Source organism: Gymnodraco acuticeps, unplaced genomic scaffold, assembly GCF_902827175.1.
Source record: "Gymnodraco acuticeps unplaced genomic scaffold, fGymAcu1.1, whole genome shotgun sequence".
NCBI lineage: Eukaryota > Metazoa > Chordata > Actinopteri > Perciformes > Bathydraconidae > Gymnodraco > Gymnodraco acuticeps.
The window spans coordinates 3268079-3411778 of NW_022992351.1; the positions used below are offsets into that span (position 1 = coordinate 3268079).

Below are 143700 nucleotides of genomic sequence, written 5' to 3' on the forward strand. Positions count from 1 at the left end.
TAGGAGGAGTGATTATCGGTGCAGTAATAAGTTAGAATTTTTCGCTCAGGGGTCATTTAGATGCTTCTTATGAGACTTGTGTTTTGTTTTGGTAAAAATGGTTTGTATCGTCAGTTAGCTGATATTATTCCCATTAATCTGGTATAACACATTAATAGGTTCTTAAATATTAAGATCCCCTGAGACACAGTGTCGTGAGAAAGAAAAAAAAAAGTACCCGCCGGCGGGGACCTTGGGGTTTAACCATAGGGTTTAACAGGCAAGGAAAGGCAAGGCAAGTTTATTTATATAGCACCTTTCAACACAAGGCAATTCAAGGTGCTTTACAAAAATGAAAGACATTCAGACAAAAGCATTTAAAAACAGTAAAAGATAATAAAATAAACATTAAAAGAAAAAATACATGAATAAAAAGTTACAGTGCCGTTTAAGATATGAATAGTTCACACAGAAGTTCCACTTTACTGATGAACACAACGGCTCAGTTTCAATTAAAAGCAGTGACAAAAAGATAAGTCTTCAGCCTGGATTTAAAAGTAGTAAGAGTTGCAGCGGACCTGCAGGTTTCTGGAAGTTTGTTCCAGATATTTGGAGCATAATAACTGAACGCTGCTTTACCATGTTTAGTTCTGACTCTGGGGACAGAAAGCTGACCAGTCCCTGAAGACCTGAGAGATCTGGATGGTTCATAATTTAGCAGAAGATCAGAAATGTATTTTGGGCCTAAACCATTCAGTGCTTTATAAACCAGCAGCAGTATTTTTGAAATATATTCTTTGACACACAGGAAGCCAGTGTAAAGACTTCAGAACTATAGGTTACTTACGTAACCCCAGTTCTCAGAGTAACATGAAGTGAGATGTCTCACTATGGGATGCGCCTCATCACGGAGCAAACAGAAGCATCAATCTCATTACGCCAATCCTGATTGGCTGGTGATCTTGACGTCAGCGTCAGGGAATTCACCCCCTATAAGTAGCTTGCGCCACGACGCATGCGTCATTCAAAAATAAGCACCTCTTCTCGCTTCACCATAGCAAGGAGGGCCGTCTGGTGAGACATCTCACTTCATGTTACTCTGAGAACTGGGGTTACGTAAGTAACCTATAGTTCTCATTCATAACACTCCGTTCGATGTCTCACTATGGGAAATTGTAGCTCCCGTATTGTCAGACGAGCTTATCTCGAAAATCACCAAACCAACCAGAACTTAACAGGTAGGACTCAACCAGGTGCCCAGCACTGCTTGAGTCACACTGGGAGCAGAACGTCCAGCCTGTTAAGAGGCGGACAAAAGTGAGCGGCGAGGACCAGCTCGCCGCTGCAACAATGTCTTGGATGGGAGACATCCTGGACAGAGTCCGTGTCAAATGTGGTACCTGAACCAACCGCCTTAAGATAAAGGCAGGGTTGGGCTTCAACCACACTCTGTTTTCCCTGGGGCGAACTGAGTGCATGAAGACTGCAGATAGTGCATGAGTGCCACTGGCTCCCTTGGCAGCTGCCAGGGTCAGCTTCATGTCACACTGTATTCAGATTGTACCACTCACGGGCCAGGCCCATAGAGCCAAGCGCTCTGGGTGTGGGTGAAAGATCGCCCCCCGCTTGGGACAGTATGTCCCTGCATAGTGGGAGCTGCCATGGCTGCCCGCACAGCAGCTGCTATATCTCCGCTAGCCAGTACATAGCTGGCCAGTGCGGAGCTATCAGGATAAGTGTGTGGCGTTGCTCTCTCACTCTGGCCAGAGTTGGGGGTATCAGATCCAGGGGTGGGAACGCGTACAGAAGGCCCGGGGGCCAATTGTGCGCGAGTGCATCCACGCCTAACGGTGCATTTAGATCGCGCATCGAAAAGAACAGCTGACACTGAGCGTTGTCTTTCGATGCGAACAGATCCACCGCGGCTCTGCCGTAAGCACCCACAGCTGGCTCACAATCCTTGGATGTAGAGTCCAGTCTGCATAAAGTGGTATACAGGCCCATTCTTTGTCGCTGGACTGTTTCTACACGGACCACTATTGCGGTAAGCATGTTGTAACTTCCGGTTGTTGTCATCTCCGGGTATCCCGTGTGCCCGTTCTGTTGCTGATAGCTTATTATCTTAACTTAATCGATCGTTTTAAAACTCTTGATCACGGCAACTGCCTGACGTTGTAATCACACGTTACTATAACTTAAGCTCTCACAACTCTCCTTCTCTTAGCGACTGTAACTCCACAGTTGCCTACACTCTTTTCGGGTTTGCTAACGGTAGCTACTTTAGCTTGATAGCTAGCCATGGCTCTTTCCCCACCCTCGGGTGCTATTTCCTGCTCTAACTGTCTCATGTTTGGTTACTTCCCTACCTCCTTTACTGGTACCGATACATGTGTTAAATGTAGTATAGTTGTTAGGTTGGAGGCGGGAATCATAGCCATAGAAGCCCGGCTCCGCATCTTAGAAAGAAACTCAGCTACAGTAAAGCCCATGTTAGCCGGTGCGGACCGGCAAAAGGTAGCTCCTATTAGCCGTCCCCCGGCAACTCCCGAGCAGCAGGGAGACTGGGTGACTGTTCAGAAGGGGCATAACGCGAAACCCGCAGGTCCCCACCAACCCGTTCACGTATCTAACAGATATTCCCCACTCAGCGAGACACCCGCTGAGAAGCCAACTCTGGTTATTGGTAGCTCTATTATGAGACACGTGAAATTAGAGACCGAAGCCTCCACAGTCACATGCATTCCGGGGGCCAGAGCGGGCGACGTTGAGGCGCATCTTAAACTGCTGGCTAAAAATAAACGTAAATACAGTAGGATTGTTATTCACGTCGGTGGTAATGATGTTCGTATACGCCGATCAGAATGCACCAAACTTAATGTGGAGTCGGTGTGTAGTTATGCTAAAACAATGTCGGACACCGTAATCTTCTCTGGTCCCCTCCCCAATCTGATCAATGATGACATGTATAGCCGCATGTCATCATTTCAGCGCTGGTTGTCTTGGTGGTGCCCAGCAAACAATGTGGGCTTCGTAAATAATTGGACAGCCTTCTGGGGAAAACCTGGTCTGATTAAGAGAGACGGCATTCATCCTACTTTGGAAGGTGCAGATCTAATTTCGGCAAACATTTCAGGGCTTTGTGGACTTAATCCATGACAAACTGGAGTTGAGACCAGGAGGCGGAGTCGCAGTCTTACACGCTTCTCTGCGCTCTCTCCTAGGCAGTCATCCATAGGAATCCCGAACCCAATAAAATACCCAATATTAGCGGTGTGTGTGTCTGCCCAAGGACAAGTTAAGGTAAAACCTAATAGAGGTGTCATACATAATAACCTAATAAAAGTAAATGTAACAACTACTACAGTCCAACAAAACAGGAATATTAAATGTCTCTTAAACATAAGATCTCTAGCATCTAAAGCAATATTGGTAAATGATTTAATATCAGATTATAATATTGATATATGCTGTCTCACTGAAACTTGGTTGAGACATGAAGAATATGTCAGCATAAATGAGGCCACTCCACCCAGCCATATCAATACTCATATTGCCCGAGGCACGGGCCGAGGAGGTGGAGTTGCAGCAATCTTTGACTCAAGTTTACTTATCAATACTAAACCAAAATTAAATTATACCTCCTTTGAAAGTCTCGTTTTTAGTCTTACGCATCCGACCTGGAAAACTTTGCAGCCAATCTTATTTGTTACAGTGTACCGTGCACCAGGTCCTTATTCAGAATTCTTATCTGAATTCTCTGAGTTTTTATCAACTTTGGTTCTTAAAACAGATAAAGTAATTATCGTAGGTGACTTTAATATTCATGTTGACGATGATAAAAATAGCCTTACTGTTGCATTTAACTCTATATTAGATTCTGTTGGTTTTTGTCAGAGTGTAAATAAACCAACCCACTGCTATAATCACACTCTCGACCTTGTTCTGACTTATGGTATTGAAATTGAGCAACTATTAGTCGAACCGCATAATCCTGCTTTATCCGACCATTTCTTAGTAACTTTTGAAGTACTGTTACGAGACTACAAAGCATTAGTCAAAAGCTCCTGCAGCAGAAACCTATCTGTTAGTGCTATAGCCAAATTTAAGGAAGAGATTCCACCAATACTTAACTCGATAGCATGTCTGCATGTAAGGGAGGAAACTTATACAAAATGTACACCACCCCAAATTGATCATGTTGTTGATAGTGCTACAGATGCGCTGCGAATAAAATTAGACTCTGTTGCTCCTTTGAAAAAGAAGAAAATAAAACAACATAGACTAGCTCCATGGCATAATGCCGAAACCCGCAAAATAAAGCAAAAGTCGAGACAACTTGAAAGGATATGGCGTTCTACTAAACTTGAAGAATCTCGTTTAATTTGGCATATTACTCTCAATGAATATAAGAAAGCACTGCGTAAAGCGAGAGCAGCCTACTACTCTTCATTAATAGATGAGAATAAGAATAATGCAAGATTTCTTTTCAGCACTGTAGCCAGGCTGACAGAGAGCCACAGCTCGATTGAGCCTTCTATTCCCATAGCACTCAGTAGTAATGATTTTATGTGCTTTTTTAACGATAAAATTGTTACTCTTAGAAACAAAATTAATGACCTCTTGCCTTTGACCAGTATAGTGTTATCAACAGTTCCCGGAAACGTAAGTTCTAATATTACACTAGATAGTAAACTAGAATGCTTTTCAGCCATAAACCTTGAACAATTAAATTCAATGATTCTCTCTTCTAAACCATCAACGTGCATGTTAGACCCAATTCCAACTAAGCTGTTGAAGGAAGTTTTTCCATTAATTAGCACTTATTTATTAAATATTATGAATATGTCTTTATTATCAGGCTATGTTCCACAATCATTCAAAGTAGCAGTGATAAAACCGCTTCTTAAAAAGCACAACCTCGATCCAGAGGTTTTAGCCAACTATAGACCTATTTCTAATCTTCCGTTCCTTTCAAAAATTCTTGAGAAAGCGGTCGCAAAACAGTTGTGTGATTACTTAAAAAACAATGATTTATTTGAAGCTTTTCAGTCTGGCTTTAGAACACATCATAGCACAGAGACAGCTCTGGTTAAAGTCACAAATGACATTCTAATAGCCTCTGACAAGGGACGTGTCTCTATTCTTGTTTTGCTCGATCTCAGTGCTGCATTTGATACTATCGACCATGATATCTTATTGCAAAGACTAGAGCACTTAGTTGGCATACAGGGAACTGCTTTAGACTGGTTTAGGTCCTATCTATCTGAACGCTCTCAGTTTGTACGTGTCAATGATGAATCTTCCACGCAAACCAAAGTTAGCCATGGAGTGCCACAGGGCTCAGTGCTCGGACCTATTTTGTTCACATTATATATGCTTCCGTTAGGCAATATTATAAGGAATCATTCTGTAAACTTTCATTGTTATGCGGATGATACTCAACTATATTTATCAATCAAGCCTGATGAAATTAATCATCTAAATAAAATTCAAGACTGCCTTAAGGACTTAAAAACGTGGATGACCTTAAACTTTTTGATGTTAAACACGACCAAAACTGAAGTTATTGTACTTGGCCCGAAGAATCTACGAAACAAATTATCTAAGGATATACTAACTATGGATGGCCTTAATTTGGCCTCCAGTGAGACCGTAAGGAATCTTGGTGTTATATTTGATCAGGATTTATCCTTTAACGCCCACATAAAATCAATTTCAAGGACCGCCTACTTCCATCTACGTAACATTGCAAAAATCAGGCATATCTTGCCTCAAAACGATGCAGAGAAACTAGTCCATGCATTTGTTACTTCAAGGCTGGATTATTGTAACTCTTTATTATCAGGGTGTACCAAGAAGTCAGTCAAGTCGCTTCAGCTGATTCAAAATGCTGCGGCTCGTGTACTAACCAGAGTTAGGAAAAGGGACCACATTACTCCTGTTCTGGCTGCCTTACACTGGCTCCCTATAGAACACAGGATAGAATTTAAAATTCTTCTTCTCGCCTACAAAGCCCTTAATGGGCAGGCGCCATCTTACCTTAAAGAACTCATTATACCCTACTGTCCTACTAGGGCATTGCGTTCCAAGAATGCAGGGTTGTTGGTTGTTCCTAGAGTCTCTAAAAGTACAATGGGAGCCAGAGCCTTTTCTTATCAAGCTCCACATTTGTGGAATCAGCTTCCAGTTTGTGTTCGGGCGGCAGACACCCTATCCGTTTTTAAGAGTGCGCTTAAGACCTTCCTTTTTGATAAAGCTTATAGTTAGGGCTGATTAGATCCAGCCCCTAGTTTTGCTGATATAGGCTTAGTTTGTCGGGGGACATCTTACTTCTTCCTTCTCTCTGTCTATACCTGTGTACTCTCATGTTCCGATTAACCCAGCTTCCCCAAATGTCTTTCTTTTTGGTGTCTATATACGCCGGGATCCGGAGTCATGGATGATCCTGCGCTCCTCTGTCCTGGATCGCGAGCCCTGGATCTTGAGTCGTGGCTGTGGTCCTGGATCATAGGTCCTGGATGGATATCCTCGTGGATTCATCTTCCTATTATACACACATGCATTTCCAAACATTTGGACTACCTATGTTGCAAATGTATTATCTTTTCAATTTACACACGGCATCTATTGCACATCTGTCCGTCCTGGGAGAGGGATCCCTCCTCTGTTGCTCTCCCTGAGGTTTCTCCCATTTTTCCCTTTAAACTGTGGGTTTTCTCCGGAAGTTTTTCCTTGTACGATGTGAGGGTCTAAGGACAGAGGGTGTCGTATTGTCATACTGATATTTTGTACAAACTGTAAAGTCCACTGAGACAAATGTAACATTTGTGATATTGGGCTATATAAATAAACATTGATTGATTGATTGATTGATATACCTCTGGACAGTAGATCTGCCCCGAGGTTCATCACTCCCGGTACGTGCGTCGCTCTCAGAGAGAGGAGACGTCTACCGCTCCATAGGATCAGTTTGCGCGCCAGTGTGTGTAACTGGAGAGAACGCAAACCCCCTTTGCGGTTAATATACCATATTGTGGTCGTATTGTCTGTCCTCACAAGGACGTGATGTCCCCTGAGGAAAGGCAGAAAGCGTTTTAGGGTGAGAAACACCGCTAAAAGCTCCAGGTAATTTATGTGCGCCCGCTGGAGGTCTCTGCTCCAGAGACCCCTCACCGGGCGACCTTCATAAATACCTCCCCAACCTGTCAGACATGCGTCCGTGGTGACCACTTTCCGTGAAAGGACAGCACCCATAGGCACACCTCGAACTAGAAAAGTCGGGTGCAGCCAGTGGCGCAGTGCCATTACGCATTTCACAGTAACCATCACTCGGGTTTAGTTTTAGGGCGGCCACCCAGCGCTGAAACTCCCTCATGTGTAAGCGTCCCAGTCGTACGACCAGGATGGCTGACGCCATGAGCCCCAGCAATCGCAGGCATGATCTGAAGATAACATGTTTGCGCAGCTGGAAAAGAGCGAGACAAGCTCTGAAAGCTTTCACTCTTTCCGCTGACAAGCGAGCTGAAAAGGGCACCGAGTTCAGGCGTAAACCCAGGAAGAGTATAGTCTGCGCGGGGCACAACATGCTCTTCTCTGTGTTTATTATGAAACCCAGGTTGAGCAGGTGCTTTACGAGGACATTTGTCTGCGTAACAGCCTCCTGCTCCGACTGTGCGAGAAGCAGCCAGTCGTCCAGGTAGGTCGCCAGGAGAATACCCTGTTGTCTTAACGGGGCTATCGCGGCTTCCGTACATCGTACAAACACCCTTGGACTGAGAGACAGACCGAAGGGGAGTACTCTGTATTCATAACAGATCCCCTGAAATGCGAATCTCAGATATTTCCTGTGTGGGTAATATACTGGGATGTACGCATCTTTCAGGTCGACTGATGTAAACCAGTCGTCTTGTCGCACGAGCCGCAGCAGAGATGTGTGAGTGAGCATTCTGAACTTATATCTTTTTAGATATTTGTTCAGAGCCCTCAAATCAAGTATTGGCCGAATTCCGTTCCCTCCCCGTTTGGGAACGAGGAAGTACTTGGAATAGAAGCCGCCCTGACTCTGCTCGGCGGGTACAATAGATATAGCCCTCTCTTCTAGGAGAGAGAGAATCTCTCTCTCCAGAATATGGGCTGACTCTCCTCGGGCCTGCGAATGCAGAATACCCGAGAAGCGAGTGGGGGTGACAGCGAATTGGAGCCCCGTGTTACTGTCTTGAAAACCCAAGCAGATGATGTGAGCATCTTCCACTGCATGCTCCTTAGAGCCAGTGGAGATGTCACATCTCTTCCCCTCTGAGTCTCTATTTGTTGTGTTATGGGGCCCTCTAGTGTCTGAACACAGTGGTGCCCCTTTTCGACAATCCCCACCGACACTGCGCATGCGCATGACGGTGGTGCCTTCACAACCCCAGCCGGCACTGCGCATGCGCGTGGCGGTGGTGCCTTTAAAGCCCCAGCCGGCACTGCGCATGCGCGTGGCGTTGGTGCCTTCACAGACCCGCCTGTAATCCGCCTTTTGAGAGATGCCGTAGCTGCTCTCAGAAGGGGAACAGTTGACGGGCTGTTTATTGGTTTTATTGTTTTTCTTATCATTTTTTTGAGCTGCGCCCTCGGCCTGAAGCCTGGATGCGTCAGCGGCAAATGTTTTATGACAGAAAAATCAACAAATGTGTGACATGTGTTTGTGCGGACTTGAGGATGGTGTTGCTGTTGAGGCATCTCTCGAGGCGGCGGGAACACATTTAGAGCTGGGGAACCGTGGACTTTCAGCTCTGTCACAGAGGGGAGAAGGAGGGGCTGTCACGCCGCTCGCTTCTTCTTCCTCGACTGCTGGCCAAAATTCTGGGTTGGCTGCGCCTGAGCTGCAGCCGGAACCGGAGATTTTCTAGGCCAGCTCGCCCTCGTCTCCAGCCTGGGCTGGGGACTCGGGGCGGGCTGCGACCTCTGCGTATTCGGTGTTTTAAACCGAGCAGGGTTCGAGGCAGCTTGGGCGAAGGACTGCTGCTGCGAAGGCAGCGGCTGGACCCTTCGAGGGAGGCAGAGGTGGAGTGCCTCGTCCTCCTTCTTTTTAGACTCACACCTCCTTTGCATGGAAGCAAGAGCGGAGCCGAAAATTCCCTCGGGAACGATGGGCATATCCAGCACATCCTCCTTTTCCCGGTCTGGGAGGTTGGTGAGGTTGAGCCATCTCGCTCTTTCCTGCACCACCATGATCCCCATTGCCTTGCCCGTGGCCTGGACGGCGCAGCGTTGGACACGAAGACAAATGTCCGTGACCGCTGCCATGTGTGTGGCTGCCCCCGGGTTACCCGACAGGTCCTCGCAGAGCTCCGCTTGGTAACGGGCCCTCCACACTACAAGCGTTTCAGGCGTAAAATTACGCCTCTAGCGCGTCTGCCCATTCACTTTGAATGGGGTGACGTCACGTCCGCTCACGTTTTCGCCGAACTGCATCACGGGAAGGCAAGCGTAACTTTGAGAGCGTCTCGCGCGTGGTTAGCAGCGAGGACACATTCAGGGCCCTGGCGGACAAATCTGCGGCTTTGTAGGACACGTAGTGATCGTCTTCTCAATAGAACATCTTTGATAATGTCTTCTGGCCAATCAGAATCAAGATAACGGCGTGGTGTTGTTGCAGGAAGTTCCGACGGAGAATACTTTAGCTGTAGTACAGGGGTGCACATAATTGGTACGCAGGTTATGTGCGTAATCTGAAATGTGTACCGTCACTTGTGTCACAAAGCGCATTTGCGTACCGACGTACTTGTGAAGCTTTTCCAGAAGGCGGTTAGATCACCGGACGACAGAGTCGGTCTCCGTGTGCACAGAGAGGGCTGCTGCCAAAACTACGCCAACCGGCTGCGGAGGGAGACTCCCCCCTTCACTGGAGAACTGCGCTAAAACAGCTGATCACAACGTTCACACTCTGTGGTCACGAAGTACTCCACTAGCCCACCCACCCCCCCCCCCCCCTCCCCCCTCTGTCGACTTTCCTGAAGTACTCCCCCGTTGATAGAAATCAACACGTAATTAATTAAGACCCCACGGTTTGATGATTGATAGGTGTGTGGGCTGTCTTTCATTTTGACACACATGTTATAATAAACATAGATACTGTATGTTAAATGGATATATCCGCCTTCTTTCATTTCTTTCCATTCCCACAATAATATCCGCTCAGTCGACCCGCTCAGAGACCCAGGTCGTCGCACGCATCTCTGCTTGTCTAGCTGACATCTCTCAGTGGATGTCTGCTCACCACCTCAAGCTCAACCTTGACAAGACTGAGCTGCTTTTCCTCCCGGGAAAAGATTGTCCAACTCTTGACCTGACAATCAACATCGGCACCTCAGTTGTTTCCCCGACTCAGACTGCAAGGAATCTGGGTGTGACCCTAGATAACAACCTGTCCTTCACTGCAAACATAGCTGCTACAACCCGCTGCTGCAGATACACGCTTTACAACATCAGGAAGATACGTCCCCAGCTGACTCAGAAAGCGACTCAGGTTCTGGTCCAGGCTCTCGTCATCTCACGCCTAGACTACTGCAACTCCCTCCTGGCTGGTCTACCTGCATGTGCCATCCGACCTCTGCAGCTCATCCAGAATGCAGCGGCTCGTCTGGTTTTCAACCTTCCTAAATTCTCCCACACCACTCCGCTCCTCCGCTCCCTTCACTGGCTTCCGGTAACTGCTAGAATCCACTTCAAGACACTGGTACTTGCTTACCATGCTGCGAATGGATCTGGCCCTTCCTACATCCAGGACATGGTTAAACCGTACACCCCAGCGCGTGCACTACGCTCTGCATCAGCCAAACGACTCGTTGCGCCCTCGCTGCGAGGGGGACCCAAGTTCCCATCGGCGAAAACACGTGGGTTTGCTATCCTGGCTCCAAGATGGTGGAATGAGCTCCCCATTGACATCAGGACGGCAGATAGCTTGCACATCTTCCGGCGCAAACTGAAAACTCATCTCTTTCGACTCCACTTCGAGCGTTAGAACGATTAACGAAGCACTTTTATACCAATAAAGGACTGTATTACCTAAAGCCAGTTGAGTAGCACTTGAAATGTTTGGCTCTATGAAACCTGATATACTTATATGATTCTGTTTTCTTCAAGGTTGTGTCTTCCTGGTCGAATGTACTTATTGTAAGTCGCTTTGGATAAAAGCGTCAGCTAAATGCAATGTAATGTAATGTAATATACATAAAGAAATGGCATATTTTGGACATAGTTCGAATGGTGATTAATCATGATTAATTAATTGTTAAGCTGTGATTAATCTGATTTAAAAATTGTAATCGTTTGACAGCCCTAAAAAAAAGTTGAAAAAAAATCTTATAGCATGTAAAATACATAGTTTATCCTCAAACTCAATACAGACAGTAACACGTCTGTCCATGCCCTCCGACTTGAAGTAACAACTTCCTCCTTTCTTCAACAAGGAGGGGCCTCAAATCCTCTTTAAAGAGTGAAAACCGGTCAGAAAATGCTGAGCCTCAGTGAGTGTCACACTGAAAATGAAGTTTTCCTTTGTCTTGTTTCTTTTATTAGGTATGATTTTTTTTTAAACAGATACATTTATTAATGATTTATCTTCTCTTGTGTCTTTATGAATAAACACTTTTTGTATTGCAGATATCCCTCATCTAAAAGGGCAGCAGAGGATCGAGGAGTTTGAACAATTTCTGCTGAGACTCACCTTCCCTTCATTTTACAATAATTACAACAAGTCCTGCTGTAAACTCTATCCAGGAGGATGTTACAAGCTACTGGACAGTGCAGGGTTTACCTGTGGTTTACTGAAAGGAAGAGTAACAACAACTGAAAAGGACGGCTGGATAGAATTTAAAATATCTAATGTTCGGTATGTGGACGGAGGCTTTTACAGATGCATGGTGCTAGGAACTCAAAACCACATCTACAGTGATTACTATGTCGAGGTGTCTGGTAAGCAGTCTTATAATTTGTAGTTATAAAAGTAAATTATGACATAGGTGACATAAGTGTGTAAAATAACGCTTTGGCCAAAACTGAATTATTACTGCTTCATGAAATAAATGTTCACTTGCAAAATAATGTTTGATATTTTGTTCCTCAGTAAAGTAAGGAAGCAGTTATAAATTATTATTCTGAGCAAACACTCTAGAACATGGGTGTCCAAACTTTTTCACCGAGGGGCCAAATAAAGGAACATATAAGAAGGGCTGGGCCACTCCACTCACTAGAGTTGAGGTATATTGCCTCATATGCTAAGTTATAAGTTAGCAAAATCAATCAATTGTAGGTAAATTAAGCTTGATACTTGAACATGCTGTAAGAAACACAACAGCCCATACATCGCAGCTCTCATAGGGTTTCATTTATTTAGTTTGCAGCTCATGCCTTAAAACAAGCTTCAGATTGCTTATAAGAAGATTTGTTATGCAAATAAGTGATAGGGCTTTTTATATGAACTAAGATTAGTTTGAAAATGTTTCCAACTTTAATTGATTGAATTTATTCGAAAAGTGGACACACATTTGTACATATATATTTAATTAGTACAATATATGACAAGCACAAGTTTAATTTGTGGGCCATAATTCATTATACTATTTGAATTAGCTTAATTTGGACACCCCTTCTCTAGAAGCTTATGTGATATGCTTGCATTGTTCAGAGGTTTCAGGTCACAATATACCTTTACTGGCAACAACTGTCAAAGCCCCCAGCAGCTCCACGACCCCCCCCCACTCCACCGGGCCGGATGTGGCGCAGGACCGCAGTGACAGTCCCAGGTATTCTCTCTGTATATTACCCATGTTCTGTTGCTTGCCTGATAACAGTGCTGTCTGACTTAAGATAAGATATGTATTTGTTTTCCTCTCCAGGGTTCCCTGGACCTTTGGCTTGCCACTTGCTGTCATTGTGTCTATTACAGTGATGCTTTTGATCACTTCAGTTATTGGTGTGGTTTGGTGCAGGGTCAAGGCAAAACGTAAACAGACGAGTAAGCAGTTTACTTAAATTGGTGATCACAACTATCTGAGTGAATGAAAGAAAAAATATACAGTGCATTCAATGACATTTTGCTTTTCTTTGTAGACAAATATGGAGAAACTCTGTGTGAGTCACTGAAACAAGAGGCCCCGGTGAGTGTAAACAGGGAACAAGTGGAGGCTGTGATTCATTGTCACTTGATTTCAAAAGCAGATTGAATGTTTATGCTTCAAACTTCCTCCACAACATTGTCTCTTGCCAAAAATGTGTCCCTCCCAGGAAATCAGTGGCATTGTCTACACAACAGTGGACTTCATAGCCCACGAGAAACCGACAACCGAGGTGTATGCAAACCTGAGGATGCACAAAACACAAGTTATAGCCCCTGACTCAACCTGGAGCGCAGAGCCTGATTGGATGGTGGAGTACTCCACACTGGCAATCCACCAGCAGTGAATACCTGTGAAAGTTTAGTTTAGTTTCTGATTTTGATTGGATCGATTTAATTTGTTCCACTAATTTACTTTTTTAAATAACTCCAATGACACTCACCAGGCAGGCAGAAAGGATAACAACATGCATTTGGCTGCATAACAAACAAGTAGAATCAACATCATCTTCTGCTTCTTTGTTTTTAACTTTAAGTTATGATCATGCAATATTAAAGGTCCAATGTGTAGTATTTAGGGTGATTTAATGTCCAATATGGAATATGATTTTCATGATAATCTTATCCTTTGTGCACAATCCCCTCAAACTAAGAGATGTTGTGTTGTTGTCAGCTGAGAAAGAACCTTTTCATATCTACACAGGGAGCTGGTCCTTCTCTAGGAGTCTGCTATGTAACGTCTTTGTGTTTTTTCAGTAGCCTACAGTACAAGTACTAACCGAAAACTATTGAGACAGGGCTTTTCACATTTTATGTTATACCTGAAGGCCACTGCCACTCTCCAACACGCTTGGAAATGGAGGAGTGAGCTGAGGGGTGTTTAATTTGATGCAATCTTTAAGCTCGCTAGATGCCGCTAAATCCTATAGTGTGTAGCATGTGTTGTTTGTGAAAAAGATGAATGACATAAAAATAAAATGATTTTGCATTAAAGAAATAACATTGTCTGGTAAAAATAACCATATTATCGTGTTTTCTTCAATGTGTTTTCTCTGAGTCCTTACGAAACTGTTCACAGAAATAGCAGCGGAGTTGTCAGGTTATGTCATCAGGTTATCCTTTGTTATATCAATGCTTCACTTATCAGCTTCTTCTCGATTACAACCCAGCTATCCTGAGAGTCGCTCAATACTCTATTCTTGGCCACTCTTTCCTTTACAGAAGAAAGCTGGCAATCCTTTTTGTATCTTCAATAAAGGTCAAGTTTCTCCTTAGAGCGAATGGATGAACAGACGTAACATATTCTTATTCCTTTGACATTTCAGTGCTGTAAAACCAAACTAAGAAGACTGAGGATGTTTCTAAAGATGCTTTTCTTACACTGATGTTTGATCTTTCTTGTCAATTCAAATTCAAAACCTTTATTTATCCAGGTAAAATCCCATTGAGATCAATGATCTCTTTTTCAAGGGAGACCTGCAGCAGTAGGTTCCACAAGAAGACATAAACAACAGAACAACAAAAGGACATCATACAGCAAAATGTACAGGGATTACAATTTACATATTTAACCACAAGTACAGGTACCAACAGCATCTGATTGAGTAGCATCCAACCGAGCTTTAAAAACATGTAGTGGTACTAGCTTGGTAATTTTCCATTCTTTTTGCAGACTGTTCCATGTTAGTGGAGCTGCACATCTAAAAGCTTTCTTCCCTAAGACAGTCCTAGCACTTGGCACATTTAATAAAACCACAGCATGCGATCTCAGGCAATAAGTACTTTCAATTTGCAGAGAGATCAGGGAGCAGATATAAGATGGTAGTTTATCCAACATGGCTTTGTAAATGAAAAAGTACCAGTGACTGAGCCTCCGTACAGTAAGTGATGGCATAACCGCCTTGGTATACAGGGTACAGTGATGCGTAAGTGCTTTACAATTTGTCAAAAATCTCAGTGCACTGTGATACGCAGCATCTAACTTGCTCAGGTAATTGGCAGGTGCATTCATATATAACAAATCACCATAATCCAGCACAGGTAAAAAGGTCACAGTGACTAGCCTTTTCCTGGCCTCAAGCGAGAAACAGGACTTATTTCTGTAAAAGAAACCTAGCCTAACCCTCAGCTTTTTAAGCAGGTTATTGACATGAAGTTTAAAAGTGAGACAGTCATCAAGCCAGATACCCAGGTATTTGTAACAGGTAACCACTTCAAGTTGTATTTCTTGCGTAGTTACAATATCCAAAGCAGTCTCTGGTGTATTTTTAGCTTTAGCTTTAGAAAAGAGCATTACCTTGGTTTTATCCACATTTAAAAGAAGCTTAAGCTCAGAGAGCTGAGCCTGAATAATGTTAAAAACAGCCTGTAATTTAACAACAGCCTCGTTAATCGAGGGACCTGCACAGTACATCACGGTATCGTCCGCATAAAAATGTAAGGTTGCTCCTTCGACATTTTCACCTAAACTATTAATATAGATAGAGAATAATAGCGGACCTAAAACTAAACCTTGTGGTACACCATTAGTGATGTTTAACCACTCAGAAGACAGCCCATCAAACTGAACACATTGGGATCTTTCAGAGAGGTAGTTTACAAACCACCCTACTGCATGGCTGGACATGCCTATACTGACCAGCCTTTGCTTCAAAATGCAATGATCGACAGTATCAAAAGCTTTGGATAGGTCAACAAATAGAGCTGCACAACTCTGCTTATTATCTAAAATACTCGTAATATCATTCACCACTTTCATTGTGGCAGTGATGGTGCTGTGTTGCTTTCTGAAGCCTGACTGATGTTTAGACAGGATGTCATTGTTACATAAAAACTCCTTTACTTGTTCACTCACTAAGCGTTCAAGAACCTTGGCCAGAACTGACAATTTAGAGATGGGTCTATAATTGTTTAATAAGGTGGCCTCCCCTCCTTTTAGTAGTGGCAGGACATAAGCTGACTTCCATACTTTTGGGATTTTGTTCGTGCTGAGGGAGAGGTTAAAAAGAGTAGTAAGAGGTGGAGCAATCAAATCTGCAGCTATCTTTAAAAAGAAAGGTTCTACGTTGTCCGGACCAGCCGGCTTTTTAGGATCTAGCTTGGTTAAGACTTCACGAACAACATCAACAGTAAAAGGAGTAAAACTGAAAGGGTTTTCCAGACCACATTGTTCTGAGTCACCGATTGTGGTGTTCACAGAAGCAGAATTAGAAACAGAATGAAACAGAGAGCCACAGGACACAAAATGCTCATTAAAACAATTTAGTATGGTGGTCCTATCCGATACCAGTACCATCACAGTCCGACTTAAGCATACACAAAAAATACCCAAAATGCATTAAGTTGCTTTAATCAATTTATTGCAAAGGCTGCTACAATGTGGTTGTATCATGTATTTCCACACAATCCATTTGCACCTTTTTTTGTTTTCAATCAGACAAGTCCCTACAGGGAAATACACACTTATCAATCATGTGTTTAGAGAGACTTGGCCAGACCAATTTTTGGAGTACTGGAGTCAAAGATGGCGTAGTATTGCCTGATGAAGACATCTCCCAGGATCCAGAGCTGTTGGCCACTCTGGCCAAAGCCAGTTCTGCAACCGTAGGAGCTCTGTGGAGAGACAACAGAAAATGTATTTACATCACCCATAATCTCATGATATTGTTGAAAAACGTTTCCGTGGCAGTGATTCTAGGTGACCTGAGAGACGTAGGCAGATGCAGGGATGATGAAGGCGTTTCCGTTGAGGGTGAAGGTGACCTCAGGCATGCTCTGGATGTTCTGGCAGTTCACTGTAGCCTGCAAGAAGAAGGTCACACATAACGCTGAGTATCGTGTAGTTGTATTTATTGGTATTTTCCAGGTTTCCAGCTAAAGCAAGTAACCAAGTCCTGCCTAATTATTTGTATTGGAGAGTTTTGACGTCAGAGCACTACATGTCTGTTTACTCTGGGATCAGAAGATAGGGAAAATGTACTTCAAATGTTACGGTCTGATGGTATGACTCACCTCTCTGTACTGGTTGGTTGAGGCTCCAACCCAAGAATTAATGTTGCTGATGTCCCTGGATGGGCCAATGATCAGGGAGGTACCAGTGTCGATGATGGCCTGGCAGCCACCAGCGCAGGCTACAGTCTGTCCATTGATGATAACACTGTGAAGGAAGAACAGCAGACGATCAAACTAGGAGGCTTTGTGCAACTTATGCTTGTGGTTATTATTTTTGTTTCTATTCCCTTTGTACCTGTCCATTTTGATCTGCCAGTAGGTGTCAGAGGACAGAGGGATCCAGTTGATTTGTCCAGTGTAGTGGCTGCTGTCAATACCACCGAAGACCACCTCACTGCCCTGTGCACTGTTGCTATTAGAGGAAATAACAAACAAATGTCAATACGTGAATTCAATGTCACGTGAACTGACATACTGCCAACTAACAGATTTCCACCCTGTTTCAATACCTGCTCAGATAGACGGAAAACAGGGGTTGAGACACAAGTCCCCCCTTGACCATCATGTCAAAGACAGGCACGACGTTGTCAGAAGCAATGCTCTGGAAGGCCAATCCCAGGATGCCATCAGCCACCATGCTAGCCATGAAGGCAGCCTCTGTCTGGCTGATTCCGAACACCTGGTTGACCACAGAGATGCCGCCCACCTGGATACACACGACAGCTGTCAGTCACAGTTCAACAGACCACAGAGTCATGCCTGTTGGAAGTCTAAATAGACTTTGCATTTTGTTCCAAGGCAGTTGGTTACCTCAACAGTGTCACTGGCCAGATATCCAGTCATGCTGCCGGTGCCGTACTGGATGGACAGAGGCTGGCTTCCCCATTTGAAAGTACTGGACTGCTGTGGGTTGAATTTACGGTGGTTCTCTGCAGAGGAATGAGGTCTTTGTCAAATGTTAGGTAAATCTCTAGTAAGTAAAAAAAAAACTTAAAATATTGCATTATAAGTTGAATTCTTAAAATCAAAATGTTACCTATGAAAAGCACAGACTTATTTAGAGTGAAATGTACTTTAGTTGCAAAGATAGAACTGATGTTGCACAATGGCTCCTGTCAGTGAAATATAATTACTTACTACCGAGTTACTATTAAGGTTGCATTACTTTGTATGTTGCAGAAGTAAAATAACCTTAAAATTGTTCTTACATACACTACTTGAGTAAATATAGTTACTTTCCACCACTGTGTGAAACACTATCCAAAAGCTTGAAGCATATGATCCAGCTCTTAACAGCTTGTGCTGCAGTGCTGGTCCCAGATAGTAACACTTACGGCAGGCCTGGCTGGAGCAGTACACTGAAGGGATCCACAGGTTGGAGGAGCCGGTGTCAAAGATGACACTGAAGGACTGGGGAGGGGTGCCGATGGAGATCACACCATAGTAGGAAAGCTAGAGGGACACAAAGCACACAACAAATTGACATCATCATGCACTGGACTTGATATTAAGCACAAAATAGTTATGTTGCCCCAACAGAAAAATAGGTTAGTGATTTTAATGTTTTACTTAACATGAAATAGATGCTAAATGCTTGAAGAGGCTAACTACTTTATAAAGATGGTCTCTGGTCTAGACTTACGTCAGCATCGTTGGTCATGGACTCAGTACCACTCTGGTAGAACTTGGCCATGGGGTTGTATGGATGCTCCTTTCTGAACTCCTCCCATATTCCTTTCTCCTGCAGGGCTTCCCTGGCAGTCTTTCCCTTGATCAGGGGAATCCTGTTTTCAGAAAGGTGAATAAAAAAGAATCAGCAAGTTGTACAAATGTCCGGGATTTTTAACCCGGAGAAATAAGAAAGTAAGCTCTGCTTTGAGCTTTGTGCAAGTTTGAAAGGTGTGATAGCTCAAAGCAAGATAGCCTGTGGATTTACCCTCAGGAATACTAGATGGAGAGATTGCCTTTCACATTTCAGCCTATTCATGTGTAAAATGTCAAAGAAATTCAACCAGCCAGGCAGGACTTACTTGTGGAAGCATTCGGCGAAAGCCACGAGGGCAGACAGGACTAGGAGCCACTTAATCATGTCACTTTATGGGTGGATTTAGAAAAGTGAAGTTCCAGTGGCAGAGTCCAGCCTTTATATACAGCAACTCAAGGTTGTGTTTCCAAATGCCCTTCCACATGATTTGATATCATGTATCAGCTGGAGATAAGAAACTGTTTCCTTTTATCAAAAAGCAAGTACCCCGTTAAACAAATTAACAATGGAAACTTTGCTCAGCAATTTACTGTAAGATCAAGTATGAGGCTGATAAGTGTTCTATGTCGTTTGTATATTGTTTAAATAATCACAACTATCAGGAAATATTATTCTGAAAATAGCGCTTTTTGCTGTTTCTATGATATTACTGAAGAGTAATCCTTCATGGGAACTAACGTCACAGTGCTAAGGTTGATCTCAGCAGTGTCATTTAATTTCTCTTAATTCATGAAGTTGAAAAGTTAAGCACATACTTTTCTTATAAGGAAACTTGTCGGTTTGACTTCTATTATCACATCATTTGACTATATTAATGGCATAACAAATGTATAATACAGTGCACAATGAATATTTTGACATCTAGATTGAGCGATTTGATATCTAGAGTTTCTGTTTGACATTGATATGGACATTTTCCACGGGTTCAAAACGGTGAATTAAGGTTATTTGGGCAGGGTTATCTGATAACAGTAACACACAAAGGAAATAATAGTACTATTAACCCTTCTTTTGTGTTTCGGGTCAAAAGTGACTGAATAACTTTTGTTTTAATCATAAATATTATGTTTTTCATCCAATTGCCTCAATACCTTATGTTATCCTCCACACTAGGCCTCTGAACATATACACTTGATGATCACCACTTGCATTGAATTTTGAGTGATTTATTCAACAGTGAAACACCCATGACGTTTTCACACACACACACGCACACACTCTCCCTTTCTCGCACTGTATGAAGGTATGATACTGTATGTATCATACCTTCTCACAGGTGCGAGCTCTGTGCCCCTCGAGAAACACAAACCTCTCACTTTCTCGCGCTAAATGCGCCTCCCTTACTGGCTCTCAAGCAGTTATATTTGTGCCTTGCTCACATTTGACTCATTGACACAATGAGCAGGCGACCGATTAGGCGATTTTCTGTACGAGGGGCTCTGGACAAATGTTTTGAACCAGATAAAGAGGAGATTGAACCAGATGAAGAGGAGATAGAGCAAGATGTCTCAGAAATGGAAGACAACAGCAATCCAGACTATTACATTACATGTCATTTGTTAGACGATTTTATCCAAAGTTACTTACTTACATTCAGTACTGTGGAGCACAGGAGCAATTTGGGATGAAGTGTCTTGCCCGGGGACACAACGACATGCTGACTGCAGTGGGACTCGAACTTGCTACCCTCTGATTCAAAGTACAGCACTCTATCCACTTAGCCACACCGGACTATGACATGAAACACTGGCTTGCTTGTATCAAATCAATACATCACAAACATCATTGGAACGGGAAGCATCTCAGCTGCAACACTAACTAAAGCATTTCCATCTCCAGTAAACACAGCCTACATGGCAAGCATTTTTATAATACACAGTAATGTAAAATAAGCACTATCTTTGAACTTACTGCCAAAAATAATATGAAATTCACCCCTGGTGTCTTTCTGTCTGTCACCCCTTGATTCTACTTGCTTTGACTGTTCAAATGAGATGTCAACCATCAAAATTGGACAAGGGGTTCCAGAGATATCACTGTGCAAAACACACCGGTCAATTTTGACCGAAAATAGCAAGGGAAGGGGGGTATGAGCTAACGCAAGAGAAGGGTTTTAAAGTGGTAACAAAATATTGCAACCCAGAACATATTTTGACTTTAATTGCAAAGTTTGTTATGTATCATAGTTTCATAGTTTATTAATTCATTATTTTAAAACAAAATAAAAATGTATTATTCATTTGCTTCCATAACATTGGGTTTCACAAATTGAGCTTTTGCCACAGCTCATAATATTGCTGATGATTTATTGTTTTGTAATTAAATCGATTAAAAGAATGTAACCTTTTTATTGTCTTTAATAATAAGATATTTAAGTAATAATGTTGTGAAGTTATTGATTACTTTTACTATAAATACTAGAGCTATTACTACTTTCAATAAATGACCATTATAATAAGAAGCCATTCATGTACGATAGAGGGCAAAGAATCCAATAACTTACACAACGATACTAATGTAGAGCAAGAGTCTGTTTCTCATAACAGCAGATTGGTTTTCTCTTAATATAATAAACATTCAAACACTATAAAATAGCATTTTCTGAAATAGAAAACGTTCTTTAAGTGAGTGAAAAACCATTAACTGAGAAAACCTAAATATTATTTTGTAGCTGCTCTTTGTCAGCCAGTTAAGTGTCAAAGTCATGAGTTTGTTAATTGAGGTCAAGGACATTATGTATATGACCTTGTTCATAATCAGACTGCCATTAAAACCACTTGACATCCCATAACACACATTATGTATTATCAGGAAACATAAACTTAAAACAGGGAAATAACTTGTTATTATACTTTTATTGACAATAATATTTATACATTTCTCTTGATAAATTAACATAAAGTGAGCATGAAAACAGAAGAGCACATTTTTTAATTGTTCACAAATAACTTTTTTGGATTTAAAAAGTGTCCGATGTCTGAAGTGGCTCTTATACTGTAAACACACTTTGACATTTTAGTTTCTGTGCTTGGTGTGTGGGTTTAAAGAATCCAACTACTTATAATTTATAGTGCATAAAGTACACAATGAAGAATACAGTCAGTAAAGATTAAATAATGTGCTTCTGATCCACAGCGGGTCTTCAATCTGAAGGCCGCTTCTGCTTTGCTCTCCTTCTTCCAAATGTCTCAACATCTGTTAAAAGTCCAGGTTTTTGAAGTCCTCAGTACATCTGTACCTGCTTTCACCGTAGCTGGTGCACACCAAGTGGGGGAGACAGGGGCAGGTGTGGTGTTGCCTTTTCCCTGGATAGGGCACCTGAGAGTGGAAAAAGGGGGGAGAGGGATAATCTGACACTTTCAATCCTTCAACAGTTGACAAGTGGAGCTGTCTTTAAACTGCTCTTTAAAGTCTGAATCAGAGATGGATGTGGTGTTAGCAGAATTAATTGTTGCCCTCTCCAGAGTGATGTATGGCTCTGATTGGCCGGTTCACTCTGGAGGAGATCAATAGCCTCTGCAGTTATCAGCAGCTTTTCTAAAGCTGCAGCCAACCTGCCTGGAGCTTGATAGAATCAGAATTTCAACCAACGTAGAAAACAAAAGTGGGCAACAGAGTATGGTTTGTTTGTGTGTCAGAAAGTGAGATGCAGGAAGATTAGTGACATCACAATTCTCCCCACCTTGTGGCTATAGGGGTGGCATTCATCCCCTTCCAGACCTCTTGGGACGCACACCCTCAGACCCCTCAGCCATAGACTGACGGCACAGCAAAGACCGAAGCCGCACTGCACGTCTCTGTCACAGGCCTGCAGCACAGAGAGAGAGAGAGAGAGAGAGGTGGTAGACGACAGACAGAAACTAAAAGACAGAAGCACAGTTATTGTTGAATGCCAGTGACTCAGTTGTATCTGTGTTGGAGATACCCTTTTTAGTTTGAATCTATTTTATTTGTATTTATTGTTATAGAGATGTCCTCTCATAATCATACAGTGCACGTCATTCTAACAATCGCAGCCATCTTCCTAATTCATTTACAAAAGAATATCAATCAGTGGACTGAGATAATTTCATCTCGTTGTTCCATTGGACATGAAGCGGAGGAGGATGTGGTCTCCTGTCAGTAATGTGTAATCACATATATACAAATTATCTAGAAAAGGATACTCAGATGTTTGTATATTTATTGTCTGAATATTAAAATATCAAACAACAAAATTCAAAGTCAAGGGATTGTATTAAAAACGGATTGCAAGTACAGCACACATCCAGGTATAGAAACAAATGAGATAATAAGTTAAGTAATTTAACAAGCAACATTACCAAACGTCTGCTGGCTCCTGCTTCTCAAATGTTCTGTTTTTAATTGTTTGTAAATGATTTTTGGATAGAAAAAAACAAAAAGGAAATAATTTATTTTAGAAAATGTGTGGTGGTTCATTTGTAATTGTTTACATTTCACAGACTAAACAATTCATTTACTAATAAAAAGATACACATTGACAGATTAAGCAATAATGACAATGGTTAGTTGAAGCCCTAGAAAATGAGTAATTTAAAATAGAGCATAAAATGGCAGTGTCTCAAAGTAATTTCAAGAAACAGAAGATATTAATGAACTAAAATATTGTATTTATTCAAACAAATAAGTAATTAAGGAGATATTTAAAGTTGTTATACACTCTCTTAAAACAGAGTATACATTATATTTATAAACAGATATAATACCAGGGAAAAAATGAATTAGCAGTGTGCAGCAGAGCCAGAAAGCTGTCACTCACCCCTGTGATGACGGCTCCTCTGGACCAGCTCAGGGACACCAGGAGGAAGGACAGCAGCACCGCCCTGAAGCCCATGACAGCAACAGGAGAACTGGACTCTCTCAACACCCTCAACAACAGCTGTAAACGGTCTGTCCGGCACCTCACAGTGGATCCCCGTCTTTACAGTCAGTCATGAAGGTTTCAAGAACTCCTCAGAGGGGGGAGCCACTCTCTCTCCCTCTCTTTATCCACCTCCGACCCACACCCAACCCTCCCTCCCTCCCTCGCCATGTCTGAGATCTCCCAAAGTGCTCACTGCCAGTCTCCTCAGAAGCTTTGTCATCTTATTCATCTGCATGACGGCCTATGGAGGCTCACAGGATACCTCCCTGCTTGTAAATCTTTGCCTGTTGCATCAGATCTGACCATAGATCTGCTCAAAGCAGAGGCTGACAGAGTTTCCATTACTCAAGTGCGTCAAGGCAACACAAAAATATTGAAAACTATACAAGAAGTGATGACATTCATATGAACTCAAATGAATCTGACGCCTCTTTGTGAGAAAAAGGGCACAGGTGTCATGACATTCAAAGTTATTGGTCAGTCTGAAGAAGCCAGGACAAGACAAATCACCATCAAAACCATATAACGAGTTTACTGAAATGACCAAAGGCTGTCTCATGAACTGGGCTTGATGGGAGAATTATATGGGATATTCCTAATAATATTATAATAATAATATATTTTATTTATAAGCGCACTTTTCATTTGCGTAAACAAAACTCAAAGTGCTATGGTATACATGTGCTGTTATGCCAAGTATTGTGACAGCTGCTATCAACTTTGTGAATGTATCTACAATAGGTAAGCAATGCCTATAAGGCCTCAAGGGTTAAACATGTATCTGTTTTATGTCACAATCTTCTCTGCAATTAAGGTAATACATATGATTTTAAATAGGCTATTTATTTGGCAATTAATATATAAAAAGATAAATCTCTGTTCAGATTTGGTATTTTTGAGGTATAATTCAGTTTAGTTTGCTTCCATTTCTAAAATGATGCCTTTTTTTAAAGAAATATTTACATTTACTTATTTGAAAACAACATTAAAACTGAGAGCAAATGTGTCGATACTAATTGACATTGCTTATGAACCATATTGTCACTTGAAGGATAACAGAATATAAATAAGTCTTATTTTGTGCTAAATAACATAAATAATATCAAAATCCGTACTCATATTATTACACAGTCAATGACAGGGTGATGATACACTGACTCTGAGTCAGATCTATTCTGGGTTCATTTGGAGATTTACTGTTGTCGTAAAGTGGCCAACAGGTATATCATGATGGGGTCTAGTGTTGATACCAACCTCCCATCATACAAGATTAATGATTTTGTATATGACTTTATATTGATGCAGGTGTCATAAACAAGAGAAGAAGATGTCATGTGTTTGGACTCTGTAAATATTTAGCATGCCATGCATACTCTTATACTAGTGTTTGCCTATGTGTGTGTTAGGACAGTGATGGGCTGCAGGTTGGCAATGGCTCTGATTTAGGAGGTGAGAAAGAAGATACGAAAAGATAGAAGAATTAGCGGAGAGGAGGGAAAGCATGCCCAGAGCTTAGTCCGCAGTACATTACCCTGCCTCTGCGCAGGTGATGGATTCCTCCAATGCAGCGGACACATAATTACATTCACCCATTTCTGCTCTGTCAGCAGGAGCACTAGAGCCTTGCCATCTTTGGACAGGCAGCAGAAATGATGCAGGAGTTGAGCTCATGAGGCAGCCTTGAGCTAAATTTGGAAGAAAACACCAAATCCATCAACAAAAGGCTGCAAGAAACAAGGGGCCTTCATACAACTCATACTATTAAGGCTATATTTTATGTTCAATAAAGTGTAGGCATTGGTAAAGTTCACATTATATTGCTAAAGTTTATCACACTAAAGTTTGCACCACCATATGATTAATTTGTTGCATGTTCTTTTTTTTATGATTTCAATTATCTGTGTAGAAGTCTGAGTTGAACTTCATGGTTCTCCAAAACAGTGTTATATGAATAAGGCACATGTGACACTGGAGCTATTTTTGGCAACTTCAGCTTTACTGAGAGTCATCTGATCGTGACTGCCTATGCAATGCTTGAGAACAAAGTGGGAAGTGGATTATCAATAAACCTGATTTGTATTCAGGAGGGGGGGATAACTCAAGTAATCTAATCTAATATTCATGCAACTCTGAATATCCAAATACCTTTCCCACAGGGGCATGGATGAAGAGAGGATCACATCAATGATGACATATAGAGATACAAGTGTTTAATTTCACAACTAATCCAGTTTAGAAAATGATTTACGTGTATGAGGACCTAGCCACATACAAAAACCAGAGCATAAACATCTAGAGTAGGCAATATTAAAATGATATATCAAATGCTAACATTAGCCTAGAATATGAAATCCCTTTACAGGGCATTTAAACACTACTCTTTAAAGATTTCTTGACATAAAACGACCTATCTATCTATATGTATTAAATTGCACAAAAGTACACATCGTACACTACATGTCAACATAGTAGGTTATTTCTTAACGTCAAGTGTTTTGGTCTGTTATTATTTTAGCGCGCTTCGTGAAGTTTGGACCTCACAGGGACCGCTTTGTGCACGTGACGGTCAGCTGCTCTACACGGAAGCTTTGAGGAAGCAGACAACCAAAACAACACATTTAAAACACAAAACGTGACTTTGTTGGTTATCTAAGCTTGTTAATAATGGAGTCGACCCTCGAGCAGCATCTTGATGATACGTAAGTTCATTACAGACTGTGTTTGAGTTTGTATTGTAACTGTTGGGACGTTGAAGACGATTAAAAGCCTCTGTTTGTCTATATTTTCAGGATGAAAAACCCAGCAGTGGTCGGTGTGCTCTGCACGGATCACCAGGGACACAACCTGGGCTGTAAGAAAACCCCACGTTTTTATCTGAGATGTATTAAAAAATGTTTCGCCTAAACGTTTTCACAACACACTCGGCTTTTTTCAAGGGAAGATTCAAACAGAGGTGATCAGTTTTTTTAAAGAAAGGACTCCCCACAAAATGGAGACGATAACCTTATGGATGTCCCTCGGAACAGGGGACTCTACCTCATTTGAAAAACACATAGGCACGTGTGAAACTCCCCATATTTTCACTTTGAGACTGCAATTATAACAAGGAAACACAAAACAAACCAGGCCAAATTACCACAAAGCCTAGACTTCACCTTACCATCATGCTTAATAACGTCAAGCCAATCCGTAAATCGTCACAACGGGGCTCAAGGATGGACAAACGTGGGGATTCTGACTTGTAACTCAAAAGAAGAGTAGAAAAATGAGTGTAGTCCATTTCTATCACAGAAGAATAAGGGTCTAAACTGTTTGTAGATAAAGCTTAGAATTTGAGAATGTTACAGTGTTTTTTTTAAATGATTGTTCTAATTTAATGGCTTTGCAAATGCACCTGATAAAAACTGTACGTAAACAATTTTTAACTCCCTTAAAATCACCTCAAGTACACATTGATCAATGGAAAAATATTCTAAACGTGTCCTATATAGGCTGAACACCTGTCTTGTTGTTCCAACCTCAGTCGTAATCAAGGTCAATCAAAAAGTTAAAACTGCTTTTGAATGGGAATTTATTGTGGAAAATATGTCCTAAATAACATGGTTGAGCAATTGTTTTGTGACTTTGCTTCTACAAAACGTGAGGTTATTTGTGAGTATCATGAACAAAATAAGTTACATTTGTAACACATCTGTAAGTTGCAAATGATGAAATTTCAGTTACCTCAGGATCATTTATAATCAATGCCTCTTATGGTGTTTCTTCATTTCTCTACAGTAACTCTTTTTATGTCACACATTAACAGGCCGCGGCTCCCTGTCTGATGAACATGGCGGTGTTGTGTCAGTTTTGGCCAAACAAGCTGCAGCTCTCTCCAAAGACCCAACAGACAGCCCCACTGTGTGCCTGGAGTCTGAGTCAGGGTGAGCGCTCACACAACATGCTATCTAGCTCACTGAATTTAAGGGATCTGCCTTTGAAATAGATCCAAGACTCAATCAAAGACTGTCAAATAAAGGAGTGACTATTATTTGTACATTAAACTGTGCTACAAGTCTTAGTAAAGGAGTTTTTTCATTTGCAAGGCTATGCTGCCACCTTCTGGACTTTCTAAAATGTATTATTGTTCAAGCTTAGCAGTGACTAATTTAAACTCATACTGATAATTATTATAAAGATGTCATATTGAATGTTATAGTGACAGTCAAGGAACCCTCTGCTTTATCTTGACTTGTAGGCTGCTTTCTAACTATGGTAGGATTATAGTACTTGTCAAGGTGTAAATCAATGACTTGATGACCTGACAGATATCAGGTGTCAAAACTAAATGTGACATGCCATTAGTTCTCATGTTTCAACTGCCGGTTGTAAGTAGGGTTTAAAGGCCAACCAAATATTTGTAGATGTGTATTTTTTTTTTAAAATAGTACAATTATGCTAAATGAAAATGTTATTCATCTCAGGTTGGGACTATAGGTGAAGCCTATGATACTAAAATAAATTGTGATAGTCATTACGTCACACACAATATTAAGGAATGCTTTTGTAATTTGATTACATTTGAATTTGAGTTAGTCAAACTGTACTGTACAGTAGAGGTTAATGACAGACAGGTAGATATGATCAATCAGTCAAAAAGTCAATACTACAATTATTTTTGTTCCGTCATGTAAACGTTTGTCTAATAAATTACATTTCTTTGCTTGTTTTGTAGAAACATTCTGGTGAGGAGTCATGGGACCATCACAATAGCCGTTCACAAGATAGCATCTTGAAGACAACACGACTCACTGAAGAGTTTTTTGTAAAGAAATGTACACAGGCACATAAGTATAATCACACAGTCTTTATGAACTGTGGGAGAGATCTTCAGTCTGCGAGAGAAATAAAGAGTTTCTTTGCCTTTCTGTTTCGGATACACTCAGATCCTAGATTAAAGCAATGATGTGTATCTGTTAGTTATTCTAATGTATTGGTTTAATTTACAGATTAAACCTTGTATCATGATATTTACAGCCATGTTATGCTTTAACTGTTTTTGTTAACATCCATAATGATCGATCCAATGCATGCCCAGAAAAACAAACCTTAATAAAAGTTTAACTTGACTCCATGTTGCCCTCTTCCTGGTAAAGTGTTCATTATGTTCTCCTTTGCTCAGTGTTTCGTGGTTAACTGAGTTATTTTCTTTGGCAGCTGCATGAACTTCATCTCCAATTTTAGTATTTCAAATTCCTGCTACCTATTACTTCTACTCTTCTACTATTCAGAGGCAAATATTGTTCTTAAATAATATAAAATGTATGTAGGTTAATATAAAGTGTATTGATCCTTTGGTGAAATGCATAAGCTCCTCCGCAGTATTAATTTTTTTTTTAAAGAAGAAAAAAACACTCCTCATTTACCAGCATTATTAGAGTCATAAACACACTAATGCTCTGTTTCACTGTCACATTTTGGATGCAGTCAAAAATACTTGTTCTACCTCTGTTCATCCCAGAAATGAAAATAAAATGTTCAGAGGTTGCAGTCAGGAATAACAACTGCCAAGAATGCATTGATCACAGGAGCAGGTGGGAGCTGCTTGACTAACGCATCGGACACATTTGACTCATCTTCTGGTAAAGGTGTCCCAGTCCCAACTTTACAAAATGGCTTTAATTGGTGTCAGAAAACCCGTGTGTCCTGCAGTACACTGCACAATGGTGCCAATCTGCAGAGGGGACTGACAGTGCAGTGCATCTTGGTGGCGCATGTGCCCGGACCTGAGTAAAGTCTGCGGTGGCTCTGATGTTTTGACCGCAGAGCTTTTTCCTTTTCCTCCCTGATGAGGCTTACTGCTACGCCTCAGTCACGTGGCTCCTCCTTGCTTCGCCTTCTGCGGCTCCTCAGCAGAGCCAGCGCTGTTGAGCCTGAGATGTGAGATGCAACTCAGAGGGACACGCTCATAGAGGCAAAGTTGTGGCACGGTCATCCCCGGACTAAAAGGTCCCGCAGCAATATCTCTCTGTCAAAAAGTACTTCACCGGTGACGCGCACGCCTTTCTAGGACGCACAAACCCGGAGCGAGAAAACCACAAATTAGTGAAATTAAACTAATTGAACATTGCGGCAGAAGCTCGTCGAGGACTGAAGGATATTTCAGGTATGGACTTATTTGCATATTTAAGTCAACACATTAATAGTTTTGAATATAGCCTAGATTGACTGAAAAACGTTTTTATTGTCAATATATTGTAATTAATTGTCTTAATTGGTGAAAGAGTTTTGTCACACCAAACCTTTTCCCGTGAGGAATCTAGCTTACATTACTCTACAAACTATTACTCTCTGTGTCCCCCAAAGTTGTTTTGATTTGAAAACTTTTCACCCACATTGACATTGAGGTTTTAGTCACTTTTTATCAATTGGCCCCCGGTCCGATGACCGGGGTGCATGAAGTTTCGGATCTGATTGAAAGACTCTATTCTTGCCTCTCCAGCAGTGTTGGGTTGGGAGAGGGCCACAATGCAACAGGCCTGCAAAGTCACGATAACAACCAGCTCACAGTTACACACGGTAAGACCTCTCTTATTTCTCCCCACAATAATGCGGGTTTGTGTATGCCTCCGAGACTAAGCCAAAAGCCCTCAGCTGAAAACCCTGCATTTACTACATAATCTCATCATTCCTCACAACTCAATGCAGAAGCTAGGATGGCCTCGTAGTTGGAGACAACAGGGGCTGAGTGTGGGTTTATCTTGAGGGATAAAACACTCTACCAAACATCAATAAATCAAAGAAATTCCTTGAGTTTTAGTAACAACATCTCAACAAAGTCATGAGTAAATACACCTGCATTAGAGAAATTCAGCTGAGAAAGGACTTTTGAGTAAGACAATTGTGTTTGAAAAATGCATGCAGGTAACAAATAGGAAATTGTGTGCTATATAATGGGTCTATTACAGTCAACAGACTTGAAGTATTCTTAGATGACACCTTGCACAATTTCCTACTGAATAGTTTTGCACATTTGGAGAGAATAAGGATCAATATTTTACAGCATTTTTGTACTATTTGCCTAACAATCAGATAAAGGCCTATTTGAGGCTCAGCTCTGTCGATCTTACTATTGGCTGGTTTGCTTAAGGTTATTCTGGCCAAGGCATGTCTGTCTTGATCTCCAGTGTTAATTAAAGGATTCAGTTAGTTGTTCGTCCGGTTTAAACGTAACAAACATTTATTCAAACAGCTCCTGTTGGTTTGCAGTTTTTTAAAGGCATGCTGTAAAGTAAAGTATTAACAGAAATCTTTACAGGACTTGAGATGCAAACTGTTTAACATCTTAAACCTGTTAAATGTTATGTTATGTCCTGCAGATGTGGACATGTGGACACATCTGCAGGACATAACATAACCCCTGAGCAAGCGGGGGCTGAGAGCAAAGAATAGCTTCTAAGGCTCTGGGTAAAAAATGTACCCGGCCGGAGCCTGAGGAGCTATTACAACTTGGATCCACTCATTTGTTGATCCTGCAATGATCCACGTTAAAAAAAGAAGAATCCAAAAGACCCGCCACCCCCTCTCACAAAAGTGAGCACCTTTTACCACCTTTGTGAAGCCATTATAATGCAGACTATGTTATTATCAGTATTGATCGTAAACATCACAACAATGGGTAGGTTAGGTTGATTGCAATTTAGTACAGACATTTGCGGTCCCTGGGCCCTGGGCTCAGGAGTTCAACACTTTTAATCCCTATCTGATCAGATCAGATTTGGATTTTGGGGAGTTCAAAACCAAAAAACAGGATTAGGATCACTTTGATATCCGATCAGATCAGGAAATCCAATCCGAGCTTTAATCTGGATCAAATCTTCAAAACGGGTAGTTCAAACTGACAACACAGGATTGGGATCAGTTTGATCATCACCATTTTTTGCCTTCATGGCATTTTTTGCCTTCATGGCAAATCAATTTTACTTTTCATTTTTTGCTCACGTTTGTGGTGGCCTATTTTGTTTTCAACCAAATGTTGATGAATGAATGTTTATGCTCATGAAAGTATCACAACAAAGATTGTCAATCACAAATGTCATTTAGATTAAAGAAAAAATATCTTCAACGAAAAAAAAGTTCATCATCTGTCATCACCTTTCAAAAGTAATTGCGGACAATAGATGTCTCTGCAATGTGGTCTCTTGTCTTCCTTATATTATTTTTCATGTCCACTAGATGGCGCTCGGTAGGATTAAAGCACTGATATTCAGGATCTAGTCATCTTGAAAAGTCGTAATCTGGATCAAGTTGATCCTATCCTGAATTGCTTTGAACTCCAGGGACAAAATCTGTCCGACTTGTCTGATCCTGGATCACAAAAAATGGGATTTCAAAATCTGATCGGATCTGATTGAGATTAAAAGTTTTGAACTCTTGGGCCCAGGAGTTCAAAACTTTTAATCCGTATCAAATCAGATTTGGATTTTGAGTAGTTAAAAACCAAAAAACAGGATTAGGATCACTTTGATATCCGAACAGATCAGGAAATCCAATCCGAGCTTTAATCTGGATCAAATCTTCAAAATGGGTAGTTCAAACCGACAACACAGGATTGGGATCAGTTTGATCCCAAAAAACTGGATTATCCTGATCCCACCAGAGGGGTGGATTTCCAGTGGATTAACAGAGCAAAATGTACTGTACCATTTATCTAAAAATATGTTTCAATTTAAATAAGATGGCAAAGTTTGTTAACTGAAATAATACACAATGTTTAGCCTTTATGGGAAATACATTTTATTTTTCCATTTTTGCTCATGTTTGTGGTGGCCTATTTTGTTTTCAACCAAATGTTGATGAATGAATGTTTATGCTCATAAAAGTATCACAACAAAGATTGTCAATCACAAATGTAATTTAGATTAAAGAAAAAATATCTTCAACAAAAAAAAAGTCCATCATCTGTCATCACCTTTCAAAAGTAATTGCGGACAATAGCATCTCGCATTGCACCACCACTCCGTCTCTCATTTAGAGGGAAATCCATAGGTGGGCCTAGATCAGTGGTTCTCAAACTTTTTCTGTCATTCCCCACTTTGAACAGGTGGGCCTTTTCAAGCCCCACCTGTTCCTCATCGCTCCAATAAAATGGTAGGCCACGCTTAAAATTGTCAAATGTATCGTTCTATAACAGGGGTCTCCAACCTTTTTTAGGATGAGAGCTACTTTCAAAAAATAAAACAAGTCGTGAGCTACTTTTACTCCTCTTTTTTGTTTTCTTGCAGTGTATATATTTAGCACATTTTAACATTATTATATGCTACCTTTAACCTTTGTGTGCTGTTTGGGTCTGTAGGACCCGTTTTCAGTGTTTACTAAAATAAAATGTATGCAATTTAATTATTTTAACCTGCTTTATTTGGTGGTGCAACGGTGTTGTGTGTGTCTGTGAGAGCGTTTCACATGTGTGTATGAGAGATTTTTACCAGTGGCGAGCCTGTCTCTGAGGGCCTAAGATATTCTACAAAATAATATTTAAAAACATTAAAACAAATTATATTTTTCTTTATATATATTTTTTAATATATGTTTTTAGTAACATTAGTTTTACCAATAATAACTTGATTAAATTGTATTTAAAATAACATTTCCAAAGAAATGAATCCTTTGAATCTGCCTATTCAGTTTCTGTTTGAATGTGAAGGGTTAAATGAAAGAAGCTCCTCTCTGCGAGTTACTGTGAAGAGAGGAGCTGATTGGACGTCCAGCTATGAATTCACAGAGGGCCAGCTATAGTAACTGAACGAGAGAGTAATGTCAAATGACAGTACAATTGACCAATCATATCTTCCCTCTAAATGGGTGGGCTTTATTATCGCGGACTTTATGACAAATTCCGCCCGCTATGAAACGTTTCTTGTTTCCATAGCAACAACAACTGTCAACAGCGTAAACTCGCCTTCAAAATAAAAGCATGCCAAATGACACTTAAGACATACAACTGCAACGAAAGTAACAAACACAATGCAATATCCTATTCAATTTCAAAGAACACAAATTGGGTTATTTACAGGTGTTGTTTTGTGTGGTAGAGGGTCGCTTTTCATTGATGCGTTTTGCTTTTTTTATTTATTTTTTTATTTCGCAACCCACCTATCACATCTCTGCGCCCCACACTTTGAGAAACGCTGGCCTAGATCATCAGCAGGTGCGAGGGGCTCTAGAGGATCATCGATGTCAGAGAGGGGGACTCTGCGATGGACGGCAATATTGTGTAGCACAATACAAGCCAGTGTTATGCAGCATGCTTGTTGGGGTTCCACCCTCAGATAGGCATGCAAAACGCCTCTTCAGTACTCCATTCAACCGCTCAATGGCACACCTTGTTCTTCCATGGCACACCTTGTTCTTCCATGGCACACCTTGTTCTTCCATGGGCGTTGTTGTAGCGCATCTGTCATCACCCATGGTAGGAGTGGGTAGGCACTGTCGGCTAATATAACTCCATCCGGCCTGTTGGTTTGAAATTCAGTGAACAACCGGCTCTCTCTGAAGATTTGTGCATCATGGACTGACCCAGGCCATCTCACAACACAGTTGGTAATGGCAAGGTCAGCATCTCCCACAAGTTGCACATTGATGCTGTTGACATATTCCCACTCCCTCTGACGAGGTGCTTGAATATGTACATGGGTGCAGTCGATCACCCCAATGGTGTTGGGCATGTCTCCCAGAAGAAAAAATTGCTGCTTCACTTTGGCAATCTGGCCATCATTGGGAAAAGTCACAAACTGATCCAGCAGGTGAGCCAGTGCATCAGACACAGCTGTCACCACTTCACCCACTGTTGTCCTGTGGACTCCCATGCTGTCAGCTATGACCTGATAGAATGTTCCACATGCGTAAAAGCGCAGGGCAATGAGGACCTGTTCCTCTACAGTCAGAGCATGACTCCGCAAGGTTCTGCACTGCAGTTGTGGCCTGACCAGATCAGCAATGTAGTTGATGCAGGGCCGCCGTAAGGGGGGGAAAAGTTAGGACGATTCTAAGGGCCCGTGACTGACAGGGGCCCCAAAAATGTTTAGAACATTAAGAAAAAATGTGTAAGTAACCTTTCATCAATCATCAATAATTAACATTAATATAACGTTATATTGATAATGTACTCACTAAACCTACGATTCATTTCACTTTTTTTCTGCGAAAAGTTAATTATCCAAAGCCTCTGTACACCCCCCTCTATTTAATGGTTTGGTCCTGCCTCCAAACGCTGTGCAGCACCACACTTTCTAGCAGCAGAGAGTGAGAGCATGTGAGGAGGGATGCTAGTACTTACGTATGTGCGATGTCTCAACGACTAACAAAGTCAGGCTTTCAACAAGAAAGACAAGAGAGAGCGACAGTATGTCACCCAGTTTTTCAAAAGAAAAGGTGGGTTTGGTCCATGAGTCGTGGAAATTAGTCTGTTAGCTAAGCTTAGTCCATTGTAAATAATAATTGTAATGTTTTGCTGACATTAAAGGTGGGGTAGGTAAGTTTGAAAAACCGGCTCGAGATACACTTTTTGTTATATTCCATGGAATTTTCTTAACATCCCGATAGCAATGAATATCTTAAGTGCTTTGACAAAAAATCCATAAAGAAATGTCATCTGTGGAAGCCGTAATACTGTAAAAAGCACGACCAATCATTTTAGCCGGCCCGGCTAAAATAACTGGATGGCCTACCTGCCTGTCAGCCTTCCAACTGTGCACAAACTTATCTCGTGCCCTCATTGGTCATTTGCGCGTTTGTGTGTGTTGGAGGAGGGGCTCTGTAAGGAAGTGGCAGATTTTTTCCGGTTGTGTATTTTCAAATTCTTGCGCACTCGAGCTGGTTTCTCCAAAATTACCTACCCCACCTTTAAGTACTGTTAATATCTTCACAGAAAATTCAGAGGTTTTTCATGTCACTCCTCTTTTAGTTGACATTTAATAAATGCAGGTACATTTTTAGCAGCTATTCATACTAAATCAGTTGTCCCTCCCCCTGGTGCCAGGCCCAACAGATCCATCTTTAGGCTCAGCAGCCCTGTCCCCATAAGGCTTTGCAGTCTTGCCATGCTGTCCATTGAAAGCCAGTTGGCTAGAAAGCTGGACTTCAAGGACTTGATCAGTGACTTTGCCTGTAAGAAGGCTAGGCGCTGGGCTCCATTCAAAAATGTTATTAAAAAGGCATGTACACCATAAAAGATGACTATTGAGATCTATTGTCGGGAATGTTAGTGTTATATCAAATAGTGAATTCTGCTGCAGCAGAATGTTGCAGTATAATTTGCAGTCTGCACAGTGTTATATCTTCACAGCTCAGTGTCAGTAAATATTGTGCGGTTAGTATTGGACTACAAGATAGATGCAAGCCTGTACAGGTAGTTATTTAAAGGAGACCTATCATGCTATATTTAAATGATATAGTGTATGACCATACCTATATAAAGGTATATTTATACATTTTATTTTTCAAAATACCAAACAGATCATTTTGTAGCCATGCCTCGTTTCGCTCATTTTCGCTCTATTCCAAGCCTGTCTTTGAAAATTCTGAGCAGCAGCTGACCACGCCCCCCTGCAGAAGAGCGGGGCATGAGCCGGTGAGAGTCATGTTACCATGCTTGCTGTGATTACGAGTGTGGAATAAACATGTCATCTCAGAGCAATGCATGTGTTCAAGCATATTATCAATTTGATCCAGAGACTGACCCTGAAGCAGCGGAGGTTTTGGTGGAGGTGCAAAGATCTCGGTTGCAGCAGGACGTTTCTGAATGGTTAGTTGACAAGCTGTTGTCCCTATTAATTTTACTCTGTTACGATGCGTGCTACTTATTCTGTTCATATTTTGGCTAATTAGCAAGAATGCAATGTGTACAGTTTATAACTTAGAGTTTGTAACGCAAAAACAGCAATACATATATATATATTTATAAAGGGAGACATTCATATTTTCAGCATATATACAATGGCCTCATTGCGTTTATTAATAGTTTACAGTCCTTTTCTTCCAACATCGTGCAACAACCGTTGCTCATAAACTCATAAATGAGTCAGTTGGGTTCTGGAGGTGTTTACAGCAATTGTGCTTGGTTGGCGTGGCTTGTGCCTGGTGGGGCCCACTGTGATATCTTTTCATGGGGTGTACTGTTGGAGAGGTTTGGGGTGCTCGGTGTGGACCCTTTGGCGATAACCTCTCTTTCCAGCATGGAAGATGAGAACAATCCCTGCTATGACTGTGTTCTGACTGTTCTTTCAGTAAGTAGGCCTATCAGTCTCTGAATAATAAGTAATTGCAAATACACACCTGGAATGCATGTCCAGATTGGTTAGGGCCTGTGTTTAATTATGTAATTAATAGCAAGGCCAGTGCTAGTGGATCGCCGGAGCTGTTAGATTAACATTAACATGCTTATTGTAGTTGTAAGTGCACTGCCTTGCGGCCTGTAGCACCATCCTTGATGGAGCATATGTGTGGGCTGGACCTGTATTTTACAGGAAAGGAGTGAGCAGAGGGTAGAGTTGTCGATTCTTGTTCTGTTTTCTGTGACTATCTTCCTCACCCTCTCAGACTTTTAGTTGTGCCACTACTAAAGAGACGCGTTACCATGGAAACCAAACAATGGTGTAGCTGTATTAAAGTCAGAGTGGAAACAGTCCTGAGTAAATCTGATTTTGTCAGAAATCGGGAGTCTCCCGCGAAAATCGGGAGGGTTGGCAAGTACGAGACACTGCTGAGCCGTGAAACGGAGAGGGCAGAGATTCAGATCCGTCTGGCCGAAGAACAAATACAGCTGTGCCGGCTTCAGCAAACTGAAACCTTACTAAGGATTCAGCTCCTCAAAGCACGCCTGGATAATCCAGCTGCCTTTGAATGAATGTTTTTTTGTTGTTACCCTAGTGGGAGTATTTTTTTAAATTACAATTCCATTATGATTTGATGTCCTTTATGTATTTAAAAATATAATTAAACATTATAGATGTCTCTGCAATGTGGTCTCTTGTCTTCCTTGTATTATTTTTCATATCCACTAGATGGCGATCGGTAGGATTAAAGTAATCTTGAAAAATCGTAATCTGGATCAGGGTGATCCTATCCTGAATTGCTTTGAACTACAGGGACCAAATCTGGCCGATTTGTCTGATCCTGGATCACAAAAAATGGGATTTCAAAATCTGATCGGATCTGATTGAGATTAAACGTTTTGAACTCCTGGGCCCAAGATTAATTTTGATCCTGTAAAATATTTCAACATCTATATTATACAATGGAAAGGTACTAATTGTTAGGATAGTGCAAGTTATTGTGTCTCTGATTTCAGGTTTCAGGAAGATGAGCGTGCACCCGCATCAATTCTAATTCATGTTTTTTGTGTCATTTTACTTCACTTCTTGTTTCAGGTGTAAAGCTAATCTTGATGCAGCCATAGTAACAAGTGCCCTTTCGACCGACCAGAATGACACTCGGAGAATAGGCTTCTTGAGGTTTTTCTTCAGCTCCAGAGCCTTCAGGCATCCCACCAAATCAGCATTCAAAGGTAACTGCACAAGCCCGTTTAAAGAGAAAAAGCTCTTATCAGAAATCAGGTTTTCTTTGGTAAATATTCTTCAAATGGCGCAGGAAGCTTAGTGACGTTAGGAGTCAATTAGACACACTGAACTTTGTATATAGTCGTAAGTCTGAAATGGATTTTGGATAATAGCAGACTTTGAACTCTGTATGATGTGTCCCCTCTAGCATCCAGACTTGCTGGTGATTCTGGACAAAATTAAATCAATTTGTTTCCAGTGTAAAAGACAGGGGGAAAATCAACAAGCTGTGCAAAAATGCAGTCTAAAGTTCAGCTAAAGCATGAGTAAGTCAAAAGCAAGTTATCCTCCAAAGGTGCACAATGGTTGCAGTTGAATATAATTTAACAATATATCCGTAAAGAAAAGCTTTGTTTTTCTTTTTGATCTAATATAACTGCTCTCAATCTACGCTGCTATTTTTGGCACAAATTGGCCACTCCTAGTTGTCTCAAAAACACCTAAACCAGGCCGCCAATAGGGGCACGTATTAGTCCCGTCAACGGCTATCATGATGCCTGATAAAACAAGGATATTTTGTGTGATCCTATGATTCTTCACGTGATCTTGTGATATTGTTTTGCTGTGCAAGGTAATTATAGTAAGATGAACTTTAGAAGATCACCACTTGACATAGTCATTATCTGAACTTAAAGGTCCCATGTCATGCTTTTCTGGTTATTACCCGTCCCCTTGTGTGTTATGAAGGTTTTTATGCATGTAAACGGTCTGCAGAGTCAAAAACCCTCAACGTACACCCTGTAGGGAGTAAAACTCTAACACAGAAAAGACCTCCCCAAAACGTCTCGTTGGAGATTTCTCATTTACTTCCTGGGTATCGCTACGTAGGGATACCCAGTAGCCACGCCCAGAGCTATGGCCGCACCCTCTGCCAGCCTTTCATGAAACAAAGCTTCCCAAACCTTTCAGGGATTCATGCCGGATATGTACAGCGTAGGGCACTGAAGAACGATGCTGTTCCTACTTTGTTTGGACCAGCGGGAGATTCGGGTACACAACCTGTATGTATTCATTGTTGTTTGTGTATATATGATGTTTAAAACAAACAAGGTATCTACCACGACGGTTTAAATGGGTAAACGTTTTTCGGTCTACTACGTTGGGATCGCGGAGAAATGCTCTCCGCAGCCCCATTCTCACAGCGTTATAAACCTTTTTCTTACTCAATATCAAGCCACACTTATTGTTTTTACTTCGGCTGTGAGTGTTTGTGTGTGCTCAGGATGACCCCTAGATTCCACCGGGTCCGTCTGCGTCGCGTTACGGCCGTGTTACGGCCGTGTTACGGCCGCGCCGCGGCGTCCGCAAGGATCGCGGCCACTCTAGTCAATGGGTGCTATTCCACCAGACGCGCCACATTACGGCTCAGAAGCGTCCCAGAAGCGTCTCGGCGCTGGGCTCCACTCAAAATAGGATTGAAGTCTATTTTTCAACACGAGGCGTTGCAGAGGCGCCGGGCAGGAAGTGGACCGGTCAGAGCATCCGTCCCATCCCCCAAATAAACTAATTTTGCAGACCCTATCCCTCCGTAGTCTTTCAAGTAGGAGGAGAAATACAGCTAGCGTTCTCCTCCGGTTTACAGGCACTGTGTAAATTATATATATAGAATAATTATGATGATAAATGCATTTTTTTACCACTAAAATACAGCTACACATCTTTGATTCATGTCGTTTATAACTGGGATATTACAATTATTATTAACTTTGTCTGTACAAAGTAGCCTGTCCAGGAAATATGCACAAATCAACAAAAACTGCGAGCCGGCAGGCAAGACGCTCCGCTTCTGAAATGCTTCTGAAACGCGCCCGGTAGGGTATGACGCCGGAGGAGGCCGGACCAAAACCGCGGCGCAGCCGTAACGCGACGCAGACGGACCCGGTGGAATCTAGGGGTGAGTTTAGCTTGTTCTTGCTGTATTTGTTTCGCCGACACGGAAGCCCTGTTCAACAGCCAGACTCCAGACTAAAGGTGGACAAAGTTCCTGAGGATATAAGCAGTGGCGGCTGGTGGAAAATATTTTTGGTGGGGCTATGGAAATTATGTGCAAACCATACAAGGGGGGTCCCGGGGGATGGTCCCCCGGAAGAAAATGTTGAGAAATGACCCCTTAAATTATGATTTCTGGTGATGTTAGAGGGGGGGTTGGGGGACAAATTGAGGCTTAAAAATATGAGATAATCCATAATCGTCAATGTGATTAGCTATGAATCTTCCAAAACTTCCAAATACCTTGTCCTGGACATAGTTTCTACAACAGTACAGTAGGCCCACACAAACTGCAGAACACTGGTGCTTTGGGAACACTCAAATGATTTAATTCTCATTTAAAATCAGGAGACTAAATACGAACATTGTGTGTGTGTGTGTGTGCGTGTGTGTGTGTGTGTGTGTGTGTGTGTGTGTGTGTGTGTGTGTGTGTGTGTGTGTGTGTGTGTGTGTGTGTGTGTGTGTGTGTGTGTGTGTGTGTGTGTGTGTGTGTGTGTGTGTGTGTGTGTGTGTGTGTGTGTGTGTGTGTGTGTGTGTGTGTGTGTGTGTGTGTGTGTGTGTGTGTGTGTGTGTGTGTGTGTGTGTTGTGTGTGTGTGTGTGTGTGTGTGTGGTGTGTGTCATACTTGCCAACCCTCCCGATTTTCGCGGGAGACTCCCGATGTCATTGCCCTCTCCCGGTTTCCTCCCGGGGTTATATTTCTCCTGTATTACTCCCGATTTCTGATAAATATAGATTTACTCACGACTGTTTCCACTCAGACTTGAATACACCATTGTTTGGTTTACATGGCAACTCAAAGTCTGAGAGGGTGAGGAAAATAGTCACAGAAAACTGAACAAGAATCGACAACTCGACCCTCTGCTCACTCCTTTCCTGTAAAATACAGGTCCAGCCCACACATATGTTCCATGGTGCTACAGGCATTGCACTTACAACTACAATAAGCATGTAAATATTAATCTACAGCTCCGGCGATCCACTAGTACACAGAGTCTCCACCTGCAGACGCAGCCATCCTCATCAACTACTGACTGTAGCGTCACCTTGGATATGAGTCCAAACAACTCACAGACTGCATCGGGCGCTGAAATTGTCGCCCTGTGAGCATCAGATCTGACGACACTGATTGGCTGAAATTATGTTTCGGCGGCATAGTTTACAGATAGCAACAGTCAGCAATGTGTTGGCTGCTGCTGCTCTGGCTGAGGGCTCCTTTCTTGCCGCCCAGACGAGAGAGGGTAATGATACACGCTGCGGCCAGGCAGGAAACATGTGGCTTATCAGTAACTTTAGACATCGTAACACAATTTTAAACGAGATTGTATTGTAGATAATACATTTGACTGATACCAACTATGTAATATTTACCTTGTTCATTAAAAATAAAAATAATGTTTCTTTTTTTTTTAAATAATTTTTTTTTTTTTAATGAAACAAATACCAATAACTGTATTGCATTGTTTTCTTATGCGCAATTACTTCATACTGTCTTTGTCTTTTTCGTCCTGCATTTGTTGGGCCACCCTCAGAAAAATAACTGGCCCCAGCGTGGCTCCCCAGTCAAAGTGGTCTAGAACCGCCACTGCCTGGGGTTAAATGCAGAGGCCAAATGTCACTGTTTGTGCTGTGTGCTCTGCATGTGTGACCATTAAAGAGGGGTTTCATCCCTCCAATTCTATCTCTATCTCTCCATTATGTGAATCAATGCCAATGCACTTTTGGTTTTGTAAAGGATTCATCTCTTCTTTTTTGGAATTTTAATTTGGAGTTTGGTGGGCAAACTGGTTGGTCTCTGACCTACTTTCTTTCCTGGTAAATCCATCTGTCTCTCCTTTCCACCTCTCAAGTTTGTATTGCTACTCTGATACAATCCTGTCCAGTGTCCTATGTCTTTAAAAGTGATCTTGCTCAATCCTGACCTAATTATTCATCATCATGCATGTTGTGTTTCTCTTTCTGTAAAGGTTTTTATTACAACCCAAAAGATACAATCTATGATGTAATTTAACTTAAAGCACGGCTCCATTACTTACTTTCAAAACAAAGATAAGAAAACTGCTGAGGACATTTACAAACTAACTCAACTACATGTCAAATAATTATCAAAACGAGTGGTTGGGCGTGCAGAGTCCAAACACACTCACCCTGCTGCAGTTCGCAATCGTGCATTCCAACAAACACAGCTGACAGCTTTGTCATCTGCGAAGGATCATAACCTTGTCATTGCACTAGTAACCCCTGCCGATGGGCGAGGCAGTGGGGTCATCCTGTTCCCACATCATAACAAACAGTAGTTTTCTGTCAAAATTACATTTAGATTTCGGAAAAATTCCCATTTTGCCTACTGACTGACAGGTGTTCTTTGGGAACTTTCAGATCTGAAATGTTTCTATATTAGATTGGGACAAACGTCTTGTCTTGTGTGATTTATTAAAATCACCCAGTCCTTTCATACCTCCCTCATAGTGCAATACATATTCCTCCTTATAATTTCACACTATTCAACTGATCAATAGTTGTCATAACAACAGCAGCAAATGGTTTACAGCTCAAGGATGCAAATAATGTGTTTTGGTGAGAGACACTAAACGTCAACATAATTCTTGTTTACAAGAAAACTCCTGAGGGCCCATTTAAAAAGCGCGTTTTCAGAGTGGTCAGTCAATACTTCATGCACAAAGTCGGACTTGTTAATCAGGCTTTTAGTAAGGGAAATTAAAACAATCTCTTAATACTTTTGTTCCTTAGGAACAATACGACATATCTCTATAACTGATGTATAGCTCCCTAAGGGCACATATTATGGAGGACATTATTCACCAATAACCTTACTAAAGTCGAACATTAAGATTGAGAATAGAAGCTCATTAAAAAAAATGGAGGAAGTGTGCAGTAACAGTGTTAATACCAAACTACAAAGCTCTGATCTCCAATCCCCCATCGCTCCAACCCTCAGATCTCCGGCACATTCACAAACATGCACTCAGGCACACTCTGAGGACAACGTGTGTGCAGCCCAAGGCGGAGAAATACTCCTCACAGTACACTGGCGCAATTCATTCCCCTTTTAATCCGCTCTGTTGCCCCTTTCACACCAGCGCTTTTTCAGCTCCGGCTCGGAGCTGGAGCCTGAAAAGCGCCGGTTTTTCCTGTTCACACCGCAGCGGCGCCGGCTCTTAGCTCCGGAATCCGGTTCACTTCCAGCTCCAAAAAATTGTCGGTCTAGAGGCAAGAGCTTCGGAGCTAAGAGGTGGCGTCGCTTACGTCTCTCTTACGTCGAGGCGTGTAGGAAACTAAACCCACCTCCCCTGAACATGGGTCGACTGTCATGCCTGCCTACAAGCAGTAGTGCTTATAAACACACTTTATAAAGTCAGGCAACACTAACCAGGCTTCGTGTGATTCTGTTTATGTGTACCTTACTTTGACCATCCGTTCACTGTTATTGATCATTGTGGAGAGAGGCAGACGTTTTGTTTTTCTGCACAGGTTGTCGTGTCCGACTATCACAAGTAGAATCATAATAAAAATACGCCGGTAAAATGTGCCTGTCGAAAACGGTTTATGCCACAATAGGATAGCAATAGCAAGTAGTCAGTTTAGCTTCGGTTGCTATGCTAACATCACACATTTTATACCAGAGAAACTTTCATAACAGTGTTGTGAAACCAAACAGCGTCAATTCAGACTGACACACATTCACTTAGGCTAAGGGGAACTGGGGATATGTATCAGCTGCTTGTGTGAGTCGGACAGTGAATACTTTAGAGCAGCCGCTGCAGTGTGAGCTAACCGGGAGCTAACGGAGGAGAATAAACTCCTGTGGAAGAGCAGCCAACACTGCAGCGGTCGGTAAATGCTGCAGAAACACATTAATAAACAATGAACCACGGCACTCTGGAGCAAAGTATAAGGTTGGAGAAGTCGTTATTCAATTTAATCTGGCTTCGTGTGATTAAAAGCAACACGATCATCGACCCGACGCAGTTCCCCGTTGTTGTGAGCGACGTAATGCCGTTGGGGAGCAAATCAGCGATGTAAACGGTGACGTCATGACGCAGCAGCGGCAGCACCAGTCGGGTGCTGGGCGGTGTGAACAGAGCGGGAGCAGAAAAGGGAAACCGGAGCTGAACCAGAAAAGCTCTAGCTCGGAGCTAGAAAGGGAAAAGCGCTGGTGTGAAAGCCGCATGTGTGCTCTGCCTAATGTGGTTTCTGCTCCTTATACATGTCTTAGTCGGACTGAGTAAGTGATGCAAACTATAAAAGACTGGTGTTAAACAGAGGTTTATCACGCCCCCTCATTTTACTTTGCTCAAGGTTTCTTTGCTCTCCAGCATCTGAGGCTATGCAAGACATGTCACCTTGATTATTCCAGGGTTCATTAAGACTATATTGCCTGGTCAATGATACAAGTAAAGCAGAATAAAAGCTTTTCTATCTTTGCATGGAAACAACATTGCCTGTTCATTGACAGAAAAAACATATAAGCAGAACAGATTTACTGGAAGGATTTGGCAGGATGTTTGACCCAAAGGCAGTAAAAGAAGATGGCAGGTATTTCTAATTAAAAGCAAGCATTTATTTAACAAAGCTGATGAACCCGAATAGTTTAACACAAAAACAGGGAGACCAGGCAAAGGTCCGGAACGCAGGCAGTATCTCGGGGAAAACAGGACAGGAACATAGACGACAAACACTGGGGAAGACAGGCATATACTTACAAGACTAATCACAGCAGAGACTAGACACAGCTGGAGAGAGCAGGTGAAACACAGGGTCAGCAGGTGAACACAATCAGACAATCACACAGGCGGGAAAACCAAAGAAAAGTAAAACAAGACCAGACAAAAGGAAATAATACATTTCACAATAAAACAGGAAACAACATTATACAATGTCATGACACTTGCCATGTCATTTTATAATCACCAAAATCTGCACAACAACCTGTATACTATAAAACCAGCCAGTGTGCATCAATACTCACCTGCAACAGATCATATATGACCCTGTGATTCAGTGCTGATGCTTACTATAAGACATAACATAGTAGATAGAGTTTTACCCTTTGCCATTTGTACAACTCCAACCTTGCATCCAGCTTTAATGTTGACTTAATTTTGGTTAAAATCCTAATATTGATCAGTATTTGTTTGTTAATTGTGTTTCATCAGACATTATTCTTGAGTATTTGATCTGTTTGTCCTTGTTTGACATGGTTCGAGCTTGTGCATGAATACACAACGTCTTGCATGTTTCTTTAAACCATACTGAATACAAATCTGCAGATGCAAGTCAAAGTCCTGGGAGGAGAATCCACTTGAAACATGTCCCAGAAAAGGCTCAAATGTAAGGTCATATGTTCCTGCTGTGGTGCCAAGTCAAGCTCTAGTAGCTGGCTCTCAACACCAGTCACTCCTCAATCCCCTCCTAAAAAAACAGGTTCACTCTTCAAGTCTTAACCCCATGACATTTAGTTAAAGAATCATTCAATAATCAATTCACTCAGTAATATATTATGAGCATGTTTTCACCTCCAGCGCCATGTTCCAGAACAGAACATCCTGCTGCATCGTTGTCATCAGGGCTTTACTGGCTCTTCTGGGTATTCTGTAGCCTAACTTAGTAAACTACACAAAAGTGCTGTTGTATCAGCATGGGATGGAAGGAGAGTTATTACTGCAGCTTCAATTCTTGTGTCCAGAATAATTAAATCCAAAATCACACTTACGCAGCACCTTTGTGGTTTTAAATTGTTAAAAAGTCAATTTGTAGAAGGAGGTGTGGGGTTTTTTAGGTTTCAATCTGCAGTTATCTGCCTCAGGGGTTTTGAGTTCACAAATTGAAACATCAAAAAGTTAACACATCATCACCTTTGAGGCCAACTTTAGCCCAATTGTGAGGACACGCTTTTACGTGCTGATGGGGAGCTTAAAGATAGACATGATTATGTATTGGCACACTGCTGAGTTATTGAGTCTAGTGCAGTAGCTGTAATGTGAGCAAAAGAGGTGGAAAAGTAACCATGTTAACTACTGTATACTCTAACTGTCCTGTTTCACAGATCAGTGACTTAATAAGTTAATAAAGCACTACTGTCAGTTACCCTCACAGTTGTATTATTCACCGTTACGTAAAGATAAAAAATGTATCTCAAACATCCTTTGTCCTTTTTAATTGGCCAGAATGATTTCTGATCAGATTTCTGATCATCTTGAACAACCATTTTTTGAAAGTTGTTTAAAGTAAACCACTTTAAGGAAGAAGTAATTCATATCAATACATTTTTTTGAGAAAGTCCCTGCTTGATATGCCACACTCTTTGATTCTTTATAGGCTCAGCTGTGATGTGTTTGATTGGTCTTGTTATACAGCCTTAATCATTCTGAAGTTATTCATGTTTTCTTAATTTTTCGTCCTAGTGAAACCAAGGCAGCCATGAACCTGTTTAAGAAGGATGCCATGACCATGAAGAAGGAGAAGGAAAAAGAGATCGAGTATGAGGACCCTCCAGATGGAGGTTGGGGCTGGATGGTGGTGCTGCATTGCTTCCTGGTATGTTCACCTCTGTTATTCATGTTACCACATCTCGAACATTTCTTTGCCCAATTTTGACCAGTGCAATTATTCTTTAAAAGACGCTCTCCAAAAGACTGTGATCGAAATGTTTTTAGACAATGATGTGTTATTTTTTAATCAACATACACCCAACGAGTAATGGCAGTGAAAAACTACATTTGAACAAATTACTTAAAAATACTTTTCAATGTATATTTGTTTGTTTCATATATCATTTTTCATTTTCCTTAGTTTCCATAATGTGTGTTTCACATAATGAATTAAGCCTGTAAAAAGAACCCTTATCAAGCTTTAAAATATAATAAATAAAATATAAATATAAATATAAATACATTTACCTCAGATGAAGTCTCTGCTGGCACTGATCTCATCTCTCCCGTTTGTGTGTGTGTGCAGGTAAATGTCCTCGTAATGGGAACACTGAAGAGTTTTGGGATCTTCTTTGTGGCTTTCCAAGACGAGTTTGGTGGTTCGTCTGAGAGCATCAGCTGGATTGGTTCCATCATGTCCAGTCTGCGTCTGTCTGGAGGTTTGTATCTGAAAAAAGGCCCCCCTACACAGCTTTTTGTTGAGTTTATAGACTGGATATAAAAATAATATCTCTGATGTTTTTCTATTTATTTGTTTCCTTTCTGTACAAGAAGAGAACAAAACGTTTAACATTTTTTAATTTTAAGGGTGTCTATTACCATCTGGCCGGGGACAACAGCTGGAAATTAGCCATGTCGGCTAAAGCTGCACCATTTACTGTTTTTGTGACAGTTCATCGATGGGGACTGTCCACAACACTATAAATAAATAAACTAAACTAAACTAATTTGAAGCTACTACTCTCTGCATGTCTCCAGGCAGAAAATGAAAAAGGTATATGATCTTGGTCTTTGTGCTTTCTCTCCTGTATTCTCCGCAGCACCCATTGCCTCTGTGGCCTGTGCCAAGCTAGGAACCAGGGCGACCTCCATCGCCGGGGCGGTGCTGGTTAGTGGAGGCTTCATCCTGAGTATATTTGCCCACAGCGTAGTGTACCTCTACGTCAGCATGGGAATGATAGTTGGTGAGTAGAAGTTTGGGACAAGGCTGAAAGTATCAGGGACTCAAACATGCTGTTTCCTTAATGACTCTGAAAGCACAATGCTAAACAAAGGATGGGCTTTGCTTGAAATCCAATCTAACCATCTATCTAAATGCTTTTTTCTCTTGTCTGCTCACATTGATGTGTTGGACATACTGTCTGATCACAGTAATCTTCTTTTTTGTCCTCCTAGGAATTGGTTTTGCACTACTATACCAAGCCTTCTCAGTGGTCACAGCGATGTACTTCCGAAAGAGGTTAGCGACAGCTTATGCAATTGGGCGTTCTGGGATGGGTTTGACCTTTGCCCTTGCTCCCTTCACTCAGCTGCTCCTGGACAAGTATGCTTGGCAAGGTATGCAGGAATAATCTGTAAATAATTTAATAATTTAATGTATGTGAGTATGTTTTCTGGTGTATTTGCTTTTTTGTGTAAGAAGAAATACTAGTATGTGTAACCTTGCAAATATACAAGGTGACATATTGATTTCTGACACCTCTTTGTCCCGAACAGGTGCAATGCTGATTCTTGGCGGTCTTATGCTGAATCTGGTGGCTACTGGGATGCTTCTGCGACCACTCAATGTGAAGTCTCCCTTGTCCAACCCTACCTCTTCTCCCATTCAAAAGAGCCCGGCTGTTTCCCTCAAGAGCTCCTCGGAGAAGGAATACACTAAGAACTATTTGAATGGCTCCTCTCACTTATCCAATGGCATCTCCAAAGCAGACTCAACCCCATCCTCTCCTCCTCCCCCTCACAGGGACACTGAGAACCCGGGGGGCCAATGTACTCCAGGGCTCCCGGACCTGTCCGCAAACCCTGAACTGACAAGACTGGTCCTTAATGGTGTAAATGGCCATGAGGCCCACAATGACTTAGGTCAGTGTAAGCCAACAACACCAGACAGCTCAGCGGAGGTTAACGGCAGCATGAATGGCTCCACCATTGTTGGACTGACGTCGCATGCCAGCACACCGAGTGAGGTGACGGTCACAAATGCCAAAGTTTTGGATTTCTCCCTGCTGAAGGACCCATTTTTTTGTATCTACACTTGGTCCTTGGTCTTCAGCCAGCTGGCCTACTTCATCCCATATTTCCACCTGTCTGCCCGAGCCAGAACCCTGGGCATTGGTGCCATGGATGCTTCCTTTATCATCTCTGTGGCAGGTGAGGCAAACATTGCACATAACGTTATACTATGTGTTTTAAGATACACCTAGTACCTACTACAGTAGTTGCACTAGAAATGTTGATAAATAAAGCCTATTCCCTTTTTTTGACAAAAGTTAGATGAGAAGATTGATACCATTCAAATCCAGCAAAATAAATATGTAGCTGCAAACTAAGGACCAGGAACTCTAAAGCTCATTATTTAGACAAGATATCTTGTTTGTCTAATCAGTACAATAATTTATTTGTATGTCCATTTGTGGTTTTGTGGTAATTTGCCTGAATCTTTGTTGGTTGCTTGGCACTCTCAAAGTCGAGAAGTTCAAAACTTTGGTAAACATGTTTCAGATTGTATAAAATAACTATTTCCTGAAATATCAAACTAAACCTTCGAAGACAATTCTAAAAAATAGTTGTAGTAAAACCTGTGTGTTTCGTCACTGTTTCGTAATAATTTAAACAAAGGAATGAAGAGATTAAAAATAGCCAGTCATAAATAGACTACAATTAACAGAGACAGAATATCAACAAAACAAAGCAGAATATCAAATAATAACTGACTGATCTATTTAGGTCTGTATGGCCCAGTTCCGGAATAAAATGACTTGGGGTGCATCTGAGATTACAGGGGGTGGACGTGGAGCACTAGTAGGTTTACGTGAGCAATAGTGGCCGGCAACAGCAATGAAAAATAGCATTGATGTTATGGTCCCCAATGAACAGATTATGGCATTTGTAATGTTTTGAAACCAAGCAATTGAGAACATGTCAAGTGTATGTCCTGCAATATTTCATCCAGTCCAACATATTGTAAATCAAGGCAAATATTATTTGAACCAGCTCATGGTTTGAAATGGCAAACATTGAAAGGCAAATGTATTATTAAAACCATGTAATACATCACCTTTGTCCCATCATATAGGTCCCATCATATACTCTGGGAAGAGAATATTTACTGTGCTCGAAAACTGGTATCACATCATCATGTGAGGTTGACTTTGTGACCTGGAGAACATTTCAGCTGCAACATTAGCTTGTTGATAAGCTTGGGATATGAGATAGTTTTGTAGCCATTCGTGGTGAAGGCATCTGTGGTATTGTATGCATTATGTTTAATCCAACATTTCTACAGGCATGGCAGAATATGGCACTATTTTCACATGAATATTCTAGCCATTGTCTATTTTTATACCACGAGCTGCAAAATGACCGCCTTACCCCACTGTACAGGCGAGTTGGGTACTAGTTTAGATATACCTGGGCAGGCTCTGTTTTGCCGTGGTATACTGGCACCTGCGGGCCGCCGAGGGGTGGCGGTGTTTCGGGCGAGGAAGACTGCTGCTCCGGGGGCGAGGGCGGCGAGTCAGGCGGGAGTGATAGTGTCCACGACGCCGGGTAACGTGATGTCCCCATCTGATCTGTTGCTATTGTCTGCAGTAGATGCAGTGTTGCTGGCGTTTAGTGATGGTTGCTTTAACCATTTTCGTATACATGATTATCCACAGCACTTTGGAAATGATGCACGCGCAGCGAAGCAGGTCACGCGCACCTGACACAATTTGTTGTTTGTATTTTTCGCTCCGTTCTCTTTTTTGGATAGAGGGTGCATAACATTCAACTGGGGGTGCAATGCATGCTTATGCACCCCCGTAGAACCGGGCCTGGGTTGTACTTTAGCAGCCTGCTGTTGTTTTTAGAATATTTAATAATGGTAAACACTGTCAACATAACAGTCCTGGATTTCATGAGCTGAAGAAGCATTTCGTACTATAAATGATATCATAAATCAATGCCGACTGATTTACCGGTTACAAAACCTTTGATGTGAGACATTACTTAACCATGCAGGAGAATGCATGCTCTTGCATCATAGGTGCAATCCGGTTATCAACCAAAAAAGCACTACATCACAGCCTACAGGTAAGAATAAACCTGAGCCTCAACACCAGCTCCAGCCTCCACCACTCACCTAACTGCCAGCTCAGCAATTTCAATTGTTTAAGATCACAGGAGTGTATTCAAAACGTATTAGTGGAGAATTACATACGGCACGTGTTGGTTGTCACTTTTAAGTTTTGTCACATGTCTCCAACACCTTATTGTTTTAAACTGGTGGTTTTGATCAATGAAACTGTTTCCATGACAAAAGGTAATTTGATCTTCTGTCTTCAGTCTGCATGTGACTGTGTCTGAAATAGATCCGCACTGAGGCTCTATATAAATCATCCCACTCCTGATTGAATAGATAGGTAGATTGCTGCCTTTTATCTTTCAGCAGGAATTTCACTGCCACTGTGAAGAGGGATGTCCAGGTTTCTTGGTTTAAAAGCGATAAAAAGAAAAATCCTCAGTCTCCTTCTAGGCATTAATTATTTGTGAGCTGCTCAGACTCTGCAGTCTTATGTAATGAATGTGCTTATATAAAAGCTGAACTTTGGACCAGTGGCCAGGGTGGGTGGGTTCAGCAGTATGCCATCGATGAGGCCACACAAACAGCATTAACATTTTGACCACATTTGCATGTCATTCTGTAAGAGCGCCATGTCAGACTTTGTGAATAATTGAAATGCACCAGATGGAGTTGTGCGTTTATGAGTTACATGCTTCTGTTTTGTATTCTGTGCTCAAGTATTCAGTCATCTGAAGACGGAGACAGTAGGTGAAAGGTGTCTTTATGACACAACAAAAATTACAGTTAAATTGTTCAGTTATCCCTGGAATGGCCTGTGATTGGTGTTTCCTTTGTCAGCATTGATAGCAGTATCAGCTGGATACCAACACTGTTGGATAAAATGGTGGGAAACTAGGCAATATGAAAAACCTGCAGAAACGCAACTAAAATGAAACATTTATGGATTCAGACAAAACTAAGATAGGTGCCATAAAACACCACCATATAAGGATTCTCTGAAACTAATGCATGATGAACTTTTGAACCAATTTCTACAATGTCAGAGTTGTAACCAAAGCAAAAGATATAGATGTCTACATTTTCCCTGATAGTCTGTTCCATAACACTTCTGAGCTTCACGCCAGCGAGCAGTGCCAGCGAGCAGCAAGACTGACAGATTATTTTGGCTCGGACATGTTTGTTCTGTCATATTCTCTGGTCATTTGCACTGAAAGAGAGCCAGAGTTAGAGAGACGGGGTGCTACCCACACCACAAAGCCAGCATCCAAGTGCCCCGCTGTCCCTCTTTTTCCCGACCCAGCGCTTGTCATAGAGGCCCATTGACTCAGCTGAGGGAGGGAGGCCACTATCGTCCGGGGCTCTCTCTTGGTCAACCCTCTGCCACCAACACTCGGCTTGCAGTCGCTAAGCAACTGCAAGCCGAGTGAAGTTGTTGGCGTGGTGACAATGAGAGGCTCCCAATTTTGTTCTAAAGTGGCTGATACTTTGCAGAGCGGCCCTGAGGCAGCAATACGTGCAAAGAGGAGGCAAGACAAGCCAACTGCCACCTCAGAGAAGCTGGGAAAACCTGCCTTTTATAACCCTTTGCTTTATTCTAGTGACAGAATGTCCCTCTTTGAAGCAAAGAAAAATGCACCTCTCCAAGCCTTACAACCCCCTGTGGTCTGTTAATGCCAAGAAGCATGCACATAGTGTACACCTCTATACCTGTCAGCACTACGGACAGAATTAATAAGGTGCCTGATGCAGTAAGCTTAATGTGCTACTTAGAGAGGCCACATTTAAACTGCAGTGTACCAGGTTTTTTTTTTTCCAAGAACAGCTGCAGCCCTGAACTCACCTGCTGAAGCTAAAACACACAAACAAACTCAGAACTTGTCTGTATGCAAGCAGGGGACACCCCAGGACACTGTCTTGGGTCGCTAGAGGAGGACATATAAACACAGCACAGCTGCCTCATGTCATCTTTCTAACCTTGGAGCACAGAAACGCTCGTGGCCTGTTATGTAAGAAAAAGCTAGGGCTCTAACTGACGAGGCATTTCATTGTTTATTCATCTGAACTTCCTTCGAAGACTTGAAGAGCGAAGATAAGGCGGAGCTTCAATTATGACATCCATCTTTTGATTAATGTGTAGATTAATTTAACCTTCATTCAGAATTAAACACATCTACATGCATTAGATGCATGTTTGAACTACTGCATTTCCCCACAGGGATTAATAAAAGTCCATCTTATCTTACCTTATTACTCAGCAACATACTTTATGTTAAGTGATCCATCTATTGTCATATTTTTTAAGTTCAAACTGAGTGTCAGTGGCTGCAGGATGTGAAGTTGTGGTGCAGAGGCTGAGCAAAGGATGGGTAACTCTGATCTGCATAGAACCAGTTTGTTTCATTGATCAATGGCTCAGTGCTCCTGCTTGTAGCTATTCCTGCGGCGGTCAATACACCACTGCAGTTTCCCCTGCCGATCACATTCCAGTTGACCTCAGCAGAGAACAGCACATATCTGCCCAGTCATCATACCTGACTGGAGTAAACAATCAATCAGATCTGACGGAATGCATAACGAGTAGTTTGCCTGGGTGTTGCCAGTGTAATACAGATGTTAACAGATAGATATGTTGCCAGCTAACATTCTCATGGACAACAACAACTGATACTTGAAATAGACATAGCGTTTGTTATTAATGCAAACCTCTGTTGCAAAGCATCATTATTCCCTGACATTCTTTCTTTGCCCCACCCTCAGTCTCACACACACACACACACACACACACACACACACACACACACACACACACACACACACACACACACACACACACACACACACACACACACACACACACACACACACACACAGACATACACATTGACCCATATCTTACGGTACAACTCTCCCACACTTTTTTAATTAAGTAATTGCATGATTTTAAATAAATGCTCACAAGTTCCCTGCATGTAACTTCTGTGGCTGACGTTTTACTTTTTCTGTGTCACTAAGCATCAGCCGAAATGCGCATAGTCTGCTGTAACTGTGTTTGTTCTTTGTCCCTCAAGGATGACCTGAACACCATCTCAAGGACAAATATATTTACTGTTTTACGTAATCAATGTCATAGTTCAAAACAACATGTCTGCATATGATTTGAGGGGAAATATAGGTGTGGCAGGTGAATGGGGATGATTGGAGATACACAAGACATGCTTTCAATGACAATGTTCCAATTATAACTGAGGAGGAAATGGTTATGTGTGCTAAATGTTATGGTAATGCAGATAGTTGAGATGTTTCAGGCCTGACTGAACAATCTGCATGGATATTAATACCATTAATAGTGTTTGTTTTACTTTTGCACCCATACCTTAAAAAAGTATCTTGCATTACAGTAGTATATTATACTCCTACCTAGACATGTGTGTCTGGACTGGATCTGTTTCCTAAATGTTAAATAGGAACCTTCTTGGTTATGAAGACATTTTTATCTGAAGGTGAAATGAGCAGCGATGCTCTTGTTTTTTAGATTCCATCAAAGACTCCATTACCAAGGAGCAGCTTCTTGTCACTGCCTGAATATTTTATTGTTAGCATTCCCCTGCCTGCCGCTCTTCTTTTACTCCTTTCTTAAAGAAACAGTTAGGAACATCTTCCTTTACTTTAATCAAGCAATATAATCCACTCCATATCAATAATGATTTTTGCATTCATGTATGTATGTCTGGTTAAATACATAAAAACAGCAAGGTATACTATACTGCTTACTAAAATAGCTTTTTACGGAAATCTCCTTTTTACTTGCCTTTCATTTTTACCCCTTTTCTCAAACCACCAAGACACAGTTTTACATTGATTGTTACAAGTCTGCCCTGTCCCCCTCCATTGCAGGTATCACAGAGACCATCGCACAGCTGGCCTCCGGCTGGCTGACAGACAAGAACCTGCTCCATAAATACCATTATCACAAGGCCTACCTGATCCTCTGTGGCCTGGTCAATCTGCTCTCCCCACTGGCAACCTCCTACATCCTGCTGATGGTTTACGCTGTCTTCTTTGCCATCTTCTGTGGTGGATACATGGCTCTGCTGCTGCCCGTTCTAGTAAGGAGAACACCCTCTCTGAACATGGCTATGCATTTTTTTATCTCAGACAAATGAATCTAGCACAGTAGGGTTTAGATGTTCAACAATGCTCTACTTTACAGGTAACTTTAAATTCACAGTAAAGCTTTTAGATTGGAATTAGTGGACTCATTTGTCGCTTATTGTAAATAAGTAAGAATAAGTTGGAAGTTGAGACAGCGCTCAATTGGTACATCCATTAGTATAGTCCTTTGTTCACAAATGAAAAAATTGGAAATGTGTATATGGGCATACAATTTTACTTTTTAATGTCACATATTATGCAAAATCAATTTTTTCCTGTCTTTTATACATAAACATGTAACATAAACATACATACCTCTGTGTAAAGAGATTCTGAAAGTTTCAGGAAAAAATATTCACTCACAGATGTTGGCCACTTTATGATGTCATAACGATTTTTTGGCTTGTGTAACCATTAGCCAGTAACCAACCAAGGTAACACGCCTACCTTATCACCTGAATCTCCTCCTAGAGCACCATTGTGTTCTTTTTAACCAAATATCTAGCAGAGGGGCGTGGCGTGGGGAGTGGCTCCTTATTTTCATTCTCTAACAGACAGAGAATCAACACTTTTGAAACAGGGCTGAAACAGAGGGGTGTATGGGATGCTACAATGCATGATCTGTTTGGTATTTCGAGCCAAACACTTCAGAGACATGTTTTGTATACAACTGAGACCTATAATATTGATGAAAAACAGTATAATAGGGGACCTTTAAGGAAAGAAGTTTCCAGTAGTTAACAAGATAAAGATAATCAGATTGGCAGCCCGTTGAGACAACTGTTCTTATTAAGGGTCTAAGATACATACCAATAACTCACTTTGCGCTGACTTATTTGAAAGAACCTTCAAACCATCTGCACTTCTCCTCACACCTCTGCCCCGCTAACCCAGTGACACCTAAATACTAGACTGAGTGGTGCTTTGAGCTACGCAAACATGCAACACTGACAATGCTAAAATACTATTGCTAAGCATGAGTACAAGTACAAGTCCTCTTAATATATTCAAACCAAGCCAGTCAACACTAATCACTGGTCATAACAATTCAGCAATGCATACCAATAACCTCAGCCGCTGAAAAGGGGCGAGAAGGTCATAGAGAGAAAGTTGGTTAAGCCTTGGGTGGAACTTTGCTTCATTACATCATTGTGTCACTCACAGAAAGGGAAATGTATCCTTGAAGAAGACCGTTGGATATGTGTCCCAAGTGGTGTCATGGGTCAACATATTAAGTCAGCAGGTATACAGTTTCGTTGGGTCATATCACAAAAGCATCAAGACGTGCAATGTGTTGTGTGATTTCACTTGGCGATTGTGCCATCTCAAAGGGCAGGACATGCCTCCGGACTTATTGTTGACAAGTGTGATTTTTTTTTTCTGAATGTGAATGGAGGATTCAGCCAAACCTGTTTTTTCTTTTATCAGATTAACATTTTGTTGGCACATGTGGGATGAAAATCACCCTGAAGGCTTTTAATAGGAACCCACATGATAAATACAAATAAAAACAGCTGCATGCCTGCCACTCCTAAAACATGCTTCAACCTCAACATGTTTGACTGGACAGGTTAGGGCTTTTGTGATTTTACCTCAAAATGTTATTTTTTCCAGTTAAAAGCCAGACTGTATTTAAAGAACAACTTTTGACCTCTAAATAAAATGCACATAAAAGGATCCCCCAACCACCAACACCCAAACTCAGGCCTGGAACATGCTGCCACTCTCAAAGTGGTTAAAGGAGCGCTAAGCACAGGGGTCAGAGCTATCATTATGAACATAATTCAATTATTTTTGTAATTCAGCTCAGAGATATATGCCAAAGCAAACTAAGGATTAGGCCAATCTATATTAGTGAAAGATTTACATTAGGAGAATAGTAAATAGTACTCTAAACATGTTAAACGCACCAACTTCTCATGATTCTCCCTTCTGAATGTTTTTATAGGGAGTTTAGACTGCATGGCTGCACTAGTTGTCTCTGCTCATGTGTTGTTTTTAGGTTAAGCAAAATATACCTCTAGACACATATACACTCCTAGTTTAAAGTGTGCTTCCCTGGTATTTGTTTTCGTAGTGCTTAAATACAGTGCAACTTTTTTAGGTTATCCATCCTGTCCATCAAAAGCTTGAATGTGTCGTTGTTGTGGTTTGCAGGTAGATCTTGTCGGGGCGGACAAACTCAACAACTCCATGGGCTTCTCCATGTTCTTCGTTGGCCTGGGTTGCCTCACAGGACCTCCTTTGGCAGGTGAGAAAATAACAACATGAGAAACCTTCTGTCGGACATGTGCTTACCCACTTTCAGACATGCACACAATAACAAACACGTACATATGCACTGCACATGCATTGGATTGCAACCATGATGTCATTGTTCAGAGTGAGTGATCAGTGTAAGGGTAGATAAGCTTTTTATTATGAACATATATCATTGTTAGGGGGTGGTTGTGTCACATATTTTCATGGGGTGTAGGCAGTCACTATGGACTGTGAAAACTCAAACACAGGAGAAAAACCACCGATAGTTGGTGCAGCCATCAATGCAGACGGGGACTTTGGCGTTGCTTTGACAGAAATGCCTACAGAGGTTATCGGGTCAAATTTAATCTTACCTAGGAGCGTGTCAGAGAAGTAGAATAACAGCGTTGTGTCCATGGCTGGGTTTGAGTCACTTTGTTTAAGTGATGGCAGATTGCGCTTGTTAGTGTAAGAGAGCTGTTTCTAATCTGGAATCAGTTTGTCGTTACACCATCGTTGTGGCAGATTCCTTTTAACAAACTACGCTTTTTCTAAGTCAGAAAAAAAAACAGATGCCAATCATGTCTGTAACACATGAACTGGTGTGTACATATAGAGCGCTCATTCTTGCAGAGGACTTGTACAGCATCTTTCATCATGATAATCTCTTATTTTCCCTTTTCTGAGAATATTTTAGTATTTATAATTTTAAAAAATCTCTTTGTGCCCTTGGGTATTGTTTGGCCCCAGTTAAACCGTGGGGTTCCATTGAACCTATTGACCCTTCTCAGTGTGTTAGGCAATCCCCTAAGAGAAGCTTATGGATTTCGGGTTGAAATGTGACTTATGACCCCTTTTAGCGTGGTACGGAAATAGCATGTGGCTCTGTTTGTCATCCCTGTGGTTCGTAAAGTAACAGCAGGCAAACAGTGGTCCCTCCTCTAGGCCACAGGTTGTGATAACATTGCTTTTGTTACAACCAGCTCTTCAGGACTTCTAATAGTCTGTCAACCACAAACCATACCTTCCTTTTATATGGTGTCACTTTTCTGAAGTGAAATGTCCAAGAAGACAAAAGACACAGGAACACAGAAAGCTTTGTGTCACCTGCAGTATACTTTACACTGAAGTCACGCATGCTATCAATGTGAGCCCTGCCCATTCTGTAATGTAAACATATGAAGTTTAAAAGTTTGGATCAAATTCAAAACATAGAAGGTTAACTTAAATAAAAAATGTAATAGCCATTAACGTAAATATACAACCTGGAATCAATTGCTCTTAAAAATATATAGTTTTTGGTTGTTATGTATGGAAATGCTCAGTGTAATAATCAATATATTGTCATTGTCATTTAAAGACATTCCTGCTTAGGCAGTCGTTTTTAGCACGTCTTTATTCGTATGATGTTTTAATGCTTTGTCAAGCACTTTGTGACTATGTCTGTGAAAAGCGCTTTATAAATAAATGTTACTTACTTATATCACCAGACTGTTAAACGTCCTGCTTGTGTCTTGCAGGCTTCCTGTACGACTACACTCAGACTTACGACTGTTCTTTCTACCTGGCCGGGCTCTGCTATCTGCTCTCCTCCGTCTCGCTGTTCCTGGAGCCTCTGGCTCATCGCTGGAAAGACAGAAAAGAGGTGACCCAGACCACGAGAGCGGAAAGCAGCTGTAAGACCAACGGCTGCTTCACCCCCGACCGCCTGCAGAACGGCGCTGTGTAGGAATGAACCCAGAGAGGCCTGCGATCTTGAACCAGCATGCTCATAACTTTCCATGGGCTCGCATACCTTGGACTTTGGTCTCCAGCTTAAAGTCGGGACCCAAATGACCCTTATTTCAGCAGCCGTGTAACGGGCTGAGAAGACCACATTACCACGCCTGAGAACATGCAATAGTCAGGATGATGAACTTTCTAAAGAGCCAAAATGTTAGTGTTTTTTGCAATATATTGTAACCCTTATTCATGTTCTTATTAGAGGTATATGCATCCAAACTAAAGATAATCCCATATATATATATGTATATATATATTATCCAGCACAACTAATTATTAGTTACTTTGCAACAATTAGGCCTACTTCTTCAAACACAACATATCTGTTTTCCAATACAAAAAGAACACAGTATCTTTGCATTACACGGTATATTGCTGGAAACTAAGCTATGCAGTTTGAAATCATGTTATCCACAATCCTCCTCTAATGTCTGTGATGGCATTAATTGAAGCACACATCCATGAACAAATACTCATTTATTTTCTATAAACCTGTACTCACTGGTATGCACTTTTACCTATTCTGTAATACATGTGATCTTCTGCCAGATGGTTAAAATGTGCATTCTGCAATTCTGGAGAAAGGTGGTTGATATTTGAAGTCAACACCCAAACAACCCCCCCTCTCCCTCTCACTTTATACACCCACGTTCTTACCCTGTCCGGAGCATGTTGCTGATTAGCAGTGTTCTATGGCCATTTTTTTCCTAATTTACAGAGCCAGGGCTTTTTATATTTTTTCATCAAACATGACAGCTAGTCTGCCTTGAGCAGATATTTGCTGAATTTGACAATGTGTATGAGAATCGCTGACTGCACCTTTAAGATATTTGGCAACAACTAAATTGCAGGCTACTTTTTTGACACAAAATGTAACCTGCTCTTCAAAGCCAAAAAGGAGCAACTGCTTCAGTAGTTTAATCTCTTGCCCCAACAAGTGTATTTTAAGCACAGGGGTAGAGTGTATGGCATGTGCTACTATTTAGAGGTATAATTATCTTCTTGTATTTATGTCTTTATTATTAATATTAGAGACACTTCTCTCGTCTTGCAATTACTGCAGCATGTTGGGCAAACTATTCAAACTTCAAAACCTCTTCAACTGACACCTCACGGTAACTCATTTGTAATTCACCTGACATTATTCTTGTCATTGCTTACATACTATCTGCCACTGAAGGGTTTTAAAGGTCACTCACTTTCATTTTTCCCACATGACAGTTCAACTGCTTCGCTTTCACCTCAGCTGCCTTCATCTTATATCCCTAAGCTGACAGTTTAACCACATTAATCAAATTAAACAAATGGCTGCCAATAGGGAACAAAATGGGAAATGTTAAATGCTTTCAGCCCCAACACAGATTTCAGCTTTATATCTAAAACGTACACTGATTTCACCTCTGCTCCTTCGAATACTTTAGATGACAGTTCAACCCCTTCGATCACTTTTGAATCTGTTTACAGTTTGTACTTTTTTTATTATCTCAACCTCAGTAGTAACATTTTAAAATAATTATAACCACTACAAACCATCCTGTGCCTCTCTCCTTTTGTGGGAAAAGTAATGATTTATTTAAATGGTTTTTCTAATACATTGACACTTCACATCATGCTTTACCTCCATACTACAAAACGGTCACGTCTAGCTCATCTTTTGTGAGCCGTTCTATGCAAGTGCACACAGAGAGATTTCTTTCATCGATAGCTCACTTGCACATACTTTTAACAGAGCAAATACACAAGTTCCTGTTAGAAAAGGTGTGTTGGCTCGAGATTTAGGAATGCTTCCTAAATATGTTGATCACAGTTGTATTGCTGTGTAGCAGGGTTTCTGTGTCATTGTGTGTGATTAAGTCTCATTTTGTAGGTCTGTGAATCACTGAAAGACTGTTTCAAAGGCATTTCTCCCATATTGCCCATATGAACTGGGCTGGTTTTAAACTGTTGCCCAGCCTTTACAGTGCCTGCAGCAGCCAATTGATGGCAATTCAATGTATAATTATATTGTGTCCGTTGGTTGTTTGATTTTTTTTAGTGAAGGTTTATCTTTGTTTTTTTACCACTGTTTGCCTTACAAGGTACTGTATTGTATCTTTACTAACCTTCCTGTGATGTCAGCCAAAGACACAATAGAGACCTACCTACAACTTGAAACGTATAAGTACAAATGGATTGTACTGTTGAAATGTATAGACCACAGTGACTAATTCATTTCTTTGAAGTCTTAACTGAGGGCCCAGCAGCCAGTGATAGAGATGTGTTTTGTAACGCTGCCCTCTCGTGGCGGAGGAAGACCTCTACTCAAAGAATGCTGCCTCAATTAGTAAATTAGTACCACATTATTCCCCCTCATCTCACTTTCACAATACTGAGCCAGGCTCTTTGTATTGTTTCAATAACGACAGTCATGCACAAAAGCTCTTTTGGCTCACGAGTTGCATTCACCATCCGTACGCATTTGTGAATGAGGCCCCCTGAATATTCGTACAAGTAAATCTTTTATGAAATGTTTTGGAAGAATGTAAAATAAGATATTGATTTGGAAGTATTATACTTGCTTCAGGATATTTTAAGAGTTAATGTGTTGGTCCCCTTTGGTAATGTCTGAAACTCCTCTGATAATGAGCTCAGTTCGGATTGATGGTGTTTTTGTTGCAGCAAATGCATTTATGGGAAATTATTGTTTTGTCACTATACTCTGGCTCCCGGGTTTGTAAACTGATATTTTAGAAAATATGCTTAATCAATCATAGATATCCTGTTCCAAGTCCTTCTCTCATTTTGTAACAGAGCGCAGTCAGCTGTAATAAACTGACATGTTACTCAAGTCTGTTATTGTGTGATTCAGATAATAAATGAACTGATGCCACACTCACTTTTATCTATCTGGTATGAAAAGAAAAACACTCAACACATGGCAAATACATTCAACATGTTTTATTAACACTTTGAACATACAGAAGTGAACAAATACAATTATTCATCTAAATTATAACATTCACTTTAATCTTGGGCTTAAAGTAGACCCAACACATGCTTGTAATTATTTGTCAAATGTGTGTTAATGTTGTGTTGATCAAAGCAAACACTTACAGTAGATGACACCTGTTGGTGTGTTTATCGGCGGCCAGACGCAAGCGTCCGGTCCAGTGGATCTCTGTTTGGGAAACATATTTTAGTCTCGTCAGCAGTTTACAGTGTAATTCATTTGGAAATGCTTGTCAATGCAAGTTTAGTGACTTGTTTTTAGAAATGTCATGGCTAAACAACCGCATATCAATGTAAGTGTTTTTTATACTGCAAAAACTGCACTGCAGTCAGCAAGGATAAAATAAATCAAATGTGAAATGTAGATATGACATATGTGGCTTTTACAGATTACTGTTTGTCTAGAAGTAAAACAATAATACATGAGCAAAAAATATGACCTTAAAATGTAATGATAAACAAAGTTATAATTTGGAAACTTAAAGGATTATTATTATTACACATTTGATCTGGAATTATGCTAAAACTTTGGCCAGACTCGACATACCTCATTTTGTTCATTTCTCCAGGTGTAGGTCAAGTGATTTCACAAAGTAGTCTTCAAACATTTGTGAAATCTTTAAAATATTTGGTTTATGAAGGTATAATATGCCTGTGTATGTAATACAAAACTTAATATCTCAAAACCCTACAGAAAACCAGGCATTGTACAGCTGTACATATGAATGAGTGATGCATGTTTCATAAGTTCTGTTTACTCTTCGTATCATTTGACATTGTGGCGGCAGGACAATTAGCAAGTAGCTGCTCATTCAGCTTCAATATATAGGGAGCGGATTATAAAACATACAGGTATCAGTGAGTGCCAGATGCCACAGTAAGTCAGGTATAAGCCACATATTGATGATGTTTTCATAAGCTACATTAGTAGAGCTAATTGGTGTCGTGTGATAGATTTATAAGGTCTAGGAATGTTGAATCTTATATTAATAAATTGTATTTACTGGATGTTTTCATTTGTCGTACGCAGTCATTATCATCTTCTAATGCAGTTTCGCGCCAAAAGCTGTTTTCTTATGTCATTATATTACATTTAAATTATATTTACTCACTGATATTAATACTTTAGCCAACAACAATCATTTATAATTTATAATATAATGTGGCTTACTGACATGTAAACCCTTAATACAGTCAAGCTTTGTTTTGTCCTGCTGTGAAACAGTGAGGTCTTAATAACTGAGCCTACACTGGTTTGTCACAGACCACATCACATTAACCACATTAGATCATTTCAACCTGTCCCGATTCTGGCTATTGACAATGAATGACATGATGAATCTATAACTGAATGATAGCTATCCCCATTAGGTTTTACATCTGGCTGCAAAGACCACTGAATGTGCAGGGATTTGTTTATTATCATCTGAATCTGAATCGGAAGGAGGTTCAACAACTGCAGTAGATTAACTGTAAAATATCAACCTTTTACATAAATGTTGCACTGAATGGGAATAAAATACTTTGTTTAAGTATACTATACCTTAAGGTATTAAAATGTACACTATTTAGGACATTTTATCATTTTGTTATGCTGTTTCTCCAGTTGCTGACAGAAGCAGCAGTATGTGCAGTTAATGGTCCTGCTGTCTTACACAATTACCATCAGTGGACATTAAATCTGTTATTACTTTGGCTGAAAAACTAGTGAGCCATTATGCATTTTTTACTGGAAAACATGTGGTGCTGACACTTGATACTTACCTCTGCTGCCTCAGCCATCGATACAGAGCTGGCAGGCAGCACCTTTTCTCCCTACTCACCCTCATGTCGTTTCTAGACAGCAGTCGCAGAGTGATACCAGCTCTGTCCTGGGTGTCTGCTGTGCTCAGTGTGTCAGGTAGACTGAGGGAGGGGAGCAGGAGCTTCATGGTCCTCAAGAGGGCAATGTTTCTCTAGTGAAGAAAGGTGTCCACAGCACAGGGCACAGCATTTGTTTTCACAGTGCTATAACTAAAATGGATGGTAGGAGGAAATGAAGAACTTTCATTCCTGTGTAATGTGGCCTTAAAATTAAAAACAGGTCTCCTAGAAGAATTTGGGGTGGGGGTCAGGGGGGTCCGCCCATGTGGATTCCTTTCATGAGTGTCAAAAAGGGTACACATTTTGGCCTGCTAGTTTTCATTTCCATGCTGCAGCAGACCTCGGCAGACGATGGCGTGAACACACTTCTTCACTCGTCTCCTCGGAGAGGGTTCAATCAGAGGAGAACACCAACAATATTCCTAGCTGGGCCAATCCACTGCCCTGAGCCGAAAATTAAGTCAAATCATAACTGGGCAAAGTATAATAAAGACAAATGAGCCCAGTGGTTCAGCTTGGCCTCTGCAGGGTGACAGCTTGCTATGAACATTTCAGAGCAGTGTCACCCACAATCTCCCATGCGGAGTGTGTGACGGCCGGTGATGGGAATTCCTCCGCTCCTATTCAGAACCCGGAACAATGCAAATGAACAGCTTTAGAGTAAAACAACAGGATACTGCACGGGCTGCTGTTTGCTCCCGCCCGCGACTCCCGAACTTCATCATTGGTTCACACTGAAAACTGGCTGCTCACAAGAGGCAGCGGGGGCTCCTCCATCCTGATCAGGTGTTCACATGCCAACCGGAAACGTTGAGGTTATAACAGGGGGTCATGAGGGAGTAATTTAAGACTCACGAGCTCAGAACAGGCCTGTAAGCAAACAGCGATCCTCACACGAAACGGGGTCTCTCTTCACCGGTGCTAAACAAACTGCAAACTGTCTCCCTTTTTCGTGTGCAGAACCAAATTTGAGTGACAACTCCTTCGAAACACAATAAGGCAGTGCAGCGTTTTTCTTCAATTCACTTCCATCGAAGAAACATGTTTCCCTTCAAATGAACAATTTATTGATAATCGGTCACATTAAGTGCCCAAACGCACTTGCAGGTATGTGAACAGCTTCGCATGGGCTCTACGGATTTTCCTTTCCCATGACATCAAAGTGTACATTGCTCAATTTTCCATTTTAAAACAGAAGTCATCACAGGTGCAGATGGGATACACAACTTTAAAGTAGCCTCTTTAGTGAGGACTCACAAACATCTCTGCAGAGGTTTCAGCTCTGCACTCGTCTCCACATAGAGTCCAATGTTGAAGTGGGTGTAACCATTTTCTGACATATTAATGTTTTCAATACATATTAAACCAAACTCAGCAAAACATAATTCAGGGTGGGTTACTATTGCATGACGAACATACAATGGCAAAACTAAATACGGTAAGTAGGCCTTGGGAACATGTTGGCAGGCATGAGTAAGATATAGTCCAATTTATACCTCTAAAATCAAAATTCAAACACGGACTGTTAAATAATTTCTAAAACTTTGATTTACACAGACCTACTTACTGAACAAATAGCAAATTCCTGTAACTTTGTACCAACATATTACTGATACTGAATATTATTATCAGAGGACCTACTTGTTTCAGAGCAATAAATGAAACAACACAAAACTCTCTACGCTTTTTTTTATCCATTACTACTGTAGTTTTTTATAGATCACATTACACAACCATTTCTAAGGTAGGGATGCACAAAGTAAAATATGAAGTTAAAATATGAAAACATGTTAGTATTTGCTTTACTATGCTATGAGTGTTGTGTTATGGGCTGTTCCCTGGGCGAATAACTGTTAGTATTCAGCATTTCACATAGAGTTGATGTAACAATTTGGATTTACCAGTGAACACACACCGAGTTCATTATCGATCTTGCAATTTGGCATTCCAATATTGAGGAACACATGAATAAAATATACTCTCTAATTAAAACCATGAACCTGAAAGGGATTTGTAACTTTTAAACATAATTTGCAACCAAGGTAATGTGTGAGCTTTCACTATTGACGCTTTAACCTTCAAAACACATCACAACTCTTCTTCAGCGCACCACACACCATTCACCAAATGTCCTAAGCTATTTTGTTATATTTAAGGCCTGATGAAGGCGAGATATCTAGAAACCTGGAGAGCTGAAGGAGAGAAGTGTGACCAGGACTCTCTCTCTGGCCTTGCAGTACCAACTCAACTACTACACCTTCAATGAAAACCTCCAAAAATGTCTCATTATTGTTTCCATTAATTAAAAAAGTGAATATAGTAGAAATGTTATTGCGCTGTAAGATTTAAAAAATATGTTTTTTTAATTCTCCTAATTTAAATGTCTGTTTTGGATGTAGACACAATAACAACTGTACAATCTAAGGGATAGCAGAATGATAGCCCAGACACCAACATGATTTGTGTTAAGCTCGTTATTTCCAGCTTTTGGTAACACAGTGAAAGGGGCACTATAGTAGCTTTGGAGGCTATTGTTTTTGGTTTAACTGTAGTAGAGGTGTTATTGTGTCCACTCAATGCATTTTGTAAATTCTCTATTTGTTTTCTTGTAGAAGAGTTGGCTAAGCTAAAATGTTCAACAGGTAAATCAACCAAAAAATTGTTTAATGGTATACTATTTTTAAATGAAATTGAAATGTATTTAATGAATGCTCCTCATATTTTCCTGTATTTTGACTGAAATACTGCAGGTTTATGACTTTGTAAGCAATTCATACAACCTTTAAAAATAATTTCCAAAACACACATCCTTTTAGTTTTGTAGGAGGGCACCATTTGTCCTTTGAGTGGATTACATGGCAACATACAAACACTAAGGAACCATACTAGTGTACCCTATAATGCAGAACACACAGCATGCAATAGTTACTGACATACGGCAGATTCCTTTTTTTTTTTAAACACCACTTGAACTTCGAGAGTTCTGATTTTTTTTTTTTTTAAGATGCTCCACGAACCACAATCATGACCAGATAGTCCTCTTCGCTTTTAGCCAGAGCTTTGGCAGAGGAATCCAGGAACTGTTGGGAGAAATCACAGGGAGGGAAAGCATGAAGAACCCCCGTGTTGTCTTTATCCCGGCTCCCTCCCACAGGCAGGCTGATGACTCCGGCTGCTTGTTTTTGGTTGAGGTAGGACACCAGGTTGCGGAGCGGTCGCTGAGTTGATGCTGCAGGGTCTGATGAAGATAAATCCTCTGTGGTACCAGGAACTGCCAGCAGGATGGCGTAGCCGCCGGGACCCGCCACCTTGATGCGCCGGGACACCTCGTCGAGTTTGGGCTGGTCTAGACGGAGACGCTGGGTGATCTTTAGCTCGCCCACCTGCCTTCCTGATGTGCCCTCGGCAAGCAGGTCGCTGGCCACGTTGTGATCGCCCTCCAGCAGGTGCATATTGGCTGGAAAGTTGCTGTTCTTGAGCAGAAGCATGCCATGCCAGGCCAAACTGAGTTTGCTGCCATCTGGTTTGGATGCCTGGCCCCCCTTGGAACTGCTCTCGGGACGTTCCCTCTTGGCCGGCCCCTTACCACCGTCCCCTGCTTTGCGCTTACGATCTCCAACTGCTGAAACGCCGCTGCCTGAAGGTCCCTTGTCAGAGAGACTCTGGCTTTTGAGTCTCCGCTCAGCCCCGCCTCTTTCAAGGCTGCTGTGGCACTCTCTTGCGGGGGAGGGTCTCTCTCCCCGGAGAGGCCGCTCTGGGTCACTGAAGCGCCCTCCGTCTCTGCTGATACCTTCAGGACTGCCATCTGGAGAAGCACGTCTACGCCTTAGAGTTCTGTCAGTGCTGTCAGGGGAGGGGTCTATGTGGCGTCCATCCTCCATTGCACGCCGCTTGCGTGGAGGTTCTCGTCCCTGCAGCTCTCGCTCCAAAGACCAGGGCTCTCGTGCCCGTCGCTCACGTTCCAAGTGCTCCAGAGGTTCAAAGGGTGACGCTCGAACCCGATCTCGGATGGCTGGGTTGGGCCACTCAGCTCCAGGAAAGAGATCTCTCTCCCTGAAGTGAAGCGGAGGTGGAGTCCGTTCCCTGACTCTCAGGGGTTCAGTTGTGGCTCGGTGGACAAAAGACTCTGCCACCATGTCAAATGGTGGTATAGGGAGAGGCTGCAGGAACTGCTGCTGGTACCGATGCTCAGTGTCAGCAAAGTCCACTCTAAGTCTTCTTTCTGGACCCCCCAGTGGGAAGCCCCTCATGTGTGTGCATGCCGCCTGTGCAGCATCCAGACTTTCATACTGAATGTAGGCCCAAGTGTCCCCCTTTCTGAAGTCAATGGTCCTTATAGTGCCAAAGCGGTCAAACTCTCTTGCCAGGGCAGCAACAGGAACCCACGGCCCAAGTCCCCCAACCCACAGGCGTGTAGTGGGAGTTGCTTTCCCATAGCCTATCTTTATGGGGTTGTGGCCCACTATTTTGCCAGACATGCTTAATTTAGCACGATGAGCCATGTCCAGATTCTCAAATTTCAAAAATCCATATGTGCTAGTTTGTCCCCGTGTGGGTCTTTTAATGTCCACTTCTGTTATGATCCCAAACCTGTCAAAAGCTCTCCTCAGGTCTGCTTCAGTCACAGTTGTGTCCAGATTGCCTAAAAACAACGTCCTATTGGCTCTTTGGTCATCTTCTGGAGATATAAAATCCTCTTCTCGAAAGGCTGCTCGCTCTGCAATGAAAGCTGGTCGTGCCCTGGCTTCAAACAGGGCAAACTCCCGGTCCCGCTCCAGCTCTCTGGGCAGAGGGGGAGGCGGGGGAGGGGGCAGCCTGCCCAGGGCCAGCTGCTGCAGCCGGTAGTCTCTGTATCCCAGCCCGGTGGGCGAGAGGGGTCTCTGCAAATGTCTGTGGCTGGGAGCTGCACCATACAAGTCTCTCTCCACAGGGGAGCGGCTTCTCCTCCGGTTGATGTACACTGCCTCGATTTTCAGCGGCCGGTCATACAGCACCAGCCGGCCCCGCGCGTGCTTTGCAGCTCGTGCGTCCTCCGGCTTCCTAAAATTCACAAACGCGATCCGCTCGTCGTTGCTGCGGCTTATCTTGACGCTCACATCTCCAAATTTCTTGAATTCATGAAATAGTCCATCTTCTATGTCCTCGTCGTTCAGCTGGGTGCCCAGGTCGCTTATTTTGAGGGTTTTGTACTCACTCTCTGCGCCGGGCGGCTGCACCCGCTGCTCCCCCCGAGAGGTGGTCCTCGCTGGGGCTAAATCCAGCGTTAGGCTCAGGCTGTGGTTTTTACCCACGGAGCTGGCGACTGCAGACTGACAGCCATGATTATTTCCAGTCCGACTGTGCCCATCGAAATCTCTGTCTCTTTTTTCACCCAGCAGACTCCTTCTCGTCGAACTGCCGTCGTTCTTCGTCGAGCTATTCCCATTATTACTCCCGGTGGACACGGAGAGAGCCCCCATTTTCTTGCTGGTCGGGTGGCATCCTCCCCGGTCTCGTATATCGTCCAGGGCCCGAGAGCGCTTTTTAATCGGCGATCGCTCTTTACCTTTCATTTCAGTCCAAACGGAGCCAACCCCTCGGGACGCCTGGGCTTTTTACTGTTGTTTCTGCAAATAAATGCAGAGAATGATTGAAATGAAAAACGGATTTATTCACTGACCCTGCGGCAAAACAACAACAGTCGCCATTTTGTAAAGATTACTCTGGAGGCCCGCCCATTCTTCCTGATTGGTTGAGAAAGTGGGTGGAAAACTTCGGAGCATCTGTCAATCATACACTGAGCCATCTGTAAAATAGTATTCATGTGTGATTCACTTATTTAGGAAGAAGTGGACTGCGGTGGGAAAACAATGTACATACATTCCACAAAAAGCACCAGCATCTTCTGTGTCCTGTAATCAGGCACCTCATTTGATTTATAATCTCCATAGAATATAGGCATACTGAATATATCTCACAATAGGCTAATAAACCCTTTACAAGGTATCATTTATTTAGAGATGTATTATTAATTGAGTGTCTATTTGAATGTGTCATTTTGTATGTTTTATTTTTTTGCTGTATTGTGTCCATTCCCGGTCAAATTTAGTAAATAGCCTTCACACGCTCACTAAATATCTCAAATGTCAACATTCTCCGATAGTAAAATGTGTAGTTTTTGGTTTATTAGTGTGATTTATTTGAGAAAAGAGACATTGCAAATAAATATATTATATATACCCATGGTATTTAAAAAAAGAAAAGAAAAAAGCATTTTATTCAAGTCGACCTAATAAGCTACCACAGGAGGGCAGTATTTGAACAGCAGCTAAAGGTACTGCAGCACTTAAATCCTTAAAAATGACCTTGGGTGGATAGGCATTTCTCGGTAGGTGTGTGGATAAAGCAAGCTGCCGATCAAAACGTTATTGTGCATTTGTCTAAATGTATAACGTTTCCAAGCTCCAATCATAATTGTGTGGTTTTTGTAAAAATAATAAAAATCTATTTTACAGCAAAGTTAGTAATAATTCGCCTATAAGGTTTGTAGGTTAATATATATATATATATATATATATATATATATATATATATATATATATAAAAGGACTGTAATAGGTTACTTCTAAGTACTTTGGTTACTTTTTAAAGAGGTTGAAAGCAGATTAACAGTGACTTCTATTTTGGTTATTTACCTCCCAATAACAAGTTAAACTTGTGCTTGAAACATGCTAAAATAATACTTTATTAAACACTCTAAAACGTTTTAATTTAAAAAAGTCTACTCAGACTGGCACTGTGTCTTTTCCTGTAGATGATAAACTGCTAAATTAACTTAAATAAATAAATGTCTGAAAGCAGCCAGACAACTACTCCACTGTGTGAATGTGTTAACACATTGTTTAGCTTAATACTGTTTGACTACTTCATGAGGATCTGATGTGTCCCAATAGCTGCACTTCAAGGCCAAGATAAATCTGTTGGAGATCAAAGCTCAGAACAGTGGCTAGCAGGCAGCTGTGCAGATTTTAATGAGCGTTAAATCATATTTTTTTCGTCCATTAATGAGACTGAGGGTATTCATTTCCAGACTTTAGAGACAGTCTTCACCTGATGACCCTTACACACAGAGTGATACTTAGTTAATAACTTCTCCCAGCATTGTGCACTCTTAACTCAACATTTTTCATTTCATTTTTGACAAATCATACAAGGCCTCTGCAGCATGATGTATTGAGTTGAAACAGATCAAAGCTTGTGCCACATCAATGTTACTTAAAGGACAATGTAATCAAAACTGTTGGAAGATGAGGTAATTCGTTTTGATCCTCTTTTTAAGAAGAATAAACAATACTGCATTTATTTTATTGTCAAATATATCACATTTGTGCTGGCAGAGTTGCAACTAATTCACAAAGCCACCGACTTTCCTCTTTTGTTCATCGACAGATCATTTGGTTAACCTACTCCTTATCGAAAAAATAAATATTAAAATTGAGCACTGATACACCATCTGCTATTTCTTCAGCTTTCCTAAAGATGGCCATCTCCTCAATCCCTTATCCCTACTGACAGGTCTCCTTATCTCCTCCACTTAATCTGGGATTTAATCAGGGGGACTGTAACTTCAGTGAGGGCTGCCGTCTCCCAGGGCCTGGCTGGAATTTGAAGCTGTGGGTGTGGAAAGTGTTTCTGATGGGTTTCTGCTTTCTTCTATTGGAACCACATGTTAGTGGCTGACACAAAACCCTGACACAGACTAAAGGAACGGAGAGCGAGTATCACCTCTGGGGAGTTAGCAGGATTTCGATTTGCTTTGTTCAATGGTGACAAATTGCATTCTCAATCCCTCACAGATTGAAATAATTGTGTGTCTGCAAAACGTGTTGGTATTTAAAAATGTACACCAGATGGTATGGTACAATGCAATTCAGTGTTTCTTCTCAACAATAAAGTTAATTGTTTTGGGGTAAAGCACAGCTTGCATTTCCTGAAATCTTTATGAATGCATTTAGTATAAATACATGATTATGTATGCCACAGAAATTTATTGATGTCTTATTCTTCCCATGGAGACAACAGTATTTAAAAAATAAAAGCAGAAGATCTTTAGTGGATATTACAACCAAAACATGGCAATCCCATTTTCTTCTGTTTGTGATTACTCAGTTGGTCGTGTTTGACTACTGATGGCAGATGTAAATCCTTCTTTCTGTGGGAGGCTCTTTACTTTATCATCAGTATAGGAGTGCGGCCACTCAGTTTGTGTTTCATAAATGAGCCTGCCACACGCTGCTGATACATAAGGTGCTACCTGAAGGATTCTTGAAGTGAGGCCCATGCTGCAAACCTTGAGTATTTGTGTGTATTTCCCAAGTAAGAAGAAGCTCACTTTCTGCACAGCAGAAGTCTTTGTGTTTATGGCAACCACAGCCTGCGAAGCATTTTTGACTCACAACCACATTCCTAGTTTAATATGAGTCACAATTTAGTTTCGCCTTTTAAATATCATAAAATAATTAAAGCTGAGATTGTTTGTGTTCCGTTTTCTTAATGTATTTTCGCAAAACTAGACAGAAGATTTAGATGGAGGCCTTTATTAAGGGTCACACTATAAAGCACAACAGTCAAACGAAAAAACAATGATTAATACGATAATTACAATTTTTACATGCTTAAATAATATTTCCTCTTTGGTTTCAGCATTGGGATATTAACCTAAACCTTGGAACAATACAGTTTCTATACAATAGGGTTTCGTGCTAGAGGCTCAAGTGGCCCCCAATGTTTATGAAATTCATATTTCTTAAGACCTTCATAATGATGGAAAGCCTCCAATGGCTTACATAACTGTTTAGAGGAATTATTTGAGACATATGCTGAGGGGAGTATGTACATTGAGGGATGTGTATGGGTCAAGGATGTAATATGCGTTTGCTCAGTCAGTGCATAATATGGAGCTGGCTCTGTTGTGGTCATGTAGGCCAGGAGAGGATGCTGCCTGGCTCTTTGGCTTTCATTCGCAGCGCCACAAGGCCCGTCGGCTTGTAGTCGCTCTCCGGCCCCTCCATGGAATGGGGCCCGAGGCCTCCTGGGAAGCTGTGGAGGGAATACAGGCCGTTGATGCCCGGATGGTGAGACGGGTGGTGGTGGTGGTGGTGGTGGGGATGGCTCTGGGATGGGGGCATACCCATGAAGCCCTGCAGGTTGCTGTGGGGGTGGGGGTGAGGGTATGGACTCATACAGGACGAGGGGAGGGAGTCTGCTCCTAAGACACAGCCAGCACCTGGAGCACCGACCCCCGCGGATGCCGCCCCGGGCCACAGGTTGCCCTGCATCTGCACGTCAGGAGATTTAGGATAAGACACATTTAGAATTTGAATGGTATCGACATGGAACATTTCATACCTAATGCCAATGACCCTAAATCAAGATACAATTATGTGCAAATGTTGGATAGAGATTGAAAAAAAAAACTTTCCGAGCAGGCTAACATTTTTACTAATGCTTCCACTACAACATGCATGTCATGCGAGATCAGCAGTGGTCTACCTGGTATGTATCATGGCGAGGGAGAAGAGAGATATCATATGTAGCAGCAAAGTGGTTGCGGACATCCTGGATCTTCCCATAGCGTTCCCGTTTCCTCCACTTGGCTCTACGATTCTGGAACCAAACCTTTCGATAGAAAATAAAGAACAACACGAACATTTCAGAAACAATTGTTATTGAAACGAATGATTATCTTTCTTTTTGATTATTAAATATATGTTTGGTTTTTACATTTTCAGAAAATATTGAAAAATGCTCATCCCGTTTTCTTAAAAACCAAGATTATGTCTTCCTTTTTTTTTTGTCTGTTCAACACCCAAAGATATTCAAGTTAAACTGATGTATAAACTCTCTGTTTATAGGTATAAAAGGAAACTGTAACATCGGAGCTCGTTGCTCTCACACACCTGAACCCGAGCCTCAGTGAGCTCGGTCCTCAGGGCCAGCTGCTCGCGGGCGTACACGTCAGGGTAATGCGTCTTCTGAAACACTTTCTCCAGCTCCTCCAGCTGGAAGGTGCTGAAGGTAGTGCGGTTGCGCCGCTTCTTGTTCTTGCCCGATAAGTCGATGGAGTCGGCGATAGATACCCCATGCAGACCCTCGCCGGGCTCTTTCAGCTTCCCACAACATTCTAGGCCAAGGCCAGGGTAGCCCATCGTCTTTGGAGCTCCTTTCTCTCTGGCTGCAACATTGACGGGACACAGAAAAAGGTAGACAATGTAATATACTTCAAAATAAATATTAACTCAAATGAAAAGTCTTGTAGTCAATTCATCAAAATACATTTATTTTGTCCCTGTTTCAGACTGCTGTTAGGGCTCAAAGGTGCCACTGATTATACTTTTATAATCATCAACCTCTGGTAAAGATTGTAGCATTTATTTTGAAGATGGAAGACAAATACAATAAAAGCATATTTTAGCATTGTTAAAGTCTCATCATCTGTCAAATGATTTGTATAAACTGTTAACTTAGTTTGATTTTTTACCATTTTTGAAAAATATGTTCCAAATGAAAATGTGCTTTTGTGGTAAAGTAAAGCTAATATAAAATAAAGAAATGTATGGTTTTGAATGGTTGCCGAAAAATTGAGAATGAGAAACACACTTTTATATAGAAAAGGCCAATGCTGCAAACCAAATCTCTTTGCATGTCAGGCACCAATGCAAACATCTAAATGATCAAGTATTCCCATTATCACTGCTGAGAGAAAAGATTCCATTTAAGACCAAATTAGTTAATTCTACAAAATCAAATTGAACAGCATAACGCATCAAACATTTTGTCTGAACATCTCTTGCTTGTTTGTAATGCTTCTAAATTTGATTCCTAAACTCAACTATAAGAGGCTGAACTGTGGTGCTGGACGGAGCAACACGCACAACACTAATTCAGCTCAACAGCGATTTAATTTGATTAGCTGAAATGTCCCACAGTAAACTCTCAGTGAGTTGGTTTGAATTAAACCCACAAGGCTATCAATACAAAACAGATTTGATTTGGAAATGTAGAAAATAAGATGCCACGGTTCACCTTCTAAACAGACAAACCAAGTTATTATAAGGACAACATTGTTAATACATTAACATTAAAAGAAAGAAAACAGCACTAGAGTGTATGACAACTTTCTATCTGTTAAAGCCACCTGATTGTTTAAATAAATAATATATATACTTCCCTTGGCATTTAGCGGAAAGGGGGAATCTGAAAGCATTATTCCCCTTCCCGTTAACCGACCATGGAAAAGCCTGCTCCCTCCCGCAGTGTTTGAATGTTGTTGTCTGCGTTCATTATGTGTAACCCTGAGCTCCAAAACAAAATGTATTTCCGTCTATCTGCAGGCACTCACTTACTGGGGGCGGCTGAGACATTACTTTGCTATTCTCCTAATTCAATATGGGGCCCAACAGAGAGCACTTTTCATTGCAACATTAATTTCCTCGTGTCCATTAGATCTAACCTCATACTGCAGTTCATGCTGTGAACATTCACCGTTAAGATTTCAAACTGGGGCCGCAGGACATTGTATAGCTTTTACCCTGTCAAACACCCACATCCGCTCTGACTCCAGTGTAATCGGAGATCTTTGTGAAATGCAGGAAAAGGCAAATAAGAATTCTAAATGTAAAGGTAGGATCATAATGCTGTGAGCATCAATTCTAACACAGTCTTGGTAGAAATGTAAGCTTTTTATTTTCTGGGCTGCTTGCTCTGCACAAGTAATTCAACTTCAGTCTATTTTTTTCTGTTTATTTAATGGATATATATTTACTGGTTTTACATCTGTATGCCAATAGTTAGAAGACATAGAAATAAAGGTCTTTAAAATGAGGCCATCTCAGCCTCAAACAAATATATTGAAAGATTTACATATACGTATTCTGACCACCTTTTAGTTGTTAAGTAGTGAGAAATCTTTTTGCCATTTTTGAAACAATTTCCGATCAACTCACCACTCATTAGTACTACATTTTCAAGAATCCACGGCAAGTAACATTAATAATTAAATTAAACCAACCTCAATTAAACTCTGAGGTGTGAAGACGCTTAAAGTTTATAAATGTTTCGGTTTGTCCAATAATCAATCAACTTTGCTTCCTGTAGACAAAACAGGAAAACGTGTCTGTCTTTGAAGGTGAACGAACCCAAAATCTAAAACATACAAATGAAAAGTGTTTTGTGTAGACACACACGGGACCTTTTGTGCACATGCATGCAAAGCCCTACTAATTTAAAGTAATATACACAGTCATTTCCAAATTAAATGAAGCTAACACGAAACACTTTACAGTGCACAAGCATATATGTATCTGTGTGTGTCAGATAAATGGGAAGACCACACATATACTCTTATTAAAACCTAATTTAGAAGAAAAGTAATACAAATCCACTTTCAAACAGGACAACTGATATCGTTATCATAACTAATTGTGAAAAAAGTATATTGGCTGTCTTTGGCAGGAACATGAATCAAGCCGTTGTATATTGTTCTGGACACAGATATCACTGAGATCATCAGCGCTCATATCCTCTGTTGCCTTGCAGAATCGTCAACAGCAATAAATAAAGTGAAAGAGCACATCTTTCCTTCCGTCTTTGGTTGCAAATATACTTTTTGTTACTTTTCTTCCTATAATTGACATTTACAGGCTATAACGTCTGACTCAAGCACGCCTGCTCGCACAATTCAAGTCAATTCTGATGTTTTATATTACAAAAACATGCTAATGAAGAGAATATGAAACACAAGAGTGTGGGGACTATAATTCAAATTGTTTTAACTGACTGGTAGCCTAATGACACACCCAACTTGCAGCGAGCTGACCTTTAACCTCTCACTTTAATTTAAGAAAAGTAAAGTGAGAGAAAATGTGTTGACATTTTTATCACAACAATGCATTCATTAGCAAAGCCAGTCAAAATCAGTCAACACTTTGTTATTATTGTTTATTAAAAGAGTACATTTGACAAGCATGCAAAATGCAGGAAAAGGAGGCTTATTGGAAAGCAGTTTCACTAGATGTGTTATTTAATTCATTGCTAAATTTAACAATGTATTCTAAAGGATAAGTATTATTCTCATGTTGTACTTCTTCATCCATGTGTTGTTTTACACCAGCTGATGAAAGTATGGATTTTAAACATAATTTGTGTTAAGGCTCTCACTTCAGTGTGTGTTTTGCCACCAACATCTTTGTTTACTTGTAGTTTTGACAAAAAAAGAAAAGAGATTATTTGTTGCTAATAATGTGTTTTTTTGTATCATACATTCTTTCGAACTCACCTTCTGAGTTGCCCTCATAAAAAGCCGTCTTCCCGATTATCGCTGTGCCCTTTGGGTCCTGGTTTATACTCTCCAAGAACTTGCTGTGTTTGGACGGTGAGCCGGGCGGGTTGGTCGAGGCCGCGCCGTGCGTAAAGTCCGCTGCAGCGTCCCCAAACCTCCCCATAGCAGCGGCGTACAGATCCCCGCGCAGGCTGAGGCGGTGAGGAAGAGGCGGAAGTTGCGAGGGTTTCTGCAGCTCATCGCAAGGGAGAAAGGAGCCACCGTGCTCCAGTCTGGGGGAATGTTCAGGCGTCCTCCTGCTGGTCTGCGAAGAGAAAGGCAAACAACTCTCCGTCTCCATTTTACGGGTCCAACAGGTAGTATAGACAGCGACTGGGCGCTGGTAGTGTGGGCGCCTGAGTGAGAACGTTTTTTTTCTATTCTGTGTTCTTGTCAAGTGGGTGGGATTTAACAGATCAGAAACAAAGACCCGTGAAACCGGGAGTTGGAGTGTGTGTGCGTGCGTAAAAGAGAGGGAGAGGCTGTGTGTGTGTGTGTGTGTGTGTGTGTGTGTGTGTGTGTGTGTGTGTGTGTGTGTGTGTGTGTGTGTGTGTGTGTGTGTGTGTGTGTGTGTGTGTGTGTGTGTGTGTGTGTGTGTGTGTGTGTGTGTGTGTGGTGGCGTGTCTCAGCATCCAGCAGTCTGATATAATCCGCCAAAAATTACGTGTGGTTTCTGTCCCTCCAATTAACCATTTAATTCCTATTTCATAAATTATGTTGCTATGGACCTAATCACCAAACCAAGCAGGATAGGAGAAGCAGACACACGACCGTTTACGCACGGAGAATTGAACGAATACAAAAACACTTTAACCGAATAAATGTATTTATTGTTTCAAATGTAATGTTTAACTTTATTTAACTTTATATCATTGTATTTTTATTTTATAAAGTCGGAAAAAGGATTGGGCCTAAATGTTACGTTTCATATTCTTCGTCAGAAAGAGACTTTCTTATTTTTAATAAAGAAATCTGCGAGCACATTCTAGCTCTTAAACTAATAACCGCTAGAATAAAGTAAATCTATAGTTTTCATTAGTTTGTGTTGGGTTTCTCTGCTTCCATTAAATATGTGTCCTTCTGCAGCTAAACGAGAATTGGCAATAAGGCCTACACCAATATGTCAAAAATGACAAAATTCACTGTTGTGACACAAATGTCTGATCATTTAATAAAATGGGGGGGGAAAGCCTAATGCAATTACAAAGCATGTGGAAATAAGGTCAACATACTGCCAAGGTCAAACTAATTTCGATAAAAAGTTGAGAAAAATCCATACGAAAACATATTCATTAAACACACATAATATAAATAAAATATTGACATTTATTAATACAATTTATTAAATGTTCACTTTACTGTGATATCTATTATTTCCGCTGTCTTTGTTTTTGAACAGATATGGTCGTAAAGACTTTTAAAGTTGAAAATGCGTCGGCATCCGGGTTATTGATTAAACGATGTAACCGCATAAATGTCATTTGGTCTTTTATTTAAATCGTGTATAACCATAACGCTTATTTTGTATCGCAGTCTGCTCCCAAAATAATATTAATTTCAAACAAAAGCTTCTCAGTAGCGAGTTTATTAATTTAAACAGATTTACGTTTTCGATCGACAATCTTAAGAATAATGCAACTTTCCAGAAAAATGCTAAACCGAAATAAAGATTATTATTATAGTGATTGCAATACTAAACACAAAATACTAACTTTGTTACCGATGTTTCTTTTTCTATACAGTAGGCTAGTATGTTCGCCGTTTCCTCGTTCAGCATGTTGATTTCTGCGGTTTTAATGAATGTCTTTTGGAAATTATAGAAACAGCTCAACAATCTTTAAGCATGTTATAACATTCCGAACTTGTAGTGAAATGCAGTTTTAATTAATGCAATTGATACATATGTGGGGGGCTTTTACTTAAACTCACTTGACAACTATTTTGATCAATATAAAACGAATAATATATCAAATTAAAATAAATCGTATACCCATTGCACAGAGCACAAGATGTTATTCATTTAAACCGCAGCACAAAACAGACTGAATGTCTTAAGAAAGAGTTGGACTCAGCATAAGATAAAAGGCTTTTGATACTGACATGTAATCTCCGATCTAGACAAACCTCGTCTAAACAGAGTGCACTTACCAGGTCCAGACACAGTACCGATAGTTTTGGGGACATCTCACCATCTCTGTGGATACCTGAGGCCGCATGCTCCTCAGCTGATGGACAAGTGTGTAAACAAGAGGTCCATTTGGGCCAAGAGGCCTCATAAGCCCCATTTGATTCCATTTTGAGCCCTGAAGTGTCCACAGTAACAGATCAGAGTGAAAAAAGGCTGTTCAACAAGAAGTACAGAGTTACGATGTGATGTAAATGATGGCAATATGTGCGCTTACATTCTTGCTTGAATTGTTACAACTTCTAACTTCAGAATTTTCAATGAAAAATAGAGAACATGTAAACCTAGAAACTGTTTTTTTGGTATACACCCAAAACAAAAATAAACCGACAGAAAACATTTTTTTCAATTCTAATGACAATCGTATTCCAATGTGCAGATAATACTTTAAAACGTTCCTCTCTTTACCAAGAGACGCTTTAAAGTGTAGTCATACACAAAATGAAAATCCCCAGTCTTCATCTGGACACAAATTGCAAATAAATGGCTGCTTGCATGGAGAGGAAGAGTTCCTTCAAGTTTAAAATGATTAGTGACCATTTAAGGCCTAATGACATGTGTAACATGACTTAGATTAACATGTTCAAGTCAGTAGAGCGTAGAGGCTAAAAAAGACCACGCTGTCATGTTAATCACAACCACAATGCCACCTTTTACCCTCCCACACTCTGAGTGTATTCATCCACCTAGATTTCAGTCTATGACGTGTACTTTGCCAGCATTTGTCAAACTGTCGGGCTGACCACCATTAAAAACCTCATAATTCTGTTAGAGGGGAGTATAGGGGTTTTAAGATGTACACACAGGGGGGAAACGGATATGTTTCTTAAATCCCGTGACAAGCATGTCCTCTGTAGCCCGGGGCAGCAGAGCTCAAACCCAGCTGAGTAAATGCATTCCAGAAATGTGGGCAAGAGGAAGAACGTCTGCGTTATGATCTCAGAGCTGCCGCAGGTAACAGTGTTTATATGAATACTGCATCAAGAGAGCATAATATGTAGAGGGTATGCTATTTTCTGAGGAATCAAAGCCTCCTATGATTCTGTGTGGGACGTCTGTGAGCTGTGGTTTGTTTAATTATACTCAAAAAGAGAGTGGGGGGTGTCCTTTCAATCATGCACTGAAAAGTCCAACTTTAACAGAGCATTGTCCTTTATATAAAACTCACATATGTGATGTGTGCAGTTTAACTCTACCCACTCATAGGGGACGAAGCGGTGGTTAAAAGCAGGGAAATGGCAGAACATAACATCAACTCGATGTCCATACCATGACCAGCTCCTGCGGTCCTAAACCCTTGTCCTCTGAGCTTGTCCTGGGCATGACCCTGCACAGGAAATCAGTTCAACCTGTTGGGAGTCCCAGGTCTCCCCCAGCTGCCTCCAGCACCGGGCACAGACAGCGTGGATAAAGGTGACCCTGCACTCTCACCGCGCACCCTGCGGCCCTTGGGCTAGAGAGCCACTTCCATCCCCCCCCCCCCCTCCATTACATCCTGCATGGCTGTCAGTGCTTTGTCACACCCTGTTACACCTTACATCCTCACGCTTGCAAACACACACAACTTAATGGAACATACACCGGCCTGCATGTGACAAAAACACACTATCAAATCGGACAGGCAGTAGTCTTCACTATTATGTACGATCCTACGTTTTAAAGTTCATATAATAACTTAGTGATGTTGTAATCATGAATAATAGTCTTTCTTGAGTGAGGAGAGTAAGCAAAGGTCTGACCTTTTCCAGGGACAATCTGTGTGATCCTCCAACAGCATGAAGATGGAGAAGTTATTAAGACCGACCTGCCATAGAAACACCAATATAGACAGCCAGATAGAATGAAGTAAAACGTTGTGCTTCATGCAAGCTGTCTGTCTTTGTCTGGTTATCACTGCCTGGGGCCTTTCCACTCACGTACAGGGTGGCGATTCAACCTGAGGTTTGCATTAGAATAGGAGAAGGATAGCTAATTGAATTAGCCGCCATGAATGCACAGAGATGATCCCATATGCAGAGCCAGGCCTCCTCTCAGAGGCCTCCCTCACATCCTCCAGTCTGTGTCCAGAAGCTGCAGAGCCAGCTGAGGATGTGATTGACAGCTGCTGACCTGGGGGTCAGCTGGCTGGAGAGGTGCATTCTGGGAATCTTAAGATGGTGCACTGCGGCGATGGGGGTTGAGGTTTTTCCAAAGGGAAATGGGAAGTGGGGTTGCTGTCCTCTGTCTGACCTCCTGTGAGGCGTCATGGAGCCCAGCGAGTGTTAGCCACAACACACTGGAGATGAGCAGGGCCATATCTGTCAGAAATAATTGATACATGTTATTGTTTTACTGTACGGACATATTGTTGTCCACCCTGTCCTGCCAGAGTTTTTAAAGGAGATATTTCTCCGTTCATTTTACTACTACAAAGATTGTGATATTAAGTTGAATTAAACCCCTAGTGATCTTTAGGCCAAAGGACTTTGATGTTGGAGTGCAGACAGACTATTGCTGCAGCCTTTTCTTAAAATATGAATTTAAATGTGGATACAGTTATGTGTTGATTTATCAGACCATTTCTGTCTGCTGCTTAATGAATCTCCTGCTGTGTGTTGCTTTCATGCTGCGGTTTTAGAAATTGGGAACACATTTTTCAAATCCAAACATAACAAGGCCAACAAAAGATGAACTACTGTAGCAGTTCACTAGATCTATTTTACGTTGCACATTTTCTTTTTCCAGCATAAATAGACAGCTACAATGAACCATGAAACAGTTAAGTAAAAACTAAATAATAATCATTTCAATATTAACTACTCAGAATAAGGCTTTGAGCCCAAGCCGATATAAGCAATAGAAAAGTGAGACCACCCGACCACTATTATATCTTTCACCCATCATCAGCATGTATCTGACTGGGGTCAAATATTGTTATTCAACTTAACCGGATAATTAGAAAATGCGACTTTTGACATGCTATCTGTCAACTTGAAGCATTTTGCCTCTGCAAATGTGTTGCCTGTCAGAGTATAGACTTTGCATTTGGTTTAAAAATGTAATTTAAAAATGACAACAGAAAAATAAATAATAGCTTTTTTGATGATATGGTGATTTACTTTTCAATTATACAGTGCTCACATTAATGCAACCAACCAAGGACAACTATGTTTAAGTTCAGGAAACGTTGGTCCAGCCTTGTGAAAATCCCTGGTCTACAGGCGTATTTGTACATGAGTTTGATTAATGTACACAAGTTGATTCAGTGCAGTATGAAGTGTCTACAATTGCATTCAAATTGGCCCCTAAACTTAATCCTGTTTAGTGCCACAGAAGTCTGGTTCCTGCACATAGCCTACAGGTGCCGTGTTGGATTCTGATCATTTAGCAAATTAGCAGACGGGCACTTAACCTATTTTATATTGGACACAGAAAGCAAGGTGGGAAAGCTTGCTCGGCACAGTAGCTAAGAAAGAGAAATGCTGCATGTATGTGTGTGTGTGTGTGTGTGTGTGTGTGTGTGTGTGTGTGTGTGTGTGTGTGTGTGTGGTGGTGTGTGTGTGTGTGTGTGTGTGTGTGTGTGTGTGTGTGTGTGTGTGTGTGTGTGTGTGTGTGTGTGTGTGTGTGTGTGTGTGTGTGTGTGTGTGCGAGCGAACATCGGGTTATGAAGGCTCTGTCTGTCGTGATAGATTCGCCTCTCTGTTAAGAAGAACCCGCTCTTAATGAAGGACAGACCGCCGGTAACGACACAGCCTCGCTCCCTACTCACAATCTCCAGGAATCCGTAAACATGCACCTCAGCAAAACCATCTGGAAGTATCAGATAAAGGCACACGCCAGAGCTAAAAAATGAATAATCCTAAAATATGTTTTGGAGAGGAAGCGTTGACGAAGAGGCCCTGTTGGGCGGTGACGCGCGCGGAAAAGAGTAGACTAAGAAATAGCCTGACATTTCCCTAAAAAATAAACCTGTAGTGAGGTCGTCGTTGGTTTTGCTTAATGTCATCTTGCGGTAATTATGCTATTTTATGTATTTGTTATTGTTTGAATTCTATAAAGGTATATAGACTTAATTGAACCGTGCATATTTGTAGTTAATATTTGATATTGAGGTCAAACAGTTTTTAAAATAGTAAATAATCTTCTTTATTGACGTAAATAATCTTCTTTAAAAACATCAGATTATAAATGGTCAATTGAGGTGGAAGCACAGCCTACAGTTATTTGGTGGTTTGGGCTAAAGCCTCGTTTATATGTGTGCCTTGAAAATTACTGGCCAAGTTAAAGTTGAGCTATGATTTAGACTACTTTTGACTGGTTTTATTAAAATATGTTGAGGAAATAGTTGGCTAATGCATCGAGTTACCCGCAAGACGAATTGTTGGTCCTCTTTAGCTCTAAGTAATGGCTATAATCTTATTGATGCTGTTTTTTACAACAACCTCTAACACTGCCCGTGACCCGGGGTCTCAGATTGAATTAGAGGTGGTCGAGAAGCAGAATGGAGATCATGGGACTTCCTGAGCCAGAGGACATGAACCTCCTCAGGTCCTTCTGTCTTCCCGGTGATATAGGAAGTGTCTATTCAGATCAAGACGCACCTGTGTTCACCCTGAAAGAAAATCTGATGTCAAGATCTGAAATCAGCTGTCAGTGGTTGAGCTACTGAAAAATACATTTAAATAAAAATAACTTAAAATATCAGGGTATGCTAATAGTGGACAATTCAATTTATATTATCAATATATAGAGATCTATTTATGATAAGTGACATTTAAACCAACTTGATAATTATTTACCCACGTATTCAAGATGTAATCTAATATCATGATTTCCAGTCTGACATAACAGTAAAACAATTGTATTAACTATTTTCCCCTTTGTGTCTTTCGATCACAATGAAAAAAAATCTAAAAGTAGATGAGTGCATTTTTTCGGCAAATAACTATCCCATCTCCAGATTAATGTAGCTTTATATTCCGGAGATACATTTTTCTTCTGATTGAAACAAACGAGTTTCTTTTCAGAGTTTTGACTGCAGGTTTTTAATATTCCCCACGTCATCTCACAGACTAGATTTCTTTCTAATTAGTATTCCTTTTGTGTAATAATGAACTGGAGCAAAAAAAAAAAGAACGAATGGTTTACTTGTCATATGGACACATTTTTTTTCAAGAGAAAAAATAATCTGAAATTGGATTTTGAAAAAATAACATTATTAGTGTTTGTTTTTTATTCAAGACTGTTGACATTTTTAGGCTAGTGGCTTTCTGCACTGTGATAAATCAGAATAAAAACCTTTCTGCCAATCGAAATAAATACTAAATGTGAAGTTATTATTGTGCTCTGCGTGCACAAAAAAGCGTGATTGAAGCAGTTACTGTCGACTAAGTTAACCTATTCTTCACAGTTTTTCGGGAATACAAATTGATAATACTGGCAGTTTTATAGTAAAAACCATTAACATAGGCAAATTATATTTCGTTTCGTTGTTCGTTTAGCTAAAAAGAAATGAAGACGAAATTCGATTAAAACAAACTTAGCCTACTTTACCGAAAGTTTTCCAATTGAATTGACAGATTGTTGATCATTGTCTTAAAGGTCGCAGACTTTAAAGTCATGTTTGTGTCGGTGTCAGACAGACAGACAGAGAGACAGGTCTGTTTTGTTTAGGCTCGAGACATCAGATGAAAACTTCTGACGCACAGGAGTTCTCCGGTAGCCTAGCTGTCTCACTTTTTTTGGAAGAAAGCTGTCAGCTATAAAAACGTATGAAAGTCACACACAATTATTTTTCGTAACTGCTCACAATGAATCTGTCCGATTTTTGAGAGTTAAGCTGAAAAAAGTAAGTGGGGAAAATGAAACGTTCACATAGCTCTGTTGCTATCAGAGGTATTGTTAGACTCACATGTTTTGTATAGATCTTACAAAACTTTGAAGGTATGACTGTGAAATATGTAGTAGTGTATACCAGATTTTCAAGGCCTATACAAGCCCCTAAAAACGATAAATAATACGAAATTAAGATAGATAGATATATAGATAGATAGTAAGAGAAACAAGGAGCTCAACATATTGGGCAAAACTCAAATTATATATGAATTGTGCTGTTCTCACGAAATCTGGCTTGCAGTACCACAAACAACAATATAACAGAACAAAGTATTTCAAACGTACTTAGTGTCTGAACTAAGTATGCCTATTGCTGGTAAAATGTCGAGATAGTAAGCCATCATATCTGCCTTGCAGGATCACAACACTCTACATTATGCATATTTAAATAAGCTGGTATATTCAGTTAACCAATTATTTTCAGATCAACATAATTGTGAACTATAAGGGAGAATATAGAGATTCTTGTCTCAGGGGATCAGTTGTTTTATCTGCTGAATGCCAAACCCCCTGGTGCAGTGCTGCTCTTTGTTCCTGTCCAATCAGATACAGCTGTACAAGCCAAACTCCACAGGGAAAGGCAGGGTCATCCTCCCAGCGGATGCCTGGGCCCATCCTGCTACTGGTGCCCCGAGGGCCTGGGCACAGAGCGCGACCCCCCAAACCGCCACCCAGACACTGGCCATAATGCACCACTTCACCCACAGCTCACTGCACGGTGGCGTGGGTTTTGTCTCTGCTGTGACTCATCCTTCGCTTTCAAATGTATTTTTATCGTATAGGACATGCAATTATTTCAAAGACATTAAGGCACATACAACTTGTATACTTCACTGTTGGTGCAGTCTCTCAACCATATTATCTGAAATAAGGGTATTTTAAAATCAATGCAATGATTATTCCGATGTGTATTTGGTGTGAAAGGCCTCATGCAGGGGAAACTGGCCCTGTTGTTCAGTTATCAGAAGATCTGCAGGCAGAAGATGAGGTAAATTAGAGGAACTCTGACACATCTGAACGAGGCTGCCACAAGTCTGCTGGGGAAGAACAGACCATAGCGAATTAGACTGAGTGGAGTTTCACCAAGAAAGGACATGTGAGAATCCTGCCTGTTTAGAAAGAGAAAAAGTAAATGACCTTGGGGGCTGAAGTGGCTCGATAGAAAATAAACTGTTTGGAATTACTCTGCACATTCAGGAATGGAAAGCAGCTGCGAAAATGTGAACGTGCTCAGTTGATTTCTCTGTGATTTGGAAAAGCTTTCAGCAAGCACATCACACTAACCTCTAGGCTCAGAGAGCAAAAGCACGAGTTGTAATGTTTTCAACATGTCTCCGCTTTTTAAAAGAGATAAATCGTACCGCTGGAGGTTCAAGTTGAACTAACTTTTTGCGTTGACTCGTAGGGAAGCAGCCCTGCAGCAGGAAAAGGAGCTGATGCACTGCTGAGATTATTTGAGGTATGTGACAATTGAGCAGCAAAGTTTAAGGGATTTAGGTAATGATAATGAAAGCTACAGTTGGCAAGCGAGGCTTGAGCACTCCAGTAAACGGCACACTGGAGACTACGTCTGCACCAAGTTTCAGAAAATCTAATTTATGGCCATTTCGCAGCAGCTGGATTTGCACTTCCGACCAGGGGATAGCATTACCAAACACCATGGAGAAGGCTGATGCATACGTAGTGCAGTTGGGAGACTCTCCGTTGCTCTCTTGCCTTCTGCGATATACAAAACCCCTGTTTATAGAGACACTAGGACACTAGCACAACCAACATAACTGCATACAGGACTCATATATCAAACTACATCTCTTTTTGAGCAACTTCACAGCAATATGATTAAGGTTTGTATTTCCCACTTTTTTGATCGTTAACTTTGAAAAGTTACATTCTTTGACTATCCCTATGGTTTGTGTAACCAAACTCTTAGGTCAGGATTGAACATGGGTAGCATTGAATGGGAAATTGCTCTATTTAATGTGCTCAATGTTTTTCTGGAGCTTAATAGCCAAGTTACTTGCAAGGCCAGACAATTTAAACATTAATCTGTAATCACTTAGATCTACAGTGCAGCGCCACTGACCATAAATTAGAAACTGGATTTGATTTGTTGAAGAACCAGAAAATACATCTATTTGATGAAGACTCCAGCGCCCTATATGCATCTTCAGGGAGCTGAGATGTGACATTACAGATTTGGGCAAAAAGAGTTTTGTTTCTGTCCATGGGAAACAATAGTAAACATTTCCCCCAGTGAAGACTGAATTTATCCAGAGACATTTTTGACATCTAAAATTGAGTGGTTTATCCCAGTCAGGATGTTAAGCCCTGCCATGGAAAGTCTAGTCAGCTGCAACCACTATCCGCTTCCCAAGAGCCAACATTCACTGACTTGGCCGGGGAGAGTAATCTTGCAACAACCTAGATGGAATAAAAGCCAAAGTCTTGCCCTTACACTAGATATTTTTCGGCCTGATGCACACTATCTTCCCTGAATCACAAGCTTGAGCACTCTCACTTTATAAACGTCTTATGTACTCTGCCTAAATGTTTGGTAATCAGATATCCCAGGCCGAGACAAGACAGTTGACATTCCCAGCTTCAGATTTCAAATGTTTTTGCAACAACTTCATTTAAACCCCCGTCAACACGAACCCAACAAAGCAACAGTTGCTGTTGATCTAAGTAATCTTTAACAGATACATATTTAATTTCATGGAACCTCATTTCTTTCTTTGTCAAATGATTTATTAGCGTTGTGTGGAAAAAACACAGCAGCTACACCATGTTGGTCAAAGCTCATTTTGTCGAATGCTGGGATAGTGGAAGTGACCACTGTCCCCGTGGTTTGGAGACCTGACAGTGAACTCTGAAGGCCAGCCGCCCCCCAGACAGCTCCCCCTCCAGCCTCTAGTCTCCATTATGCAGCCATAGCCTGGGGACCAATCACCCCGGCTGCCCTCTCTGTCTCTCTCTTTCCCTTTCTCCTTCCCTTTCACTATCTGTCTCTGTTACTCTCCGCCTTCCTCTTTCTCTCGTTTTCTCTCTCTCCAGGCTCTCTTTACCCGTTGCTTTCAAGAGCTCCCTGTGTCACCAGATTGATTAAAACAAACACTGACCCTATTTTGGTATATAATCCAATTGTGCTCTTTTTCTTCTCACCGGCCCTGGAGCACGCAGAGTATTATGTGTCTTGGGAGCCACAGGGCCCCCCCTCTGTGACTGATCTTAGATTTCAAACACTTGGGAACATCACATATGGTGGGCAAAGAGTAAATAAAGACTTATTAAACTCCCTTTTTGCATTCATGTGTAAACAGGATTTAGAATCATGAGTATTAGACTTATATTCCTGTGGTTGGAATGATCCAATGTTGCATCCGAAACCCACTGTGCATTCTGTAAACTAGTTATAGTTTAAGTTAGGAGTAAAGGGATGAAAGTGTGCGTTTCAGAAAGCTAACCCTGCTGGCGAGGGTGCTGACTGGGGGGTTATTGAGAGAAGACTGCTGTTTATTGTTTTATTAACAAGAGCATGTTGGCCTCACCAAGTCAGGGCTTTACCTTTGACCCCGAGGAAAAAGACTAAAGGGCAGCAGCTTATGTGTATCAAACAGGCAACTGCTCTTATTGAAGTCTGTGTGTGTCAATGTGTTTGAAAGAATACGTTTTATAATTGCCTTTTAATACTTTTGTCTTTGATATTTGCCATTGCTCGCTGTTTTATTGGGAAGACGTAATATATTTCCTACACACACAAGTAAGATGACTTATATTTCTTAAATGAATGTCATGCTATCTATAGTTACAGACAGAAACCATGTGTTTGTTTTGTCTTGCCTGCTAACTTCAGTGCTTTACCAGTTGATATCAGATATCAGTGTGTATGCCCATTCACTGTTGTGTGTGTATTTCAGTATGGCTGTGTAACCAAACACAACATGTCTCTGCCAGAGCAATAAGACTCGCAGGAAGTTTGTGCACGTATTATATAACGATGACTTCCTGGTCCTGTGCAACATGCAGCTTGTGTTTGTCCGCCAGACACGCATTTTTTAATTAGACGGATTTTCAGTCATCAGGTAGTTTTCAACATCATCATGTCACTTTCTGAATCTCAGTGTTATTAATGATACCATCTAGTGGTGAGTAACAGTTGTATCCACCTGAACTGTACAGACACTGTTTTTGATTTATGTGAATAGAAATATTTTCCATACGATCATATTATAAGTGGATGATCATTTATTTCATTATTAGCACTTTTACTGATTTGACAGTGGAATATTTGATCAGACATTAAGCCTGAGGTGGAATGAAAATATGTAGATTTTTATCACAAGCATATGTGAGATAGTTTTACCATTACTTGATAAAAGGAATTGAATGCTTCCTCCAGCATATCCCCTCTATAGCTTGTGGGTCATAATTGTCCTGAAGCCAAATAGGCATTTAGATAGCGTGTTGGCTGGAACATTTAAATCATTAAAATCATGCAACTGAAAGTCATTTTCCTCTTCAAGTTTTCACATACAGTATATGAAGAGGCGGGAGTGTAACAACTTTCGGCACCTTCAGTGTATGGAAACCAGCTTTGATTACAGCCAACAACTCTTTTGTGAGCCTTGTGAATTATGGCCAATTACCTATACCCTCTTATGATAATCATTTGTTTTCCCTACTGTCAGGAGCAAGACCTTGGAGTTGCTATTGCCTAAAACTTCAGTACAGGTTGAAATATATGGCCATAATCATTCCCACTAATGGTCGTGGAGCTCAGAGCAAAGGAACTTTTTATAGAGCCCAGAACTGTACATCAAACCCAGTGACTAGCCAGATTTTATGACCAGGTCATTTCTCCCTTTACTCTGTTGTTTATGGTTTTAATGGCAGACGGTTGCCAGCATTCATGGCTGCGGTGGATCATTTTAACTTAGGCAACATGCTGCTGACCCCAAAGTTTAGCATCTGCACAGCAGAAATAACACTCTTGCTCAATCATTTAAAGCATCCTGTCAAGCCAATGACTTGTGAAAAGCATGTTAATGTAGAGTTGATGGCTAGTTAGTGTGTTTGCTTTTAGCCTGCAGGCTTTCCTACTGATGTATATAAAAAGAAAAACAGCACACGGCAAAAGAGACATCAAGCGCCAGACAACCCTGCATTCCAATCGATAATGAAACGAGGTGTGAAGAAAACAAGGGATTGAATTAGAGTGATGCAGAAAGGGAAGGTGAGCAGGAGAGAAGGAGACACATGCATGCAGTGATAATCGATGGGGGCCACAGAGCGCTGGCAGAGATGAGGTCGTTTGTCTCCAGGAGAGGGAGAGAGAGGAGGTCTGCAGACAGAGCTATCTGCTGATGGAGCTTGTAGCCGGCCGCAAACTGAGTGAGGGCGTCTGAACAACAGCTGAATTTATGACAGTGACTGCTGGCCTTGTTACAGATGAAGACATGAATCTGAACAAGGACAGCGAATCAGTCTGGAGAGCAGGGCAGGTATGCTCTCAGCTGAAAATAAAAAATCCCAGACCTGGCATTTGGTTACTACCTACATTTAAAATCCAGATGTTTTGAGTCTCGTACTTTATCCATTTGTGTGTATGTGTGACATGGTCTTTCTCACACATTATTAGACCTACAACTCTTGACCTAATACTGTATTCTTTCATATTTGAGAGGACAGCTTGCTCTTGTGTAGTTATTGAGCTTTGAAAACACCATTTATTTTTTACTTTTCTGACTCAATCTTGAGAATGACTTTCTTCTGGAGGTTCCTAGAGTAAACATAGGCCTGCAGGCTACTGTCATCCCATAATATTTCACAACAGACCTGGAAGATTAATGCTCTGCAAAGTTGGGCAGTTTCCAACAATGTGTAAAGCCATGTTGATGTTACTGTGAAGGCCTTTTGTTACAATGCCTTTGATTGCTTAAGACCACATTTACATCTTTGTGGATTTTTTGATAATTTTGTATGTTCTCATCAATCATAAAATAGTCGCTTATTTCTCGGTGTGTCTGTCTGATGGTACATGAGGGTGAAATGTGTATCTTGGTTGCCACTCCCTGCTGCAGCCCAGATGGCTGTGGAGCCGCCCCCGTCTGTCTGTCCGCAGCAGAGGTCTCAGCAGCCTGCCTCGACAGCCGGAGAGGAGATGGAGGGAGGAGAGGAGATTACCATGTTCTGAGACATGAGACTGATTGTGCAAACTGGGTGAAAAAGCATTTGTAATGTAATGATCTTGTACTAATAACTATACTAACTAGTGCTAACAGGACAACATTAAGGTACACGTTTTATATTTTAAAATCAATGTGTGCATGGTTTGTCTAAACTTTTCTCTCCATTTCTCATTTTACACTGCAGGCATATGGAGGATACTGACTGTTTTAAAATGATCTTTTATGCTGGTTTGTCTTCACATTTTATGTTGCTGCTTCAATTCTATCCAGTAGAGGGCGTAGCAATATCACAGTGGCTTATACCAGAATCATACATTTCATCAAAAGAATATACAATATTTACAAAACGAGGAGAGAACATTTTAAAGTGACTGTCTACAGCCTCAGCAATAAATATAGAGTTGAATGAACACCTCGCAGAAAGGATGATTGCATATCATTGATGCACAACATAAAAAGCAATTATATACTGTACACTTTAACTTACAATTTGGAGATGATCAGTCACATGCATATTTGTCATGCTACTTTGAAACTGCACCCGTTTGAAAATATTGTGTGACCTCTGGAAAGACAAACCCAATAAAAGCTGAAGACAGTGAGGACTTGTGAAGAAAGTATGCTTGCTGAATTACAGCGCATATCTTCGAAATGGTGGATAAATTACACAAAATATTATTTTGTGTACATTCTCGTCCTGGCTTTTCCTTATTCTTGGCAGCTTAGATTAAGAAATGCAGTCCTCACACAGTGAGGACTGCATTTCTTAAACTAATACACATTGGCGTATTTCCATTGCAGGGCCTCGCTCGGCCTCCTGTTGCTGTGGTCCTGTGTCCTGGATCCTCTATCCTGAGTTCTGGATTGAGTCCTGGACTTCGAGTCGTGGCTGAACCTGTCTCTGTGGTCCTGCCAGACTCTCATCATACTACTTCCCTGATGGCTCCCACAGGATTGTTGACATCCTCGTGGATTCATCTTCTTATTATAGACACATGCATTTCCAAACATTTGGTCTTTCCAAACATTTGGTCTACCTACGTTGTAAAATGTATTATCTCTTCGATTTACACACGGCATCTATTGCACGTCTGTCCGTCCTGGGAGAGGGATCCCTCCTCTGTTGCACTCCCTGAGGTTTCTCCCATTTTTCCCTTTAAACTGTGGGTTTTCTCTGGAAGTGTTTCCTTGTACGATGTGAGGGTCTAAGGACAGAGGGTGTCGTATTGTCATACTGATATTCTGTACAAACTGTGAAGTCCACTGAGACAAATGTAACATTTGTGATATTGGGCTATATAAATAAACATTGATTGATTGATTGATTGATTGATTGATTGATTGATTGATTGATTGATTGATTGATAGTATGGTATAGTTAGGCCTGGTTAGGGCTTGTTAGGCCAGGCTCACTTTATGCTGCGTTTCCATTACAGTTTAGTAGCTGGGGCAGTAACTATAGTAACGCAGTGTAGGCGGAGCCGTGACGTCATCTTCAATGCGACGGAACCACAGAAAAACAACATCAGCCATTAGCTGTTAGCCCTCAGAGCTCACAGCTCCTCATATCTGTTCAGAAACTAGACAAAAGTTAAACAAGTACAAACCACAGACTGTCTGTGTCATGGCGAATACAGTCCCTGGTTTATGTATGTCTGTATAGGCCGTTGTTGTGAGTGTGGACGGTCGGAGCATATAGGGCCTACTGCGTTAGCTTAGCCGATCTCCATTCAGAAAACACGCATTTTAAAAGGTTTTTCGCCTGCCGTCTGTCTGCAGACTTATCAATGGTCTTTAGTACTAACCGGTATCAGTATGTTGTTACTTCGGCATTATTTTGAAACGTGTATTACAATTAAATCACGGTCAAATATCTTCATTTTGTTGTAGTTGTAGCCCCCTTGCCAGTGATTCTCTCTCTCTAGTTTAGCATACTCAGCCCGACTCAGCCTGGTTGTTGGCCCGCTAAGAAGTTGTGTTAAGTACATATCCAGTAGTAGGCCTACCGTGAGCAAAGCGGTGGTGATTAGAACATGTAAAACATAACTGAAGAAAACATAAATTAATCTGACAAAGACTTAAAGGTATGGTAGGTAAGAATGGAGAAACCATTCGAGTTCGAGTGTGCTAGAATTTGAAAGTAGGCCTACGTAGCCGAAAAAAATCTGCCCCTTCCTTCACACTTCCTTACAGAGCCCCTCCTCCAACACACGAGCGCGCACATGACCAATGAGGGCACGAGATAAATTTGTGCACGAGATGGAAGGCTGACAAGCAGGTAGGCCATCCAGTTACTTTAGCCGGGCCGGCTCAGATGATTGGTCGTGCTTTTTACAGCGCCACGGCTTCCACAGATGAATTTTTTTAATGTATTTATTGTCAAAACATTTAATTTATTCATTGCTATCGGGATGTTAAGAGCATTCCATGGAATATAACAAAAAGTGTTTCTTTAGTGAATTACCTACCCTACCTTTAAAGGTGGGGTAGGTAAGTTTGAGAAACCAGCTCGAGTGCGCTAGAATTTGAAAATACACAACCGGAAAAAATCTGCCACTTCCTCATAGAGCCCCTCCTCCAACACACACGAACGCGCACATGACCAATGAGGGCACGAGATAAGCTTGTGCACAGATGGAAGGCTGACAGGCAGGTAGGCCATCCAGTTATTTTAGCTGGGCCGGCTAAAATGATTGGTCGTGCTTTTTACAGTAGGCTACTACGGCTTCCACAGATGAAATTTCTTTATGGATTTTTTGTCAAAGCACTTAAGATATTCATTGCTATCGGGATGTTAAGAGCATTCCATGGAATATAACAAAAAGTTTATCTCGAGCCGGTTTCTCAAACTTACCTACCCCACCTTTAAGAGAAGTATGAGTAAGAAAGACCTCATGACATCCTCAATGCACAGCAGCATCTGCTGTGGTTGAGGCTGGTTAAACGAGAGTGTAAAACTCAGGGAGTTTAATGAATACGAATACAAACATGCATGGTAACAACACATTCACACACACACCCTGATCCTCACCAGAGGGTGCAGATTTCTGACAAGAACTCAGCTGACAGGTTCACAACAGCAGGGTGCAAACATTTTGTTCACAGTGTTTTATGTTGTTACATAAAACATGGGAAGCTCTGCTTCTTTAAGCGCTGCCATGCCCTCCTGGCATCAGTCACTGTGGATTAGTCATCGAGAGGTGGCAGAGAAATGCCTTCCACAGTGAGGTGGACTTTTCACAGGTCACTGTATACGAGCAGTCCATTATCAGACAGGCAAAAAAAATGGTGTCTGATCCCACCCACATACTCCACCCAGAATTCCAGCTCCTACCTTCTGGTAGAAGATTCAGGGTTCCCAAGAGCAGGCTGAACCGCAATAAGCACTCATTCCTACCTATGTCGATTAAGCTTCTTAACATGAAATGAAATGTAGTCAAATATAATGAAATATACTTTTTAAATGTTGGCCATGAGGGTTGTGCAATAGGTTGCCATTGTCAGTACAGTATGTGTACAATACTGTGTATTGTGTTTGTTCAAATGGTGTATCACTGATGATATGTGTATGTCTCTTAATGTCCACTATGTTTGTATATGTACAGTGGGGCAAAAAAGTATTTAGCCTCCACCAATTGTGCAAGTTCTCCCACTTAAAAAGACGAGAGAGGCCTTTAATTTTCATCCTAGGTAGGCTATACCTCAACTATGAGAGACAGAATGAGAAAAAAAAATCTGTTGGTCAATTTTGGTCAATAACAAAAGTTCATCTCAATACTTTGTTATATACCCTTTGTTGGCAATGACAGAGGTCAAACGTTTTCTGTAAGTCTTCACAAGGTTTTCACACACTGTTGCTGGTATTTTGGCCCATTCCTCCATGCAGATCTCCTCTAGAGCTGTGAGGTTTTGGGGCTGTCGCTGGGCAACACGGACTTTCAACTCCCTCCAAAGATTTTCTATGGGGTTGAGATCTGGAGACTGGCTAGGCCACTCCAGGACCTTGAAATGCTTCTTACGAAGCCACTCCTTTGTTGCCCAGGCGGTGTGTTTGGGATCATTGTCATGCTGAAAGACCCAGCCACGTTTCATCTTCAATGCCCTTGCTGATGGAAGGAGGTTGTCACTCAAAATCTCACGATACATGGCCCCATTCATTCTTTCCTTTACACGGATCAGTCGTCCTGGTCCCTTTGCAGAAAAACAGCCCCAAAGTATGATGTTTCCACCCCCATGTTTCACAGTAGGTATGGTGTTCTTTGGATGCAACTCAGCATTCTTTTTCCTCCAAACACGTCTAGTTGAGTTTTTACCAAAAAGTTCTATTTTGGTTTCATCTGACCATATGACATTCTCCCAATCCTCTTCTGGATCATCTAAAGGCTCTCTAGCAAACTTCAGACGGGCCTGGACATGTACTGGCTTAAGCAGGGGGACACGTCTGGCACTGCAGGATTTGTGTCCCTGGCAGCATAGTGTGTTACTGATGGTAGCCTTTGTTACTTTGGTCCCAGCTCTCTGCAGGTCATTGACTAGGTCCCCCCGTGTGGTTCTGGGATTTTTGCTCACCGTTCTTGTGATCATTTTGACCCCACAGGGTGAGATCTTGCGTGGAGCCCCAGATCCAGGGAGATTATCAGTGGTCTTGTATGTCTTCCATTTTCTAATAATTGCTCCCACAGTTGATTTCTTCACACCAAGCTGCTTACCTATTGCAGATTCAGTCTTCCCAGCCTGGTGCAGGTCTACAATTTTGTTTCTGGTGTCCTTTGACAGCTCTTTGGTCTTAGCCATAGTGGAGTTTGGAGTGTGACTGTTTGAGGTTGTGGACAGGTGTCTTTTATACTGATAACGAGTTCAAACAGGTGCCATTAATACAGTTAACAAGTGGAGGACAGAGGAGGCTCTTAAAGAAGAAGTTACAGGTCTGTGAGAGCCAGAAATCTTGTTTGTTTGTAGGTGACCAAATACTTATTTTACCGAGGAATTTACCAATTAATTCATTAAAAATCCTACAATGTGATTTCCTGGATTCTTTTCCCCCATTCTGTCTCTCATAGTTGAAGTGTACCTAGGATGAAAATTACAGGCCTCTCTCATCTTTTTAAGCGGGAGAACTTGCACAATTGGTGGCTGACTAAATACTTTTTTGCCCCACTGTACATGTATGCGGAACTGCAGGACGGAGTCCAGAACAAATTTCCTTACGGGGACAATAAAGTATATCGTATTGTATCGTATCGTACTGCCTGAGGCTATGGCATATCATGTCTCTGTTTCGAAATGATCCTTTGGTCTTTATTACTCCACTGCGGAGGCATTCAAAGCTTTATTTGCGACCTGCCCTTCTGGCTCCTTGAATGTCATGAGCCACTGTAGTGCAGGGTGATCAGTCCTCACCGTGAACGCCTGGCCACACAGGTAGTATTTAAAGTGCCTGATGGACAGCACCACTGCCAAGAGTTCCCTGCGAGTGACGCAGTATCGTCGCTCTGCTTTGTTGAACGCCCGGCTGAAGTATGCCACCACCTGCTCCCCCTCTGGTGTAGTCTGGGAGAGCCACATTGTATTGTAGCGACCCGGTATAGGGTGCTGTGTGGGTCACTCAAGCATCCCCGTCTCTCTGCCAATCACAGAGCTGCACAGTAATGCTGGTCGGTGTGCGGGCCTGTGGTTGAGGGAGCAGAGGGGGGAGGGCTGGAGAGTGTGTGACGTTGACCCTGCTGTGTGTGTGAGTTAGGGAGTGGAGTACTGAGTGATGTTGAACCTGCGACCTGTAACCTGTGACCTATGAACCTATATCTGTATGCTATCAAAGGAGTTATTAAACTAATAGGCCTGTTCCTATTATAAAAGAAAAACTGTATTCATAAATGATGTGAATCACGTAAACTGCTTGCTTTACAGGATTTAGATACACATAAAAACCAATAGCTCCCTCCTTGTTGTTTTGTTGTTTCGCATGCCCATGTCCGTAATGCCAACAAGGCTCAATGAGTTTCCATTATGCATGATAAGGATGAATGCACATTGATCTATGGGCTATAGCGGGAAGTGTATACTGTTTGTGCATTTCTCTTACTGTTCGCCCTCAAACAGCAGGGTCTGAAAAGCCATCTGGTACACTGGAGGGCATGCCCATTGTTTACGCTATCATCAAAATCTTTACGTCATGACCTTTAAATGTCATGTTAAAGCAGACGGTGGAAGTGCTGAAAACAACAAACAAGAACTGTGACAATTGTTTCATTTCACAAGTCATTGATTTTGGAAATGAACATTGAAATGACTTTCTGCCATTTTGCATAGCAATTTCACAATCAGGCCATCATATATTATAAAGGCTTGCACTGCACAGCATCCTCTTCTGCAGAGGGTTGAACCATCGTGATGTGGTAATCCTGCTGACATGATAAGTTGTCTAATCTATTTCCAGCGGCGTCCTCTCCTCACACACCCACACACACAGCAAAAGGGAGCAATGCACTTATGGAGGTATTTGGCATTAGTGGCTTGCCGTTCTCCATTTGAAGAAACCCTCCAAATGTTTTATTTAATTATTAATTAAATCAACCAATATGAAACAAGCTCTATATTTTGAGTTGACATGAAAATGGGAGATAAAGAAGGGCTGCAGGCATCAGCAATATGAAGTGATGAAAAGATGAGAGATTTTTTTCTGTCAAGTTGAAATTTCTGCTGACTTCTTACATGTTTGATTGATAAAATGCCAGTGGCAGGTTTTTATCGTCATTCTATAACAGGGACACTCTCCACCTCTCTGAACTCATAAAAGCTATATCACAGTAGTAAATAACTCTCCTTACGATATTGGTTTTCATCTAACAGTTTTATTGTCTATTTTTGTCATATTCATCCAACAGAATCGCAGCCTCAAAAACAGATGCTGTTGTGTCTACATGATGTTGGCATCGTGCGTAACCAGCTTAATTTTGTGTTTATGACACAATCTCAAGACCAAATCTCTGCCATCGATTTTATCACACACATTCATCACAGGTGTCAATACTCCCGTTCGTCCTCTCGCGGTCATGACTTTCGTGTATTGTTCTTTATCTAGGGAAGAGGAGTGACGCTCTAACTGAGTGCTAATGAGCCTCTTGTCACTTAAACAGCAGGGATGGGCAGTTAAACGGAAACAAGCAAAGGGCAGGGAGGAATACTTAATGAGATACCTGTCCTGGAATACTATGCAAGTGTTTTATTGAACTAATGGGAAAGAAACTCTCCCTTTCAGTGCTGTTTCATCTGCAGCATTTCCATGAAGAAAACAGGTGTTAAGTCGATGTAAATGTGGTTGTTGCACCTGTATAGTTAAAGACGCCTTATCTTTCTGTATTCATGTACTGCAGGTAGTCAGTCAGGGGACTGGCTGAAGTCCTCATTCGTCCATCGCTTTCCAATATAAGCACTCTCACACCCAGAGGGGAGAAGGCAAAGGTGTCAGCACAGATTTGGGACTGCACCATTAGTAGCAGGCAAAGGGGGAGCAGAGAGAGGAAGTTGAATCGTGTTTGCTCGTGAGGCTCAGCTGCTCATAAACACCCCCTGAGACATGGATCCGATTTTGGCCTGAAATGTTCTTCTGCATGTTTAATTTGTGACATGGCAACCTGGCTCTCCTGAGGGTGGAGATAAGGGCTGGTGCTCCACTGATGGTGAATGGTTTCCTCACAATATTATCAGATATGTCAACATACCATTCACAGTTTGCTTTAAAGCTGAAGATTAACATACATTTGAGTAATGACATGGGAAAACATGTTATCTATCACCTGTCGTAAAGCCAGATTTCATCAATAGTGAATGTATCCACGAGTGCAACGACCGACTGCAATTTTGTGGTCTCCTCTCTTTGTACTGTCTTTAGCAGCCAGACTCCACAGAACTAAACTATATATGGCTCAGTAAATCCCAGCCCAGTTTGATGGCTCATTACCCCTCCATTCAATTTAACAACATGTGAATTATTAAAGCTGGATCCAAGGGCCTCAGTGCAGCTTCTCCCTCTCCACCCTCTCTGTTGTCTGAGCAGCCAGCTCAAGGTCAAGATGTTTCAGGTCAGCGCTGAAATGATTGAGGGCTGTATTAATGTTGCACTGTGAGTGACATTCCACCATTTATCAGTTATGAGAAAAATAAATTCTCCTTTCACAATGCCTGCCTCTATGATTCAATATCATCAGTGGAAGAGTTATGACCTGTGGTCATTCATGGAGCTGTAAGGTGAGTAATGCTGCAGCAGAGAGGAGGCTCGGCACATTGTGTCTCCTGCTGCATAATTTAAACATGTGATGAACTGCGTGTTTACGTGGGTAGAGTCACACATAAGAAGGGATGTGCCCCAGGATGGAAAACTAACCTCGTCACGAGTTGTGTTCAGTGAAAGGGGGAGGAGGAAGGATGTTCTACTTTACTTCAGTGGCTCATTCAGTCGTATGCATTACGGTATGCAGAGCACCAATAGGTGAGAGGGGTGATATTGAAGAGTAGGAAAAATGCTATAACCATAACCATCATATGATCGGTGGTTGCCATGACTACTGATCCCAGCAGACAGCCCTTGGAGAGTGAGTCACATGAGTGAATTGAAGGAGACAGGAAGCATACTGGGTGTGTGCGTTGTCGGGTGATGCAGTACTACTAGTTTGTGTGTGTGTGTCTGTTTTGGGGGTGTGTTCTGAAAGCAGAGAATTGCCCAGGGTGAACATATACAGCCTGGTTAAGAAAGCTACACTGTATACTTTTTTAAGAGGGGACAGATTAAAAAAGTATGCAACAGCAGAAGCTGGAGCAGTCAAAACACTTACATTACATTTGTAATAATTGTCTTTCTCTGAAAGTGAAGAAGTTATCAGTGGAAACACAAAATGTCCCTCCTACAGGAATTCCTTCAGTGCCTGCCACACTCCTAGCATTTGTAAATGCTCTAATTCCTCAACCAGTATCTGTGTCCTTGTTTGACTCACACCTTCTCAAAGACTAATTTTCACGCTCTGAGCTGATGACTGATGGAGGATGTTACCGAGCTGCTGTACAGCATGCACCTGCACTGTTTATACAGTTTCCATTCCCACACTGTCTGAAATTATACCCAAGACCCCCTGACACATCTAATTGAAAGCTAAGTTCTCAAAACCGTTTACCAAATGGATTCACAATTGCAGGCAAAAAAATAGGTAAAAATACTGATCATACATACACTTCTCAGTTGCCTATTTGCTGAAAATAAAAAGCCACCCAGATAGCTGAGAGAAGAAATATGGAGTGTCGAGCAGTGGTAGACTGCTGGTGTCAGAGAGACAAATGACTGTGCCATAAATTATCTACACTTGAGAAACCTCTATTAGGGAGCACGGTCTTTTCACAACCAACTATTTTGGTCTACATCACACTGTGGTCACACCAGTGAATTGTGACATGTCTATTAACATCAAGCCTCTGTCTTTGAAGTAAGTAGGCCTACAGTATGACTAATAGCCATCAGTTTAAATATACTCATTGTACTGCAGGCAATAATATAATAATATAGGCTATATATTAATCATTAGGGAAGCTGAGGATGTTGAACAATCCAATTAATACATTTGATTTGAATAAGCGTCATTTTCAATCACTTCGTTTGCCTACCTGTGTGCTCTTATTATTATCGTCCTGGGAACACTGCAGATGTTTTTTTGTTTTTTTTTAACAATTACTGACGTCTGCTCAAGCCGGTGCGTCAAACCTGCGTCAGACTTCGTCGTGACTTGCCATAGTAATTTCTCCAGAACTGATTTATCCCACAACACAGCCATAAGCACGTGGATACCAGAGGTGTGGGCAGGTGTTTTGCAGAGCTGCAGAACATCGCACAGTTGCAATAAGCCTTTATCTGAACTAGTTGATGTTAATATAGCAAACCAAACTTGTGGCAGGCGTTGAGCTCCTGCGTCAGACTTTACGCACCATGCGCCTTGTGTGACTGCAGGCTGATTTCGCATCCCTTTGCGCGCAGAGATGTACACCGAGCCGAATGAAGAGACCGCACACTCACTTTGGATTCATAGCCTACTGTCACGCTGACTCGAACGGTACATCCCGTTCTGCACACCACACGAGGTAAGAATTGCAACCATTTTCTCAATTTAATCAATTTTTAAAAAGCTCTATGTTTGTTTCTATAAACTGCATTGTCAAGAATCGCTCGAATACCCAGCCCCGCACAGAAAACCACCCTCTTGATTTGACTCGATAAAGACGATCATCAGCTTTCACCTCTCTGCCTGACAGATGGTGCTTTCGCTGCAACATTGACGGTGAGCATCGCTCATTAATCCCCCGTGTCTGACGACGCAACGCCATGTGTCTACATTTTGATCTCAAATATGACAACATCTGCGGTGCAGCTGATAACCTGCTGACTTGTATCCGGGTTTTGCCTGCATCTTTTCCTTACAATCAATATGTGATTCATTTGACCTTGAATAAGCATCAGAGGTGATATTCACGTTCAGAGTCATTCCCCGAGCTGTGGCAGATGGGCCTGTGTGTCTGGAGCATGCCTGAACATTTCCATGCAGGTGCTGTTTTGTACCTGTCAGAATTTATTTTTGTGTTCACGATCAAACCACTCTGGGGGGTGGCATCTGTGAACACCTTATATTTGACATTGACACGTTAATCTGTCAGTGATTGCTGACTGTTTACCCTCCAATAAATCCCACAACACTGAGCATCATCCCCAGACTAGTCAATATCTATCGTCCTGTCATAGCAGCTCCATGCTATTTGCAGCAGACCCTCGTGGAATATCATGTATGTCCTTTGGAGATGTTGAGAAGAGAGATAGGCGACCACTGATGGTGCAGGGATGGATTTCAATTTCGCAGGAGGAGCCATTGCTTAGCAACCAGATGAGATAAAAGTGGATCGTATTTTCGTAGAAGAAACAGAGAACCTGTGCTGTTACATAATTAAAACCAGACTGTCCATGACGAATTAGGAGATAAACAGTTAAAGGTATCAGAATAAACCTCTTAGGAGTCTGTCACCACCAGTCGTTTCTTTTAGAAAGTAAATATAAACTTCACTTTCTGCAGCACATATTCATTTATCGTCTTTGATCCTTAATGCTTCTCATTTAATGCATTTTATTCTCCGCAGTATAGAAAAAAACCCACTTCTGGCCGCTCACCATGTTTCCCTCAGATAGAGATTGATAACTGAGTCATATCTGTAACACTGTCTTGCACTGCATATGAAGTCCTGCTGTCTCTGTAATGTGCCATCTGTGTCAGCAGCACACACTGTGAAAGTCTGAAAGTTGCTGCTGTATTTCTGTATGAATTAAAAAAAAACGTTCACTGCACATGATTATAAAGAGTGAGAACCACCATCCTCATAAGTAGTGAGTGGTTTGTTGCTAACAACGGTTCCATTCATAAGAAAAGTAATGCAAGACATGCGTTAAAACTCCAATCACAACATCCAAAAACTCTGCAGTGTGGCCAAACATTTTTTTTGCAAACATGCACATCATTGCTTCACACCTCATTTGGAGAGAGTTTGATGATGACTCAGTGTGTGTAGCTGCAGACTGCTGTGGGAAAGGTCACTACTGTTCTAGGATCTGTGTCGGGCTCTCAGCCTCCGAGCTGCTGCGTGTCGTGACTGCAGGGGCTCAGGCAGCAGCCACTGTTGAGGAATGTGATGTGCGTGCTGCTGGAGTGCCCTTTTGGGTGGGCTCAGAGTCCAGCCGGCTGGCAACCGTTTTTGAGAAGTCACTGTGAATAGAAGCCCTGCTAGTTTCAGTTGGCTGCATCTGATTTCGGATTAAAGGGCCTTGTCTTCACATCAAGCAACTCTGGTTTTGTTTCACTGCTCTTGAGTGAAAAGTCGGATCTAAACGTGAAAACGTCAAATTCTGGTTTGCATTTCATTTCAAACGTTTATTTAACCAGATTGGTCCCTTGAGATCATATATCTCTTTTTCAAGGGACACCTGCAGCAAATAGGTTCCACATGAAACATAAAACAATATAAAACAATAAAGGACATCATACATTATATTTACAGGCTACATTTACATAGTTATCGACATTTACAAGTACCCATATATCAAAGAGCATTTTAGCCTAGCTTTAAAAACATGCAGAGGAATGAAATTGCTCAGTTGGCATCTCTCATGCAGCTGCTCTTTTGGCATTTAAATAAGATGGTCTTCATCATTCACTGTAAAGCTGACCTTTAGTTCATTAGTAAATGTGCAATGAATGCTAACTGACTCATTTTCAAAAACACTACTCTTGAAGGGTCATGCCATTTTGAGGGTTAAATGCTTGCAGCTATGAATTTCCATTTCATTTTACAAGGATTAGTTTTGGTGTTTACATTGTTTCCGAGTGTGTTTCACAGCAGAGGTAGGCCACCTCACCTGAAATGAGGATCACCTCTATAACATAATTCAAGAGCGGGGTTAAAAAAAGAATTTATGCAGGAGGATCTGACCTTCTATAACACAGTAGCTTTTATACTGTGTTGTTGTCTACACCATTTCCCTCAAGGGAGGCACTATACACAGGATTAGTGTTGGATTGGAGTTGCAAAGGGCCTCTTAAAAGGTGACACATACCAGAGAACTTGGAGAAACTAACTTCAGGTTTCTCTTTTCAGGAGCACTCTGCTCTTGAAATCTTTTTATCAAAACCTCTGAAATCTTAAAACCAACTGCAGACATAAGATGAGAAATAAATACAGATGTTATTAACCAATGTAGCTTGTGCTTAAAGGCTTTAGTTGTATTGCCCCATGTTCGCCTGAGACTAACACACACACAGATTGTTCTGCTATTCACATTACTTACTTTAGCATAATGGGCTCTGCTGTGAAATGAATTGTAATTCAATGGTTTTGTCTCATTCTGCGTACTGAAGTGGATTACTGAAATACCTCACTTTATGCCTCTACAGTGCTGCAGTTTTACTACCAATCTAAAATAGTGTATGAGCTTACTAGCAAACAGGAAAAGCTGAGCACATTTTATGCTAAATTCAGATAAAGTACTTCTTTCTCTAAGACCTATTTTCTGTCTGTATCCAATTATTTCTCTTCACAGATTAAAGACAATAAGCACAACTTTATTTCCCGTCTGATCCCCCTTCAGTCCGTCACCTCAGATTTCCCTTTTCGCCTCTACCGTCTTCAGCCTGAAGGAGCTCCGGTATTGCAGCCATGCCAAAGAACACCAAGGTGACGCAGCGGGAGCACAGCAATGAGCCGGTCACGGAGTCGGTGGCTGACCTGCTGTCCCTGGAGCACCCCATGGACTATAAGAACAGTCAGATGAGTATGGGTCTGAGTCCTGGTTCCACCGCTCCAGTGAAGGCCCTGATCCCCTCCCCAGACCCCGACGCCGAGGACGGCCGACCTGCCTGGAACAACAAGCTGGAGTACATCCTAGCCCAGGTGGGCTTCTCTGTGGGCCTGGGTAACGTCTGGAGGTTCCCCTACCTGTGCCAGAAGAACGGTGGAGGTGGGTGGATGTCTGTACATGACTGTGTTCAACTCTTCTGTGTCTGTTTCAATCGGCCTGTCATAAAACTACACTTTCGACATTTTGTGATACAGACTTGACCTCAGTGGTTTTTGCTGACCTCTATATTGACGGTGTTTAGGAGTTTTTGTTAACATAATAATGTCCCAAACAGGTTAGCCATCATGATGCTAACAGCAGGGTTCTTCTATCCATTATAAGACTTAGTCATTAAACAGACATTGCACATTACTGCTACACAGAACGTGCTTTTATTTAATTGATGTTTAACTTACTGAGGATAATTGATTTTCTTCACATTGCAATTCCTTGTTGAAAAACTAAATAGCATGTGACAACTTTGATTTAATCATTTGGTTTGAGCAGGACATTTGCATTTATCGATCCACAGTCTTGTAGCAACTATTTCCTGAGACATGATTTGATTAATAATGTCCACTGGTCTTTCGGATTGGTGTGACATGTAATGATGAATTGCTCAACCTTCATTTGCATGACATTATAGAGAGAAATAATTTCGCCTTTGCGACTAATTTAGCTCTTATTTCGTCTTCCTGTTAAAGTCAAGAATATTATTCTCTATTTTCTGTCTTTTGTTGCATCTAACACACACAGCACTACCAGTGCTGTGTGTGTTAGATGACCAGTTACTCTTCACAGATTGTTAGCATTTCATTCAAGAACAATCCATTGTGGTGACAGTTTCAGCCACCTCGTCCAAACTGCCACAACATCTCAGCACCGTAGGCAGCAGACAGACTCTCAGCATTATTCTGAGTCATTAACCATCTGCTCAGACAAGTTAGTGAAGTGAAATGAAGATGATTACACACTGCAACAAGGCTTTTCTAAAATAACCCAGGATTAAATGATAGATATGTTATGAAGTTTACTTTGTTCACATAACCATATCATGTAAATAATATTCTCTGCCTCCATTTAACTTCATTTTTTATGAAAGGTATACTTCAACATTTAAGGAAAGGCACTTTCATCGATGACAAACGCAATACTTTTCTCTGAGTGAGATAAATCCAACTCTTAACAAGGAAGAAAATAAGATAAAATCCAAAAATGTGAAACAGTTCCTTAGAGACGATGATTGATTATCATAGTAGAGTCGTACAGTGATTTTATGATCAAATCATGTAACACAAATCTGTTATCTAACAGAGAGATTCCAAGCACATTGCAATTCATAACAAGTACATAATTGTCGGTGACTGGTCTGCACCTTTCCTCATTTCAGACCCAGCTCAGATTGCCTGCTGCCGCTTCCTCCTCTTTGATAAATTGTGGCCTGTCAAACAATTAGCCAGCTAATAGTGCAAGTCAGACTCTTTAACATTTCTGAGACTTCAGCAGTCAGCAGCTACAAGATGAGATAATTGTCCCTCAGCAAGACGAGGTAACATTGAAGGGTCTGGTAATATGCTCTGAAATCTCCTTTTTTGCATTGTATTTCCTGTTCTTGCAGGTTCCTCTGTCATATCTCTTTGGTATTATGATTTGCTGCAAGGGTGGTGATGACTAAGATGGAGGAAGTGAAGTGTAAATACTGATTTCATGGGCTTTCAGACATTGTTGGTTTACCTTGTGTAGGAGGCGTGTGTGTGTAAAGAGGGTATTTGCGATGCATGATATAACAAAGATGGATTGTTTTAATCAGTGAGTGTGTATCCCCATTTGATTTTCACTCAGTAGGAGGAGGTGTTGCATTGTCTTGCCGGGGCTTGTTCCAGAGATGAGGACGAATGGTCTCTTGTCTATTATGTCTTATCTTTTTCTGTCTCTCTCAACATTTCAACTCAAGTGAAAGTTTATATATGCTATTGTTTTTTATCATAAAGACAATAATCAATAAATCAAATAATGTAATAAAGTAAAAATTAAATCTATGGGAAACAGAATATCATGTTGACATGCTCATCTATCTAGCCTCAGTGAAGCATGGAAGACAAATTCATTTATCCTGCCTTACAAATAAATAATTTAAGTAGTTAATGTGTACGATCTTGCTTGTGTCTGCTGGTGGTACTTGCATAATGTATGTTAACATTTGTCTTTGCTTTACTGTTAACATTCGTGTTTCCTGCAGAGGACAATAGTGCAGACAAGAACAAAAGGGTACCAAGTAAATGTTTTTAGGGGAAATAGGGAACAAAATGTTTTTTATGAAGCTGTCAAAAGGCAAACGGATAAAGGAATTATGACAGGAGGCTAAAGAGGAAAGGGTTTATTATCTTTATTTGTTACTCAAATCCACAATGACCCCCTGGATGGGTTTAAGGCCTAAAAACAAACAAATGGAAATAAAGTAAGTAGAGAGCGAGGTATTGCTCAGTGACAGGAAAATATGTTATATTAAAGGAAAAAAAGATAAAAGAATCATTACATTTTTTTTAAATGACAGTTTGATTAGTCCAGTGCTAAACTTAACTAATATGGCTGCCCACTCTAAGTATGTTAGTTGAGTACATTTATCCTGGTTTGAAATCGCCATAATCCTGTCTGAAATAGTTTTATCAAATATATATCCAACCTTTGAAATCCAGAGAGCCAGATGAAAGGTGAAGGTCTAAGTAATGAGCTACTCCTGATCTTTTTGATCGTTTTGATTTCCTCTGCCTGTTTGCTGCTCAGAATAAACATCAAAGATCAGTAAAAGTAGCAGCACAGTCTCTTCTAACGGTCCAGATAATAATACCACACGATAAGACGACACTGTGTCCCTGTCTTTGCTTCCTTTGTCTGCTGCTACCTCTAATAGCCCCTCATGACGTGATCAGTGTTTTTGATCGAGTCAAACGTCATTTGTTTTTGGTCTGGAAGCAGTCTGCTCCTCCCAGCTGTCCGTCAGCGTGAGCCCGTCCTCTCTGGCTGTGGATGGTTTTGTCTCCATGGTGCCCCTTCATGTCCTGACGTAAGCAGGACAGACTGGATGGGACTTGTTGTCTTTGAGAGCCTGCTGCTCTCTCTCTCTCTGCTTTGTCTCTTGGAGAGGTATATTTATGTTGTCGTAGGTGTACAGAGCGAGACAGTGAGAGTGTGAAAGGTAAAATAGGAAGAGAAGGATGGATAATATGGAATTAACACCAAAAATAGAACCTGACAGAGAGAATTTAACAATGTCCCTCGGATTAGCTATCATGGATTTCAGAGATCCAGAGTAACTTTACACTTTGTATTAATGCCACCTTCCTTTTCCCCTCCTCTGTCACAGGTGCATACCTTGTGCCCTACTTTATTCTCCTCATCCTCATCGGCATCCCTCTGTTCTTCCTGGAGCTGGCAGTGGGTCAGAGGATCCGGCGCGGCAGCATCGGGGTCTGGAACTACGTTTACCCTCAGCTGGGAGGCATCGGGGTCTCCAGTCTGATGGTAAGCACCAACATGAGCACATTAACCACTTATTTCCTAATGTATTCAAGTTTGACAAGGTACAGCAGCAGAAATCCTAAAATGGCAACAAAATATTTAATGGTTTACAGGTCAGTACTAAGATGTTAAAATTCATAGTAAAAACATTTCCGTAGCCAGTTTGTGATCTCACATTTAAAGTGTCACTGCACACAGTCAACGTTTATTGTTGGAATATCAAACACTAAACCCTCTTTTGGCTTAAATGGTGACTGTAAAATAATTGTAGTTGAATTTACAAGTTCAGTTTAAACCATGTCAATTACAATGTAAATCAGTGGTTAGCAATCAGATTATTATCTCCCCCATAAAAACTATATATTGTAACATAATGTTGACCACAGCCCCTCTTTCCACTCACCTGTCAATTTATTAATGACTTCAATATATAGTGGAAAAGGCCATGTCACATTGTTCCAGTCAGCCGCACAGACTGTAAACAAAATATAGAGCTACAATTTCAGAAGATAATCACAGAGCAGATTACTTTTGTGAGCTTACAAACTGACAATCTAAACTCGTTGCTTTTAATGGAAGGATCCTAAATAAACCTTTTAGTGAGAATTTATGATCCCTTTTATAAAAACCCACTAACAGTAATATGTTTATATAATTATTGCACGCTTTGAAGCAATGCTATCTGTATTTCAGATACTGAAACATCCAAAACATTTTTGGATTTGTATAGTATTTAAGATATTCTCACTTTCCCTTCTAGACTCACAGTCGGACATGTAATGTAAAGAGACAACCTACAGTATGTGCTGTGTGACTCAGTCTGCTGGTCTCCTCTCTCTGTCTTGTATTACTCCCTCTTGATGTTTTACAGCAAGCGGCATGCAAAGATCAGCGCAAATAATCTCTGTCATAATCTGTCCCCATCATCTGCAGGAGCAGTGACCCTTCATGTCCCCATCCCATCATCCTCATCAGCCTAAATCAGGCAGTCAGTGATTTCACTGCGTCAGGCTTTCTGTTCGTCACTCGTTTTAACAGTGTTTTAATCAATCTAGTGCAAAAGATTGGAGGGAAATGTCACGATCTGTCTTTATGGTGTTTTGTCTTGTCTTGTTTCATGTTTTATTTTGAAAGGTCTTCACTTCCTGTCTTGCCTGTTTCTGTCTGCGTTGTGTCTTGTTTGGATTTGTCTGTGGTTCCCTGTCGTTAGTTTCCCTGGTGTCTCTGATTACCCGATTGTGTTCACCTGGTGTCCCTGTGTTTTCTCCTCCCTCCTCACCTGTGTCTTGTTTGTGTGATTAGTCTTGTGTGTATTTAAGTTCTGGTTTTTCTGTCTGTCTTTGTCGGCTCGTCTTTCGTTGTTGACTGTGTTCACCGGTGAGTGTTCTGTCTGTCCAAGTTCTATTTTCGTTATCCTTGAAATAAAGGTATATCAGTTTAATCTGCATTTGGGTCCTGCTTCCTTCGCTCTACCGTGACAGAACGAACCGACCAAGAATGGACCCAGCAGACAGTTTGTACGAGGTGAAGTACAATTTAACATGCTTGAGGAATGACTTTAGATATGCCTCCAGTACTGAAGAGAGGCAGTCAGTTATTTCTGCGGCACGCCAGGAGGTAACCTCAAGTCCCTGGTTGAGGGAGTTGCTCCCCGAGTGGGTGGAGGACTTTTTGGGCAGCTTTGAGGTCAAACCTCTTTCCCGGCCTGCTAGCTCCAGGCATGCTAGCCTCCCAATTCCCAACCCGACACCATACGTCTCGGTGTGTTCCGTCTGGAGTCAACCTCTGCTTTTTCCCCAGTTCCTGCTCCTGTCCAGGAGCCGTTCTCTGGAACTCTTGCTTATGGAGGTCCACGGAGTATTCAGGTGGCTGCTAAGAGGAGTCGTCGCAAGGCCAGGCTAGCAGCCCGAGCAGCCATGGATTCGGCTCCAGAACCGGACCTTACAGCCATGTTTCCGGCTCCAGAACCGGACCTTACAGCCATGATTCTGGCTTCAATTCTGGCCCCCGCAGCCATGGTTCCAGACCCAGCTCTTGCCCCAGCTGCCATAGTCCCCTCTCTAGTCTCTTCTTGAGTTCTCCCTCTAGTCCCTTCCCAAGTCCCTTCTCTAGTCCCTTCCCTAGTCCCTCCTCAGGTCACTTCATAGTCCCATCTCTGGTCCCCTCTCTAGTCTCTTCTCGAGTTCTTCCTCTAGTCCCTCCTCGAGTTCCCTTCTCTAGTCCCTCCTCAGGTCACTTCTCTAGTACCTTCTCAAGTCTCTCCTCTAGTCTCTCCTCTAGTCCCATCTCTAGTCCCATCTCTAGTCCCATCTCCAGTCCCTCCTTTAGTCCCTTCCCTAGTCCCTTCTCAAATCCCAACTCTAGTCCCATCTCAAGTTCCCTCTCGAGTCCCCGCTCCAGTTTCCTCTCAAGTCCCTTCTCGAGTCACCTCTCCAGTTCCCTCTCAAATCCCCTCTCGAGTTCCCTCTCCAGTCCCAACTCAAGTCCCTACTGAAGTGCCGTTGGAGGTTCCGCTGGGGCTCCTGCCAACTCCATGTTCTGTCCCGTTGGGGGTCCCGCCTACTACTCTCCTGCCGGGGGTCCTGCCAATCCTATGTCCAGTCCCGTTGGAGGTCCCGCCGACTACTCTCCTGCCGGGGGTCCTGCCAACCCTATGTCCTGTCCCGTTGGGGGTCCCGCCGTCTACTCTCCTGCCGGGGGTCCTGCCAACCCTACGTCCTGTGCCGATGGAGGTTCTGCTGGGGGTCCTGCCGGCTCCATGTCCTGTCCCGTTGGAGGTCCCGCCGTCTACTCTCCTGCCGGGGGTCCTGCCAACCCCTTGTCCTGTTCCGTTGGAGGCCCCGCCATCCTCTGTCTCGCCGGGGGTCCTGCCAATCCCGTGTCCTGGTCCTCTTCCGTGGGGGATCCTGCCGAGGCCTGTCCCACCAGCTCCGGTTCCTGTCCGGCCGACACCGGGTCCTGCCCGGCCTCCGGCGCTGGCCCGTCAGCGCCTTCCTGCCCAACCTCCGGAGCTCTCTGGTCTTCGCCCTCGAGCCCGGCCCCCTGAGAGCCGCGGTCTTCGCCCGCGATCCCGGCCCCCTGACTCTTCCTGCCGCTGCCCTCGAGCCCGGCCCCCTGACTCTTCCTGCCGCTGCCTTCGCCCTCATGCTCGGCCGCCCGAGTCCCCCACCTTAGACTCTGCCTTGCCCCCGGGCCGTCCTCCCGAATCTCCCTTTTTGAACTCTGCCTTGCCCCCGGGCCGTCCGCCCGAGATCCCTTCCTGGTCCTCTGCTGTGCCTCTGGGCGGTCAGCTCAGTCCCGTCCTCCTGACCCCCCTCCACCCACCCTGGTGGCCTGTTCTGTCTGTCCAAGTTCTATTTTCGTTATCCTTGAAATAAAGGTATATCAGTTTAATCTGCATTTGGGTCCTGCTTCCTTCGCTCTACCGTGACAGGAAAGGCCTGGGGCAGTGAGGCGTGTCACAGGCTGGATGTGGCAGAGGGAGATTCAGCAGCTATAAATACCTTCTCATAGAGGACCCCAGCCTTGGCTGCTGAGAGCAAACAGCTCAATAATTCATACACACTCCCGACTTAAGCTGTGTGCTCGGCATCTCTATCCTGACTTACAAAGAGGTGTCCACCTCAGCAAAGTCCATGTTGTTTTTCCCCGTGTTGTCTGTAGGTTATGTGCGGAGACAGTTGTTGTTTTTCAGATTGACGAGTATTGCTGTTTCATGTCATTTCCCCTCAGGTTTGTGGTTTCGTGGGCCTCTACTATAATGTGATTATCGGCTGGAGCATCTTCTATTTCTTCCAGTCTTTCCAGTATCCACTGCCTTGGGCTGAATGCCCCATCCAGATAAATGGAAGCCAAGCAAGTGAGTAGGGTCCCAGCTATGAATAGTTTCAGTGTCCATTAAACTACAGATAACTTTCTTAAATAATCAGTTGGTACATAAATGTCAGAAAATATTGGAAGATGTCTTATTTTGTCAGTCAAAGACCTAAGGAAATTCCCTTCAATATATAAAACTGTGGAAAGCAGGAAATGTTATAAGAACATGATACATCAACTATCAAGTTGCTTCTTATTTTTGGTCAATTGTTGCACAACACAGCTGCAACGATAACAGGTTTGCATCAGTATGGTTCCCATACAAATGACCTCTTCACTGTAAAGCCCCTGACAGCAGTAAAATGAATACTGCAAGACAATTGCATATGCACCAGAGTGTCTCAGCAGATGCACACAAGGCTACGCAGGGCGATGCTTAAAGCTGAAGAACGTGTCTTTGTGGCTCTGCAGTGAAACAGCAGAGCATCTGCAGGAGAACACGTTTTTGTGCCGTCTCTAGCTGGGATGGCCCTCCACGTCATCCTACAGAGCCGCTCTGTTGCTAAAGTCTGTCGGATGGGATGACCCAGCCGACAGTGTCAATACCTAGAATGATTGGCAGCTGGTGGCTGTGGTGGAGGCACATCCAGGTTCTGGCAGAGCATCAGCTTACATCACCATGAGAGGGTGGGATGTCCACTCTGTTCAGGATGCTGAATATGCAGCTAGTATGTTGTGGAGCATCCAACAGGATTTAGTTAAGCTATGTGCAGGGTAGGAAAGTATTTCAGCCAGGTACATTTATAAGAACTTTCTTCTTCACAACATTTTCTGACAGTTACAAGTACTGTTTTTAATCATGAAGGGCTGTTATGCATGTAAAATGCACAGAAATGCACGGGAAATTCTGGGTTAGCTACTTTATTTTAAGCCAAATATTTCTTCCATGATAGTTTGTTTACAAAAATATATTTATCTGATAATATCCCAAGTTCTATCCCTGTAAAACTCATGACCAACACTGTGGCAGCATTGTTTATGCCATATCTTCCCCTGTCCTCGTTGTTGTTGTTGTTGTTGTTGCAGTCGTGGTGCCAGAGTGTGATAAAAGCTCGGCTACCACTTACTTCTGGTACCGCCAGACTCTCAACATCACCAGCTCTATCGATGACACGGGCGGCCTGAACTGGAAGATGGTCCTGTCCCTGCTGGTGGCCTGGATCCTGGTCTGCCTGGCTGTCATCAAGGGCATCCAGTCATCTGGGAAGGTACGGGGTCTCCATGGCTTATAAGCAGGGGCACAGCCTGCAAATCATAGGTACATTCAGTCCTAAAACCCAAACATTAGTTTGCCTTTTTAGCACTTCCAGTTCCCTTGCCTCAAAGTCAATGGGTTTTTTAATGGGTTTTTGGTAAAATTATGTCTGGTCAAAACAAGCCTTACAGATTTTAACAATCCTCCACATAAAACACGTGTCAGTAAAAAACCCCGCAGAATTTTGAAGCTTTAACATGTTTTAAAAACAACGACGAAGGGAATAAGAGCGATGATATACCCAACCAAATGATGTCTTCCCTGCAAGTCTCTTTAGAGTCAACCTTACCATAGACTTTATATAGATGCTATCAAAAAATCACTTCAGGAGCTATTTTTAATCCTCATCAGTGAGTGTTTTATATACTTTGCTAATGCTTTTGATGCTAAAGCCTCCCATCAGCAGTAGTCTACTTTCAGATCTCATTTATATTATGAAAGAGATAAACATGTAACATTAATAAGCTTAAACTGTACCAAGCAAAGACTGGTTCAGAATGCAGACTGGAAATGCTGCTATTGGCAACAACTCCAACAACATCCTGTAATCCCGATCCAGAGAGTGAGTCATATTTCAAAACACAACATCCAGCGCACACTTTGAAAAGGAAAATACTCAAATCGCAGAGGTCTGACAGTTTATTTTTAAACACTAATCGTGGTAATCCAATTAGTATCGTTAGTACTGCATTGATTCCCTGCAATGCTGGAGGACAGATTTGACGCATCCATCCAAACCTCAAAGAGTCCTTTCCATGTTTGGTAAGATTTCACAAATTGAGTGCAAAGCAAACGCAAGTCAGTTTTGGGATTGATTCATTGTGTGTGTGTGTGTGTGGCCTTAGAAAAGCGTGTCCATGGCAACACTGTAAGGGGACTTGACTTTCTCTCTCTTTTAGGTGATGTACTTCAGCTCTCTCTTCCCGTATTTGGTGCTTTTCTGTTTCCTGGTGCGAGGTTTGATGCTGAAGGGAGCAGTGGACGGCATCGCTCACATGTTCACCCCTAAGGTGAGAGCAAAAGTAAAACAATGAAAATCTAGAACAGCGTTGCATCTGCAGGATTTGGGGGTACTTTCCCCATTAAAATAATATAATATGTAGTACTTTGCTAAGATTGTCCACAATGTAACTGTAGTGTGCTGGAGGGGAGTCTTGGTTCTGAATCTGATCACTCATTCACAGACTATTAGCACGACAGACATGTAACACAAGTGACACTTTGTCTTTGCAAGCTGCTCAGCTGTGTTCATGTTTGTTGTTGCTTCCCCAGCAAGGCCATTCAAATCCACTCATACATAAATGTCATTTAACAGTGTGTCCTGTGTTGGGTTGATGTCCCCCTCTGGTGGTGAACATCTTTAATAACAGGAACAAAATAATCATTACATACATATTACGTTGAAATATTGGACATTCTTTGTTTTTAGGTTGAATGTAGTGATGGAAGTAGGTTGTAATCATGTCAGATGACAGAAAGTAGTAACAACAGAGGGAGGGCTCAAGGGATTTAGAGTTTTTGGAATAAACTGAGATTAACTTTTGGCCTCCGGTTATGTCATGAAGCTGATGGTTCACATCACTGTGTATTAAAATGCATTCTAAAGTCAACTCAAACATTTCTGTGTTTCCTCACAAAACAAAACATTAATATCTTAATTAAGGGGTAAGATTATATAATTGTTTTAATCTGCCTGTTTCCAATCCCATAGTTTCCAAAAATGCCAAATGCTTAATTACAAGGGGGTTAACATTGAAAACATGAGAAACTTGAGATTACGTAAGACATGTATTTTTACATTTTAAGGGCCTGCTTTAAATAAATTATATTATTTCTCTCAGGGTTAGCAGTAGTTTCTATCAAGTGTTCAAAGGGACAGAATATATATAAATTGTTGTCGATAAACTACTTGAAGGCAGTATGTCAATGTCTAAGGAGTGTTTAGGAGGTTAAATGACAGAAAATGTGACATTTCTCCTGTATTCTCTCTAGTTGGAAAAGATGTTGGAGCCGCAGGTGTGGAGAGAAGCAGCCACGCAGGTGTTCTTTGCTCTCGGTCTGGGCTTCGGAGGAGTTATCGCTTTCTCCAGCTACAACAAGAGAGAAAACAACTGCCACTTTGACGCAGCATTGGTCTCTGTCATCAACTTCGTGACCTCCATCCTCGCCACTTTAGTTGTGTTTGCTGTCCTGGGATTCAAGGCGAACATCATGAACGAGAAGTGTGTTGTCGAGTAAGTGTGTTGTACTTTAACAAATGCTACCTGACTAATCCCTCTTTGGCAGTCGTTTCATACTAAAACCTGCACTCACCAAAACATTCTTCTCCACATTTTCTATTTTCTTTGGCAGTAATGCAGAGAAGATTATTGGCTTCCTAAACACAGGTGTGCTGAGCAAAGAGCTCATCCCACCTCACATCAACTTCTCTCACCTGTCCACAGAGGACTACGCTGAGATGTATGGCGTCATTAAGACGGTGAAGGAGGACATCTTCGACCAGCTGGGCCTGGACTCCTGCTTGCTGGAGGACGAGCTCAACAAGGTCAGAGTCATAAAATAGCTTCACTATAATTAATTAAACTGAAAGTGGGTAATTTCCCACATTGGATCACTCCTTTGTATTCAGCGCCTCAGCTATCATCAGCCACCTTTGACCACCATCTTTGTTTCTACGTCCTCCAGGCGGTTCAGGGCACTGGTCTGGCATTCATCGCCTTCACAGAGGCCATGACACATTTCCCTGCCAGCCCTTTCTGGTCCGTCATGTTCTTCTTCATGCTGATCAACTTGGGTCTGGGCAGCATGATCGGCACCATGACCGGCATCACCACGCCCATACTGGATGCTTTCAAGATCCGCAAAGAGATCCTGTGTGGTGAGCAGACTGTCTTTAATTCGACTCTCTTTAACTGGTTGAACTTAAATATGTGCCATACTCACAGGCTGTTTCTTCTTCTCTTTCTCAGTGGCTTGCTGTGTCATAGCCTTCCTGTTAGGCCTGCTGTTTGTGCAGCGCTCAGGGAACTACTTCGTCACCATGTTTGACGACTACTCCGCTGGTTTGCCTCTCACTGTGGTGGTGTTCCTGGAGAACATCTCTGTAGCATGGATCTACGGCACTGATAGGTAATGCGGATAAATAGACTGAAGCCACCTAGGATATAATTCATTATAAGACAGCTTGTAGAAGTGTGCAGTGTCTGATCCATTTGTAAAAAGAGTGTTTTGAATTCTTTACAATTTATAGATGTGAAAACTATTGTTATGTAGGCAATGACACAAAATAATGATCATTCACAAGTGTCACAAATCTGAATCTATCACTCTTGATTGTATAGTACATTTACGTCCATGACTTCAATAATGTAACAAATGTACTTATTTTTTACACCAAACCATAATATTTTACCTTAACCTAAACAATTCATTGGGGTTTGTTGTGTTGTTTCTATTCTGAATGTTAACCAAATGTTTAGAAAAGCATTCAGGTTGAATGATGGTGACAATGCAGTAGGACTCTACTATTGCCCCACTCTCTTTCACTTCCTCACAGGTTCATGCAGGACCTGGAGGACATGCTTGGATTCAGGCCGTACTCTTTCTATTACTACATGTGGAAGTACGTTTCTCCAGCCATCTTGGTGCTGCTCATCATCGCCACTGTCATTGAGATGGCCATCAGTCCTGCAGGATACAACGCCTGGGTAGAGGCTGAGGTGGGTGTTGCTCTGGTTTATCTGGGTTTATACAAAGAATGAAAAAATAAAGAGTTAAAACATCACCAGACATGCTATATTATTTTTTGCATGTTGTTGATTTCATCCTCTTGCCTCTGTACCTCTGTTTTCCAGGGAGCAGAGCAATTCCACAGCTACCCTCCCTGGGCTTTAGCCATGGCCTACTCCCTCATCGTGGTGGCCATGCTGCCTTTACCCATCGTCTTCCTCCTCCGCCACTACAACCTGATCTCGGACGGCTCCAACAAACTGTCCGTCTCCTACCGTAAAGGCATGATGAAGGACATCTCTAACCTGGAAGAGCAGGACGAGCAGCGTTTCATCCTCGGCAAGAACCCCAGCGAGGTTCCTTCCCCAATGCCCGCCCCACGCCCTTACCTCGGCCCCGGCGGCACCCAGGAGATGACCAACACCAACTACGGCACCAGCACCAAGACAGGCTACCAGAACATCGGCTCGCCAGAGTCTGAGCTATGATCCACTGAGCTCAAGCAACATCCCGTCCATTAAAACCCCCAGCCTTGCATGGAGAGAGGAAGAAAGGGAGCAACCAAGGAAGTCAAGAGGAAGAGAAAATCCACTGCCAGTTGTTGCAGCGTTCATAACACCTTAACCTCCAGAGCTGAGTCCCTATCCCTCCTTTTCTGCCCTTACGCCCCCCGCCTGTGATTCTTCCCTGCAATAGGAGCCGTAGTGCCAATTTCCTCTCAATCCCAGCTGTGATGAAGGGATCATGGGAATGTGAGCTTGACCAGATAATTATGACCACATTTTTCATCTTTCAACGAAATACAGCGGCAGAGAGAGAGGGAAGGATGGATTTAGAAGGGTCCACCGCAGGCTTTGTTTTGTAATGAGCTCTGACTGAGGTTAAGGTGTGTGCGGCTCTAAAATGCTTTACGTTGTACTCAACACTATGTTCACCAGTTTAAGAGAAGGATATCTTTGAGATAGTCAGATGTTCCTAGATCTAGGAGATCCTCATCTTGTTGATGTTCAGTTATAGAAGATTGTTATTTGTGGGGTTAGGATGGAAGGAGACTCAGAAAAAAACCCATATATTTTCATGATCTATATCAACGTATGAGAACATTTCTCATCCTGTAAACAAAATGATAACAAATTCATTCAAAACAGTATGTAGTAAGTGATTCCGATAGTGTAAACAGTGTTACAAACACCTTGCATCTGAATTGTGCCTATCATGCATCAGCAATAATACCAGTCAAAGTAGGGTACTTTACGTAAAACTGTGGATCTCCTTCTATCCCTTCTTTCCCCACTGATGTAGAGTACTGTATATACTTGTTGTGTAGTCTGAGATGTCACTGTAAGTCGTGTATATAGTCTACACAGCAGTAGTGCGAAACAAGGGGAAACTCTTCACCTCTTCATTACACTCCCATGATCCCCAAAGCAAAGAAACACGCTATAATTGTTTAGCATCTCTGAGCCTTAAAACAGAGCAGCATTTCTCTTTTAAACAACCTCTTGTTTCCAACCGCATTGCACATCTATGTGCTGTTCCAGTCGTGGCTGGTCTAGACAAAGCTTTTCCATTTGAATCAATTGTTTCCATCTTTATCAATGCCTTAGAAGGGCAGAGGTGACAGTGCACCAGCGAAGATGAGCAGAGCAGCCTCAAGCACGCCTGTCTGCATGTTGGAGAGGCATACTGAGAATAACTGGATAATGTGAGTATTGTCTCTGTGTACATGCAGATGTGTGTGTGCGTCAGTCTGCCACTGAATGAGAGCTCCCGGTGACCCTGCCTCTTTAAAAATAGAGCTGCGTTACCCAGGGGAAGCCGTGGCAACGCACCATAGTTACAGATCCTCTTCTGATGTGCAAGAGGAGAAGAGGAGAGCAGACACCTTGCTTTGTCTGCTCCACCTGCTCGGCTGTTTGCTCAGCAATACACAGATGAGACAGTTTACTGTTGAGGTCCTACAAGAATATAAAGCGTCTATGTTGTTAGTAAGAGGTTCACTGCCATGCCACGCTGTGGAGACATCATGTGCACCGTAAAAGGAGTATCCTGGGTTTAATTGTTGTACATTCCTCAAATTGTAACCACTGCAGACATCATTTCATACGCACTAAAATGTACACTTTGATGTATTTTGTGAACTGAGGTGTGGAAACTTAAAGCCTTTTTTTAACGTAAATATCTTGTATGAAAATGTACGTTTTGGGGTTTAATGTGGAAATTGTGCAGTGATATAAATGTTTGGATTAAGTGGTAATACAAGGATGTCACCACTGGGTGTCTCTGCTGGCCAGTGGAGGAGTCAATGACTCTCCATCTAGTGGCCCCTCCCTGACAACACCAATACAGAGACTGAACAGATGTAGTGTGAAGCACAGTCAGTCACATTGTTTGGTGCCTGAACAGCCACTCTGTTGTCTGTTCGCCTTATGCTTTTGTCAGTTTTTTCTTCTCGATAATGTAGTGCGTTGAGTTTGGACCAATGTCTTGTCTCATTCACTTGAGCACTTTAATTAGGTAGAGACCCTGGAGTTGTCTGTTTAGTACAGGTTTGACAAAAATTGTCATCACAATAATGCTGCCACAGAAGATGATTTAATCAGCAATATTTATTTAGAGAGAGAAAGAAGTCTGAATATCCATGAAAGGCTCAAATGTGTCGCAAGCCACTGTCAAAGACAGTTAATTTCCTGTGTGTTTGTACAACAGATCTTTGAGAATTTACATTGTTTTTATTTATTATGTTTGAACAGCGTAGACTGGTATGTGTGTCTGCTGTGAATTTTGCCCTGTAATCAAACCAGTTCTGATTGATGCTTCCATGGCTTTGATAGGTCCTCCCTATTTTCCCCAATGCAAGTTTTGACCAATTCCTAAACTGTTCTCTATATATGTGGTTGTGTGAATTCTTACATGCCTCTTACATCTGCTCAGGTTTTTAGGCACCTTAATTGTGCCTACTGTAGCTTTGTGTTTATTGAAGGTATGAATAGTTGAATTCATACCCCCTATAACGAACATTTAAACACAGTTTAAAGTCTAAAAATGCCAGATTATCCCCCCTTTTGTTTTGCGCAACTACTGCAATAACATGTTGAAAATAACAGATGGTTTTTGGTCAAATGGCTTATGACATGAATGGCACAACAGGTGACGGCACCTGGAGCTCTGGATTACAGTTAAAGCACATTTATGGAAGCACAGGAAAGTGAGCACAAATGAGTTTCATGGCGTGGTGAACAAGAGCCAGTTAATGATTACAAAAAAAAAGTCTGTATGGGTGAAGTTGAAACTTGTAGATTATGTTAGTTATGGTCTGAATCCTGCTTCCTACAAAGGGTCACTGGAGGATAAGTCTGCACATGTAATTGCACGGCCGTCCACAAGAATCTAAACTGCACCACAAGTCTGTTTCTTAACTACAGGTTGATCTGCACAAAAAATACATGAGAAAAGGTCTGATGTGAGAGCACAATCGAAACACAAGACATGATGCACAATTTGTCACATTTAGTCAAGGATTTTCCACTTCTCCACTCCAGGTCGCTTTAAAATACTCTGCACAGTGGAAACAAATATCAGCTCTGCTCAGTAACAAGATATTGGCCTTCAGAATTGATATTGCTATTTATCATTGAAATCAAAGACTCTAACTCCAGGGTCTCTTTGTCTTGTCCATGTGTCAGCTGTGTTGCATTATGTACTATAAAGCAACTTTTCCGGTTAACTCAAGTTGAATAACAGTGATTAACTCATCAAAAATAAAGTAACAGTGTATTTATTTAACTGTGCATATAGTCTTTATGTGACAAAACCCATAGTTATATTTATAGTATTTAAGATAATGTATTTAAACTGTACATATTGATGTACATTCTGATAAATTCACACTGAATATCTATAGAGTGACAGGGTGTATACTTGAGCTGTAAATAATAACTGTATATTTTTGAGATATTTTTTGATTTTTGTACTGTAGGTAATGTTACTTTGCTGTCTGTTAGTATTTGGTGTTAGTGTACAGTTGTTCTTAATCAAAATAGCTGAGCGACTGGGATTGTGAGTGTGGGTGTATGTTTGTGTAACGTAGGTTTTTGGTGTTTAGGTGTGTGTTTCTTTTCTCCTCTCTCAGTGTTATGTGCTGCTGATCTAATCCTGTTGTTACAGTGAACTGGGACCACTAATGTAAGCAATCTCTCTTCTGTGTTTCTCACTGGAACGGCAGCGGCTGCCAGCACAAAACTGAAGCCAATGTTTGACAATGAGACAAACTGATCTGTTTTGGGTGATGAGATGTACTGTAAAAACATGTTGGAGCCAAAAGTTAAATTAAAATTACCACTTTTATGAAACAGTCCATGGTGTTTGTCTTATTTATTCTGTACAGTATATGAAAAGATGAGTTATTCAGTAAAACAGTTTGGTACCACTTTATATTAAGGTACACAAATTAACCATCAACTAGTTGTTAATTAACATGCATATTAGCAGTATATTGGCTCTTTATTAGTCATTATAAAACACTTATTAATGCCTTATTCTACATGACCATATTCTACAAGTAATAAGCCATTAGTTGAGAGGTTTTCCTCAATAACCCTCTAATTAGTGCTTATTTATTGCAAGGAAATTGTTGTACATGAGTTTTGGTCTTAATATGCTCTGCTCAATATGGGCCTAATAAGGCAGTAGTACCACAAGAATAGTAATTCTCCCATAATAACACTTAACACATATGATCTGTTCTTATGTAACAAGACATGAAACTATAAGTGTTAATTGTGTCTAAATAACTGAAAATTAGGTATTTATTCTAAGAACATGTTCCCTATTTTAAAGTGAAGTCTTGTTCATAACCAATAAGCTAGTAGTTTGACTCTAATTGACCTGAACAGGTTCCCTATTCTAAAGTTGCCTCCTCTTCACACTTTGTAAATACATTATAGCACACAACTACTGAAATTAACCTCAACAGTACATGAACAAAGTAGGCACATGTTGAAATATCTGTATAAAGAGAGGTTCAGACACATACATGTACCAAAACATGTCAAGTTTCTCCAAGGCTGAGAACACATATGCAGCCTGTACTTTTTTCATAAAAACTGATTTTTAACAGTTTATGTATGTGATCATACTGTGTGACCTTCTTGTATGTTCTTACACAATAGGTGTACTGCAGCGACGTGCAGTCAGGGGAGGCAGAGCCTCACCTGTCATACTCCAATGTAACGGAAAAACAACTAAAGAAAAACTAAATAGTAATAATAATAAAATCTCTCCACTGATCTGTGTTGTAAATGTGATTTATGTATGATTCCAATCGCTTTTTATCGTCAAAATCATCAAATTTGCCGAGCTCCGCTACAACTACCGATGAGAAGTGAGGCAGGGACGAGCTCTGCCTCTCGTAAACCCACAGTAACTGGCTGGAGCGCGGGCACTAATTTAACGCGGGCACTTATTTTGTGAGCGCGCTCAAGCCAGCTACTGTGGGGTAAGGTGAGGCACAGATGTACGGTGGCCCTGAAGTGCAAGACACCAAATCATTTCAGAAAACGCCGCAGTATTTCAGAAAACGCCACAGCATTTCAGAAAACACCACAGCATTTCAGAAAACACCACAGCATTTCAGAAAACACCACAGCATTTCAGAAAACACCACAGCATTTCAGAAAACACCACAGCATTTCACATTGGACGGAAAGGGTATTCCTTTAGGGAGAACACTTCTTGTTTGTGATTGGACAGAGCCAGCCAGAGAAGCACTGCTGTGATTGGTTGTTTTTGCTGCCTGTCAAGAAATGACGCTTCGTGATTAGCCCAACACATCAGCCGTTAGCTGTTAGCACACACTCAGAGCTCACAGCTCCTCATATCTGTTCAGAAACTGGACAAAAGTTAAACATATACAAAACACAGACTGTCTATGTCATTTCGAAGGGATCACTGACATAAACTGGGCCTTCTGCCAAAGTAAAGCCTGACACCCTCGCACATCCATCGCAACGCAGACTTATTATGGACTGTCGACAGGGACAAATCATCATCCTTTTGAGCTGGGAGGGCCTGCTCACCTGCTGGCTCTTTATAGCTGCTCACAGTGGCAATCAGATGGTACGGAGTGGCATCAGGGTCAAGCAAGAGACACATTTGCTCAACATAATTTGCCCCAAAAGTGTGAAAATATCCAGTTTCTACAGACTCCTGTGGTCCTCATGTAATTGAGCTTGAAAAACAAGATCAGTATTCCAGTCTATTTGTAGCATCTTTAGAGTAGTGGATTAAACAAATGCTGTTCCAAACAGTGGCACTACTGTAATTCTGAAATCAGGGGACCACCAGTATAACAATGGATGGACCCACCCCCCATGGGGTAAGTTTATCTATATCATTTTAGGAAGATTCGGGCAGGGGATGCTTTCATCCAAACCCTTTCTCTCTCTCACAATCCACAAACACTAATAAAAACGCTCATATCTGACTTTTTTCTTTCGTGGAAAAGGATAAAAAAAAAGCAATTTTTCCTGGGACAAAATATTATGCAGTAGTATCGGGTATTCTTTGGCTCCAGTTCAGATCTTCAGTGATGAACCATCATAAAAATGATTGTGAGTAGCAGATAATGGGAGAGTTTGTCATTTCAGTCTGTTTTCACCCGTTTAGGATTACTTGTTTAACATTCAGGAGGTTCTTTCTGGGAGGGAAATTATCTGCAGTAGTCTCCTCTTCTTTAAAACAAGCAGACCCAGTGAATGAAACCTGTAAAACTACTTAATAGAGCAGGGTGGAGCAGCTGTAATCTAACTGCTAACATGTGTCATTTATGACAGACATATAAGGACGTCTTTCACCGAAACGACAGCAGCATTTCGTTAGGGAAACAACTGAACACACCAACCTTAAGAATCTACCACAGCAAGTCATTGGGAAACAGAGTAGGATCTTGATACTGTAGTATTCCTAAGCTATGGTAAATAAAACATCAGGTCCCTGAAAATAAAGGTGGTTTTAGGTCTCGGTTCATTCCTCCCACATACAATAGGGAGGAACATTTTCATGTAGCTAGATTGGTTCCTAGGGAGTCTGGAGTGACAAAGTTAAAACTCTGTCAGGTTTCCAAATTGTAAATGGTTCAGCCCTAAATGATTCTTTCCCGCAGGTCAAAGCAGCTCCCAGGCTCAACACCATGACCAAAATAGCAAATCTGACGCTGGTTAAAAATCAGTAGCCAGATTGGTAAACATTATGTTGGATATCCTGATTCCCATAAATAGAACAAGTTTGCTAATTAAGGACCAATTACTGTTGCCTTTGTGAGTTGACCTGAGAGGTGAGCACAGAAGGCTCAAGGGTAGACTGCTGTTAACCCTTCTGGGTGTTCCATTGTATGAACCTCTGTCACAAGATGCTGTACATACTTTCTTTTAGTCTAGGGCCAACAGGGTGGGTGGAGGGGGGTCTGGAGGACAGGACACAGGGTTGGCAGGACCCCCGGCAGGAGAGTAGTCGACGGGACCCCCAATGGGACAGAACATGGAGCTGGCAGGAACCCCAACGGAACCTCCAACGGCACAGGACATAGGGTTGGCAGGACCCCCGGCAGAAGAGTCGTCGGCGGGACCCTCAACCACCGGGAACCCCCGGCAGGAGAGTAGTCGGCGGGACCCCCAACGGGACAGGACATAGAGTTGGCAGGACCCCCAGCGGAACCTCCAATGGCACAGGACATAGGGTTGGCAGGACCTCCAGCGGGACCTCCAGCGGAACCTCCAACGGCACGGACATAGGATTGGCAGGATCCCCGGCAGAGGAGTAGTCGGCGGGGCCTCCAACGGCACAGGACATAGGGTTGGCAAGACCCCCGGCAGAGGAGTAGTCGGCGGGGCCTCCAACGGGACAGGACATGGAGTTGGCAGGACCCCCAGCGGAACCTCCAACGGACCAGGACATTGGGTAGGGACTTGAGACGTGACTCGAGAGGGGACTTGAGAGGAGACTCGAGAGGAGAACCAAGGGGGAACTAGAGAGGGGACTCGAGAGGGGACTCGAGAGGGGAACCAAGGGGGAACTAGAGAGGGGAACCGAGGAGGGACTAGAGGAGGGACTAGAGGAGGGACTAGAGGGGGAGCTAGAGGAGGGACTAGACAAGGGACTTGAGAAGGGAACTCGAGAGGGGACTCGAGAGGGGACTGGAGAGGGGACTCGAGAGGGAACTGGAGAGGGAACTAGAGAATTGACTAGAGGAGGGACTTGAGAAGGGACTAGGGAAGGGACTAGAGGAGGGACTAGGGAAGGGACTAGAGGAGGGACTTGGGAAGGGACTAGAGGAGGGACTCGGGAAGGGACCAGAGGAGGGACTAGAGAGGTGACTAGAGGAGGGACTTGAGAAAGGACTAGAGATGGAACTCGAGAGGTGACTCGAGAGGGGACTTGAGAGGGAACTCGAGAGGGGACTTGAGAGGGAACTCGAGAGGTGACTCGAGAGGACACTCGAGAGGACACTTGAGAGGGAACTCGAGAGGTGACTTGAAAGGAGGCTTGAGAGGGGACTCGAGAGGTGACTTGAGAGTGGACTCGAGAGGTTACTTGAAAGGAGACTCGAGAGGGAACTTGAAAGGAGACTCGAGAGGGAACTTGAGAGGGGACTCGAGAGGGAGCTGGAGATGTGGCTTGAGAGGGGACTTGAGAAGGAACTTGAGAGGAGACTTGAGACGGTCGGTTCGCTCACAGAACACGTGGGGCTGGAGTCGGCCTGAATGCCGACAGGGCACGGGGAGCTGGCGTCGGCCGGTACGCCGACAGGACACGGGGAGCTGGCGTCGGCCGGAGACGAGGGGCTGGAGTCGAAACCATGGCTGCTGGGGCCAGGACTGAGGCTGGAACCATGGCTGCTGGGGCCAGAACTGGGGCCGGAACCATGGCTGCTGGGGCCAGAACTGGGGCTGGAACCATGGCTGCTGGGGCTGGAACCATGGCTGCTGGGGCCTGTACTGGAGCCGGAACCATGGCTGCTGGGGCCAGAACTGGGGCTGGAACCATGGCTGCTGGGGCTGAAGCAAGGGTTGACTCCAGACGGAACACACCGATGCGTGTGGTGTCATAATGGGAATTGGGAGGCAGGGAGCTAGCAGCTAGATAACACACCGAGAGGAAATCCAAAATCCAGCCAGGTAAGAATTTCACTAAGCCTGGCTTCTCCGTAGCCATCTGGCGCGCCTCTGCCAGAGCTGCCTCTTGCTGCTGAACCCCGGACGCTCCCCTCCATCGATCAGAACAGTTAGCCGAAAAAAAGGAAAAATCCAATAATTCCTGCTCAAAAGGATCTGCTGGGCCCATATTTGGTTAGTTCCTTCTGTCAGGGATGAGCGAAGCAGGCAGGACCCAAACGCAGATTTCTCAGAAAAAACACCTTTATTTCAAGGGTTAAATGAAACAAACTTGGACAAAACAGAACTCTCACCCCGTGAACAACGTCCAACTTCAACAAGGAACTAACAAAGACTAACAGAAAACACAGAACCTAAATGCACACATGACTAATCAAACAAACAAGAGACAGGTGAGGAGGGAGGAGAAAACACAGGGGCACCAGGTGAACACAATCGGGTAATCAGGGAGGGAAAACAGACAGAAACCAACAGGCAAAACAGGAGGTGAACACTTTTACAAAATAAAACAGGAAACCAAAGACAGAAAAAGACAAGACAAAACACAACACAGACAGATCGTAACACTAACCTCTGTAATCAAATTATTTATTTTCTTTCTCCACCACGTCTGAGATTTATCAAAGGGTATGCCCTATGTAATGTTCGACAGGCATTCTGTGCTGCCAATTCTTTGTATTTCTGAAGTCAACTTGACATAAAAATGGCTAAATCAGAATAGGATTGTTTCTGGGAAGGAGAAGCTACACAAAGTGAGGATTTTGGCAGAAGTAGCAGTAGCCAACTGAGGTGGCATATCAAGGCTCAAAATGAGTCTTAATCAGAAAAGTTCAGATAGTAGCAAAGTTTTGAATTGGCCTAAAGAGCAGATTTGCTTCTAATCAGGGAAGGAACAGAGTTACCTGAGTGTGTGCTTCTCTACCTCTCTTAAGGCCGGCAGAAAGGTGTTGTCACAGCCTGATTGTTCAAGAGGAGAAATACACCAAGTTGTCAATCATCAAAATCGACCAAGGGGGGCCAGAGATATGGAAAATCCGCCCAAATGACCCCAGAAGTGGGTTTGCTAAATCTCACTAAAAAGGTCAAATTTCACTTGTTTTGCATCAATCTTGATACAGGGTACTTATATGTTGTACTATGGATTCCTAAAGCTTTTAGTCTACTAACCCATCATCCAAGGGTAGTTTTCACTATAAATAAAAATAAAATTTTGGACGGACACTATAATTTACAGTTTTTTTACTATGTTCAATCTGAATTTTCTTTAAAATAAAAAACATGTATATCGATTCTCACATTTCAACATCCAACTCACAGGTTTATCATTACTTTGAGAAAAAAGATTATTAATTTTCCCCTTTTAGAAGTGTAGTTAAGGTAATTTGTTCTGGAAATGTCATTTTCGAGCCTGAGACCTGAAAAACAGGTTAATTCTTAATCAGGACTCAGTCCCTACCATAGACTGTATACAGTGGGGTAAAAAAGTATTTAGTCAGCCACCAATTGGGCAAGTTCTCCCACTTAAAAAGATGAGGCCTGTAATTTTCATCCTAGGTATACCTCAACTATGAGAGACAAAATGAGAAAAAAAAAAAAAAAATCCAGAAAATCACATTGTCTGATTTTTAAAGAATTTATTTGCAAATTATGGTGGAAAATAAGTATTTGGTCAATAACAAAAGTTCATCTCAATACTTTGTTATATACCCTTTGTTGGCAATGACAGAGGTCAAACGTTTTCTGTAAGTCTTCACAAGGTTTTCACACACTGTTGCTGGTATTTTGGCCCATTCCTCCATGCAGATCTCCTCTAGAGCAGTGATGTTTTGGGGCTGTTGCTGGGCAACACAGACTTTCAACTCCCTCCAAAGATTTTCTATGGGGTTGAGATCTGGAGACTGGCGAGGCCACTCCAGGACCTTGAAATGCTTCTTACGAAGCCACTCCTTCGTTGCCCGGGCGGTGTGTTTGGGATCATTGTCATGCTGAAAGACCCAGCCACGTTTCAATGCCCTTGCTGATGGAAGGAGGTTGTCACTCAAAATCTCACGATACATGGCCTTTGCAGAAAAACAGCCCCAAAGCATGATGTTTCCACCCCCATGTTTCACAGTAGGTATGGTGTTCTTTGGATGCAACTCAGCATTCTTTCTCCTCCAAACACGTCTAGTTTCATCTGACCATATGACATTCTCCCAATCCTCTTCTGGATCATCGAAATGCTCTCTAGCAAACTTCAGACGGGCCTGGACATCATGGCTTAAGCAGGGGGACATGTCTGGCACTGCAGGATTTGAGTCCCTGGCGGCGTAGTGTGTTACCGATGGTAGCCTTTGTTACTTTGGTCCCAGCTCTCTGCAGGTCATTGACTAGCCCCCCCCGTGTGGTTCTGGGATTTTTGCTCACCGTTCTTGTGATCATTTTGACCCCACGGGGTGAGATCTTGTGTGGAGCCCCAGATCGGGGGAGATTATCAGTGGTCTTGTATGTCTTCCATTTTCTAATAATTGCTCCCACAGTTGATTTCTTCACACCAAGCTGCTTACCTATTGCAGATTCAGTCTTCCCAGCCTGGTGCAGGTCTACAATTTTGTTTCTGGAGTCCTTTGACAGCTCTTTGGTCTTGGCCATAGTGGAGTTTGGAGTGTGACTGTTTGAGGTTGTGGACAGGTGTCTTTTATACTGATAACGAGTTCAAAGAGGTGCCATTAATACAGTTAACGAGTGGAGGACAGAGGAGGCTCTTAAAGAAGAAGTTACAGGTCTGTGAGAGCCAGGAATCTTGTTTGTTTGTAGGTGACCAAATACTTATTTTACCGAGGAATTTACCAATTAATTCATTAAAAATCCTACAATGTGATTTCCTGGATTATTTCCCCCCATTCTGTCTCTCATAGTTGAAGTGTACCTTTGAAGAAAATGACAGGCCTCTCTCATCTTTTTAAGTGGGAGAACTTGCACAATTGGTGGCTGACTAAATACTTTTTTGCCCCACTGTATATAGGTCCCTACACCCTGTGCGACAGGTGATCTGAATAACCCTCCAATCAACTCAGGGGAATTGTGAATTAGGAGAGTTAAGGAAATTACAGATTCATTTTGCTTAGAAACATAATGAAGTTTACAAAAAATGTGCAAAGGCTGTCAATTTGTCTTGGTGTTATGGTCCGTACAATAAAAAAACGTATTAAGAGAAAATAAAGTAACAGGTAGAGTACTAAAGAAGTCAATAACATAAATATAGAATAGACAATTTTACAGAAAGATCAAAAAGTTAGTTTAGTGTGTTGTGTTGCGAAATGTAAAGCACACAGGACAGCATGCTCTCCAATAACACAGCACCTGCTGTTGCTCTGCATGTTTGTCCTCACAGATTGTTGTGTGTAAGTGTCAAGCTATTTGTCTCCCAGGCTGCATCACACTTCCTCTCTTTACCCGGCCGTCCGGTGTACTTTGAAGAACACCTTACTATTCTGTATCCTGTAAACAAACAATTTCCCATCACAGCGTAACACATGAATTGCACAAAAAAGGCTGAGGGGATTTGATAATACACACAGTGTCTGTGTGAAATGCACACACATTAATGGGAATCCCACCTGCAGGATTTCTTACAGATGTTTATCTTAAAACAGCAAACACAGCCAAGAAGCCGTTTCCCATTTTCCCACTGCCACCTGATCCAGGAAAAAACTGTGTTGGAGGACATTTTTCACACATTGAGCGGCATTTTCCTGGCAGATTTCTATTGCGTGGGCAGATATCCATCAGTCATATTCTCACATGGCTCTTTCAGCTGCTCTCAGCCTCCACATCAGAGGCCAGATGGTCCTCTGTAAGGCTGCTCAGAGGACTGACCCGACAGCCACGACAGCTCATTACTGTTTGACCAGCTAGTCTCACTCCAAACAACGCTGAGCTTTCACAGCCTTCTCCGAGAAAGAGGCCACGTGTTGCTCTGTAGAAATACAGACAGTGATTTTATGCTTTGGAAATTCGTGTTTTTTTCTTTCCCTAATTTTAATCAGACCTGTTTCAAGCATCTTAATAAAGATCTCAGCTAAACATGTTTGTTTGTTTACATTAAAAGGCAACAAGGCTGCAGGGTGGAGAGATGTGCATACAAACATTTTTTAGATTGCTAATCCTTGTCAACAAAGCATATTCAATCTGGAAGTATTAATGTGAATCCTCCCTAAATCAGTTGAGTAGAGCTGCTTTCAGCTAGAATAGAAGGAAGCTCAAAATATCAATGACGTAAAATGGAACAGCACTCATTTTTTAATCATCGTCACAGTTTCTATGAGAAAAATAGCAAACATTTTTTAGCTCAGACCTGTCAAATCTGAATATTTGAAAATGTGATTGCGTTAATCACAATAATAATCTGTGATTAATCATGGATAATTGGCATGAAGTCCAATAACCTTCCAGCACTTAGCTTAAACTTTGACAAAGCAGCAGTCACAGAGAGCCGCGAATGTCTTTCAGACTGTTGGTCAAAACAAAGCATTGGAACATGTCAAATTGGGTTAGGGTTAGCATGTTAGCATTGCATGAGGCCTTTTCGATTGAAGGTGATCTTAAAAGTCACTTAATTTAGCAACATTACCTGGATTGAGATTGTTCACATGCTAACATGAAACATTATCAATTCTTAACATAAAAGTGATAGCATATACTGAGCATTTTGACATAATGATGTTAGCATATAGCTCTAGCACTGCGGTATTGTACCGAGTTAGGGTAAGGGCACGGCATGTTTCATTCAACATAACTATACTACAGAGTTACCGATGAATGTTTAAAAGGTTTAAGCTGCTTGCTTTTTATTCTTCTACCTGTGACTTGATTTGTTAATGCTGTATCTTTGTTTGTGTATCAGCAGCATATTTAAAATTAAAAGCAGTTTTATTGCATTTAGCTGACAGCTAAAGCAGGTTTTGGGCCAATTGAGCATTTAAGTAGTTAGTGAATTAATAAACATGTTATTTAGAATAGTGAGGAGGCGCAGTCGTAAGAAGTATAACTTACTGTAGTTAGCCGTCATAGTCCGAGACTATATTGACACAGAAACAGGTGAAGCAGGTCAGGAGAGGCGGCTGTTTCCGCTCCGTTTGTTTTTTCCTGTTGGATGAGCAACAAGTTGTGTGCAGGGATTCATGCACCAAGCTGCTCGAGAGGTCAATTATCTGACGCAGAGTGAAAGGAAGCAGGAAGCAATAAGACCATTTTAAGAAACACCCAAGTTTTTCTCAGTGTGAAAAGATTGCCTTTCTCCCTTTTCACTAGGCCCTGTTCTCCAAAATGTGTGTTTTTGTGTCGACTAGTTGTTAATTTTCAGTCAAATATTTAAATATATTTTTAGTAAATTGTTAATCAGGAGTAAAATTAACACAAGTGTGGTTAGTTTGTTCATTTTATGAATTTCCTTTGGATGTTGGGGTAATCAGCACAATCAAGGAAAGTGGAAACAGGTGTGCTTAATTATGTCGAGCAAGTTGGTGCTGGGCACTGTTAAGATGCGGGAAGATGGGTAAGATATTTCTGCAGTACTGTAAATCCATTTCTATAATATTGAGCATGCTTATTGGTATGGACGGTTGCCAATTGATAGATTGAGATGTCAGCAGTAATATTGAGTTATGTTTTAACTTTTAAGGCTTGGTGAGGCTCAATTAATCTGTATGTTTTCAATTCTCCTTTTTTTTTTAATCCCTCCTCCCATACTTACCTGGGCAGTTGGAAGGTTCCAACTTGGTGAGGCTGAGAAAATCAAAAGCCACTCACTGCAGTCTACTCTTGGTGTAAAGTTTGCTGCTTGCTGTGAAGCTTCAGCTTTCTTTTCGGGTTTGATTGTGCCCTTTGTTTCGGTAAAGTAAATGCCACTCTATCCCATAACCCTGCTTATTGACCTTTTCCTTCAAAATCCCTTCGCCAAACCACCTAATCTTCCCGAAACAGCATAAGAGGTGGCAGCACTAGTTGAGAGATGTTTTTCTTTTTATTAAATATGATCAGATTTTAAAATGGTGATTTTTTCATTAGTCGACATTGTTGTTAAGCAAGAAGATCTGGCTGCAGAGAACACCTTACAGAAAAGAGCAGAAGAACACAGCATCAATTATCTTAACACTCAAGCCTGGCTAGACCTCTTATGCACCTTGTCTTCTGGATCCTAATTACATGGTAAAGGCGACTGCAGCCCCTGACACCCACTGACAACTGGCTACCTTTAATAACTGCAACGTTTCCTGAACTGTGAGAAGGAGAACTTTTCATGTTTCTCTTGCACTGGAGCTTGTGCTGCATTAAAGAAGATCCAGAAATAAATGTGGACGAACAACAAAGATAGAGGACTCTGTTTTCAACAAGAAAGAAGCACAGCTGATTGATAGACCACAGAAGGAAATTAAATTGTAAGCATCCTTATGCAAGGACTACTCTTAAGCAAATGTGTATTTCAGTGGTTGGTGTAAAATTGTGGAATTCTCAACAAAAGGATCTAAAGAATTGTATATGTATTTTTCAGTTAAAGAAATTGTATAAATTAAGAAAGATGGGACTATATGAAGCAGAATGAGAATAAGTCTATGTACTCTGGTCCTGTATTGTTAAAGGTTTTTGATGTCTTTGATGTGATGTCTGTTCTTTATTTGCAGGTCCCATTGTTATTGTTGTTATTGTTATTATTATTATCATGCGCCGCTTTCCACCTTCTTCACCAGTAGAACTCAGATGAGGGTGTTGCACTTTTCTTTTCCTTATATGTGATGTTTTTTGTTGTTTTGTTTCTTTCCGTTAACCGTTACGTGGGAAATAAGTATTTTTTTGTGTTTCTCTTAGTAACCTAAGATACTGTTATGTTTGGCTGTGAAGAAAAAAAATATTATGAAGGGTAGACCATCTATTTGTATTTATTTTGGTTTTTTTAGAAAGGGGCAGGTCACATAAGATTGTATTATTCTCCCTGCTCCTTTTCGCTCAATGGTGTTTTGGTAGAGTCATGTTTTGTTGGCAATTATTGTACATTTAGTTTTGCGTACCATGAGCGGGACAAATAAAAATGAAATGAAATATAAAACCTTCTTGTCCTTCAATGTGTTGAAGTAAAAAAAAAACAACACTCAGGAAATGCTCAGCCTGTTTCCTTTTTCTTTAAGCAATAATATTTCGATACACATACAATGTGTTCCATTCATCTTCACATAAAAGCTATCTCTGTGAGGTTAAAGTGTCACAGCGAAACAGGAAGATGAACCAGGAAGTGAGAAGGGGAGTGCAGGGGTTATGAGATTCATCAAAGGAATACTGTATAAACAAACAAACCCATAGACAAACACTGCCATATGACTGTATCTGTCATTTATTGGTATTATGGGAGTAAGTCTATCTAGAAAATAATTGTCAAGCTGAGACAATAAGACTATTGGACTGTGTTTGATAAAAAAGCTCTGTCCTAAGAGTAGACTAAGCAAATGTGGGAAATATTTGTAATCATCTTTGAGATTCTTCTCCTCGCCTCGCAGGAATCTTGAATGTCCACATTGTGATATTGATCTAAAAACATACAGCCAGATGGTGTGACAGTGATAGCTGAAGCCAATTTCAAAGGCAGACATACTGTATTTCACACTTGAGTGATCTTTACCTCTGATTTTCATAGGGCACCGCTTTAAAAATGAGGGGGGGAATGCATTTTACTCCAAGAATCTGGTTTGTGTTTGAGATGGAAAACACAGATACAGAATTTACGCATTAAACATCAATACAGAATGTATGTTTTTCCATTTCTGTGACAAGTCAGCAGAGCTGCAGGCAGTGCCGGCCCTCGGCATAGGCAGTATAGGCGAATGCTAAGGGCGCATCAACCCATAGGGGGGCGCCGAAAATTGGGGAGAAAAGAAAAAAAAAAAAGTTAGAAAGAAAAAAAAAAAAATTTTTTATTTCATAACAACACCATTTCCCAATTTTGGATCAACAAAGTACATCTTATTATCTTATAGTAACAGAACTACGCCTATATTGCGTACAGCGCCCATAAACTACCCCCCCACCAAATCAAGTTGAACTGCCCCAGTAAAAACCATAGGTTTATGTGAAATTGTTCTTTTTTTTAAATAATGGTTTTAGTGTGCAATTATAGGTTTTAATTTTGTATTTGTGTTAATTTAAAAATAAATCTAACTCCCAAAATATGTACACAGCTTCTGTGTGCAATTATTAACATTGGAATTTACTGTGTAAGCGGCCACGGGGGGGAGAGCTTTAGAGAGCTCTCTCCTGAAAGACTGAGCGGCTCTGATAACCTCAGCTCAGTGAGGTAAAGGCACACCTTTATATGATCATTATAGTTATACAAAAATAAGAGAATAGGTGAAAAACAGGTATAAAATACTATATGACAGTACAAAAAAGTTGTTATTAATAAACAAGAATACAGTTTGAAAGGGGAGTGATTTGTAAAATATCCATAAAGAACAAGAAAATCTGCTTAGAGTTCTGTTTCATCTGGGTGTTGAGAGATGTATCCATAGATTTCCTAATGTTGCTCTCAAAGTACACCAGATTGATGCTTTTAACTTCAATATTTAAAAAAATGCCCCCGGACCCCCCTAGAGGAGGTGAGGTCCCCCCCCCCGCCACTTAAATCATGTTCAAATGGATGGGAAACTAGATACAGTTACAGTCTTTCTGTTTTGGTGGTCATGCCACAACCGTGCACGCGCGAGTCATAGTAAGTGTAAGTGTCTGCATTTGGGGGGGGGGCGCCAGCTAAAATCTTGCCTAGGGCAGCAAATTGGTCAGGGCCGGCCCTGGCTGCAGGAATATTGTCCCGCAGTGGGAGGTGGGCTGGTGTGGTTGTTAGTCTTCAGATGTTTGAGATGGCTGATTGCTGCATTGATCACTGCATTGATTAAAGCTGCTCCTACATACTGTAACCCCAGATGAGTTATATATTTGAAAAACATTTTAGAAAAACTGGTTGCTTAAAAAAAAACTATTTTCATATTAACTCAGCATTTTCGGTGACTTGATGTTTCATTTTCATTCGGGTTCTTTGTTATTAAGTCAAATATGCATTATAAACACACAATGCAGTACATGTATTACATTTGTATTTCAAATAACTTGAGAGATTGACAAGTTGAGTGGATTAGCTCATTAGAAGCAGTGCTGCAGTGTGGCTAAGGGGGTGTGGCTCAGGCTAAAATTATGTTTTAAGTTAATTAATTCAGGGGAAAACAAATAATATTACAATATACAAAGATCAGTTAAAAGGAACAGAAGCAGGACAGCTTTCGGACTAACAGAGTAGAGATCCTGATTGGTTGCTATGGTTTGAGGTGTACGCTGAATCCATCTGTTGACGTTGCCTCGCAGACGCTTCTGCTCACACCAGGCAGGTTGGTGTGAACGAGGCATGGGAAATCACCAGCAATGAATAAATTAAGCAGATGGTGATGACTGATGTACAGACATGATGTTTCAAGTGAACTTGCATGTCTAGTCTTAAGACTTTTTTGGTTTTAAGGCAAAATTAGAGAAGTGTTATCTGTTTTGATGAGTTGTTTTTACAGAGCTTATAATTATGCTGTGCTTTCATGCTGTGTCTTGTATGCAAGGCTATTTTTCGTAATCGTTCATTTTGCAAAGTTGAATATTGCTCATTTGTAAAACATTTAAGTAGTATCTTTCCAGGGGACTTGTTTGTTGTGGCCTGCTTGTGGTTCCAATGCATTAGCTCAGGCTTTATTTTGATGGGGTCTTTAAAGCAGGTCTTGGAAATGAAGGAAGGTTCAAAGTGCAGTGGTTACTGTGCGACTACCTTTATGTTTCCCAAACGATGTTGCATAATGATTTTTTAAAACTACTTTACTTTTGATATCGCACCACTGTGTGGTTGACATTTGTGGCTTTGATTAAAATGTGACATCAAACAAGAGGCAAGGGAAGTGAAGAAAACTGAAGTACCTTAACTGGCCTGGAAACAAAAGGAAGTCAATCTCCATAGAGCCCCATGCCCAAGGTTACAAAAGAATCAAAAATGTTTACAGTCAGGTCCAAAAAACGATTTGGTATACTATTTATATTTTACTTAATTTTTACGAGTATACCTGATTTGGATTCGGATTCAACAGCTCCACCAATGCTTTTCCTCCCATTATATATTAGCCCACAGTTTAGCGATGTCAATACTGCCGAGATGGTGAAGTCACGTAGACTACATTTATATGTTATGCAGTCTATAGTCAACAGCAAATGAATGGATTGGCATAACATTTGGAAATTGTAATATGTTTCTGAGCCTCCGACTTTTAATCAAGACCCATTACAAGGTGAAATTTTTGATTTGTCGTTTATTTTGGCTTGTGACCAAACTGCTTGAAAATGAATGTTGTTGTGATATGCCTCAGTGGTGCTTTGCATTAATATCAGTCACAAATTGACAAATCTTAGCATTCTAACACGCTAAACTATGTTGAAATTGAACCAAGTAAACATTAGACCTTGAACTCACCAGCATGTTAGCATTGTCCTTAGGTGAGTTATTGTGATCAGGTTAGCATACTGATGTTAGCATTTAGCTGAAACCATAACTTAATTTATGAGGCAGTATACCTCTAGTGAGCAGCCCGGCCCTTCGTCTTTTTTTCTGTATGTGGACGTCACACCCCTGCTGTAGACCTTTAAGTAATTAGCAAGAGCATACCTTTTAAGTAAGTGCCACTGAAGTCAGTCTCACTCTCAACTCAACTCAATATCAAATATTGAACGTCACGTTTTGTACTAAGGAGTTGGAGGAAGCAGAATAATAATTCCTTGATGAACAGTCGCACCTTAATGATTCCCTACCTGAGGGAGGCTTCATCACTAATGCATTAGGCATTTAGTGTGTGCTGGGCCAGTTAGAAGGGATAATTGCATCCAATCATCCATTGTGTTGGAGTGCAGCTCTGAAATGACAGCTGAAGAGCAGTGAGCTCTGATTAGGCCGCTGCTGAGAAAGAACGCATGTTCCTATTTTCTAACTCCTCATTGATTTCTGTATAATGTAAAGTCTCCATTGTGCATAAGTCATGACATCCTGTTCGGTAAATCATTTGCAATATAGTGTTATTGTAAGGAGAAAAGTATTTTATATTTTAACCGAGGCCTTTACAGCACAGAACAAAAAGGGAGTGATACATATTCATCACCTCAACTTTTCACTTCCTTTAACTTCTTTATAATTACTCAAGTAATAAAGTGACAGGAAGTGACTGCATGTTATCTAAATGGACACATTATTTCAGAGATTTCAGCAAGGAGAGTGGAAATGCACATACTAATGGCTGTGTTGTAACATTAATTTACTAAATGGTAGTAAAGAGCTTTAAAAGAGGCCATCCAGAAAACACTTAAAGTTCCCTAAACGTTCCTGCTGTTTAGCTGACTACAGATTCAAAACAAAGATAAGCAGCCACAGTTGAGAAAGTTGCCCAAACATTATCATCAGTTAGTTACCCCTCAATCTGATGGATGATATTATTTGTACGTTTGTTCAGGATACATAAATGTTTCTTGGAAAATGATGGTCGAGCTGCTTACATTCACAATCCACCTGGGAGAGATCTGGGTATAAGGGGCCGGCTTCTCAGAACAAGCAGCAGGTTTTTCTTTTTTTCACCAGCTGGAACAAATCCAATCAGCCCGGTCACTTGGTGAAGGTTGATTGTTGAGACTTCCAGAGCAGGAACACGACCCAAACGTTCGACAATCAGGAAACTTGAGAGGTAAAAGCAGACCCGGCGCCAGAACAAATCTACAGGGAGGGCATATGATTTTCATGGGAGGGCACACACAACCGCCATGTGCCACGGCCAGTATTGGCGCCAGAGATTTTCTTTTGGGGGTGCTGTGGGGTAGCTTGACGTTTCATATAGGCTGCTCAAACATGCAGGGTTTCCCATTAATGTACCGGGCGCTACAGTGGAATTTCGCGAGCGTCAACGGGGTTGCTAGTGGAGCCTCGCAGCGGCGAAAGGTGAGGCCCCTGCATGATCAGCCTGTAGGGAGGGACGGCCCTGGGTGTAAGCAGGGGTAAAGTGCTATTTTTTTACCTAAGGGGTAAAGTGCTATTTTGGACCTAACCTCCTCTAGGGGGGTCCGGGGGCATGCTCCCGATTTTTTTTTTTTTATATTGAAGTTAAAAGCATCAATCTGGTACACTTTGAGAGCAAAATGAAGAGATCTATGGATACATCTCTCAACACCCATATGAAACAGAACTGTAAACAGATGTACTTTTTCTTTATGGATATTTTACAAATCACTTAAACTGTATTCTTGTTTTACTGTCATAGTATTTCATACCTGTTTTTCATTTATTACTCTATATGACATCACATACATCGTAGCCTTAAAGTTCACAGTTTATTTATAATTTAAAAAAGAAATTTGAAATTGTTATAAATAAAATAAAACGTGTTTATTGGGGGCTGAATGTCAAATGGGAGGGCCTGGAAAAGTGGAGACAAGTACAATGGAACATAAACAGCCAACATAACAAACAAAGCAAGACAAGGACAAATGACAAAAACAAAGATTCAACTAAATAAAAACTGAGAATTAAAACATTGGTTCAAACTTACATGAATCATCCCCATAAATGATTTTTAGAATAGCATATTTTGATGTAAAGGGTTTGGGTCAATTGATGCATCATTGTATTTAAAAATGGATGTTAATTTTTTCTCTAATTTCTGTATGATGAATAAGAAGCCAGAAGGCTGCTAACTTAGCGAAGCGCAAAGACTGCTATCCAAGTTTAGTACAAATATTACACAATCCCCCTACCAGTACCACTAATTCCCACATTGTAGGTGGTTTATTTAACATTTAAAATAATAAAAAATAACTTTACGTTACTTTGGAGTTATCTACAGAACTAGTTTTTGAGAGTATAATCAATCTTCTCAGCTTTCCCAGCCAAAAATGTCAACTATCAAAGATTCTTAATTCTTAATTTGTATTATATTTACTTTTGCATGATGAGCAGTTGAAAGTGCAAAAACTGCAAAACTGTACAAACAACATTTCTCATCACAACTCCAGACACCATTTGTTTCATATTTCCTCCCTCAATCAGTGCCATATTAGCTTAATGAAGTAACTGCTGCCTGTGTCACGGTAGAGCGAAGGAAGCAGGACCCAAATGCAGATAAACTGATAATACCTTTATTTCAAGGATAGTGAAATATAGAACTAGGACAGACAGAACACTCACCGGTGAACACAGTCAACAACGAAAGACGAACCGACAAAGACAGACAGAAAAACCAGAACTTAAATACACACAAGACTAATCACACAAACAAGACACAGGTGAGGAGGGAGGAGAAAACACAGAGGCACCAGGTGAACACAATCGGGTAATCAGGGAGGGAAAACAGACAGAAAGCAACAGGCAGGAAACGGGGGTGAACAATTTACAAAATAAAACAGGAAACCCAAAGATAGAAAAAGACAAGACAAAACAACAACACAGACAGATCGTGACAGTACCCCCCCCCCCTCAAGGGACGGATCCCAGACGTCCCAAAACAAAACTAAAAAAGTCCAAAACCTTAAGCAGGGTGGGTGGAGGGGGTCCGGAGGAGGGACGCATCACTAAGCCACCAGGGTGGGTGGAGGGGTCTGGAGGACGGGCTTGGGTTGACAGCCCAGGGGCACGGCAGAGGACCAGGAAAGGGTCTTGGGCGGACGGCCCGGGGGCAAGGCAGAGGACCAGGAAGGGGTCTCGGGCAGACGGCCCGGGGGCAAGGCAGAGGTCCAGGAAGGGGTCTCGGGCGGACGGCAGAGTCCAAAATGGGGGTTATGGAGGGGCGAAGGCCACCGCGGGCGAACTCAGGGGGCCGAGCATGAGGGCGAGGACTGCAGCCGGAAAAGTCAGGGGGCCGAGCATGAGGGCGAGGACCGCGGCCGGAAGAGTCAGGGGGCCGGGCCCGAGGGCGAGGACCGCAGCAGGAAGAGTCAGGGGGCCGGGCTCGAGGGCGAAGACCGCGGCTCTCAGGGGGCCGGGCTCGAGGGTGAAGACTGCGGCTCACAGAGGGCCGGGATCGAGGGCGAAGACCGCGGCTCTCAGGGGCCCGGGCTCGAGGGCGAAGACCAGAGAGCTCCGGAGGCCGGGCAGGAAGGCGCTGACGGGACAGTGCCAGAGACCGGGCAGGACCTGGTGTCCGAGCTGGTGGGACAGGCCTCGGCAGGATCCCCCACGGAAGAGGACCAGGACACGGGATTTGCAGGATCCCCAGCAGGAGAGCAGTCGGCGGGGCCTCCAACGGCACAGTACATAGGATTGGCAGGACCCCCGGCAGGAGAGTAGAAGGCGGGACCTCCAACGAGACAGGACAACGGGTTGGCAGGACCCCCGGCAAGAGAGTAGTCGGCGGGACCTCCAACAGCACAGGACAAAGGGTTGGCAGGACCCCCGGCAGGAGAGTAGTCGGCGAGGCCTCCAACGGCACAGGACAAAGGATTGGTAGGACCCCCGGCAGGAGAGTAGACGGCGGGACCTCCAACGAGACAGGACAAAGGGTTGGCAGGACCCCCGGCAGGAGAGTAGTCGGCGGGACCTCCAACAGCACAGGACAAAGGGTTGGCAGGACCCCCGGCAGGAGAGTAGTCGGCGGGGCCTCCAACGGCACAGGACATAGGATTGGCAGGACCCCCGGCAGGAGAGTAGACGGCGGGACCTCCAACAGCACAGGACAAAGGGTTGGCAGGATCCCCGGCAGGAGAGTAGTCGGTGGGGCCTCCAACAGCACAGGACAAAGGGTTGGCAGGACCCCCGGCAGGAGAGTAGTCGGCGGGGCCTCCAACGGCACAGGACAAAGGGTTGGCAGGACTCCCGGCAGGAGAGTAGTCGGCGGGGCCTCCAACGGCACAGGACAAAGGATTGGCAGGACCCCCGGCAGGAGAGTAGACGGCGGGACCTCCAACGGGACAGGACAAGGAGCTGGCGTCGTCTGGGGAGCCAGCCGGAGACGAGGTGCTGGAGTCGGCCGGTACACCGACAAGACTCGGGGAGCTGGCGTCGGCTGGGGAGCCAGCAGAAGACGAGGTGCTGGAGTCGGCCGGTACGCCGACAAGACTCGGGGAGCTGGCGTCGGCTGGGGAGCCAGCAGAAGACGAGGTGCTGGAGTCGGCCGGTACGCCGACAAGACTCGGGAGCTGGCGTCGGCTGAGGAGCCAGCCCTGTAGCCGAAACTGGAGTCGAGCCCATGGCTTCCGGGGACGGTACTGAAGCCGGAACCATGGCTGCTGGGGCTGGAACCATGGCTGCGGGGGTCGGAATTGAAGCCAGAATCATGGCTGTAAGGTCCGGTTCTGGAGCCGGAAACATGGCTGAATGGGCCTGCTCTGGAGCCGGAATCATGGCTGTAAGGTCCGGTTCTGAAGCCTGGATCATTGCTGTGTGGGCCGGTACTGAAGCCGGAACCTCCAACGGCACTTCAGTAGGGACTGGAGAGGGAACTCGAGAGGGGACTCGAGAGGGAACTTGAGATGGGACTAGAGTTGGGATTTGAGAAGGGACTAGGGAAGGGACTAAAGGAGGGACTGGAGATGGGACTAGAGATGGGACTAGAGATGGGACTAGAGGAGAGACTTGAGAAAGGACTTGAGAAAGGACTAGAGAAGGGACTAGAGAAGTGACCTGAGGAGGGACTTGGGAAGGGACTAGAGAGTGGACCAGAGAAGGGACTTGAGATGGGACTATGGCAGCTGGGGCAAGAGCTGGGTCTGGAACCATGGCCGCTGGGGCCAGAACCATGGCCGCTGGGGCCAGAACTGGGACCGGAATCATGGCTCTTGGGGCTCGGGCTGCTAGCCTGGACTTGCGACTCCTTCTCCTAGAAGCCGCCTTAAGGCTCCGTGGACCTCCAAAAGCCAGACGAGTTCCAGAAAACGACTCCTGGACAGGAGCAGGAACTGGGGCAGAAGCACTGGTTGACTCCAGACGGAACACACAGAGACGGTTGTATTCAGCAGGCTGGAAATCACACACCCAGAGGAAGTCCAAAATCCAGCCAGGTAAGAACTTCACCAAGTCTGGTTTCTCCATAGCCAACCGGTGCGCCTCTACCAGAGCGGCCTCCCTCTGCCGAACACTGGACGCTCCCTTCCACCAATCATAGCAGCAAGCCAAATAAAAGGAAAAATGTTGTAGTTCCACCTCAAATGGATCATCTGCTGGGTCCATTTCTTGGTCGGTTCGTTCTGTCACGGTAGAGCGAAGGAAGCAGGACCCAAATGCAGATAAACTGATAATACCTTTATTTCAAGGATAGTGAAATATAGAACTAGGACAGACAGAACACTCACCGGTGAACACAGTCAACAACGAAAGACGAACCGACAAAGACAGACAGAAAAACCAGAACTTAAATACACACAAGACTAATCACACAAACAAGACACAGGTGAGGAGGGAGGAGAAAACACAGAGGCACCAGGTGAACACAATCGGGTAATCAGGGAGGGAAAACAGACAGAAAGCAACAGGCAGGAAACGGGGGTGAACAATTTACAAAATAAAACAGGAAACCCAAAGATAGAAAAAGACAAGACAAAACAACAACACAGACAGATCGTGACAGCCTGGCCTTATGGTCTTATGGAAACGGGAAATAGCTAGGCATCTTTCAGTCCAAAAAAACCCACAAAACTATTTACTGGGCTACATTTATGCGTTTTGTTGTTTGAAGTATCTTCAGCAGTGAAAACATTTCACTGATTAAACATTTCTTGTAATATTTAAGTCACAAGCTGTTTGTGACTGAACTGTTTCCCATATGTCCTGACTCGGCGCTGCATTGCATCAGTACTTTTTACTGTCAGTAGCAGCCAGTCATCACACATTACATTCAGCTTCTGCTAAAGAGAAATTGACCCTTAAACTAGACTAGGAAATGTAGCAGCCAGGATTACAGATTGTTCCTGTGTGAGGTTTGTGCTGTGGTCGTTATGAGGAAGAGAGCGGTGACGTTGGCAGGAACTGGTGCGCGCGCGCACACACACACACACACACACACACACACACACACACACACACACACACACACA

General features: G+C 42.0%; 8 protein-coding genes across 20 annotated transcripts; 4 read left to right on the forward strand and 4 right to left on the reverse strand.

The window, feature by feature from the left end:
- The first annotated feature begins 1747 nt into the window (after positions 1–1747).
- On the forward strand, positions 1748–14014 carry LOC117542044. 3 transcript variants are annotated; one of them, XM_034209495.1, is made up of 7 exons: positions 1891–2023; positions 11433–11541; positions 11626–11937; positions 12650–12767; positions 12861–12979; positions 13075–13121; positions 13249–14014. In XM_034209495.1, the coding sequence occupies exons 2-7, from the start codon at positions 11508–11510 to the stop codon at positions 13423–13425; spliced, it is 807 nt and encodes a 268-aa protein (XP_034065386.1). In that variant the 5' UTR covers positions 1891–2023; positions 11433–11507; the 3' UTR covers positions 13426–14014. The 3 variants fall into 3 exon arrangements, with proteins under 3 accessions (XP_034065388.1, XP_034065386.1, XP_034065387.1); XM_034209497.1 differs by lacking the exon at positions 11433–11541 and having other exon boundaries at positions 1748–2023; XM_034209496.1 differs by lacking the exon at positions 1891–2023 and having other exon boundaries at positions 11290–11489.
- Positions 14015–16555: 2541 nt separating this feature from the next.
- LOC117541938 (pepsin A-like) lies at positions 16556–19118 on the reverse strand. The gene is made up of 9 exons (XM_034209299.1): positions 19060–19118; positions 18672–18813; positions 18364–18481; positions 17840–17958; positions 17539–17735; positions 17325–17441; positions 17090–17234; positions 16781–16879; positions 16556–16690 (listed from the first exon to the last, which is right to left on the reverse strand). The coding sequence occupies exons 1-9, from the start codon at positions 19116–19118 to the stop codon at positions 16556–16558; spliced, it is 1131 nt and encodes a 376-aa protein (XP_034065190.1).
- Positions 19119–21992: 2874 nt separating this feature from the next.
- On the reverse strand, positions 21993–23750 carry prok1 (prokineticin 1). The gene is given in 4 exon segments (XM_034208827.1): positions 21993–22112; positions 22477–22602; positions 23575–23690; positions 23693–23750. Coding segments are annotated over 4 exon segments (420 nt in total).
- Positions 23751–26209: 2459 nt separating this feature from the next.
- Positions 26210–28792, forward strand: lamtor5 (late endosomal/lysosomal adaptor, MAPK and MTOR activator 5). Its single transcript, XM_034209342.1, has 4 exons — positions 26210–26378; positions 26469–26530; positions 27485–27602; positions 28394–28792. Exons 1-4 carry the CDS (start codon positions 26344–26346, stop codon positions 28452–28454), a joined length of 276 nt encoding a protein of 91 aa, XP_034065233.1. The 5' UTR covers positions 26210–26343; the 3' UTR covers positions 28455–28792.
- Positions 28793–29571: 779 nt separating this feature from the next.
- On the forward strand, positions 29572–62048 carry slc16a4 (solute carrier family 16 member 4). 5 transcript variants are annotated; one of them, XM_034208983.1, is made up of 11 exons: positions 29572–29824; positions 30161–30237; positions 38085–38221; positions 46687–46819; positions 47240–47372; positions 47754–47897; positions 48109–48270; positions 48430–49083; positions 54893–55104; positions 57308–57401; positions 58912–62048. In XM_034208983.1, the coding sequence occupies exons 4-11, from the start codon at positions 46703–46705 to the stop codon at positions 59118–59120; spliced, it is 1725 nt and encodes a 574-aa protein (XP_034064874.1). In that variant the 5' UTR covers positions 29572–29824; positions 30161–30237; positions 38085–38221; positions 46687–46702; the 3' UTR covers positions 59121–62048. The 5 variants fall into 5 exon arrangements, with proteins under 5 accessions (XP_034064874.1, XP_034064875.1, XP_034064878.1 ...); XM_034208984.1 differs by having other exon boundaries at positions 30164–30237; positions 58912–59120; XM_034208987.1 differs by lacking the exon at positions 54893–55104.
- A 47-nt stretch (positions 62049–62095) lies between these two features.
- Positions 62096–69741, reverse strand: rbm15 (RNA binding motif protein 15). The gene has a single exon (XM_034208982.1). The coding sequence runs from the start codon at positions 69574–69576 to the stop codon at positions 67024–67026; it is 2553 nt and encodes an 850-aa protein (XP_034064873.1). The 5' UTR covers positions 69577–69741; the 3' UTR covers positions 62096–67023.
- A 2839-nt stretch (positions 69742–72580) lies between these two features.
- alx3 (ALX homeobox 3) lies at positions 72581–83447 on the reverse strand. 5 transcript variants are annotated; one of them, XM_034208927.1, is made up of 7 exons: positions 83315–83447; positions 81306–81863; positions 79530–79684; positions 77340–77646; positions 73963–74237; positions 73556–73681; positions 72581–73341 (listed from the first exon to the last, which is right to left on the reverse strand). In XM_034208927.1, exons 3-7 carry the CDS (start codon positions 79674–79676, stop codon positions 72979–72981), a joined length of 1218 nt encoding a protein of 405 aa, XP_034064818.1. In that variant the 5' UTR covers positions 79677–79684; positions 81306–81863; positions 83315–83447; the 3' UTR covers positions 72581–72978. The 5 variants fall into 5 exon arrangements, with proteins under 5 accessions (XP_034064818.1, XP_034064819.1, XP_034064821.1 ...); XM_034208928.1 differs by having other exon boundaries at positions 79530–79722; XM_034208930.1 differs by lacking the exon at positions 79530–79684.
- Positions 83448–101420: 17973 nt separating this feature from the next.
- slc6a17 (solute carrier family 6 member 17) lies at positions 101421–121778 on the forward strand. Of its 3 annotated transcripts, none has more exons than XM_034209144.1 (12): positions 101421–101750; positions 104746–105162; positions 108407–108564; positions 112294–112420; positions 113455–113645; positions 114592–114702; positions 115685–115926; positions 116045–116237; positions 116378–116570; positions 116662–116821; positions 117249–117411; positions 117547–121778. In XM_034209144.1, the coding sequence occupies exons 2-12, from the start codon at positions 104862–104864 to the stop codon at positions 117907–117909; spliced, it is 2202 nt and encodes a 733-aa protein (XP_034065035.1). In that variant the 5' UTR covers positions 101421–101750; positions 104746–104861; the 3' UTR covers positions 117910–121778. The 3 variants fall into 3 exon arrangements, with proteins under 3 accessions (XP_034065035.1, XP_034065036.1, XP_034065037.1); XM_034209145.1 differs by having other exon boundaries at positions 104794–105162; XM_034209146.1 differs by having other exon boundaries at positions 101422–101750; positions 113464–113645.
- The last annotated feature ends 21922 nt before the right edge of the window (positions 121779–143700 follow it).

Coding starts and splice junctions, on each gene's coding strand:
- LOC117541938 (XM_034209299.1), bottom strand. CDS start 19,118: ATGATTAAGTGGCTCCTAGTCCTGTCTGCCCTCGTGGCTTTCGCCGAA. Junction 17,442..17,538: donor TTTTCCGTCTATCTGAGCAG/GTATTGAAACAG, acceptor TTCCTCTAATAG/CAACAGTGCACAGGGCAGTG. Junction 16,880..17,089: donor CAACCAACCAGTACAGAGAG/GTGAGTCATACC, acceptor TTCTTCTTGCAG/GCTACAGTGAACTGCCAGAA.
- lamtor5 (XM_034209342.1), top strand. CDS start 26,344: ATGGAGTCGACCCTCGAGCAGCATCTTGATGATAC. Junction 26,531..27,484: donor CCAGGGACACAACCTGGGCT/GTAAGAAAACCC, acceptor ACACATTAACAG/GCCGCGGCTCCCTGTCTGAT. Junction 27,603..28,393: donor TGCCTGGAGTCTGAGTCAGG/GTGAGCGCTCAC, acceptor CTTGTTTTGTAG/AAACATTCTGGTGAGGAGTC.
- rbm15 (XM_034208982.1), bottom strand. CDS start 69,576: ATGAAAGGTAAAGAGCGATCGCCGATTAAAAAGCGCTCTCGGGCCCTG.
- LOC117542044 (XM_034209495.1), top strand. CDS start 11,508: ATGAAGTTTTCCTTTGTCTTGTTTCTTTTATTAG. Junction 11,542..11,625: donor TGTCTTGTTTCTTTTATTAG/GTATGATTTTTT, acceptor TTTGTATTGCAG/ATATCCCTCATCTAAAAGGG. Junction 13,122..13,248: donor CACTGAAACAAGAGGCCCCG/GTGAGTGTAAAC, acceptor TGTCCCTCCCAG/GAAATCAGTGGCATTGTCTA.
- alx3 (XM_034208927.1), bottom strand. CDS start 79,676: ATGGAATCAAATGGGGCTTATGAGGCCTCTTGGCCCAAATGGACCTCT. Junction 77,647..79,529: donor CGGTACTGTGTCTGGACCTG/GTAAGTGCACTC, acceptor TTCTCTTCGCAG/ACCAGCAGGAGGACGCCTGA. Junction 73,682..73,962: donor TCACTGAGGCTCGGGTTCAG/GTGTGTGAGAGC, acceptor TTCTATCGAAAG/GTTTGGTTCCAGAATCGTAG.
- slc16a4 (XM_034208983.1), top strand. CDS start 46,703: ATGAACCTGTTTAAGAAGGATGCCATGACCATGAAGAAGGAGAAGGAA. Junction 47,373..47,753: donor CAGTCTGCGTCTGTCTGGAG/GTTTGTATCTGA, acceptor TATTCTCCGCAG/CACCCATTGCCTCTGTGGCC. Junction 48,271..48,429: donor GGACAAGTATGCTTGGCAAG/GTATGCAGGAAT, acceptor TGTCCCGAACAG/GTGCAATGCTGATTCTTGGC.
- slc6a17 (XM_034209144.1), top strand. CDS start 104,862: ATGCCAAAGAACACCAAGGTGACGCAGCGGGAGCACAGCAATGAGCCG. Junction 114,703..115,684: donor CTCACATGTTCACCCCTAAG/GTGAGAGCAAAA, acceptor TATTCTCTCTAG/TTGGAAAAGATGTTGGAGCC. Junction 116,822..117,248: donor TGGATCTACGGCACTGATAG/GTAATGCGGATA, acceptor ACTTCCTCACAG/GTTCATGCAGGACCTGGAGG.